This window comes from Lepidochelys kempii, chromosome 26, assembly GCF_965140285.1.
Source record: "Lepidochelys kempii isolate rLepKem1 chromosome 26, rLepKem1.hap1, whole genome shotgun sequence".
Lineage (NCBI taxonomy): Eukaryota > Metazoa > Chordata > Testudines > Cheloniidae > Lepidochelys > Lepidochelys kempii.
In genome coordinates this window covers 1,779,528-1,908,776 of record NC_136405.1, presented here as the reverse complement: position 1 = coordinate 1,908,776, position 129,249 = coordinate 1,779,528, and the positions used below count along the sequence as shown (strand labels likewise).

The following is a 129,249-nucleotide window of genomic DNA, read 5'->3' as shown; positions in this document are numbered from 1 at the left end:
CGTTGCCGTGGAAACTAAAGAAAGAAAGAACATTCCCCTGCTGGGTTTGTCACCCGGCACCCTGGCAACTCCTGTGTGCTCAGAAAGAGAAGCCGGTGTGAGGCTGCAGACAAGCTGTGCCCCCGCCCAGCCTGGCAGGTAGGGGATAAGCCCGGAGTGGGAAGGGTAAAAAGGAAACGCGAGGCTTGAGGCAGCCAGTCAGGGTTAATATTCAGTAACTAGCAACACAGGCAAGGAACCCTGCTTTTAACGGAGTTTTCGTCGGCCAGTGACCCTGGAAGACCCCACCCTATTAAGGAAACACACATAGATTCGGACAAGTTTGTTTGTTAAATAAGAACAACCCTGAGCTCTTACCTAGCGCTTCTCACAGCACTGTTCACAGGAGGCCGCTATCAATACCCCATTTTACAGATGCGCTCAGTTTCCCTGCAATGGGGGCGCTCAGCCTTTGAAGTGTCTCTCATGAAAAGACCACACCAAAAACCTTCAGGTGGGAGAGGGCACTGAGGGCCCAGCGCTTCCCATCATTGCTGGCTTTGAACAAATTTCCTTTCCTTTTGCTGAGTACCATTGGCACGTGGTGCGACACAGCACATCAGTAACCGGGAGTGAGCAGCTCCGCTTCCCTCCCATCGCTGCTAAGGACCGCTTTGATCCTCCCTCTCACTTGGCTACTGCCTGTGCAAAGCCAGGGATTCCTTCACACTGTCTCCCTTCTCCCCAGCCAAAAGAGAAAATCATGGCTCTTCAGTTGTATTCATGCTCCTGCGGAGACAGTTCCAAAATCCCCATTTGTGCTGTCTGGCTCTTCTCTGCTTTCTTGCTGTTTCAGTCCAGCAGAGGCAGCTGTTTCCCCTCCAGCCACTGACCCCTGGCCAGCCCTTTTAGCTCCTAGCCTGCCACATGGGCTCTTCATTCACCCTGCACATGGTTGCTAGATGGTAGGAAAAATAACTCTCAGGTGGTCCTGCTAACGGGCTGGGAGGATGCTTGGCGGGAAGGTCTCATACCTTCCAGCTTGCCCAGGGACGCTGTGGCAGATTCTTGCTTCCACATAACCTGCTCAGCCAGCTAAGAGTCAAAGCACTGTTTCCATTTCTGGGAGGTCCCAGGAATGTATATTGCAAGCCCTGACAGCTTAGCTGACAGGGTGGACAAATGCTAGGATTTCTTTGCTAATGATCCTTCTCCCAAGTGTTCATCAGGCATTGGAGTAAAACACGAGTTAACAAAAACAAAACAGGGTCTTAAATGGTGGAACTGTCTAGGGACTTATACGTTTCCTGCCTGGAAATCCATCCTGTCATAATTGGACTCTTGTGGTGTCATCATCTCACTAGTTCTCTAGGCACCACAGACTTTTCCAGGCTAGACATGACCTAGCTTTCTAGTGCAACAAAACATGCAGCCTTCCTCCTTCAGAGGGGCAAAGCCTTTTCTGGCTTTATTTATGTGTCACAAAGTAGAACACAAGCTGTGGGCCACCCTTGCACTAAGCCCTCAGAGGAGAGGAACTAGGCTGAACAGCCAGGATGAGGTTAGGAATCTGAGGTGCAAGGTATTCAGGCATGTGTGCCATGTGACCATGAGGTTCAGTGCTGGGCCCAGAACCTCCTGGTTCTGCCGGTACTGGCTTCTCCCTCAGCTCATGCCCAAACTGAGTTTATGCAGCCTGATGGGATCCCGTTATTGGACAGACACAAGAAAAAAGAATGTCCGCATTTTGGGTACATGACCCACAAGAGAGAGAAGAAAACTAACTAAATGGAGCCCCATAAATTATAAGATTTCGTTCTGTAGCAATGGCAAATTAAACTGTTCAGAAAGCCAATCCAGTTTGTGCTTTGGCTCCATGATAACTTTTCCAGCGTGTGGACTCTGGTGCCAAACACCTTCTGGCCTGCTCTTATTTCCAGAGATCCTGCTCCTCTCAGGGTTATCCTTCTCTAGGGACATTCCTCATGTTATCAGTTCTTGTTTGGTTCCTCTTTGCGTTTCAGTGCAGGGGGAGGGAAGGGGAGAATAGGAACCAGAATTGGCAGCAAGTGGGGCCCAAGCAAGTGAATCCAAGCTGCAGGCAGGGAAGCCAGGCTGGCTTCTAAAGGAACTCAAACAAATTTACTGACCTCTGCTTTGGAGGGCAGAGGTACCCCATTATAGTCCAATCTCTATTGTTACTCAGCTTTCTGACCCACTTTTCTAAGCTCTTGGTGGGGGTGGGGGGGCATATTATCGTTTTGCACCAATAAATGGAAAGAAAGAATACTGCAGGATCAGGACATGGTAAAATGCCTCTTCTGGATTTCACCCCCAAATCCCAGAGCCAGATTCTGATCTCAGGCTTTGTCTTGGCTAGGAAGTGTGGTCAAGTTCTGCTCCTGCCTAGGCTAGAACATGCCCAGCTGACATCAAGCTTGGGCGTTCTCCTAGAGCTACCCAAGGAAAAGCGTCATGTTTAGTCAGGGCTTAGCTAGCACGGTTAGCTAAGCCTGACCTAGCCGTGACACCTTCGTCCCCGTCACGACAAAGCCTCAGTGTACAGCTGGAGTGACTCTACTGCAGTCAGTACATCAGTGCAACCAAGACCAGAAGCTGGCCCCAGAGTGTTTAAACACGGCCTCATCTCGATGCTGGGCCAGAGACAGGGCGAAGCTGGAATGACAGACGCACGTGCAGAGAGCCCCCTGACGCTCTGGAAAGCGGCCTCTACACACCTTGTCTCTGGTTTCCTAGTTTATACTGCGCACACACAAACACACACACACACACGCGCGCGCACGCGCACACCTTCCGTTTGGCTCTGAAGGCTACGCATGTATTTTGTCAGTCAAACTCTAAGCCAACCCTTCTATATGCTGCTGTTTCTCACCATGAGCCAGTCAGTCCTGGAAGCTGGTTGCAGCAGGAGTGGTTGTCTGGTGATAACAGGCTTGTCTAGGCATGGACTGTGACTTTAAGAAGCCTATTGTGGGTCTTGCATTTGGGTCCAGCCCTCCGAGCCCTTCCCTTGGGAACATGAGATTCCCCATTTCTCTGACACACAAAGGTGCTGAGAAGCTGCCACTGGGCAATAACCTGCTGAGACAGTGATTACCAGAGAATTTTTGCAGCAGCTGTATTAGCCTCCCCTCCGTCCCCCATCTCCTTCCCTCCCGGCTAGCTGGGAGCTGTGTGGGGAAAGCAAAAGCTGTCAGGGAGAAGCTGGGATGGGAGGAGGCAGGAAGAATCTACTCTGGTTTGGTCTGTAAGGAAGGAGATGGTTTGAGCGGGGAGGCAGGGAGTTGGGGGTAATGAAATGCCAGCCCCGGGAGGAGAGGGGTCTCAAACAAGTAGCTGGTCCAGGGAGTTGATAATGGATCTCTCCTTGGCCACGGGTTACAATACAGCCAAGGTCACTGACCAGAAGTAGTTACCGTCCGATGCTGTTCAGCCCCCTTGGCTGAAATGAGCTGGGTGGGTCTCACTCCTGTTCCTTGACATCCCCCTTCACACTTTGCAGCGGCTGGCAGGCTCTGCCGAGGACGCAGCACGGGTCGAGCCATGGAGCCTGAACTCCCCTCTCGCCCCTCGCAGTGGAAGCAGCCACTTGTACCTGTCCCATATCTGTTCTGTCCTCCAGCCAGGCAGCCAATCGGGCCCTTCAGCGTTTCTGAATTCAAATAGCAATGCAAGAAGGTGGGTGGCTCTGTAGGTCCGTGAGCCCTTTGGGGTTAGTTTGCTTGCTGCCATGAGCTACAGAGACACATGCAATTGCCTACCATGCATGGGGGGGCTTCATCTTTCAGGCTAGATGACTCTCCCTCCCGCCATGTGCCACTCCACTACAGCAGCCCTGCTTTTGCTCAGCTGCATCCCCAGCAACAGGGCTACTCCACTACACCACTGGCCATTATTTGCAATTGGTTTGCTGCATGTTTGTTAGCCAGGGAAATTCGCTCTAAATCACGCAGCCCCATCGGTTTGCCTCAAGCCTCCATCCCCCACTGGATGGGCAGTGGGGATATTTATGGCCGGCTGCTCCTTTGCAGTGTGAGCCCTGCTTTGGCAGCTCTATATAAAGCCATGACTTGCCTGTGTTAATGGTCCTACCCCACGTGTTTGGGCTGCTGGGTGGGATAGGGAGGGGATTGATTTTATTGATGTTCTTGCTACAAGGTTGCACATGATTAACTCAGTCTCTTAGCGACTTCATCATCATTCCCAGTGTGTTCATTAGTTATTATTATGTAGATGGCCGTGTCAGAGCAGCTTCTAGCTGGGATCAGCTCATGCAGACTCCTTGGCACTCACCTGAGAGATGCAGCATATGGCCCATGAGGGCCTCAGCTCACATCTGCGCCAGGGGAGCATGCAGGGTGCGTGCAGCATGCATCCGCTTGTGTGGTACCAGGCTGCTAGAGCTGCTTCCGCTCGCCCACGCCCATGAGTGCACTGCTTCTAGCCCTGGAGAACTGGGTTCGTGACACTGTGCTGGCCCTGCCTGCTCACAGCCAGGGAAGCAGCAGGCAGAACAGAGGGAGGGGACAAGGGGCTGGTGTCACCAACGCAAATATCACCATTGTGACTAACAGCCATTGATGGACCTATCCTACAGGAACTTATCTCATTCTTTTTTGATCCCACTTATATGTTTGGCCTTCCCAACATCCCCTGGCAATGAGTTCCACAGGCAGTGCGTTGTGTGAAAAAATACTTCCTTCCATTTGTTTTAAACCTGCTGCCTGCTAATTTCATTGGGTGTCCCCTGGTTCTTGTGTTATGCGAAGAGGTAAATAACACCACCTTACTCCCTTTCTCCACACCATCCATGATTTTATAGACCTCTAACATCTCCCCCCTTAGTCGTCTCTTTTCCAAACTGAACAGTGAAAGTCTTTTTATTCTCTGCATATGGAAGCTGTTCCATAATCCGAATCATTTTTGTCATCCTTCTCTGTACCTTTTCCAATTCTAATACATCTTTGTTGAGATGGGGTGATGAGACCTGCTTGCAGTATTCAAGGGATGGGTGCACCATATATTTATATTGTGGCATTGTGATATTTACTGTCTTATTATCCATCCCTTTCCTAATAGTTCCCCACATTCCGATACCATATTCTGATACCCTTCCTCCGACTGAGTCGTACCACACTCCACAAACTGTTCCAGTTGGGCCACTGGGAATAAGGTGCCGCCCAGCCTGAGCAATGGTAGGGACCGGACTCGGGCCCTTTGCCTGCAGTGCCAGTACTGGGGGATGTTAGAGATCTAGCATGTTTTAAAGGTGGGTGAGGTTTTACATGGGTCACTACAAGCCCTAGGGGGATGGATAAAGACCCTGGCAGATGCGGGGAGTTGCACAGATATCACCTTACCAAGAAGCCCTGCCCATACCGTCCCTCCAGCTGTCCCTTTCTAGCCGTTCACATTTTATATCACGAGTGCCTCGGCACTCGAGCTCCACCCCATGCAAGAGAGATGTCTGTCTCTTCCTATCCATCTTTCCTTGGCACTCTCCATCCTTCCCTCATGGTGGTGCATGGCTGTGTTACAAGGGAGTGATCACCTAGAGTATTACCGCTGCGAGTATCCACCCCAGAGTTTCTGCAGGTTTTTCTAGAGCTTTGGTAATTTAGGAAAATATGTTTCATCCATCACCCATCCTTGTTCCTTGCTCCCCAGGATCAGCATTTTTATAATTGATTAGCATTCTGCCAGAAAGGAATTGATTTAGCGAGGCCCACACAAGGCTGGGATTTATAGCTCTTTGTATTAATAAAGCATTACGTTCCTAGCAGGCTTTTGTTTCTGTTATGAATTCATAATGACATGATGAAAGAGGGACTGGGGCTTACAGCAGCTTAAAATAAACCAGAATGAGGGCTCTGTAGCCAAGAAGTTCTGAGAAAAAGAACTGGGAAAGACATACAGAATGAGGAACAGGGAAAAATACAAGAGAATTTGCTGAGCATTCTACAGCAAACCTATGGAACATTCAGTGGAACAGTCCCTTCCCAGCCAAGGAAAGGAGCAGACAACACTGAATCATAGAATCATAGAATCATAGAATATCAGGGTTGGAAGGGACCCCAGAAGGTCATCTAGTCCAACCCCCTGCTCAAAGCAGGACCAATTCCCAGTTAAATCATCCCAGCCAGGGCTTTGTCAAGCCTGACCTTAAAAACCTCTAAGGAAGGAGATTCTACCACCTCCCTAGGTAACGCATTCCAGTGTTTCACCACCCTCTTAGTGAAAAAGTTTTTCCTAATATCCAATCTAAACCTCCCCCACTGCAACTGAGCCAAATGTAGCCCATGCACCAGCCAAAAGCCGTGTCTACCTTCTGGTAAGTCACTATGCATTGCTCCTCTCTGGGGCCCCGACCCAGCAGAGCACTTACGCACGTGCAGTGGTAGACGCAGTGATTTCAATGGGATTGATTTCAATGGGATTGATTTTCATGTGCTTGAAGTTAAACCCTTGATTCTGTACCTTGCTGGATTGGAGGCAGAGGGATTGTCATCGGGTGGGGCTCAGCCCTGCAGACTGGGTGATCTATGCCAAACAAGTCTTTGTCCTCAAGAGCCTGCCATCTACGGGCAGAAGAGAGCACAATACATTCCTCAGCCAGCAGTTGCAACACCACAAACAGGACCCTGCCCTCAGAGGTGGGTGGGGTGGAGCGGGGAATGGAACTCTTAACCAATCTTGTTTCCAGGCAAATATCCCTAGGAGAGATGGGCCTGACCTGTAACCACCTCTCAAACGCGGGGGAACTCCCCATTGGGATCCCAAAGGCCACCCAATGGGTGGGAGGCTGAATAGCAACAGAAGGGCTTGAAACTAAAGAAAACTTTCCCCAGAGTCTCTCAGGTGGGGTGGGTGGCTCTTCACTCGCCAAGGTTCTGCGCTGTTCGGCCACCATGTCCCAGGCAGCGAGAGGGCTGGTTCTCGTCCCTTAGCATTAAATGAGCTGGGAAAAGGCCAGGGAAGGAGTGTTCTGGGCCATCGGCTCCCCTCGGAGGATGAGCCACAAGCATCATGGGCAGCGGGCATTTGGCTGCCCCCTTGGCTCAGACAGGCTGGAGCATCTTTCAAAATGCCAGAGATGTACGTTCCAAAATGTTCCCCCCCTGCTTGCCGTGGTGTCACGTTCCCTGCTCTGCAGAGTACGTGAATTCCTGACTAACAGGCTCCTTGGCCATGCTCCAGGGCAGCTCCCTGTCACCGCCTGGCATCCAAACCTCCTTGGATTGACAGCCGTGGTCTCTCTCCTCATGCTGAGATGAGCTGTGCCGGATGCGCAGACCCCGTCAGCTGGCAGCACTGCCAAAGAGCATGATCCACGGCCGTGCTGAAATCCCGAGTTCTGGGGAAACTTCCTCTGCATAACAATTTGTTTCTTGAAGTGCTGCTGGCCCCGCTGGGGAGAGTTCTCTCTGCCAGATAGTTCTCCGAAATCTTCATCCTCCCCACTCAACACTGTGTCCTGGGGAGGCTTCCATGGAAACTGGGAGCCTTTGTTACTTATTTCCCCACCTGACTTCACTACCTTCCTCCGAATGACACAGTGAGTAGCCCTGGATACAAATGAAGTCACAGTCTGGCCCCAGGTTAAGCCCATCCCATAGAAAGACTGGGAGCTAGTCTATGCCATTTGGACTAGACTGAAGATTTGGGGGCTTGGGTATGACTTATATATGCCCCTCCAGCTCCCACTTCTGACTCCAAGAACAGCTACAAAGAAAGGAGACCAAAAAACCCAAAGGAATCTAAACCGAGGCAGGAATGACACTTGGAGGAGGAGTCTCTCCACAATGGATTTTCAGTTCTCCCACAACTCATCGGCGGCTCTTTGTGCTTCCACATGGAAGAGAATGCACCCAGATGATGATGCTTATTGCTCCTTCCATCACCTCCCTCCCTTGTCTCTTTCATCTAACTGCTGCATCTCCTCAGAATCCTAGAGTCTGCGCTCTTCACTGCTTGTTTGTACAGCACCCAGCACAATGGGGCACTGACCCCGACTGGGGTCCCTAGGTACAGATACTAGATGATTATAATCAGCTCATTTTTGGCCCACCGATTACAGCCTCTAACAAACAACTACGAAACTTCCCTGCAGATCAGAGTTAACAGCCCACCCCTAGTCAGGCTGGTGATCATTATGATGACAGCACATAACGGGCCTCAACTGAGATTGGGTCCACCTTGTGCTGGGTGCTGCATGGTGGGAGAAGCTCCGTGCCCAAAAGAGGGGAAATGACACCCAGGCCACCCAGCAGCAGTGCTGGGAATAGGATCTAGGTCTCCGGAGGGCCAGTCTTGTGTCCTAGCCACTGGGCCACCCTGCCTCTCTCTCCATCAGCCTATCCTGCTTTGAATTTCCCGGTGGCTGGCAGTTTGCCCTAAGTTTCGTGATCATGTCTCAGCCTGTGAATGGGGCATGTTTGGTCAGCTGTTCGCGCGCCCGGGCTCCAAGTCACAGGCAAGTTACATGCACCGTATTCTGGTTATTTTAGTGGAACAGAAATCCTTCAAACAACGGCACGCGCCCTATGGGTTAGAAAGACGGGATGCTGATATTGTCTTAGCTAAGCTCTTTCTGTTACAAAGTCATAAGGACTGGTCAAGACTAGATTTATCCGTAGTCGAGAAAGCAAAGTTCCTTTGTAAGGACATTGCAAGATAACCAGTTCTTGGATATTCTAGCTCACTGACTAAGCCCTGCTTGGAGAGGGGCCAGAGAAATAGTGCCCAGTGAGTCCAAAGATCACATTAAGGCCTCCTTTCCAGAGAAGCTGAGCAACTGAAGCTCTCCCTGACTTCGCTTGGAGTCATAAGGGCTCAGCAGCTCTGAAAAACAGGCCTTAAAAAGAGCTCAGCCCCTAATCAGGGCCAGATTCACAGGACAGCCCAGCTCATCGGATGCTGAAAATGCAGCTATCAGTGTCACAACGGGAGCTATCAGGTGCTGACGCACACTTGTGAAGACCTGGTGGCCCCAATTCCACACTAATTCTAGCACTAGCTACAGACTAGGGACCGAATGGCTCGGCAGCAGTTCTGCGGAAAAGGACCTAGGGGTGACAGTGGACGAGAAGCTGGATATGAGCCAGCAGTGTGCCCTTGTTGCCAAGAAGGCCAATGGCATTTTGGGATGTATAAGTAGGGGCATAGCGAGCAGATCGAGGGACGTGATCGTTCCCCTCTATTCGACATTGGTGAGGCCTCATCTGGAGTACTGTGTCCAGTTTTGGGCCCCACACTTCAAGAAGGATGTGGATAAATTGGAGAGAGTCCAGCGAAGGGCAACAAAAATGATTAGGGGACTGGAACACATGAGTTATGAGGAGAGGCTGAGGGAGCTGGGATTGTTTAGCCTGCAGAAGAGAAGAATGAGGGGGGATTTGATAGCTGCTTTCAACTACCTGAAAGGGGGTTCCAAAGAGGATGGCTCTAGACTGTTCTCAATGGTAGCAGATGACAGAACGAGGAGTAATGGTCTCAAGTTGCAGTGGGGGAGGTTTAGATTGGATATTAGGAAAAACTTTTTCACTAAGAGGGTGGTGAAACACTGGAATGCGTTACCTAGGGAGGTGGTAGAATCTCCTTCCTTAGAGGTTTTTAAGGTCAGGCTTGACAAAGCCCTGGCTGGGATGATTTAACTGGGAATTGGTCCTGCTTTGAGCAGGGGGTTGGACAAGATGACCTTCTGGGGTCCCTTCCAACCCTGATATTCTATGATTCTATGATTCTATGATAATTCCAAGTGCTGAATTCTGCAGAGACTGACCCCGAGCTCTTTTGGAAACGTGGCTGTAAATGTTTGCTCCTGAGCTTTAGGTCCAGGTGCCCCATCTACCCCCTGAATGAAGGATTCAGGCACTGGGCTGGCTTCTAACAGCAGCCTGGCCCTTCCCAAGAGCTCTGACAGACAGACATTTCTAGCTACAGGCCGGCATAAAGACTAGCCTTAGTTAACTCCTTTTCAATCTTCCCAAGGAGTTTTGATGGCTGCTGCTAGGGGTTCGTAACTGGGACTTACCCAGTCTCAAGCTGGTCGATACCAGCAGCAATCACCTTTGTTACCCACCAGAAAAGGCAACAGAAGCCAAAGGGAAAGGCCTCTGTCCCCCGATCGCCCCATCCGGCACCATGCATGTGTGTTGGCGGTGACAAGGGAGCACGCTGTTTTCTCCAAAGCTGATCTGCGCCTGTCATGGGGACATCGAGAAAGCACTTTATCTACCGCATGCTAGTCTCCCAGCCCTTTGTGCAGGAACACAGCGTAAAGTAGGCCTCAGTTACTAAGGACAAGGGAGAAGATAAGCTGTAAAACTCACTCAAGTGCAGCAGGAGTGACGACAAAAGAACTGGTGAGAGACAACAAGCAGAGAGGGAAGAAAGTAACGATATTTGTTCTACACAAACAGCATGTGAACAAAGTACGATACGTAGAGGGACTGGTTCTGTAAAGAACCTTCCCAATCGCAGAGTGTGTGACACAACAGAATGGAAGACGCAGGCATCAGTATACAGTTCATTATGAATATTAAGTCACAAACATTCATATTCTTTGGATTTGTGGTACAACCCTCTATCTACCCCCTACACTTGAGCCCCATTAACTCACGAGTAGTGTGATTGTTTGCCAATAAAATAAAACCTGGGTGATGAGTCCTGAGTCCTCGGGATCCCTGGAACAAGGCGATTTGTTGTCTCCAGCCTGTCTGAGCCTGAGGAAACTGCAACCAAGAAAAAAAACCACCTAAGTCCTTTTGTGCTACCAGCCCATGGTTTCACAGCAATACTCACCACCCAGCCCAGGGAGTGGTAGCTTGTTGTTCTGCAGGGACAGACCAGAGAGAGGGGACAGAAAAAGAACACTCGAATCATTGAATCATCGAATATCAGGGTTGGAAGAGACCTCAGGAGGTCATCTAGTCCAACCCCCTGCTCAAAGCAGGACCAATCCCCAACTAAATCATCAAAACCATTGTCCCTAGAGCACTGGCCAATGTATTCCCATGAAGGGTTTAGCCACCCCCATGGTGACTCATTTGCCTTACTATAGAGACCCCAGCCAAGACCAGGGCCCATTGCGCTAGCCGCTGTATTCATTCCTTATATCCATACTGAAAATCAAGATCAAGCGAGCTTTTACCCTTCTGCTCCACAGACCACGGGAGGTTTCTGTCCTCCCTGAGCTTGCCTCAGGACACCTGCATTACGGTTTGACAGGTGTACTGCCCTAGTCCAATGCCCACCAGACACTGTCCCCAGAGAAGGTCATGCCCACTTGGAGCCAGAAGCAAGAGCCCCTCGGGGCTCGCCCTCCTGCCTCACCGGGTAAGTGAGAACATACATGGAGAGAACTGCCCTAACCCGAAGAGTCTAAGGAGACCAGGGTGGGAGGGGACCAAGTACTGTGAGGGGAAATGACTTGCCCTAGGTCAGACAGCAGATGAGTGGCAAACTGGGAATCGAATCGTCCCCCAGTTCCAAGGCCAGTGCCCTATGTCCGAGACCATCCTGGGCTCCCCTCCAGTCTGCATTAATAGCACCTGACTAATGGGGGCTCCTTCTTCCTGCCTCTCCATTCATCTGCCCTGGTGCACGAGTTTCCTTGCCACACAGCAGACCGAAAAACCAGAGGCAGCGTTAACACGTGAGGCCAGGAGGGCTGGCAAGTCCAAGTAATGCCCCTCGCAAAGCTGCCAGGCTGGGGGAGAGGCAGCTTTGCCTCTCGCTGCAGGGGGCCGCAGCCCCAGATGATGCAGTCTGCTAGGGTCGCCTACTTCAGTGCAAGCTAGGAGCACATGGCCCACGGTGACTGTCCCCTCCTTGGGTCTTGTCCAGCTCACGCCTCTTTGCACCTGGCCCTTGGACACAGCTGCCATCACTCATGAGCCCGAGCACAGCCTGGGCCTGCCCCCAGCCCCTGCTAACAAACTCCAGTGTTAAGCCACAGGCTCTTCTGCCTCTGCCAGGCAGCGCTTCTGGAGCCTCAAGGCTCTAGGAGCCCCGGTGCTCCCTGTGGCCAGCTGGGGAAATCCTGCCTTGCCAGGAGGATCCCAGGGAGTGGCTGTGAGTTCCTGCAGCACGACCCTCCCTTCCTGCCATAGAGCGAGAGTTGGGAGGCTCTGTGCGTGCGTCTAGGCCCCACTTGGCAGCCGAGACCCACAGCCGGCAGAGTCAAATAGAGCACCCCCCCCCATGCGCCCTCCCCACACAGGCTCTGGCATTATGCTGTTCTTGGGAGCTGGGGAGCAGCTAAACCAGGGGCACAATGGGAGGGGGCACCCCTATGGATTTGCAAGAGATAATGTGGGGGGGGGGAACCTGACAAGAGAGGCAGCGGCAGGTGTGGGAGACAGCCTCACCTAACGGTCAGAGCACAGGCCCGCGAGTCAGGGGCTCAGTCAGCCCCGGACCTTCTGTGTAACCCGGTGGAGTGATGCCTTAGCCTCCATCTGCCCGCGTCCCCCACCTGCGACGTGGGGAAATGACACTGCTGCACGTCTGGAAAGTGCCCCGAGATCCTCTGGTGACAGGGGGCTGGGAAGTGTCAGGAGTACTGCAATTCTCTCCCCAGCTGATGTAAACCAGCGTCTCTCAATTGACTCAGCTGGCACAGGCCACTGTTCAAAGGTACGTGGCACCACCCTAGGCCAGGGCACACGGCATCCACAATCACCCTCATTTATCATGTGACCAGCTAATGACTGGCTAATTAAAATGCTTTAAGAGCACAGCTTTGTGGGAGCAGAGCACCCAGTGGGCATTAGAAACACCAACCCTAATTGGATTGTGATCAGTTATTCAAGTATCTTTAAGACATTGTTAGCGGAGCTCCTGGGGCAGCTTTTGTATCGAGCGCACTGCAGAAGAACCTGGGGTTCCTGGGCGTGGAGCAGCAATTGCACATGGTATGCAGAGTGTCTGCCACTAGTTAGAACTGTGGCCGGAGCTTAAATGCACGCTGGGGCTCCTAAGCGCACCCCTGCCAACCAGCTGCTCCTCAACGCTCTTAGCTTCTGAGGTGGTGCAAAGCATTTCCTAAAGCTTTCAGTCCTTGGCATTTTCTGTTGATTCTCTCCCACGGCAGTGCCAGGAGCCTTGGGCTGTGATTGGTCCACAGCTGCAATTCAGACTGAGGTCCTAAGGCGTGTGGTACAGGGGCACTTCCCCAAGGGGCAGGACGGTTTGTTAAAATAGCATTGCTGAGGACTGGCTAGTGCCAGAGTTTGGGGTCTTGGGCAACATCACACAGGGGCCCCTGCCTGGGACAATAAACTCCACCCGTTGCAAGCTCTGCATCCATTGCAAAGCCTCTGATAACTTGGGGGCTTGAGCAGGAGGCTAGGGCCTGCAGACCAGGCAAGTACCATCCCACCCTGCTTGCTGGCCTGGGTGACGTGCACTGGGTGTCTCACTCCACTTCCTAATGGACGGTCACTTTTGGGACGTGGACTCCCATTGCCAGGTGGTTGGCAGCCTGAGCACAGAGGCTAAGGACTGCATGGACCACGGAGACTGAAGTCCCCTCTCCCATCCCAGAGAGCAAAGTCCGCACTTGGACTCAGACCCCCGTGTGTGCAGCATGGGCCTGCTTGACATCATTTAGTTTTCCAGGGCTCGATTAGCTTTTGTGTGATATGTTCTCACCTGTGCAAGCTTCATGCCAGCGGGTGTGATGGGGCAGCCCAACTGCGGAGTACCCAGGGGAGGGTCAGGCTCCGTTCTGATCTGCGTGGGAAGCAGCTGGGCTTTGGCAGGAGCTGGAATTACCTGCAGCTGTCATGTTTCATAGCTGATGTTTTGTCTGGATGAAATTGAGCTGACAGTTTGCATTTGATGGAGTCCGGCGCTTGAGCTGTCAATCTGAGTGATGTACAGCGGGAGAGCCTGCTGAAGAACACTCAGAGCCCCTGCGCTGCCAAGCTCCTGCTTCAAAAGGGCTTGATTGTTCTTTGCATGTGGTGGAGAATCAGGGAGCCCACAGCCTGGTCCCCCAGGCCAGGGTTCTTGCAGCAGCTGGGCTGGATCCACCGGCACTGCTGTCACATACGCAGCACCACGGCTCCAAAAAGTCACGTTGCCCTTCGCTGTGCACGTGCTGAGACAAAGACCAGCATGCACAGGGACGCGTACATCCAGGGGCACACGTGCATTGCACCCACACACACAGACATTGACACGCTAACGTGCATTGTACACAGACACACCCAGTGCACTCTTTGCCCATGTTATAACCTGTAGCAAAGCCCGTTGCAGAAGGCGAAGTGCACGATGAAGGGGCTTTCACCTCTAAGCAGGAATCTAAGATCTCCCCTTTCATTATGCACCAGCCTGTGGTCAGTTTCACCTTGGAGGCGTGTGGGCCCAGGGCAGGCAGCTCTCAGCTCCTGTGGCTGACTGCCATCCATTAGCACTGGGCTGGAGCCACAGCCTCACTCCTGCCCAGCTTCCTGCATTATCTGTATCAGCAGCCCTCTGGCTCTCCAGTGGCAAAATGATTTCCTCTGAGGAAGTAATTTATGGCTGGAACGCTGCCCTGGCTCAGCCTCTGTGATCCCGCTCCGGACCTGAGTGCAGGGGCCCTGGAGCATTTTCCACGGCGTCACCAGGGCGGCTGCGAGGCAGAGGTGATGACCCAAGGCTGGGGGTTGTCATGGGGGCTCTGCAGGCAGAGGAGAGAGCCTGCAGAGCCTCGCACATGGTTCACTGACTTAGAAAAACACACACACGAGTTGTGGTCACAACTCCCCTGCTGGCCACGCGGCAGCTCATCCCTTAGAACCCCCAGAGAATTCTTAGGCCCTTTAGTGTGGTGCAGCAGATGAGTATCTGCACACATGGGGCATTTACTGACCATTACCACTTAGCACGCAGCAGCGCCCCGATGGGAGAGCTGTCCTGGCCCAAGCTGCGTCTGAGGTGTCCCCTCAGACATGGGATGCGCCTTCCCATCCCACACTTACTGCAATCCCTGGACACTGGAGGCAGATTCTCCTAGTCAAACATGGCTGCCAGTTTACTTGGTTTCACCCCCTTCAGCCTGGTGTGTGGGAAGCAACCCCACACTGACCTTGTATTAACATGCCGGGCCTCTGCAGCATGCAGGAGATTCCCCTGACCTGCAGTTGCTGTGTATGGCTACAGGGATGGGCAGGGGACACAGGGAGGTTGGCACATCCCCTCACAGACTGAGCAAAGTGTTTGGCCATGTAGAAGCAAACACAGGCTGTTTTGAAGGGGTCCTCCATGCTGGAATAAGCCATGGACAAGCGCAGCAGTCTTTGATTGTCAGGCGGTGGCTTGTTTGTAGCCATGCCCGCAGGGCTCAGTCAGCTGGGGAGAAAGGCACATGTGAGCGCAATGTCATTTCCCTCAGGCTGGATCAATGCAGGGTGTCACAAACACCGGCTGGAAGGGGCTGAAAGACACAAAGAACACTCTGTGCCCAGCCCAGCAGGACCAGGCCCATCCCGCACTGCCAGTGGCGGGCGCCTTGGGGGCACATGGAATGCCAGACCCGTGCACTTGTCCCTGTGTGTGCTCGGGTGCGGAGGGACTGGGAGGCTGTGTTTGGTGGCTACCCCTGCCCCTCTCATTAGTACCGGGGCTGTCCCCTCTTGGTTACTAAGCCAAGCAGCAGCTTTTATGAGAACCGCATGCGCAGACCTGGCCTAAATCGGGAGTGCCAGTACAGGGACTTTGGGAGGTTACAATTATCAAACAATTTCTGCTGAATTACATGCTCCCACATCAGCAGGTCATTCCCCCTACCTCCCTGCTCTGCTACTTGAACAGCTGCTAGGAGCAAGCTCTATATTTGTTTGGGTTACTGCAAACCCGAGAGTAAACTAAACAAACTGGACTGCAACGGAGATGGATTGCCTTCTGGGCCCAGCTTTCTCCCTCTGATCTACTTAGGCTGCCCTAGCTCAGATGGCTGGGATGGGAAGCTTAAGTGACTTATCTGGCTTTAACAGCATCACACAATCGGCAGAGCAACAAGACTTCAGCTTTCTAGTGGGCCGAGGGGGCGCACAGGGATGGAAAGGCCCAAGGAATGAATAGCCCGGGCTTTGCTCCTGTCTCGCCAGTTAAATTGTTCTTCTAGAATTAGATTCTGGATCCTGAGTGTCAAGGTAAAATTACAAGCAAAGTTTCCTAACATAATTGGCAGCGAGACAATGTGCAATTCAGAGCTGACTAAACCAGCAAGACCCTGGGCCAGGGCCAAGAGATTGTCTGGGCCCAGTGCGGACAGAGGGCTTTAAAAGGAGAGAGAGAAAATCTGTGAGATTGAAAGAAAGAAACCAGAACGTACAGTCCTGGGCAGAGTAACCCCTCTCCCCCCAGTGAAAAGCACGTCCTGCCATCCGCTCGGATAATCCACCCAGACAGCTACCCCAATTCACTGGGATCTTTTGCTGCAGTCATTTTTCAAGGCAATTACGTATGACCAGTCAGACTCCTAAACTCAATTGCAATGAAAAAGGCAGGTCAGCCACACTGGCTTCCAGTTAACAATGCTGAGGGGAGAGGGATGGGCTGCAGCTACCTCACCTAAAACTCAGGAAGAGGCAGGGGTTAAATATCCCAGTACCAAAGTGAGGGCATTGTCAGCCATGGGGTGGAGACCTGCCACCAGCCCGTCCATGGGCATTCATTGTAAGTTCTCGCCCTGCTAAGAGATGCCGGAGCATGCACCCCAGGCAGCTGGCTCACTGGGGTTCTGCACCCCCGTGCCAGAGACATTTAAAACTAGACAGGACAAAGCCCTGGGGAACAAACTGTAGGGACTGTCCTGGTCTGGGGCCATGGCTTAGCTGGGGCACAATTGGGTCCTTCCAGCTGAGTTCCAGTTACTGCTGACTCCATCCTCTGTCCCAGAGCCCAGCACGTCAGCAGGGAGAGCCCATTGCTCAGAACGGAGGCTGCCACTGAGTGGAAGGGGGCACTGAGGCCTGCCGGGAGGTTTTGGAAGGGCTGTCTGCAGCCATTAAGTGGTGCATTCCTGACCTGTAGCGTCTGAGGCTCTGAACACGGCCGGCGGTGCCAGGGAGATGACTCACTGAGCGTGGCAGGGCTCTGAGCTCTGACCAATGGTCACCTCCAAAGGGCCCCAGGAGGTAAGTCCTGCTGGCAAGAAAGTGTAACACACAAAAGGTTAATTCCACACCTCCCTCCTTGCCCATCGCCTGGCACTGGGAAGGGGATGGTCAAGGGGCTCTCCTAATTCTCTGCTCTTCCAGGCCAATCCAGAGCTAAGTGACCCAGCCAGAGACTGCCTGGGTCCAGTGTGACTGCAATATTTGCCACACACCATCGCAGTGCAGGGCTCATGGCCACTGTGGGCCCAAAGGCAGAGCTGTCACGGAGGGGCTCAGAGGGGCAAGGTGAAGGCCAAGAGAAGCCATCCTGTGGAGAAGGTACTGTGTGTGCTCGAGGATGGTGTCCAGGGTGCCGAGAGCTCCCAGGCCCCGGGCTTGGAGAAAAACAGAGGCCATGGAGGTAAGGTTGCTGCATACAAAACCAGGCTCCATTCCGCACAGCCTGGGCCTACACTGACACACGTTTAAAGTCTGTGTAAACACAAGCGGCGCTGGGACACTGGCTCCCTGAGAAGACTCTGGTCCCACGTTCAACTGCAGGAGGCTCAGTGTTTCCCCTAGGCGAGTTACACCGTTCTCTGGAGCAGGGAGCTGCACTCCTGAGGGGCCTCATCCCCTCACTCCAACAGGGACTCCGTGGTGCTGCCGGAGCTGCTGGGATCTAGAACAGGGACCCTTTGCCACAGAGGGGCAGGATGGCCTGGAGGGTCAGGCCGAGCTGCCCGAGATCTGGGCTCAGCTCTCTGGGTGACCTTGGACAAGTCACCTCGGCCTCAGCTCCCAGGCCCTAGCCCGCCAGGGAAGTAGGCAGGTGGGAGGGCTCAGCTAGGATAAAAGCTTGTCACTGAATAAACCAGCCCAAATGTGGGGCGCAGGGAGGGCTCCTGCTGCTCCCGTCCCCTGGCTCAGGTCGCTGCGGCTCGCTCACGCCTCGTCCCTTCCCCTGCACCATGTCACGAACACCGAGTGCTGAGGCTGCTCTCTCTCAGCGCGGGGGAGCCGCCATGTCCCAGCGTGCTCGGGTCCACGCCAGCAAAGCACAAGGAAATTCGCACGCAGCTCCCCTGCCCGTGTCCAGCCCCGCTGAGCCCAGGGAACCGGCTGTTTGCCGTGAGCTGTGGGCAAAGCAGGCGGGACGCAGGCTGGGCCCAGCTTCCCACTCAGGAAGCGTCTTACCAGTGGCACCCGGAGGCAGGGTCAGGGATGGGGCGACGGGATGTGGAAGTGCTGCCCATTGATCTTCAGTGACTGGCCGATCAGCTGGGGGCAGGGCTGCCTCCCCCTCCTCCACTTTCGGAAGGGAAAATGGAGCTGAAGCCCGGCCGCTGCTGTGCTAGATGAACCGGGGCAGGCAGGCAGCAGCAGAAGCCCTGCAAGCAGGGCGCAGGCAGCAAGGAACCGTGCTGGGAGTGGGCTGCAGCCCTCCCAAGGACGGTGGGCTGGGGGGAAGAGCAGAGAACTGGGACTCAGGGCGCTCATATTCCATGTCCGGCTCTGGCCCCGATTCCACCCCGGCTCTAGGGCCGGTCACTTGAACAGCCTGTGCTTCAGCTTTGCCCTCGCTGCCGTGGCTGGAAGAGTTCGTACACGCCCCGTAGGGGTGTCACCAGGCTGCATGGCCTTAAAGTGAGTGGAAACCCCGGGGTGAAGGGCCCTGCCCAAGGGCAAAGCCTTTCTAATGGAACAGCTCATCGGCCCCTCCGTGATAACAGCAGGGCAGGTAAAAGCGAGCCACAGGTGGGCTCTCCTGCCCCTGGAGAATTATCTGCAGGGGAGACCCCATTTCCACTGTTAGCCTCCGGAGACCTGGGACTTCATGACAACAGGCACAAGGCACCTGAGTTCTGCTTCCTCACACCCCACCTGTGCCGCGGTCTACAAGCAACTAGCCAGCGAGCAATGGGTTGGTCAAGGGGCAGCTAGGGAAAGTGGATATTGCAAACGTAGAACGCATGTAAAAATTGCACTGAGTTGGTTGCATCCATGTCCCCCCACTCTTCACACATCTCTTCTTATTCACAACGCAGCGCGGACAAGGGATTTTTAACAGTGAGGGTAATGAGCCACTGCGACAATCTACCAACAGAGTGCAGTAGATTCTCCATCATTTGTAGTCTTTCAATCGAGAGTGGATGTCTTTCAACAAATCCCTCTCTAGCTCAACCACCATATATGGGCTAGATGCAGAAATCACAGGGTCAAGTTCTCTGGCCTGCGCGCAGAAGGAGGTCATACTAGTTGTCATGTTCTCCCTCTGGCCTTAAAATCTCTATTCTCAGGGTACATTTGCTTTTGGAGCTGGAGGGTGAATTCCAGCTGGAGGAGACATACCTGCACTAGATCTGCCCGAGCAGTTTCCACACTATGCATCCGATGAAGTGAGCTGTAGCTCACGAAAGCTCATGCTCAAATAAATTGGTTAGTCTCTAAGGTGCCACAAGTCCTCCTTTTCTTTTTGCGAATACAGACTAACACGGCTGTTACTCTGAAAGATAGAATGTAGCCATGGCAGCGTGAATAGCCGGAGCGGCGAGCCAGCCAGTATGTGCCAAGCGTCCTGGACGGGATAGTGTCCAGGTGGCTAGCCCAGGTCGCAGAGCTGCAGCACATGCTGCTTTCAGCACACGCTCCGACAAAGCTAGCCTGGGTGTGTCTCCTGCCGCTCCAGCACGGGCTCCAGCTCCAAGTGTAGACGAACCCTGAGAAGCCACAGCCTTAAAAACCAAACCTCAGGTACCAAGGGCCTGCCAGACAAAAGGAGAGATCAGCGCCACTCTCCCTTTCCATGTGTGTTTGTTAAAGCTGAGTTAATAGTGAAAACACTGTTTTCCAGCCTGGAGAAATAGCCAGCCCTCTCAGATTGATGGGGCAGGGATCAAAGAACCTATTCAGTGCCTGCAAATCAGGTGGTTATTCCCCCTGCTGAGCTTTTAGCCTAAGCAAGTGGCACGGCTGAAGTCAGTCCTCTATTAACATATTTAATTGCCCTCTTGGTAACCTCTGATGAATGATCTGGTGATGGTGATAGCAGCAGGTTCTGATGATGTAAACATGACTTACATCTCCAAATCGCCCTGCCAAGCGGCTCCGATGGAGAACAATGATTTATGCACATCCCCGCTCTGCCGTTCCCGTCCCCCTGCAGCTCTAAGAGCTGTACAGTGTAATCTAGCACTGTGAGCCAGATATAAATCACTTGATTAAAAGCTTTAACTAATTTAAGGTGGGCGGGGGAAGGGGGGGATGGAGCTGATCAATTTAATTTACACAAGGAAATAGCAACAAACAGATGCTTTGAAAAGGGCTAGCGAATCACAAAGGAAACAGAACGGGTTGGAAAAGGGGGCAAGAGAGACAGCCTGGAGCCACCGGCAGGCCAGGAAAAGTTCAATGAGAGCTGCTCACGTGCCCATTGGGTCGGGCACCTGATAAAGGGGCTAACACACCTCCTGCACCAGAACTGAAGACCCAAGCTGACAAGCAGAAGATGAAACCCTCCGCACGGAGCAGTACCGGAGTCAGAGCACCAGCAGGATTCCTTTTCAACACACAGGTCCCTAGGTTTGCTTAGCTGGCAGCACACACCTGCACTGCAGGAGCACACTGCCGTTCGATGACGCACAGCCTACCACTCGGGCAGCGTTTCTCAGTCTAGAGCCATGGCTGGACTCCACGTTTGAAGGCAGGCAGCCAACTCAGCCAGTTCAGCCAGTCTCTTCCAGGGGCCTGACATGTGACAGTCTGGCCAACACACCAGGGATTGAACCAGGGCCCTCCAGCACTAAATGCATGAGGTGCTACCACGGGAGCAAAAGAGCCACGTCTCTATAACTGTGTCCTGTAACAAACAACTTCTATGGTCTGTGATCAGCTGGGCCAGAGGGACTGTGACATGCTCACCAGGGGGGAATGAATACAACTGCCAAAACCTCCTTTTGCAGCTCCACACTGGGCATGTGCTGCTGAAGGGACAGGATTAGCCATGAAACGGGCTCTTTTCTCCATCCACAGCAGGATGCCGTGGGTTTGGCTTTCGTGGGTCATTCATTTGAAGGAGAGGGTCTTGAAATCTCCAAGGCAGCCGGTTGGGCCAGGACAGCGGAGCCTCCTTCAGTTCCTATTTGCTGGGGGTTCCTTAGGAATCAGAGCTGAATTCCACAGCCCCGGCCAGCCATTTTAAACATTAAACTGAGTCACATCACAATTTGAGACAAATGTTGCTAAATAAAGACGCTTTGCGCCCTCCTCCATCCCTGTATCCTGCTCGGTGAGATGGAGACACCTTGCTATTTGTACAGCACCAATGGTTTGCTCAGTGATTTATGGACAAGTATCTGAGTGATGGTCACCCTCAAAGGAGCTTATGGTGAAGACCAAGTGGGGAAGCGTAGGGAGCCCAACCTCTGCCGAGCCCAGTTCCAACCACCCAGAACGCCAGGACTGCAGTCTCTGTCAGGCTGACACCTTTCACCAGCTCTCAGCCCATGCCCACACTGGGGACATCAGGGCAGCACAGCAGCACCCCTTGCCCCAAAAAGCATCGCCCTTCTGAGCCAAGCTGTCTTATTCTTTCCATCCACCCCAGCAGCTCCTTGTCCTGGGCTCTGTGTGCAAGCACCTTATCGCATTTCAACCTTTCAAAGCTGAAGCCAGGGGAGGGTGGAGCTCAGCTTTTCAGCTGCAGAAAGCATTCTGAATTTTCCAGCTCAGCAGGATCACCAGCCTGGTCCCAGCTGATGCAGCGAGTGACTCATGACTCAGCAATGCTGCCCTGAACCTGACGACACCAGTTCCATAAGTGGCCAGATGTGAATGGCAGGCACTCAGGCCCTGCAGGGCCCAGTGCTTTGGAAGCCCAGGCCCCATTTTAAGACCATTTTCTAGGTTTTTATCACCTCAAGACTCTCAACAGCTGAAATGCATTTCTCAGGCTTTGAACAATTTCTCAAGGCAGTGGGGTCAACTTTAAATCCAAACAGGCTGTGGTAACGCTGAGCGAATCAGGGCTGGCACCATATTCATCCTTGCAGGAGAAGGCAAAGCAAGAGGCAGGGAAATCTCAAGAATAGAATCGAAGCAGATGGAATTTAAGTGAGCATCACAGGAGAGGTTTGGGCCCCCTCGAGCTGGAATCTAGGCTGGATTTGGGGTGTCTGCCAGCAACTTTGCAGCCTGTGTACAAAAACTAGCCCTAATTCTTCCCTGCAGTCCCAGTGGCTTCAGGAGAGCTGGCTATGAGAGCAGGGTGGCAGGGAGCCCTGAACTCAATCCCCATTCAAATGATAGCCTCAGCATGGAGGAAGGCCATTGCGGATTTCCACAGCTTACCCAGGTACCGCCAAACTTGCAAACGTGCCCTCTGCTCCCGGAGAAGTCAGCAGAGTGACGGTGTCTTTCTATCCCCCAGCCACGGAGGTTGTGTCACACTTACCACAATCTGCAGCCCCAGCAGACAAGCCAGTGAACACACAGCAGCAATGCGGTAACCATTTCCCAGGGCTGACCTAGCCAAACGTTTTTCTAACCAGCTGGGGGAGAAAGAGCTTACCCCTGCCTGGGACAAAATTGCAGAGGGTGAGGACTATCAAGGGGATCCAGGACTGCAGGATTCTCTGGAGTAACTCCACATGCTTACCCTCAAAGGGCAAGTTACTGGGTCCCTCGTTCATCACATGGCGTGTGGTGCCCCGGTAGTGCCAGCCTGGTGCCAGCCTCCATCCTTCCCAGTCTGCCTGGCAAAGCCAGAAAATGCTCCTCTGCTCCTGGCAGAAAACTTGTCTAGAGAGGAATATTCAGGAAAAGTGAGGTTTGTCTCCAGCTGCCAGGACACAGCAGCCTCTCCAAGCAGGATGCCTGGCAGAGGAGAGCTCCCTTTGGGACATGCTACAGATTCATTCAATCAGTCCCTCTCTGTGCTATGCACAGATGACATGGACACTTCCTGGGGAGCTACCAGGGGAACCCAAATATACTAACTGCATTGCCTAGGAGTTAACTCTTCTCTGCTGTCATCCCTTCACTCCAGAATCTCTTTCCCTACCATGCTGCCCTTTCCTTTTTGTCCTCTGGTCACCTTCTCCTATCTTTGCCTCTACCGCTGACCTTCACTTGACTCATTTGGCTTCTCTTCCAACTTGGCGCATCAGCTTCGATGTCAACTCGCTCACAGGGGCAGTCCCACCAGGAGGGAGGTTTGGAGATGGGAGACAATGGGGTCATTGGGGCAGGCGTAAAGGGGAAAGAGCTAGAGGTGGAGAGCAGGTGAGATCCTTCAACCCAGCCAGGATTTACCCAGAACAATACAAAAGACTCATTGCTCCTGAATGTGACTGCCAAGCCATGGTTTACCTTGTGGACCTGAACACTCAGAGCCATTAATGGAGTTTGTCCTCCCAACACGCGACTCCTTATTCCTAGGCGAGGAAGAATGGTCCAGTGGCCAGGCCGATTTCCTGGTCTCGAGGAACCCAGAGCAGGAAGGTCACAGCAGATCACGCATCTTCTCTGTGCAAAAGTCAGGAACGCCTTGAAGAGGAAGGTGGAGATTGGCAAATACATTCCGGCATTCATGCAGCTATGCTTGGGCAGGAACATGACAGAGCAGAGATTGAGGGGGTTTCGTCCAACATCACTGTGTGTTTATTTTCTGTTTCCAATGTTCACACAATACTAAAACCACGCAGGTAGAAGGGAACTGATTTGAGCGACCAGCTAACGCTGCTCGGAGCCCAACCTGTGGCTCAGTCCGGGGAGAGGAGCACAGAGCTCAGTAAGTCAGAGGCTTGTGCCTGAGGTTCCGGCAGGGACGCAGTTAAAATTCCACGCTCAATTGGTCACATTTTAGTATTTAAACTCAAGCCCAGCTGTCCTGAGGATGAAGTTATTTCATAAGAGGAAGGCAGCACACATGGTTGTTGCCAAAACATCTGGTTACAGCCCATAGCTAATTCCTCCATTTGCTGCAGCAAGTCTAGCATCAAACTCTCTGATGGAGGAAAAACAAAAGGAAATAAAATTCATCCTTTGTGCAGAGCTCGAAGGCCCTGGGATGAAAAGCTTGGGAGGAGTGCAAACATGGACAAAGCCTCCCACTGCTCCTGTGGAGAGACACTGTGTTAGCCTTGTTTTACAACGGGTAAACTGAGGCAGAGAGAATAAAGTGTCCTGACAGACCCAGAAATGGAACCCAGGAGTTCTGACCCATGTTCTGTTTGGTGTAAGTTTGTCAATTGACAGAGATTTTGTTTTGCAATGGTGGGGTGGGAGAGGGGCTTTAAAGCTAGAAAATGTGCGTGAACAACGCAGGTCCCCACACGACCTGGTCAGATCTGGTCTCAATGGCAGGGGTGAGGCTCACCAGAACAGCAGGGGGACTCTGCCTCCTTTCTGGTGCACCAGAAGAGCACTGATTTAATCTCCTTGTAAAATGGGGCTATAACCATGTCTCACACTGTGTGAGAGCCCGGGGCAGATGACAGGAGAAGACAGAGCTTTTTTCTGCAGTACCACAGAACTCCAACCCAAGGGGAACTCTCTAGACACAGGTAGGCAATGTTTTTCCATCAAAATATTTTTTGGATTAAATGTGTTTTTCTGACTAAGATAAATAACGGCCACCGTGTTGAGGTTTTCCAATGAATGAAGCAGTGAAAAAAAATTCTGGGGAAATTTTGAAAAACCAATTTTTTAACAAGAAGTTTCCCCACAAAAAAAACCTGGTAATTTTTGACCCCACACTAGAATTTTCCCTCCTAAAACTGGCACATAACATGTAAGTATAAAATCACAAGACTGTTCCCAATGGCCTGGGGAACGATCTAGGGTGAAATCATCCTAAGCCAATGCCTACCAGTCACTTGCACGCAGGCTAGGAGAACCAGGGTCACCTGTCTCTGCCCTGGATTTCTCCAGTTGGTTCAAAGTTAGGTTAACTTTCCACCCTTGCCCCAAGGGAAAATTTCCTTCTGCAGAGTTGGGCAATGATCCCACAGCATAGGCTCAGCCAGTCAGGGACACAGAAAAGAAACCATGCTGAAACTCAAAACACACCACAAAGAGCAAAGCTAGAGGATTCACAATGTTCCAGCAAGGGGAAAAGTTAGCAAGAAGTTTGTGCAGATAGTCCATGAACAAACCAAGACGGGCTTTTGGCACAAGCTTTTGGCACGAGGTCCTAAATTGAACTCAGCCCCAGGCTGGGCTTGAGTATCTTTGTGGCTTACCTCATAGCAGTTCGCACCATGTCTCCTGCTGCCTAGGCGTAACCCAGCTATCTCCTGACAAAGGTTTTCTGTGCAGCACTCAGAGTCACCAGGCAGATGCTGATAGTTCTCAAGCAGCCGCCATCCAGTGCTTTTCAAACTGTAGTCGAGCTGCACTCCAATGGCAGAGCAAGGGGCCACTGCCAAGCCGGCAGCTGCTAGGCCAAGCGGAGCCCTAAGCCGAGCAGAAGTGCTGTAGAAATCCGTTGGTATCTCTTATGCTTCAGTAGTGCCCACAGGCCCAATCAGGCTCATGGCTCTGCTGGGTGCTGTACAGACAGACGAGGATACATTCCTTGCCCCCAATACTAATTTTAACCCGCTTACCACACATTCCTTTAAGACTGAATGCTGTTTTCGGTTGGCTCAGGTCAGAGCTGCCTCCCTGTTGATCCCCAGCCAACTCCAAAGCAGGAGGCGACAGCTACCAAGTCCTTGGCTGAGCTGTTATGACACCCAGCAGGCCAGCAGCAGAACGCAGGTGTCCTGTGGCCTAGCCACAAAACCTTCCCCCAGAGGTCCATTAGGACCTTCCAGAACCCTGAAGTCTTTGCTCCATGCTCTCCTAGCTGTCTGAGAATTAGGAAATGCTGGGAAGGCCCCATATCAGGCTGAAGTGCTCAGAGCAGCCATACAGATTCCCTCCCAATTTACTTTATCCCAAAGCCAGGTAAAGGAGATGGCCGTATATACTCAAGAGTACTTGAAATCCAAAGGAGCAGCCCTTTCACCTTCTGCAACTTGTGCAATGCCAACAGTAGCTGTGCCTGTACCCGTCCCCTCCTCCTGCCCCACCTCCCGGTTCACAAGGAATTAGAGGGTGCACAAGCCTCCCAGAGAGACGCCTCCCACCAGAGTTGGTATAAACTGCAAGGCTGTATCAAAAACTCTTGGTTAAAGTCTTTAATAATTACAAGAATTCCAGATTCATTACAGAAGAGCTTAGAACAATAATATTTCTCCATACAAAGGCAAAATAAACTTTTCAAGTAACAGCATCCTGGCTCTGGAGTTTGAAATGCCTGTGGGTGGAAGGGAAGGGCTCCTGCTCCTGGGCGTCTGCCACAGCACAAAGGCACCTTTCCCCCGGAGGAACTGCTCCAGGGGGCGAGAGGGTGGGGAATCTGGACTCGGCCTTCAATGGCCGCAGCTAAGAGGGAGAGTTTGCTGAACACAGGTAACGTGGAGTTCAGTGAAGTGCAGGTCTAGCACAAGGAAAAGCCAGTTAAGGATGTGGCCTTGTGTAAAAAAAAAAAACCCAACAAAAATGCACTGTTCCCTTCCACAGCCCAAGCTAAGCAGCCCAGGTTTATCTCCATGCTAACCACAGCCGGGGCTTCTAATACAAGGCAGGGTTGAGGTTTCTAAGAACTGAAAGTGTCACTGGAAAAAGAGCATTCAAAGACACACAAAACCACTGGCCAAACAGTCCTTGCTGAGCCACCACAAGGAACTTCCCCTGAAACAAGAACAAGGACACCTCTTATTCCACTTTGGAAGGGAGCTTCCCTTGGCCTTCCACTGGGAAGAAAGAATCTACAGAGCTCCTCCCTGCAGACCTCCTCATCCGCACCGTGCAGATGTACCAGGTGCGTTTAAGGCACTCAAGGAGTTCGTTCGAGGAAGGAGAGCACCTCGCCAGGTGGAGGAGAGACAGGGGCTCACCGGCCCCTGCACTCCACACTCTAGACCAGAGTGCATGGCAGGAGCAATGGGGAGCTGATTCAGAGACAGGGATGGGAAGACTGAAGCAGGCTTGGAGCGCGGCTGGAATGTACATTGCGAAGCAGGATCGGAGGTGGCTAAACACCATGGATGCTGATTCAGTATTCCCTGCTCTCTCCAGATGCCCATGCAAGGCACACAGCAGGGAACCAACTCAGATATGACAAAGGGTTATTCACGCTTCCTACAAACGCCTATGGCTATTGCTGGGAAAGGCGCTTTGCCCCTCCCCACACGGGCAGAGTCCCAGCTCTGTCACTGGCAGTGTCCTAAGCCCTCTGTTTAAAATACAGATCACAGTGGCTCTCCAGCACGTCACTATCACACACTCACACACCAATATGGTGATCCGAGTGCTTCACAAGCTGTGCCCGAGTCCAGAAGGGCCCCTCAGATCCAGAACCCAGCACCAGATGCCAACAGAGGGATTTACATGGGGGTCGAGGTGTGAGAAGGGAGAAAAGGCCATTTATACAATGACAACATATTCCCGAAAGGCAGCAAACATTGTCATTAGTACGGTTTAATACAACCCCATATAAAACTGAAGCAGCAGCGATTTTTATTGAGGGACCTAAACTGAAATAGGATTTAGAACATAATTTAAAAAAATAAAAACAGCAAAAGTAGCAAAATATATGAACTTTTTTTTTTATAGCAACTGATCTCTACCAGCCACTAGTAACTTACTACCAAACTGGTATATCTCTGGTAACAACCCTTTTTAAAAAGACATGTAAATATATATTCATATTTATACATATTTGTAGCTATGTACACAAGATTTCTTTTTGTTTGTTTTTAGCACTGGTATATTTGGCTGCTTCCTCCACTATCAGTGCTGAGCCGGGGTATATGCTGCGTCTGTACCATGTGTTTGGTCAGTAAAGCAAATTAGTATTGGAATTAATAAGCCATTGGCCAGTCTTCAAACCATCTCACATTGCAATAACCATCCAGCTAGGGTTCCCGCACCATCCAAGACGGAGATGCTTCCGACGCATTAAGATTTCCCAGCCTGCACTTCTTCACCGCTGGTGGAGTTGCACTCAGTGCTGGCATTAGCTTATTGAGCTGTCGAAGTTTGGATCGCGTGGGTTTGCAAGTATAAAAGAACACAAGGATAGCCCAGGTTTCCATGTCCTCCTCCTTGGGACTGTCAGTCTGTCAATCCCTTGCAAAGAAAGGAACGCACATTATTGGCTGGTTCCAGGAGAGGGAGCCTGCAGCTGGTTCTCTATCTGGGCACTGGCCAAAGAGTGGGGTTCAGTTTTAGTCCACTGCAACTATTCAAGCACAGGTTTCATGGAAAGGAAATAAAAAACAAACCTTTCAGATGCAGACAGTTCACAGCTAAGGTGGCTGGTGAAGCTGGCATGAGACATCGGTGAATTTGGTTATGGGAGATGTGTCTTTGAAATCCTTTACGCAATAGCTAAAAGTGATGGATAGCTGCACAGACAGCTTCCTGGCAGCAGCCTGGATAGCAGAGACGCATGCAAACACACACGCACACACACAGAGTTGTCAGTCTGTTGCATGGAAGTCCCAGCCTCAGCGTCGTTTAAGTCCACCGTTGGCGTGCTGATGCGGGTACTTGGGAAGACAAGGTTCGTCTGGAAGAGGATCGTGGGAAAAAACTGAGTCCTCCCCCGAGGAACAGGTGGAGCTGCGGGTGTCTGGGAAACTGGGAGAATACTGATCCAGCGGCATGGAAAGATCCAGGTATTCCTGGAGGGGACAAAATCCCAGGGACACAGCTCAGACCGAGAATCCAGAACCCAGGTTAGAAGAGGCCATGCAGTGAGCACACTACACTAAAGAAACAAGCAGAGCCGAGCCAGGAACCTCAGTTTCCCCACATGCGAGGGAACCTTTGCCCTGGTGGGCAGGGGAGGCATGTACATGGAACTCCCAATGATAACCACAGGCACCAGCGACCACACCGCATGGAGCCAACAACTCCAGCTCACTCACTTCTGGACTGAGGATGCCAAGTTGGGGTAAATGATGCAGAGACTCTGAATTTGAAAGTCTCCCCATAAAGAGGTTCTATGGGAGAGTTTGATTCTGGAACAGGCATAGAATCATAGGACTGGAAGGGACCTCGAGAGGTCATCTAGTCCAGTCCCCTGCACTCATGGCAGGACTAAGTATTATCTAGACCATTCCTGACAGGTGTTTGTCCAACCTGCTCTTAAAAATCCCCAATGATGGAGATTCCACAAACTTCCCAGCAATTTATTCCAGTGCTTAACCACCCTGACAGTTAAGAAGTTTTTCCTAATGTCCAACTTAAACCTCCCTTGCTGCAATTTAAGCCCATTGCTTCTTGTCCTATCCTCAGAGGTTAAGAAGAACACTTTTTCTCCCTCCTCCTTGTAAAAACCTTTTATGTACTTGAAAACTGTTATAATGTCTCTCTCAGTCTTCTCTTCTCCAGACTAAACAAACCCAGTTTTTTCAATCTTCCCTCACAGGTCATGTTTTCTAGACTTTAAATCATTTTTGTTGCTCTTCTCTGGACTTTCTCCAATTTGTCCACATCTTTCCTGAAATGTGGCGCCCAAAACTGGACACAATACTCCAGCTGAGGCCTAAGCAGCAGGAAGTAGAGCAGAAAAATTACTTCTCATGTCTTGCTTACAACACTCCTGCTAATATATCCCAGAATGATGGTTGCTTTTTTTGCAACAGTGTTACACTGTTGACGCATATTTAGCTTGTGGTCCATTATGACCCCCAGATCCCTTTCTGCAGTACTCCTTCCTAGGCAGTCATGTCCCATGTGTATGTGTGCAACTGATTGTTCCTGCCTAAGTGGAGTACTTTGCATTTGTCCTTATTGAATTTCATCCTATTTACTTCAGACCATTTCTCCAGTTTGTCCAGATCATTTTGAATTATAATCCTATCCTCCAAAGCACATGTAACCCCTCCCAGCTTGGTATCATCCGCAAACTTTAGAAGTGTACTCTCTATACCATTATCTAAATCATTGATGAAAATATTAAACAGAACCAGACCCAGAATTGATCCGTGCGGGACCCCACTCGATATGCCCATCCAGCATGACTGCGAAACACTGATAACTACTCTCTGGGAACGGTTTTCCAAACAATTTTGCACCCACCTTATAGTAGCTCCATCTAGGTTGCATTTCTCTAGTTTGTTTTTGGGAAGGTCATGCAAGACAGTATCAAAAGCCTTACTAAAGTCAAGATATGCCACATCTACCACTTCCCCGCTATCCACAAGGCTTGTTACCCTGTCAAAGAAAGCTATCAGGTTGGTTTGACACGATTGTTTTTGACAAATCCATGCTGACCGTTACTTACCACCTTATTATCTTCTAGAGGCTTGCAAATTGATTGCTTAATTATTTGCTTCATGTCTTACCTGGTTGGAGGTCATGGCCACAATCCTATCCAAGTCTTCTACCAGCTGCTTAAAGGTGGGTCTCTGGGATGGGACTGCGTGCCAGCAATCTCGCATCATCATGTATCTGGAAACAGAGGAGTAAGAGGAGGCTGAACAAGCCTCCTGGAGACAATTCCGAGCTTGCTAGTCTGTCTGCTAGAGCCCAGGGTACAGCAGCTGGGCCAGCAGCAGCCCCAAACTTGAGTGAAACGGAGCAGGGTGCAACCAGCCCACCACAAAGCTGCAACCCTCAGGGCTTCCGGCTCCTCACACAGATCAAAATGGAGAGCTGCTGTCTCCTCTGTGGGGGTGCGTCAGGGACTCTGTGGGCCACCCAGGCTGCAGTGAGCCAGCGGGCCGCACCTTGGGCCAGGACAGAATCAGAGAAGATGTTATTTCTCAGGATTAGCGTTAATCCTTTTCATTAAAAGAAGATGACACCCCAACCCACCCCAGGCTGGGCACCCTGGGAAGGACGTTATCACTTGTTCTAAGAGGAAGATATAACTAAAGGCTAAGTTAGTCCCTGCTCTGGGGTCAAGCTGGGATTCTCGCTTGCTGAGGAATAACAAAGGAAGATGTTGATTACTGCAAACAGATTCAGCTGAGATTTCTGCAGGGCTGGGAACTGCTGGGAAAATAACCCGGAACATCTGCCATTGCCCAAAACGTGCCCTTGACACTCAGCTCTCGGCGGTGCGGCTTGCACAGCTGAGGAAGCTGACTTTAAATATGGTCTCTGCCAATCTCCGCCATAAAACACTTGGCTGTTTTGCTGAGCTCTGGCTTTGCTGCAGCCCCAGGATCCTTGGGCTGGAGGAAGGGACATAAAACAAATGGGTGGGAGTCCAGCAAGGAGCAGTATAGAAAGGACACAGGTTAGGAAGAGGAGCTGGAACAAGCCAGGCAGGGGCAGGGACGAAGATAGAGCTCTGTCCCCAGATCCGCCAACAAGCATCACACAGAGGATGAAAAGAGCCCAAGTGGCAGCAGGAGAAATGTAGGTTTTACAGGAGGAAGAAAAGCAGTGATCTGTGAACAGGCTAGGAATGGCACAGGCTGCCAGGAGAGGGGAAGGAATGGCCTTCACTGGAGACACTCAAAGTTGAGACGAGGAGTCAGGGAGGGGACTTCCATCATCAGTATGTTCCTGGAGGCTAATCTTCTAACTCTGAGTTCTAGAAAAGATTCCCCTCCTCTCCTCCTTGTTTTCCCAAGGCTGTTTATTTTAAGGACATGTCTAGCTAACGAACCACCAGCTGATGTGACTAGCAATGAGGATGCTGGGCCGAAAGCTGCTTCCACACTGGGGCAGCCAGAGGAACAAAGTTAATCTAAATCAAACGCCTGCAGCAGCCTAGAGCCTCTCCTTCCTCAGAACCACACAGCTCAGAGTTCTGGTGTGAATCAAGAACCCAAGGCTTGCCAGTGGGCTCTAACGGCTTGTCTACACATGGGGAGTTAGTCCTAATTAACTCCGTGTGTAGATGCCCTTATTCCGAATTAGCTTAATCCACTGAGGCACTCTAATTCCTGAATAAGGGTGTCCACACATGGAGTTAATCTGGGAACAGTTAATTTGCTTTAAATTCACACCCTACTTTATTCTGGATTAACTGTCATGTGCTGACAAGCCCAGATCAATTTCCCGTGACACTCATCTGTCAGCGAGGGTTCTGGCACAAAGCTGGGGGAGGAGACAGGTAACATCAGTCAGGACTCTGCACCTCCTTCCCCACCCCGGCTTTGCTCCCTGGCAGAGAGCTGCACTTACAGCTCATTGGTGCAGTTGCTGGGCTTGTCCATTCTGTGGCCTTCTTTCAACAACTTGAAGAGCTCCTCAACGGGCACCCCAGGGTATGGCGAGCCGCCCAGCGTGAAGATCTCCCACAGCAGCACGCCAAAGGACCACCTGCTCCAAACACAAAAACACGGTATCAAACAGGCGCAGCTCCCACCACAGCACTGCCCTGCAACCCATCCCTCTGCCCGACACACAGCTCCTCCGGGCAGCGGCAGACATGGAGAGGGGAGAATGCCCGTGCCACTACTGTGCATCATTAGCTCGCAAGAACACCACCACTGCTACCCACTGAGAACACAACACACGGGGTCCATCCGTCGCAGTGGAAGTAAGTCACAGTCCTAGTGCACTACACCTTGCCCCTTGTTAGGACACCAAGGCCAAGGTTTGCATAAGTGATTAGTGATTTTGGGTGTCCAACTTGACATATCTTAAAAGGGGCCTGCTCTTGAGAAAACGCTGAGCGCCCATGTTGTGAAAATCGGCAAGATGTCTCAGGTCATCCAAAATCACTGGGCACTTGTGAAAAACCTTAGCCCAGCTGCCAAATTCAGCTTCTAGTTCCACTAGTACAAGTGGGCTGGCTTCGATGGCCTCACAGCCGTGCAGCTGAGAACAGAATGTAGCCTCCAAGCATTCATCATCAGAAGGCATCGGACAGGAGAGAGTTTAAAAGCTTCCGATGATTTAAAAGATCTTTGCAGGAAAGTGAAGAGCTCAGATTGGCAGCTCTAATTCAGAGGCATTTGGAAGACAAACAAGCCCTGCTGCCAGATCATTTAGACTCAAAATATTGTGTCTGCTTATGACAATTATTGTTTCATTAGATTAAGATGACTCCCATCTGGTGCTTTTCACCTTTGGGAAAATACCCAACACAAAGGAGGCTTATGGAGAGGCTGCTTGAATGCCACCTGGCAGGCCGATGGCTAAATAGGAAGGGGAGACATGCAAACAGAGTCCCAACACAATGCGATACAGCTGATGGGCTGGGAGAGCAGTGTGGATGGGTCAGCAATATGGAGCTTCATTCAGAGTCCAGCTGCACATCTGTGTTTGCAGTGGAGAACGCTCAGCACGTTGGAGAGAGGCGGGTGTTATCCATGAAAGAGGGGAGAGGAAAAACAGTTCCCCGGAACAGTGATTTTGGGACAGCCCCTCCCAAGACCCAGCTGGCCCTAACCTAGTCTATCCTTTGAATTGTGCCTAGGCATGCATGCTGCAACACAGATATCTCCTCATGGCTGGCAGGAGCGGTGGGGTACTCACACGTCGCTCTGATGGGTGTATATTCGGTCGAACAAGGCCTCCGGTGCCATCCACTTCACTGGTAAGCGACCCTGGAAGGCAGGAAAGCCCCCACACCTGAATTCAGCCTCCAGAGGAGAAGCAGGCTTGATTCTGTACAATATGTTAGCCTCCCCTCTGTAACTGCGACACCCAGCCGCGGTTCACAGCACCCTGGGCACTGCCATCAAGGAAATCATGACACCTACGCTGGGCAATTCTCTTTGGCAAAGAGGGACCTTCGACCTGGGTAAAAAGGACAGAGGATGCCCAGTGCTCCATCCCCGAGGGCTTTATGGACGATCACCCACCAAAATGCAGCCTCCCCTGTGGGGGGGAAACGGTAGCTGTCTAAGCCCTTTCTCCTAACTAGTTAGTGCCGCCACTCTTGTGCGAAAGGCCAGGGAGCGTTCCATGATCACCCGTGTTCGGGACCTTGGCACCAGGAGGAGAAACTCGGGCCCTGCTCTCTCCCAGCCCCGAGACTTCATCCGCCTTAGGAACATGGCCTTCTTGTTGCCATGGCAACTGAGCGGGGTGGGCGGCCGAGGGCGAGGGCAGGCCGTGGGGAGAACAAAGGGAGCAGAGGGCATGCTGCCCACTGGGCAGACATCATTCTGCTGTTACAGGACCGAGGAGAATCTCTCTCTCTGCATACGGCAGCCCGTGCTCACAGGGCTCGGGACTTCAGTACAGACACCGCCCTAGAAAGTCTCCAGCCAAGCTGTAAATATTGGCAGAGGCCTCAGGAAAAACCTGCTAGCTCTAAAGCGGCGCTTCAGCTCGTTCCCCTTCCCCCACTGCACCACTCACATTCGTCGTCTTCTTGTAGTAATCGATGTGGTGGATGTCCCGGGCCAGGCCGAAGTCTGCGATCTTCATCACGTTGTCTTCCGTCACCAGGACGTTCCTGGCAGCCAGGTCTCTGTGGATGCACTGAAGAGAATGGAGACCCCGTTAGGCCGGGGGTTTTCGCTGCTGCATTGGCTGGCGTGTTAGCAAAGACCTTGCCTTGCACTGAACTACCCGCCAGCCTTCAAAGGGCCACAGCCACGATCCCAGAGCACGAAACACGGCCAGCACCGGGGGAACCAGGTGCCAAGCCCTAATCCCTTCCTGGCCAAGGCGAGCTGGGAATCTCTAGAGACTCTTTCGCTTACTGCTGATGTACGTGCAGTTGGCCGCGGCTGCTCCAACATTATCAACATGTTCTGATTCCAGACAGAAGGCGGGTAACGGGGGTTTCAGTTCAGTAATTACCTCCTTCGCTCCAGCCAGGGGTGTGCGGAGATGGACTCGGTGCCATTGTATTGCTCGTATTTTAATTTTCAATATGTTGGGGAAAGAGGCCAGATCCGCAGCCCTGAACAGCTAAGATTGCTGCTTGTCCACAGAGCCCAGACAGACAGTACGGCGGCATTGACGGGCCCCAGGCAAAGTCCTCAGCTCTGTTCAGGAACAGGCCTCTGAGGGGAGAAGGGAGTTCGGTCTTCAAGGCTCCCTCGGCCTTTCAGCAGCAAAGGGTCCAGTTAGCGACAGCTGCAGGGGTGGGTTTGGGGATCCTTGGACCGAGAGCCCCAAACTCATTTGACTCAAGACTAGCCAAGCACCACCTGAATTTTCAGTCACAGGGGCTGTTTTCATGACTTGGGGAGGATTCAGACTGGGAACCCGGCCTCCATTGACTGGGTCAGGCCCTAGAGGTGCCCAATCATCACTTCTCTGTGTTCCCCAGCCTGGAGAGGGACGGGGGTTCTGCAAGTGCTCCCCCAGGTACGGAGCTCGCGACCACTACTCACCTTTTTGGATGCCAGGTATTCCATCCCCCTGGCCACTTGGTACGCACAGGACACCAGGTCCTTAAAGGAGAGCTGCTCCTCGGGGAGATGGGTCGGGTTGTAGCAGTACTCCATGCCGGGGGGCCGCCGGGCCTGCAGGTACTCCCGCAGGTTGCCTTTGGACGCATACTCCACAATCACGTAGAGTGGACCTAAGGCAAACGGGAGGGGACAAAGCTGAGCATCTCAGGCTCCGGGCTTGGATGCACAGGACACGTGGCTGCATGGGCATTTAAGCTGTGTATTGTGCACAAGTCCTTCAGAGCCTCCGGGGCACAGAGCCCCGTGACTGCCAAGTGTCTGTCTGAGGGGCTCCTGTGGGCGGGGGTTTCATACAGGGGAGCTGCAGGAGCTGACCCACAGCAAGGAATCAAGGTCTCTGCTCAGAACAGAGCTCCGGCATCTTGCGTGTGTACGTACACGCCCCCCCGCACACTCTCACACATACCACTTCTTTGGCAAGTCAGAAGCTGCTCCTCTGACGTGTGAGGGGAAGAACTGGCCCTGCTCCTGCTCTGTGTTGAGTCAGCCGCACTCCAAGCCAGAAAATCACACAACAAAAACAAACCCAGGCCCACATGCAGGCTGGGTGTGATTGACTCATCCAACCCCAGGGCTCTGTGACCAGCTCCGGCCATGTGAAAACAAACCGCCCTGTTCCACTCCTCCCCACAGCCAATATAAAGTGAGCTCTGTGTGTGCGCATCCATACACCCACGCCTGCACATATACCTCACAGAGGCTTTCTGGCCCGGCATCCCTTCCGTTCCTTCAGGCCCAAACACAGAGAGACTCTAGAAATGGCCAGACAACTCTGACCCTGCTAGCGTTTGCCAGGAGAGATGCCTCCCTGTCAGCCACACACTCCCTCTGGTCTTCATAAGAACGGCCATACTGGGTCAGACGAAAGGTCCATCTAGCCCAATGTCCTGTCTTCCGACAGTGGCAAGGGCCAGGTGCCCCAGAGGGAAGGAACAGAACAGGGAATCATCAAGTGATCCATCCCCTGTCGTACATTCCCAGCTTCTGGCAAACAGGCTAGGGACACCATCCCTGCCATTCACTGGGCACTGGCCCTTTCAGACAGCTCTGGGATGGCCAACCATTTTCAAAACTCATCTGGATTAAAGTCCCTGTATCTTTCCACCTCTAGAACCTCACCCTGGTGCCCCAGGCTACCCCCAGCATTCTTGCTGTCCTAGCAGAGAAGCAGTTTGTTGGAGTCTCAGCCATGCACAGAGAACTTACCATCCTGAGTGCAGGCTCCCAGGAGGTTGATGATGTTCTTGTGCTTGCCAATCATTTTCATCATCTCCATCTCAGATATCAGGTCAGATAAGTCCTTTTCCGTAGCATCAGCTTAAAACACAAAGAAAGGCACAGGTCATATTTGATCAGGCTAGGTTAAGCTAAAGTGAGGCCTAGAACTAGGTCTGCAGCAGCATCCATTAGGCAGCTTTAGATTTACAGACTTGGTTTTCTTTGTCCTCCTCCTTCACAGAGATGCAGAGCACTCGCACTGTGTATGTACAGGCATATCTCGCGGTAGCCCCATCGGAATGATTTCGCCCCAGGAAGTGCTGCAGTATTCACAGCTAAACCAGCATTCTCAGGTTCATCTCCCTTTCCAGGACGGGGCTGGTTTGGGGAGTTGGGTATTTCTCCCCAGCTGCCTTCCAGGTGGAGTGGCAGAGACCGAGCTCAAGCGAGAAAGGCGGTCAGATAGCAGTGACAAGCATGGCATAAATTAACGAGCTAAATCAGATAGAGTGAAATCTGTACAAGAGACTTTCCGAACAGGCATTCTCCGGCCTTAAGGGACCACCCACAACATCCCCGTAAACAGAGTATAATTCTTCTCTGCCTTTATTTGCGGGTCCCTTCCACAACCAGTTTTTATTGCCCCTTTTGTCACTCAAAACAGAGATTGTTGGAAAAGCTATTAGATTGTGCAGGGTGATTCCATCAGAGCAGCTGCTGGGGAGAGCCCCGCTCTCCCTGGGCAGCACGTACCACTGCAGGGCTGAACTGCAGAGGCTCTGGATAAGTGAATGCTGGCTCGAGGGGAGTGCAAACTGGGCGTGAAAGGCTATTCCTTGGCTGTGCAGCCCTTGGCCATGGCTATGCTCCAGGCCTCAAGCTATCTGCTGTGGGATTCCAGCAGCTATAGGCCTATGACAGCCGCTGGGCGCGCAGAGTTAGAAGCTCTTCTTGAAAAAAGCCCAACCGATGCTGTTAACGACAAACTTGCTCAGTTGGGGCCCAATCCAACAACTTCCATTGGTTTCAGTGGGAGAAAGACGAGGCCCTTCTGGAACACAGGGCTGGCCAGGCCAGGCCTCCAGCAAACATGCACACTCCCCCTGCCTCTCCTCCCCAAGGTACATTTCCCAAAGTCAGCAGGATTGATGCTAGCCTGAGCGGAGACCGACTCAGAAAGGCAGCTGCAAAGCTGGGGAAAACCCTGCAGTGCCTATGGCCCCTACTTACACTTCAGCATCTTGACTGCCACTTTAGTCACGCGGTTTGGCTTGTCCTTGTCCAGGCCAATGGCTTCAGCGAGAACCACCTGCCCAAAGCAGCCTTCACCCAGAGGCTTACCCAGGATGAGCCTAGATGAGAGGAGAGAAGAAAGTAAACCAGAGGAGGAAGGATGCAGCTCATGTCTGCAGAGACAGATACACTCACACAGAACAGGACACAAGAGGTAACTCTGCAGAAAGGAGGCAAGTTCCTGATGGGAATTCATGCTCCCCTGGGAAAGGCAGGGCCAACGTCATGGGCGTGCATGAGAATGGGAGAGGACACTGCCCCAGTGACTTTAGCACAGACTCCAGCAAGGCCGTAAGCAGGAACACATGTAATGCCCTTTGCAAGCTGAAGGAGTCTATCTATGGGCTAAGAAGCCGAGCACAGCTCAGGGCACATGGATTTTTTTGCATATCAGGATGTATTCTAATGGAAAGTTATACAATTAGAAAACAGCAACTTCAGAAGCTTGTAATCAATGCAGTGCAGCCACAGCTGGTCATTCATTACACAGCTGAGGCTGCTGGAGAGAGATCGATTCATGTTCCAGGAAGGCCTCACCATCCGTAGATTTGAGTGTGAGGTTGATCTCTCTGCAGGGATGGAAATATTCTGAGCACCTTCAGTGGCTGGGGGAGCAAGAGGGGCAGAGGTTTCATGGAGGGGGTTATCACACAGGAAGGCACAAACCCAGCAGTCATTTCTCTTGGCTATTTGAAATCCATTTCAGACGTGACACAGCAGAACAGGCACATGGAGATGTGCAATGCTCCCTGCTGCTGGTCTGGAAGCAGCAAGGGTAGGAGGGAGACGCACATCGGCCCCTGGGAGCACATGCTCACCCTGAGGGCAAAGCTCCAGAATGGCTGTTTCGGGGAGGAACGCACCAGCCATGAGTCCTCCTCTCCATTAGCATAATTATGGGACTTGATCTGCTAAGGGCCTGATCCAGCTCCTGCTGACCCCAGCAGGAGCCTTTCCTTTGACTTCAGTAGCATTTGGATCAGGCTGTGGAGGAATTGCGATCAGATGCAGGAGCCAGCTAGCTACGGAAAGGCCGGGGTTGCCCCTCTGTGGAGCCCGGCACAAGAGAGTGCATCACCTGTCCCGGGGGAGCTCCCACCGAGGGTCTTCAGGAAGCTCGTATTCCGAGACACCTGCCAGCATGGGGGTGCCACTAGAGGAGAGCCGCGAGGGCCTGACAAGCATCACCCCTGAATTCATGGAGGAGCTGGAGTCTGCTGACACCTGCAATGGGAGAGCCAAGGGACAGTGGGTTACCTTCAGGAAGCACCTGGGGCAGGGACATGCTTGGTTCCGATAAGGAGAGGAGCTGCTGACCAAAGTGCTTTAGTTACCTGCTGGACGCGGAGGGAGCCCTGTCTCCCGGGTACTGAATCTGCTGCAGCATGCAGTGGCCTGGCCCTTCTCTAGGCCCCTCAAAGGGCTTTACAAACACCAGTTATGCCTCACAATCCCCCTGGGAGGAGGCTGGAATCGTTATCCCCAGGTTACAGATGCTGTGACTTGCCTCAGGTGGCAGAGCCAGGGACAGAAGACAGGAGTCCTGGCTCCCACTTCCCTACTTTACCCAACTACTCCTTTTGCCGTAGACTGGACATGGACACAGACCTGGGCCCCTTTTCCCTCTTCCCCAGGTGCACCAGATGGGACAAGAACATCGGCTCTCAGACCGACTGAGTCACACCTCATCTTGTGCCCTGTACTGCACCATCCGAACTGGTCTGATTCCTAGGCTTGGTCGCTCATTCCCTAGTGCTGGAGGAGCAGCACGCTCGGCCCCTGGAGGCAACAGCTCTCCCTGCTCCGCAGCAACCCTTTCAGCTGATCTGGGAGTGGCATCAGTGAGGGTTTAGCAGGGAGTTTCAGACTCGATTACAAGCCATTTGCTTGTGACATGAAACTGAGGAAAAGACCAAGGACACCCTCCAAAAAGATAACCCAGTGTAGAACCCCCACAGTTTGCATGCAAGAAGAACACGGCGTTCTGTATGGATCCAGCTGCTACCATGGCCCCATTGGCATTACTCCAACATGGAGCGGGACTAAATTATTTCTAATTAACTTCCTCTATGCTGTGCTGGTATCGTAAAATCTACGGCCCATGGAGCCCTTCCAGCCACTCAGTGTGTAGGCCACACTCCCCTGTCAAATATTAAATTGCCATGACTTCCAGATCCCCCCATGACCCTTACCGACCTGTCGTAAACGCCAAGAGACATGGGGAAGGTTCACAGAGGGACCTGCTCAGCGATGCAGAGAACAGATATTTTTGGGCTGGGGGAATTTTTTTTTAAAACTATCATTACAGTCTGCCCACTTACCCCTACGCCTGTGCCCAACTCATGTCGCTGCCCTCCCCTCCCCCCGTCCCCCCGTCCCTCCCCCCAGCTTTTCTGGCTTATTCTTCTTCCCCCTCTGGCCCAAGCTAAGAAATTCCACACTGCTGCATCGACACACTTTCCCCATGGACCATAATCAACCAGATCCCGGAGATCCTGGCCAGGTGCGGCACTGGGAACTGCAGATCTCTGGATCGCAGCAGTCTAGCTGGACCAGGAGAAGATCTGTCATCACACCAACCAGGCTTACCCCTGGGGAAGACAGAACTGGGCCCAACCAGAGGCATGGCTGGGAGTTTCGGACTTGGGTCAAGTGAAGACGTTAAGCGGACATCTGATGGAGAGCTATGGGATATGAAAGCGTGTCTCTCACCCACAGAAGCAGGGCCAATAAAAGACATTACCCACCTGCCCTGTCTGTCTAGCGAGCGCCCAGAGGCATGCATGTGAGTGTATAGGAGGGGTTGTTGTCTGTTGATTTAGACAACTGGGGGTTTTAAAGAGGTTTTGTACAGCACTGGACAGGCACTTTATAAATAGCATAGAAACATGGCAAGAGATCAGCTTGGCGTTTAACCCAATCCACCTGCAACCATCTTAACAAGCCCACCCACACCCCCTACACTGAGGCTCTGCTTTGCAATCAATCCAGATTGCACTTCAGCCCCCGCTGCTCAAATAACATGTTCCCCTCCCTCTGTTCCTCCTCCTGACCCTCAGAAAGACATGAACCTTCCCTGGCTGTTTGTGCCAGTGGCCTGGGCTAGCTCAGACAGGATGGGCTGTCAGGGCAGCAATGCTGGGCAGGCAGCAGGGTCTCTGAGGAGAGGCAGTACATGCAGACAAACCCCCTATCTACTTTCTGTTACCTGTCTGCGCAGTGGGATGCTCTTGGCCAGCTTGTGCACGGCCAGCTGGCTGTTGAAGTCCGTCTTCTTGGTGGTGCTCTTCATCTTGTAGATGATGACAGTCACGACCATGCAGGAGATGAGAAAGGCCCCCGTGCAGTAAATAATGATCTCCAGGTACAGCGGCGAGGTCATCATGGCCGGCCTGTCTTCAATAGCTGGGTCAGTGTGAACAAGGCATTAGTACTGCAAATCCTTTGCGGGGTGTGTTAGAATGGGGGGAGCGACACCTGCCCACAAAGACTGGGATGAGACATGCCTCCCCTCCTGGCCCGAGAGGCTTTAAGCACAGCTGAGTCCAAGCCAGGCAAACCTCCTGGCTCCAGCTGTCTCGGGGTCTGAGCCCTGTCTAAACAAAACAGAACACACAACCCAACATACAGCAGGGACCAGCCGAGGCCAGACACCTCCTCGGTGCCCCAGCATCCCTGTGCATACAAGTGACCGTGTGGTGTTATCAAGTGGCCTCGCCACGCAGGTCCTCAGCCAACCAAAGCTTGGAGAGACACGAAGAACAAGCACAAACCTTTATGTAATAGGTCACGTATCCCCCCCAGTCCCACCACGCCATAAGCAGATGTTGGCTGGTGGGAAACCTCAGCTGAGGGAACCTGAGACCAAATGGCCAGGCACTGCAGCCCCTCCACCCAGAAAGGTCACAAATGGAAGTGTCTGGGAGTGGAGTAGCAAGAGGAGGCAGGGCTGTAACCTCCTCCAAGGAGCCGGGGTTAAATGAGAAGTAAAACATACATACAAGTGGGTAGATATATTGGGCTGAGAACTTCTGGGACTTCCCATGGCTCCCTGGCTAGTGTCAGGAGACTGGGTCAGGGGCAGTCAGGACAGGAGTCAGACTCAGAGTCTGAATGCCAGAGCCACGGCTCAAGGCAGGCCAGGAATCGGAGCCAAGGCTCAGAACCAGATGATCTGGAATCAGGCCCAGCTGTGCTCGTTAGGCCATCACAAGACTGAGCAGGCGCAGCTGCAGAGCCTTCCACAGATAGCTGGGAGAGCAAAAGAGGCTGGGTGCCCTTGGGACCTTCTGGGATGGTATCAACATCATTTTAACCCGTGCAGCTGTTGCAAAGCAGCATGGACAGAGGGGCACAGCACCTCATCTCTGCATGGCCCAGGCCTGGCTTGGGGATGCCCCCTTTCTGTTCATGGTGGGTAAGAGCGGGAGGGGATTCAGAGACATGCACCTTTGAGGATTTTCCTACCCACTCTGAACTGGGACTGTAGATTTCTAGGGGGGAATTATCAGGAACAACGTGGGGACAAAGGGGACAGGCCAAAATAAAACGCTGTCCTTGTGAGACTGCAAATAGTTTGAACAGGAGTCACAGGCATTAAAAAAAAGTTACCACAGGGACTTGGGGTGTTTTTTTTTCAAATGGTCACTAGCAGCCCCTTAAAGAGAGTTTCTTTTCATCAGGAGACAAAACCTGTCCCCTCCCCTGGGGGTTTGCCTCCCTTCTGAACTGCAGCAGGACCCCTCTTTACTAGCAAACCCCCAGCTGAGTCACAGCGAGAGCGGTGGAAGTTCAGGAACAGTTTCAGCGCAGTTGCAGCCAGCTGCCGCGGTGTATTATGCACAGCACCACAGACGGGTCGGTGAGGACACTGGAGTTGCAGTTCATTAAGACACAAGTTCCCCCAGCCCAGCCCCCCCCCCCCCCCAAAAGAGCAGAGAGCCTCAGAGAAGGCATTAGAGGGAGTCCAAGCCTTTCATGCTATACCCCACTGGAGAGAAGCAGCCACCATCTCTTGTTCAGATCCCAGAGCTCTGAACGGGGCAGGTCTGACAAGGGAGAAGTGGCTGATAACGGAGAAAGTTTTTGTATGAAAAGCACCACCAGGCGCACCCCAAAAACTTCCTGCAGCTGCCAGTTATCAGGCCTTGTCAGGGAAAGGGACAGGGCATGGGTGAGCCAGACCCATGCCAAGGCAGCAGCACAAGCTGCCCGTAGAGGGCTCATGCAGAGGAAATAGCACGGCACCCGTCACTGCAACCCCAGCACCCAGGGACCAGGTTCCTCCTCAGGGCAAGGCCAGGGCTACTGATGCGCAAACAGCCCCAGGGAGGGGGAGACAGCAGCATGAGGCATGGGGTTGTAGCTGACCCACCACTTTCCCCAATTTATTCTTTTTTGACTTAGTTCTATTTGTGAGGGCTCGGGGGACAAAGGGGACCAGGAACCTCCTCCATGGTCCTCTTCTTTAACCTCCCTATCAAAGGCCCAGCGTCAGACTGAGCAGCACTTCCATTCATGATGGCTTCAGAACCAGCCCCCGGGCTGACAAGAGGGGCCAGAGAGCTCCTCTGCCTCCAGAGGCTGCAATCCCCACCCCCAAACCCCCTCCACGTGCTGCCATGGGGCATTGTGACACCACCATCTCTTCTATTGAAACCGAGGGGCAGCCGCTTGCACTGAGACTTCCAGGGCAGCCAGAGGCCTGGGTGGTTCCTAGAAACACTGCCATCACCCTGGGCTAATGCATCGGCGCTTTGGTCAGCCGGCGTGGGGGCCCAGGGAACGGGAAACACTGGCATTGCCTGAGAGGACGGAACCAGCCTGTTCTAGCTGGACTGACCCACCGGTTACACGTAAATCAGAGATATGCATTGCCTCGTCCAGGGAGAGAGCGGGTGGGCATGGCCACCAATTCTGAACCGTCCCCAAGGTGGGGAGAGGCAGGGCCCTGGCACCAAGTGGAGAGGGCACACGCTCCTGCCAGCTCCAGCATGGGAGACAGACCCAAGTGCAGCATAAATTATCCCCTTGATTTGGATTCTGACCAGCAAGAGCCGCACAGGGAGGTGCGGCATGAGTCACCCTGGGGATGGGTTGAGTCCTAACTTGTCACCAGGTCAGAGTGGCTGAGAGCACTGCCCTTGCCGGGGAAGCCAAGTGTCTAGGTGTGGAAGAATTGACTGGCAAGCTCTGTGCTTTCCCCAGGGCAGGGAGGAAAGGGAAAGCCCAAGCTCTCTCCCAGGCTGCAATGCATAGTTCATCGGACACAGAAATGAGGTGGGAAAGACAGCAGAAGGAGGAGTATGTACCTTCGAGAACTGTCAACCATGCAGAGTGATGGGAGATCCCAATAGAATTACCCGCCAAACATGTATACTCCCCAGCATCCTCAAATGAGACATTCCTTAAGTGAAGGACTTCCATTTCTTTGTCTGTTGTGTTAACTCCAGCCGTCTAGAAGAAAACAAATGGAAGCAAAAAACGGACAAGCAAACGACATGAGATCTTCTAGGAACCAAGGTGGAGGATGGGGGAGGAACGTGCCCTGGTGTCTCATTTGCCAGACCCCCGGGTAGCAGAGAGAGACCACTGTAGACCTGTTAAAGAGACCCTTAGGACGACCTTTGATCCAGGCTGGCCTAAGGAGATGTTTGTTAAAACCCTTCACCAAACTGAATTTCCGGCCCATCTGAACATGCTGGTGATGGGCTGCATGGAAAAATGGACCTCAGGAAGAAGGGGCCCGCTTAGTTTCATGCAACACAACTGCACAAGGGGAGGCGATGGGATTGCGGAGAAACATGATGGAAGACAACATAGCTGAAGGAGTGGGGTTTGGGTAGGGAGATGACAGACTGTGAGATGGAGGGGAGAACACAACACTGTATTGTCACAGTCAGATCTGGTGCATAGATCGAGGTTTGAAAGCGAGGAGCCATGAGCAAAATAGGGCTGAATCACTTCTTTATTTTGGAGGGGATCTAACTTAGCGAAGACCCCAAGCCCAGATGCGCTGGAAAAGACACAGCTGCAGCGAGAAGTGACAGCTTGTGTTTCACAGGGAAGATGCTGGGGTGGTTTAGATGCACCTATCCAATGTGTTTTGCTAATACAGTGAGAGCGCGCAGGGGAGAAACATCCAGGAGGGGAGGGCGGGCAAGCGACACAGAGCACAAAACTAAACTGGCCACTGCGAGTATTTTTCCATGGCTTGTGGCACCAGAAATATAGCAGAAACAAGAGAGCCCAGAGTTTTGTTTTCCACCGCTAGGGACTGACTGTCCAAGTAAGATCCCAGTTGGTGTTCTTCAGTTTACCTTTTGCCATGGGTCTGGTGACAGTGAGCCACGCAGACTGGTTAGCCTCGCCAATATAATTGGAAACCTTACAAATATACTCCCCGCTCTCGGCCTCTGTCACATTATACAGGGTCAGCACCTCCGCATCAGAGCTATTAACTCCTGAGTGCTAGAACAAACCAACAACACAGGAGTCACATTGACACAGTTGGACATCGCAGCCCTGAGATCAACATCAATCACATCATCAGTGACTTGCCCAAACACTGAATCAAGGGGCGACCAGCTCAAGTCCTCTGCGCCCCATCCCCCATATCAAGCACTGGTGGTGTCTGTCTGCAGAAGTGCAAAGGGTCTGACAACAAGCCAGACACACACAGCCCGGAGGTGCCTGTAGGTTTAACGAAGAAGGGCTTGTGCATTGAAACAGCTGATCAATGCACTGGCTTATGGCAAACCTGAAGTCATGACAATTTGGTGACCAGTGCAGAAAGTCAGCAACAGCACAACCTTTGAATTAACACATGGGCACCCCCAGAGCTCCCAGATGAATGAACATGCCCCGTTTGACAAGGAACAGATTCAGGGTGGGGCACTAGGGTGGCCATGAAACCACTGGATAAAGGGCACAATGGGTTGCTGTAAGTGGCACTGACAGGTATTAGGTACAACACAGTAGAGAGGCATGTGCAAGCATGTGCTTCTGCTCTCTGCTGTGCAGCAACTTGGCTCCCTTGAAGTGGGGTTCCAGGCCTGTGGTGGAGGCTAAGGGAGCAGGGCTCACCTGAGCTACTATCTCGCTTTCTACATTGGCGATTTTAAAAATAACAATGCACGGAATAGGAGTGATCCTCCCCCAGCCCACTGCATCTCTGAGCATGCAGATCCCAGGGCCATTGAATGCTTCACTGCCAGCCTGTTCCTGGGCCAGTTAAGACAACCCCACTCTCTGCTCCCCAGGTCACTCTACACCAGTGTATTTAGTCCAACTTGGTGCTTCGGGGAGGGCATGTCATATCAACATTCTGCTGAAAAGACCAGCACCTTCCTGTCCTAACCACCCACTATCCTCTGCTTCAGGCTTTGCAGGGAGGAGAGAACAGGAGAAGGCTCTGCATGTCCCACTGTCTTGGCTCAGCTGGTCAGGAGACTGATACCTAACCAGTCTGAATGGTAGCAAACATCATTGCCCTGCCCATTCCTGATATGCCAGTTTCATCCCAAATGGCTTCCTCCCACAAGTCACTTCCACCTCACCAGCTCCATTCCCAGCTCGTCCTGCAAAGGAAACCCAACAGGCCCACCCAGAATGGGACGTTACCTTCAGGATCTGCACGTAGGGTAAGTTATCGGGTCCGATTTTGCTGCCATTGACCTCAATGTGCTTCAGCCACTGGATGTGGGGCTGTGGGTCGCTGTAAACTTTGCAGACAAACTCCACATTGCTGCCCAGGGCCACGGTCTTGTTAGCAGGCAGCCCAGCTTGGAGGATGGGCCTGTGAGGTGATCTCTCTGCAAGACATGGCAAGAGAGGGGATGGTCTCACAAAACCAGGGCGCCACATCCAGCGGGCCACTAAAGAGCAGCTCTGGGTGACCCAGATGTCGCTCTCAACCTCACACACATACACTTTGCTCGAGAAATTATCTTTTCTTGCCTACATTTTTTCAGTGCTGCTTGTAGCCCTGTAGACTCCATTACTTGATGAGGACTTGTGGCTGAGATTCTACATAAAAAGACTAGTCTTAGCACATCATTGGTAGGTCTCTGTCCACCCCCTGTCCCAAACGTGTATCCTGCCCCCATCCCCATGCAACGCACTCCACCCAGAGCCTGCTCGAGAGCTCAGAGAGGGGAGGGCTCCTGTGTGACAGCACAGCAGTGGGGGCGTAGAGTATTTAGCATCATTCCTTCTTTCGCTTCCTCTCCCGCCGTCTTGGAATAGCTTGCTGCCCACTGGACTGAGCCCATAGGGATCTGGTTAATTATCAGGCAGGTTCGTCCTGGTGTCTGGCTACTGGTGGAAGCAGGGCATTTAAATCTACCTAGGAAGCTACTTCTTAACACCTCTTCTGTGTGTGCAAAGTGAGAGAAGGCAGAATCAGAAGTACCAGACACCCCTGATGCCCACTCGACTTTGCTATTGATTTTACATGGAAGGTGGTCAGATGCCCAGGTGATGTATAAAACCGTAAGACAGACAGACAGAACACGGTAACAGGACAAGAGGCCAGCCCAGAGCCCTGGGAGCAGCATGACCCATGACCTCACTCTATGGGCCAACAATCCAAGTGGAGCAACATGGAGCTACTGAAAACACAGGCCTGTCCCCAGCCTCAAGAACAAAACTGCTACGCTCGGCCAGAGCACGAAGTAGGCCCTAATCCAAGCCTGTATGTGGGCAGGGATGCAGTCCCAGCCCCTCGTTCTCTCGTGCTGCTCAGGGTCGGAAAGCAAGCAAGCATGAACAAGACAAATGTGGATTTGAAGCGAATGCAGCTTCCCAGAAACAAAGAGTTAGGCACATGGCAGGGGCAGGGAAAGGCCCTGCCACCAGCCACTGCCTTCGCATCTTCACTTGAGAGGTGACAACGCAGGGATTAGGGGGTTATTTTTTCATGGCAAGAGACCGGATCTTTTTCATCCCAGCCAGTCACTTGTTAAAAATACGAAGGGAAAGCTTCACCGGCTGTCTTCCCCTCTAATTCCTCTCACTAAGGAACCTTGACAAGCGGCCCGCTGTAGCCTAAATTCATACTCCAGTTCCCGAAGTAAGTATCACAGGACTGGCGCAGCCCCTGTCAAGAGCTCCCCTCTGCTCGCACTCACATCCACCTTGAATTACGCAGCATACTTTCTGCAGTGCCTCACCATGCCCCCTCTCTGACGATGCAAGCAGGCCTCAGCCTGCTTCCTGTCCCGAGAGCTGCTTGAGGCCGAACTAGAGGGTTACAGCCAGGGCTGATCACTGAGGAGGGAGTTAGGAAGAGGCCAGACGACAGCTGGTTTCTCTGACAAGGGGGGAAAGAAAGGACAAAGCTGATGATTGAGAGCCCCAGCTCTAGGGGGAGCTGTCAAGGACAGGCCTGTGCCCCTAACCAATGCAGCAGCCACCCTAGCAGGTGCCTTGAGATGCTGCAGGTAGCATCAGGAAGAGAGCCTGGCTCACTGTGGCTCCCTCCACAGTTGAATTTCCACCTGAGGAAGGGTGAAAAGGGAAGAGTGGTTTTTAATTCATAGTGAACTCTCATGCTGCTCTCTGATCTCTAGCAATTGCCACTTTGCCTGGTGCCAGAGAGGAGGGGGAGGCGGTCATGGCTTCCCAAGGGCAGGAGAACGAGGCTGGCAGGGAATACAGGTGTATCTCGGAAGGAGATACATACCACGTATGGATACTGTGCAGAGGAAATGGTTGCCTCTGTGCAGTGAAGCTTCTTGGAGGAAAGGGGATGGATGAGACTATGGGCCTGATTTTAATGGGATACAAGGTAAATGCTGGTAAACCAGTTCAACAAGTGGGAGTGCGGACACTGGAAATATTCAGGGCCTGCTCTCCTCTGCATACTCTGCTTTCACCACCCATCCTCTAGTGTGCAAACCACGCTCACTGACATGCAGCTACTACCACTGCAGATGTTCCCTCTGACTCTGGCCCTTTGCCTGCAGCCCAAGTCAGAGCCCAGGCTTTGCCTCTCCTCCAGCAAGGGAACAGCAGGACAGCGGAGGTGAAACCCATCAAGCACTAGCAGTTCTGAGCAGCAAGAGCGGTGGTGGCTGACTTCAGTACTCCGTGTCTGCTCATTGCCTTGACAGCCAGGCCTGCAAGGAACAGTCCCTCCAATGGAGCAGGACGAGCAGTGCCAGCAGATGTGTCCCCTTGAAAGTCGAAGGTGGGCAAAGGATCTCTAGCTTTGGACCAGACGGGAGTCAGAAGATGACAGAATCTGCCTGGGGTCTGGCTGGCGATATTCCAGCTGAGATCTCACTGCACTCAGCGCTGGGCGTCTGGGATTTCCTGCCACTTGCCATCGCTGAATCAACCTGGCTGGAATCGGGTCCCTTTTCCCATCGGTAGCCAGGATGAAATGGAAGAGCCACCATGCTGCATTGTAGGTGTCAGTGCACGAGGCCGGGTCTGGATACTTGGTGACCAAGCCTTCCTGAGCTTGGGCATTGCATGGAAGGATTCACATGGGGCTCCTAGGGGCAGGGCTAGCCACTAACCTCCAAAGGGATTTCCAACAACAGGTGCCCCAAAAGCCCCTAATGAAACTGAAATAAAAAAGCCACCCAACCAGTTCTGATTAGTGACTTTAGCCGCAGAGGGCAGTTCCATTCCATTAGTCTTACAACAAAAGGGCGAAGGGAAATGGGGCCATGCAATCAAGCAGGGAGGAGACTTTCCTTCCCAAGGATGGACAAGAGGGCATTGCAGCCCCACACAGATGACTCTCCCTGCAACGCCCTCCTGGGCCTGAAGCCAAGCAAAGGACTGAGAGAACCCCTGGTTTGCTCCTGGGCCCAGCAGAAGCTGGAGGATGCTGCTTCTCCAGAGAAGGGGGAGGTTTCGGGTTGGAACAGCCACTGGTGCACTGTGTGGTGAATGGGGCGGATCACCCTCCCCAGCACAACCAGAAATTGAGTGTTTGCAAAGCGGGGAGGGGGCACAGACAGGTGAAATTCTTGTCAGGAAACGTGGGGGAGGGGGATAAACATGGCTACCTATTCATCCGAGGTCAAAGGTCAAACAAACCCAATGAGGACCTAGCCGATTAACAAAGAGCCTGCCACTGTGGTGAGTGAGCATTAAGAAACCCCTTTGTTCCCACTGCTGACTATTCCCTTCAGTTTGCTCAGTGTAATCAAATTAAATCACATTTTTAATGGTTCATTTACTGGCATTTAGAGCAGCTCCACATGTGCAACTGCACAGACCAGCCTTCCCAGCTGGGAATTAAGGCTAATAAGGTGATTTAAAAAAAAAAAAAAAGGGTTCCATCTGGACGACAAAATTATTTTAACTAAAATTTAAAAATCAAAAATCAAAAACCAAGCCACCAGCTCTGAGGCCAGGCCCACCCTTCCCATCCCCCGGGGGGACAAGCTGAGCTCTCGGGAGACAAAAGAGATGAGTCTGATTATCGCTGGGGCAAGTGACAATTAAAGGGGCGAAGCAGAGTCCATCCAGCTGTCGTGGTGCTTATGCAGCTCCTGGCAGTGCAGTATCCGAGTGCCACCCAAGTAACAAGTCCACAAACAATCTCTCTTGCCCACCTGCAGGCATAAACACTGGGGGAGGTCACTGACTGAACTGCAATGTGAGGGAACAGACACATGCAGGCAAGGGGCTTGTGGAGGGGAAGCTGAGCTGACGAAAAGGGCTTTGCATTTGGCTCAGAGCACTGTGAGGCCCGCAGGTTCCTCTTCACCCTGATGGGAGCCCCCACGGGAGGCGTCTGCGTGCCTTCCTGGATGAGCCAGAGTGGGGTTTGTGTTCCCCTTCCAGAGGTGAGCCAGCCACTGGGAGCTCACCGACTGTGACGCTGTGCGTGGGTATAACTCACAGCCAGGCTGGAACACCGCTGCCTGCTTTGGGGAAGTGCCACAACACCCAACCTCTTCTTGGCCTGCAGCCGGCCAGAAGGGACTGCCTCAGGCAAAGCAGCGGTGCAGAACTCCACCCCACCCCAGGACTGCCCTCCAGTGTCTGTTTGGGGTATCAGCTCAAGGCCTAACGTGGGAGCTCTTCCCACGACCTTTGGGCCCAAAGAAGAGACAGCAACCAGCTGACACCTCACCTGAGAGGTGGGCTGAAATTAGACAACGGTCACCGATTCCAAACGCCACATAGAGCGAGGTGCCTAGAGCTAATTATGGAGTTTTGAGCAATTCCTTTTCACAGGGATGCGCTACGGTTTCTGTGGTCCTGGACCCAGAACACCTTTCTCCCAACTGGGGCCTCAGTCCCAGAGCTCAGGTTCCCAGCATCGCCACTGCTTCCCCAGGCTTCGAGTCAGCCTCCGCAATCCCCACCCAGAGCACAACGAGAGCATCCCCGGGCTGCGGAGCGGGGTGCGCACGGCGACAGCAGAAATGGAGCAGAATCGTTCCAGTGGCCAACAAGCTGTTGAAAATGCAGGCAGTCTGCTTGCCAGAGAGGCTCTGCTGAACATAACAGGACCTCAGGGGAGCCCCCTCCTCTGCACAACCATGGCCCCTTGTGCAACCTTTATGGTTTGCTTCACTGGTTTCCCAGGGACATACGTTTCCAATTTCCCTTCTTAACCCTCTGCCCAGCTCAGCCTTCCTCACCCACTACGTCGAGCTGGTAGGTGTGGTTGATGCTCCCATATTTGTTCTCCACGATGCAGGTGTAGTTGCCTTTATCGGACGGCACCACCGAGTCCATAATGATGCTCCAGGTTGCGTAGCGGACCTAAGGAGGCAGGAGAGATGACAAAGCCAGTTCAGTGTGGTTATCGGCACACAGCTTTATCATCTGCGTTTTCCAAACGGTATGGTGAGGAATTAGCGGCCCCAGACCATGCCAGGGCTGCGTTTGATAGAACACATTCCCTCTAATTCCAGAGCACGTCAAAGCCATCTCTGACCCCTGGGACTCGTGTTCTAGGCAGGCCATAAATCTTGGTTCAAGGTCATCTTTACCCGTTGCTACAGGGGGACGGTAATCACTCCCAGCCGTCCCAGGACAGACTCAACACAGAGCCATCTGCATCTGGAAACATGATGTCAATGGAGTTTGATGGGCTGGCACTGACTGCAGGAAACTCCTCTCCGGGCAGCCCCAGCCTGCCCTCCCGCCCGCAGCCTCACGGGAGCAGAATCTCACCGGTCCAAACGGTCACGTGTCTCTCAGAAAAGGCTGCCCCTGCCTGTGCTACAGCCAGGTAACTCGGATAAGCGCTCCTCCCTAGCCAATCCCCACTCCCACGCAGGATACAATGCCCAGTTCAGCAGACAGGACAGAGCGGGACCATTTTATATACACAAGCCTGGATCTCGGGGCACATCCCTGAGTCACCCCACCAAATCCCCTGACTTTATCCCCCTTTGTGGGCAGTCCTCTTCCCATCCTCGCCCCCAGGGCCAGCACCTCCACACCTGACTGCAGGGGGCTCTCTGTCACATGAGCCCTTGAGTGGAAACAGGGATTAAAAAGCATGCAGGTGAGCAAGGGTCCTCCAGCTGATGTTCCCTGGGGGCTTCATAGGACGGTAGGCCAGACTCTACCCCATGCAATTCACAACACTGCAGCAAGCTCCAAACAGCTCAGCATCTTGGAGCCCCAAAACTGTTTCCTGCCCTCCCTGCCCCAAAGCATCCCAGATCTCGGCTGTTTGGCTTGGAGAGGGTGGGGGGTGACAGGAAGGGGTTTTAGTGTGGATGACCCATGCTGGACTAGCATCTCCACTACTGTTTCCTGGGCCCTGGAAGCTGAGCTCCCCCTACTCAACATGGCCATGTTCACTCCTGAATAAAACCACCCTTTGTCAACACTGGATGAAAGCAGGATCCCAAGAAGCAGCTTCTTCTTTCGAGAACGTCTTTGATACCAGCTTCATGCAGGTGCTGCTGCATTCCTGGCTCCCAGCTGGATTCCAGCCCCATTATCCCACCTCCCCATCTGGGCACTGCATTGTGTGCCCAGGCCTACACCTTCCAATTACAGCCACTGTCAGAGTCAGCTCACAGCAACAGGCCGGGGAGCTTCCCACAGCACAAGGACACAATGCAGAGCATTTGGGTGTCAATGCACTGAGCCTTACGTGCCTATGTAGCCTCTCCGGGCACTGTCACTGCAGAAATGCCATATGGTAGCAGAGTGATTTAGGGTGGCATTCGGGGAATGGAGAAGCATTTTCTGCCTTTGCTTATTGAGAAACTGGTTTGCCCTGGGAGAAGGTGCTGGCTGGCTTTGGTTCTGTCCTGAAGCCTTTCTGCTCACAACTGTTGTGAGTCACAATTTATACAGCTGTGTCTTTTGCCCCCAGGTACGTCACAGACTTTATGTGAACAGCACCACTGAAAGGCAGCCAGCACTGGCCTAGGAGGGCAGGGTCCAGGGAGACCAGCCAGGAGATGAAGCACCACCCCATTGCTATGTAAAGTGCTCAGGCATCTAGCATTCAAATCATTTACAAGAGACACTCCCCTCCCCTGCACCATGAACTGCCCAGGGATCTAAACCTCCTGGCACGATGGGGTTCTATCCAAATGGTGCAAGGCTGAGTCAGCCCTGCTGGGATTTGAACATGGGGGGGCCAGTGGCTTTAAAAGTGATGCTTGAGAGGAAGACTGCCCTTGGGTTAAGGACACCGGGGGGAGCTCAGAAAGCCGGGGTTCTTATTCCTGGCTCTGGGTGATCCTGAGCTACCCTATGCCTCAGTTTTCCATCTGTAAAAAGGGCTACTAGTACTTTCGTTCTCCCACCCTGTGTCTCGTCTATGTAAATGGTCAGGAAGGGCAGGAGCACTCTCTTATTATGTGCTGCACCTGGCACAATGGGGCCTGATCTCAGAAACAGTAATAATGACAAACCTAATACTGGAGGAGCGGGGAGGGCAAGGTGGGGTCGTTGGCGAAGTGGTTTTCTTCCGAGCTCCATGAGCACCAGGAGGGTCGAACTGAAAGCGTGTAATTCCAGGATGTTACAGGGATGAAATAGTACTAACAAATGCCAAGGAGACTCTCCTGGTGTTCATGCCATGCCCATTCTCTGCCTGAAAGGCCAGTCTCCCTCTCACCTTTGATTCCTTAGGACCTGCCAGGGGACTCTTTGAGCGGATAGCTCCACCCCAGCATGTAATAAAGTGAGTCATGATGTGGCTGATTTCCTGGTGTTTATGTCAGCGCCTTGCTGGACCCTAATGGGACATGGGCCAATAGCTGGATTTCATTTGCACAATAAAGTGCATGAGTCAGTGGCCAGTGAATAATGAAACTGCTAGTTGGAGGGGAGCAGAGAGCAGAGGGCTGACTCAGAGAGTCTCTCTCACAGGAGAGGGCAAGGTCTCCTGGGAGACCTGAGGCTCCTATCCCCAAGCACAGGGAAACACACTACTCAAGGTAGCAGCCGCTGCCGCCAGGTTATCATATTGGCCATACAACGTTCCTTGCTTGTGTCTCTGCAGCTGATGCCAGGTGCTAGTCAGCACAGAGAAACCACCTCCCACAACAGATTTATGGCTTATCTGTTTCCTTCCCTGGAGCCCCAAACGGGGAGCTCCACTGTGCTCTGGAGGAGCTGACACAGGTGGGAATCTTTGTCTCTTGGATACATGGTCAAAACCAGCTATTGCTCAAAACTCGTCTTCCCCGGTGCAGTCTGCAGCAACCTCTGCAATGCTAGTCCTGGTCCCCCTCCCCAGCTCTCCCGAAGCCCCTCCTCACCTCCTGATGTTGAAGTCTGATACACAGCTCTGTGGAGCCTCCTAAACCCTGACCCACAGCCCCCCGTTGCTGTTCCAATCCTGACCGCCGCATTGCTCTCCTGATGGCCCTCAATCCTGCAGGCACTCAGGGCCAGTCCCTGATCCTGTCTCTACCAGAGGCAGAGCTGTTTGCCAAACTGCCTTATGATTTTATAGGAATGACTTGGATGAGACCCACCAAACTTGCCTTCTTAGGAGAGCTCAGGTCTCCAGCAGTGAAAGACTCATTCAATAGCACACAAAACCACCCAGCTGCTCTAGAAGCTTTTCAAGGCCCAATACACGGGCCAACTCAGCCAGGCAAAGCCAAAACGCAGTTGCTACAAATGACCAAGAAAAACAAGAGTGTATCAATGGAGCTCGATTTCACTTTGACAGAAAAAAGTAATTATCATCTGAAAATGGCATAGAACCTTCTTCAGACTGGTTTGATTCAGGAGAAATGAGGGTAATTATTTGATGCATGAATCATGGATTGTGTCTCATTAAAGCCACTATTGATTCCTCCTGAGAGGCCTTGACCAACACTTCAGTTTTAAAAAGAGAAGGAAAAAAGGACAGTTCTTCCCTCTGGCTACTTCAGGAGGAGTTTTATTGATGCAGGAGTCTATGCAATGGAGCTGTGGGGCAGCACCGCACTCCTGAATCATTCAACACTGAAACACGTTGTTCTCTGGGCAACCAAAGAGGGGTGTCAACACCAGACAGCAGAACGCCCGCACCAGCTGCCAGAATGCCTTTCGCTTCGCCAGAGGTGCAACCACGCCACGCACAGTAGCTTTAAAGACAACATGGAAATGCTCCCCTAGCAATCAGAGGGTAAACTGTGCCCTCCAATATTGTACAATAGCGACTGCTAGAAAGAAATCGGAGCAGCAAGTGCTCTTTCTCTTTTGGCTATCAGACTCCAGCGCTGACCATCCAGGGAGGCTGCATAATGCTCCCAGGTCCTCTCCTGCTTTGGTTTGAACTCAGAGCCTTGAACAACAGCTTTGTTACAAGGGAAAGGAAACAGGGAGGTATCAGCCCCACACTCCTTGGAGAGCTCCAGAGTCTAAGGCTCCATTCACCTGCTTCAGTTCACTCCCAGGACAGGACATCCCTGGCAAACAACAGACCCTTGTCGGAGCAAAGTGGCCTGTCCTGCTCTTCCTAAGGGAGCCAAGTATCAGGGAGTGAATTATGGCCCTAGAGCTGGCCCCAAGAAACCTGTCAGCCTGGGGCCCCTACTGCTTCTGCTGGCCATATTGTTGCCCAGTAATAAAGTCATCCCCCCCTCCTCTGCAGCAACTGGGCTTGTCCTGTAACAGCCCAGCCGTGGGAAGGGCCCAGAGAGTTCCCCGGAGTGTCAAAAATGAGCGGGGGGAATCTGAGGCAGTTTGTGTGCAGATCAGTACAGCAGGGGAGCAAAAAACCCCGATGTCAAAGCTGGGCAAGAGAGACTCATTTCGGCCTTTCTTCCATCCCCTCCCTGATAACGCATACTAGCGCAAGTTTGACCCATCAGCAGGCCACCCTCGCCGGTCTATTTTGTAACCTGAATGTTACAGGGGCTCATCTGTCCCTGCTGGGAGACTGCAGCCCAAATGAGCAGCCTTCCCAGTGCACGCTAATCTGCAACACCCATTCACTTTTCCCCCCAAAGCAATGGTTTCAGACTAGGTTCTTATCTGGCTCCCCTTCCTGTAGCTTGGGAGATGCGGCCCCACCATACCCCTGGGAGATGGAGAAGGCTTGTTATCCCCATTTCAGAGGTGGAGAACTGAGAAACAAAGAGAGGTTAAGTGACTTGCCCAAGGTCATACAGGGAGCCTGTTGCAGAGACAGGGAGTTGAACCCAAAGCTCCAGAGGCCCAGTGCCTCCACCACATGTCCATCCTTCCTCCACCTCAACACACTTTTCAATAAGAATTATTTGAACCAGAAGCCCAGCGCTCACAACCCAACCAGCCCACCCCAGCACCACTCCCACAATACTCCACCCTGCAGTGACAGCCTAGCACACACACTCCCCGCTGCAGTGATAGCCCACTGCACAAGCAGCCCCGTGCTCACAAGGTATTCCACATCACCACCACCCTGCGCAAAGCTTATTCACAAGGAACCCTACAATAACAAACCTATGCACACGTATCCAGTGGGAATAGAATCCAATACATTTTCAAGAAGGAGGCATTTTGTATTCAGGTTCCCAAGGGATTATTATAAACAGCAAAGGGGAGACAAATCATTTTAAAAAGTTAGAGAAATGCCTGCCTAGGACATCGTCCCACACACACATACACTTTATAATCCTGCAGGCTGTTGGGCGACCGACATTGAGAGAACCTCCCCTCCCAGTCTACTTGGACATACAAGAGAAATGCTGCTGCTTTATCCAGAACAGGATACTTGGGCCCAATCCTCAGCGAGTGTAGGCTGGCCGAGCTCCATTGCAGGGAATGGAGCTGTGCTGCAGGCAGTGAAATGAGGCCAGTTTACCCCAGCTGAGAGCCTGGCCCTAAAGAGAAAGGCTGGCTCGAGAAGAACAAGAGCCCCCAGGGGGCATTCAGCACTGCCCACTCTGTGCACCTCCTTGCACCATGATACTAGAAGCCTGGGGCTGGAACTTGGTGCTCCTTGGGTCTTGGGCGTTCTCTGTGCACCCAGCATGGCAGTGAATAGGCCCAAAGCCCATTAGCTTCAGACAGAGAAAACCCCACTGCCCCCATGCTCCAGACCAATCCATACCCCTATCTGCAAAGCACCCCCATCCCTGCTCACCTTGTATCCACCGATGCGGTGGTCAGGCTTGAACTCCTTGCCGTTCTTCAGCCAGCGCAGCGTGGGGCTGGGCGTCCCGCTCGACGGGCATTTGAACTTCACCGTTTTGGCAGCTGGGACAGCATGGAGCTTCTTCTCCATCTTCTCGGGGTATGTCCAGTAGGGAGCCACAGCCACTGAGCAGAGAGACGCGAGTCAGCATGGGGGAGGACGCCGACAGGAGGGACCTGGGGCTCAGCCGCTGGCACTGGGACCTCACAACGGGCTATGTGGGTTTCGAACTCCCCCTGCAGGCTGCACAGCACCCCCAGTGCAATCGGGGCACACTGAGAAAGAGGACATCCCTCTGCCCCAGCCCCCGCTCCTGGCTTAGCGGAAGAACAGCGTCTGGTGGCTGCAAAGGGGTTTGTTGCAAAAATGCCTGTCAAGGAGCGGAGGGGCCAACACAGCCAAAGGGAGAGCTCAAGACAAACCCAGGGAGGTTCAAGAGCTGCCACCTGCCCTAGTATCCGTTCTTTCTAGAACCCCTCTCAGCTGGATCAGCACCCAGGCCCCGTTAACAGGTCATCGGCTGTCTGCAGTGCAACCCCGGCCCCAGCCAGCAGCCTGTCACAGAGCGAGATCATGGCTCCAGTAGCCTACAAAATCTTTGATCACTTGTGTCACACCGTCACCAGAGATGCCTGTCCTGCACCCGGGGATATGCTCCTTTCCAGCCCCAATTCTGCTATTCAGATGGGACCAGGACTCTTCCCTGGCTGGATTTGCCTTGCGAGCTTGGAGGCAGAATCTGCATCTGCTAATCTGAGTGTGATTGCAGTAGGAGGGTTTGGGGGACAGGGAAGGGGCAGGACTTTTAAAAATACTGAGGAGTATCCTCACTGGTTTAACCCTGCGGTCAGGTGGGCCGGGAACCCGGAGCTACGCTTGATTGTAGACAAGATATCCTACCCCAACCAGATAGATCATGAACACGTTTCAGGCCAGGGAAGGAGACACACAGTATTTTAGCAGCACCCTCATCAAGACTAAGGGCTTGTCTACCTGGAGAAATTTACTGGGATAATTAGACCACTATAGTTAGGGAACTATCACTCCCCAGGTGGACACTCATTCTGGAAAATTATACCAGTGAGTTATACCAGAATAACTCCAGCAGAATCCTTCTCCCAGTATAATTATGCCAGTAAATTTCTCTAGCTAGACACGCCCCTAACAGGGATATTGGCAACACCAGGAAGCTAGAGGTTTACCTGGCTCTGCCCTCCCCCAGCCCTTGCGTTCTCCAGGTGGGACTGGCTGGAGCAGGAGTCACTTCCCAGAGCAAGCTGCTGGCCTTTTGTCAGGCTCTGAGTGTTATTTAGATGTATGCGCATGGCTCCAAGCCCAGCCGCTCATGTGCACAAGGCCAGCTCCTTCAGAGGCATTCACACGCTGACACTCCTTTTGTCTCATGCAGCTCCTGCAGCCCAGGTGACCTTGACATTTCCAAAGCGGATAATGGTCTGGGTGAATGAATGACAAGCTGAAGCCTGGAGGCAGGAGCGTTTCCACCTGCAGGCGGGGGCAGTGAGGGCACTTTGGGGAATTTGCAGGGAGAGCAGAAGATAATAGCATGCAGCTCACAGCTGTTCGCTATGGCTGCTGGCAGCCTGGGCCATCACCTGCTAGGCCCTGGCAGTGCTGGGTGAGGCCCCGCAACGGGCTAGGCCCCTCATAAAAACTCTAAGTTGCTTTAGTGAATGACACAAAATAAAAAGGAGACACCACTCCATGGGATGCAGCACCCGAGTTTTAGGGGCCAAGCCCCTCGGCCCTCCCCCGCCAGAGAGGCAGCAGCCAGGGGAGGGCAGTGTCAGCGTGAGGCTGCGTTAGGTATAAAATCGTGTCTCATACGTACGGTTCGGTTTGGTGTTATCTGCCTCCTTCTCCTCCGAGGAGGAGTCGTCGTCGTCGTCGTCATCCTCAGCGGATGGAAGAGCGTCTGCAAGAGAAGAGAAGAGATGGCCGGGTTTCAGTTTTGCTTCCAGCTGCCTCACTTACCATCCTGCAGGAAGAAGAACCAAGCAGAGCTGCACAGGGCCACATCCCTTCCCGTGTGTGGCTTTTACCCTTCCTCCCACACGTGCCAGCTCAGCTGCAAGAGAACAGCCCCTCACATAGGAGGCCAGCTAACCCACTGGCCCTACTCACCCAGTGTCATCTACGGGTTTAATCAGCTGATGGGTCCTGTGGAGTTACAATACTGTGTGGGGATAACTGAACTCATCAGACTCTGTGCAAAGACACAGCTCCAAACCGCTACGCCCCTGAGTCTATACCGCCAGTGAAACTCCCCATGGAGTGGCTGGGCTAGCGTCCTGCACAAGGGGAACTAGTCACTGGGCTGCCTAGGAGCCATTCAACCCCCTCATCTAAGCAGCAAAGGGGGTTCCCACTAATACAAACAGCCCCAGAGCAACTTGCAGAATAGCTCCGATGGGCAGAATTAAAAGGCAGGGTTTAGGAACTGTACGTAACAGCTCCCCGTTCCCCCCGCCCAGGGGACAATGGGAAGGGAGGGCTTCCCAGCATGCCCCTCCCAGACAGATGCTCACTGGTACATTCCACACGCTGGGGACCAGCAAGTCATGGCAACGTGATTTGCTGCCTGCACCCTCATCCACGCTGTGTCGTCACATGAAGGGGGCAGACAGCGCAGGAACCAGAGCTCAGGCAAGGAGAGCTCTCCAATCACCGATGGGGTTCAGACTTGCCAGGTGGATAATGAGCAGCACAGAAGAAGCCACCTTGGCTTCTCGCTGGCCCACCCCCTTTTGCAGGCTTTCATGTAGCAGAGTGAGACTCCAACACCAGGCACGGAGGAGTGTGGAGTGGGACGCTCATGTGGACAGTGGAAACCAGGAGGGTCAAAACAAGCCATCCCTTCGGCCCTGGGAGGGACTTGAGTACAGGGGTTCTGGGGCCAGGGGAGAGGAAGCGGAGCACTCTGGGCAGTCGTCTACTCGGAAGGAATCTGCCCCCTCGCTCAGACCTGTGCTTCTTTGGCACTCAGGGAGAAATGGAGGAAGTCTGGCCCCTGCCTGGCCCCTCCCTCTCTCTCTTTGGCCTTGCAACCACATCCCAGAACAGCCCTAACTGAGACAGGACCAGGGGCTGAGAGTTCCCACCTGCCCACACACAACCAACGGCCCCCAGGACTCGGCAGAAAACCTGGCCTAACTCCGTGGGGCAGGCCCTAGACACCGCGGTGCACGCCACTGTGCAGGAGGCCCGGTGCTCCACAGCAGCTGCATTTCAGTTCGAACACAGGGATTTTAAATCAACTAAGGAGTTCAGTGAATGGCGCAATCAGTGCCAGGAGCCTGGCCTTGCCGATTTTTATACTCAGTTCAATGTAATGTCCAACTTCTGCTTTCAGTGTACCAGGCACTGTGGCATTGGAACACAGCACTACATCATCAGAAGGGAGCTGGGGGGACGAAACAGAAGAGTGGGGATTAGCTGAGGGTTTCAGCCCCAGGGAGGGGAGTTGAGGTTGTGGCATAAGCACTAGCTGGATGTGTCTGCTACAACGATCAGCAAGGAAATGGTTAATAGCATTGACATTTAAATTGACAGTGAGATGCACTGCAGCTCACCCCCCTGGGTGCGATCAGGTCAGTCTGTCTGCAGGCTCAGGCAGACAATGCTCTAGCAGTTACGGTCAGGTCACATTTCTAAGCATTTCTCTTGACACAACGGCTAGAGACACGACGCACCTTCGCGTGAGAGCTGAGGTTCTGCAGGCGCGTAGGTACAGACTGCATGAGCCCCTCCCTATGCAGCAGCTCAGCTTCCTAACCACCATCAGGCGCTAGTTCTAGCCACTCTGCCACCAGTTCCCACCCAGTTCCTCTTCACCGGCGATCGGATTTATCTGGCACCATGGGACCTCGACATTGCCCAGCCCGCCTCGTAATGAATCTAGATCCGAGCCTGGCTAATGCTTGTAAGCATGTCTGAAACTGTTTTCCAAACAGGGTGATGGGCAGGCATGGCTGTGACACTGCATCCACACCCAAGGTGGGGACAGGCTAAGAAAGCCCAATCCAGACTCTCTAATGGGGATAAATCTATGGGAAGTTTTTAGTTAGTGAGGTTGTTAGAAAACCATCTGCCTCCCTCACCAGTCACTGAAATCAGCCTGAAGATGGGCTAGCTACCCCCCTAGCCCCCCGGGCCGGAAAATGCTGTGCCGGACCATGGCTAGTGCTAGCATGGGTGCGTGCCCAGGATGGACGGGGCCAAAACAGCTCAGAGAGCTGTAACGACAGGGTCTGCAGGGCCGGGCTGCCCGCGCCCAGTCCTCTGGATGGTGAAAGGGCCGTGACCTAGTCACCGATCCGACGGCTAAATAAACAGTTCTGCCCCCATTTGTATGGGATACACCTGCCAGCAGGGAGCAGCCAACTGGGCCAGGCTGGAACTCTCAGGGAGTCAAAGGCTGGGCCCCTGGGTCACTCGGTAGGCAGCTCCCAGCATTGCTGAGACGTTCTCATTTGATTCCTAAATGCCCAGTTACCCACCTCCTCCCTTCTCTCTTGCACCTTCCCTGCTCTGCTGGCTGACTGCTTGGGAACAGCTGCTAATGCTCCCAGCCTTCCTCTTCAGAACACGGCCCGATTGTTCCAGGGTCGGCAGTAAAACCCAGCGCCTGTTGTTCTTCTGGAGGATGGACTCCCATTTGCCTCCCTGGTGTTCCCCTCCGCAAGTGGCGTCCTGATGAACCCTGTGCACCAGACCCCATGGTGACCCCGCGCTCAGAGCAGCCAGCAAAATGTGCAGCTGGCAGTCAAACCTAGCTGGCTTTTTCTGCCCCTGACCTGAGACAACCCGGTGGCAGTTTTCTCCCACACCTTCCAGGGCTCAAAACAGCTACGTGACATGGCTACAGCAGGCCGAGGTCATGAGACAGATGCACAGGTGCACGCCGCCCTCTCGGCCTGCAAGACGGGGTTTGCAAACCCACTCACAACTCCCCAGACATTTCTTAGCAGCGAACCTGTCCCTAGGGCCTCGCCTCCCATGTCCAGCCAGCCAGCCCAGCAACTGCTCTGAATCCCCCCATATACACCCTGCTGTGCAACACCTTTGCTCCAAACCATTCCAGGGAGCCTCCTGCAGCCAGCACTGGAAAGAGTCCTTGGGTGGGTGTTACACATTTCTGTTACCCTAGTGCTCGTATCCCCAGTCATACCACTCCAGGATCAGTCCCAGGGGAACAGCTGCTGCAGCATGAGCAGAAGAAGCTGGCCACATCGGCCCACCTCTGCTGCGGCAGGCAGCACAACCAGTGAAAGGAGGGGAGTGAGAAGTCCAACATGCTACAAATGTGCATCCCGGACGGATGGATGTGCAGCGCTGCGGCACAGCGAATGCATCAGCTGATTCCTAGAACTGCTCCAGGACACATGGCAGGGAGGGCGCATGAGGGTGCTCTGGTGCTGGCTGCACATCAAGCCTTTGTAAAGCTTCAGGGTTCCCTGACCAGTACCCCACAGACCAAAACAGCCCACCAGCTACCAGAAGAAAGATAAGACAATCTGCAGGTGTGTGCACGCAAGATTTACATCTGGTTCCCACACAGGTAATCTGCTTCCTGCCCTGCAGTCAGGCAACTGGGCCCCCCTTCCCTTTGTGCCCAGTCCCAGGGCTGCTACGAACCTGAGACATTAACGGAGAAGTAGGTGGTCTCGCTCCCTGAGGGGCTGTTGGTCATGCAGGCATAGAGCCCTGAGTCCTCAGGCACAGCGTCCCTGACCTCTACCTCCTCCCCAGTGATGCGCGTCCGGTTGTTCTCTGCCAGCTGGACCCCATCTCGCACCCAGTTGATGCTCTGGACATCGTCCCGTAGCCGGCAGCGCAATAGGAGGAGGTCGCCAGGGTGAGCCGAATGCGACTCCACTTCAATTTTCGCTTTGGGCAGAACTGGAAGAGTTAGGAGAGAGAGAAAGAAAATAGAGACAAAAGGAAACCACGCTGTGAACGGATGTTTATTGGGGTTTGCGCGTCCCACGGGGAGTCTCCTGCACCACCCTCCTGCAGCGACTCTGCAGGCCAAGCCCTGCTCGGGCACGCAGGTCTCCGCTTTCCACATGTGGCTCTCTGGAGAAGCAGTGTTGGGGCACAGTGTGACGGGCCGTTGCCTTTTAATTCAGCTGCGACGATGGGCGCGGGAAGCAGCTAACAACAGCTGCAACGGGGCGCCATGCTTGCCAGGCAGGTGGCGGCATCCTGACTTGAAGACGGCACGGTGCGAAGGGCAATTCAGCTCACCTACCTGTTAGCCTGAAAAGCACAGCAGCTAGCAGGCCTGCCACGCAGCCCAGAGAGCAGGGCGGAGAGGGGAAGAAGAGGCAGAGGTTAAAAGCAACTGCAGCAGGATTAAGCATTTCACCTTCATTTTATAACCCAGACATTAGCAAGGAAGTTGAGGCTGTTCATGCGCCCTTTGACCTTTTACCAAGCATCATTCAGCCCAGCCCCTGAGGGTCAGAAAATACTTTGGCCAAGGTTTTCAGAAGTGAATTTGGGGGCTCAACTTGAGAAGTCTCAAAGAGGCCTGGTTTTCAGAGGGTGGGTGCTAGGCTCTTTCTGAAAATCAGGCCCCTTTAAGGGGGTCTTCAGTTGGACACCCAAAATTGCCACTCACATCTGAAAATCTTGGCTTGTGCATGACTCTCCCCCCACCCCCCTAAGAGCACATGCAGAGGCTGCCCTTGGGAACACCATGCTCTGCCCAATTTCTTGCTTCCTGCAAAGCTCAGAGAAGGCAACCAGCAAAGCAGGCCAGGTTTCATGCTGCCTGATTACCACTTTGCTTAAAGCATTTTAAGGAAGGGGGAGGAGGAGGAGGAGGATCAATTAAGGGAACTGCATTAAGGCAGAGGCTAAAGTGATAATTGCCTTTGTAACAGCATCCTGGCTGGGCCGGGTCAGCTCAGGTGAGCCTCCAGTTGAACAGATGCTGGCTGGAGTATTCCAAGTTTCCAACTCTATTACGATGGGAGAATTGCAGCTGCCATCAAATGCAACATTTGGTTTAGCAACACAAAGATCCTTTCTCTTCACTCCAAGACTCTCCAACTCTACTTGATCTGTTGTCTCCCAACTACAGTAGAGCCTGTCTGAGCAGGTGTGGGCTGGGGGGCTGGGCCCCGGGCACTGCCTTTTAAACCGCTCGGTCTTGCAGGATCACTGTTCCAGGATTCCTCTCCGGTTCCTGCTTTAGAGAACACCTGATACAACGGTGTAGCTGAGGAGCAAGGCTGCAACCTCCGAGTGTATGAGAACAGACAGAGCCCTCCAGAGGTTTCACGTTCAAACCACCTACTCTGCACCCCCTGGCTCCAAGCAGGGATTTAAATGTCTCGCAGCCCTGCTGGCTTCAAAGCCACTTGAGATGAGTCCAGTCTGGAAGCAGCTCATTCTACCTACCTATCATTTTAAAGCAGTGTCAGCTGAAATACACAGAGACCGACTCGTGCACTCTCCCAGACCCCGAGCTCGGGGAGCAGAGTCTCAATGGGAGACATAGCTTCTAAAGCTATGACATAGCTCAATGGGAGACATAGCTTCTAAAGACACTAGTTGCCTACAAGGTGAACTGTCACGATGGCCTCCAGCAGAGAAGTCTTTACCCCTGCAGAGGTTCAATCCCTCTCCCTACAGCTGCTCAAGGCATCATGGCTGGAAGTACTTGGGAGTTGCAGGGCCAGGAACAAGGGGGGGGGGGGATGTCAAAGGAGATACCCACCCTCCGATGCCAAACAAATCACTGCTTTAGCTTGGTGCAATACCTGGCAGTGCCAGGGAGAGCAGGACACTTTGTGAAAGCCAGGGTGTCTCTCTGGGGCATGGCATAGGTGTCCACGGCTCCACAGGCTTGGTTCAGCTCACATCCTGTGTTGGAAAGGATGAGAGCACGCCCCTCTCGCCTGCTCCCATTCCCATCAGCCCTGTTCAGGTTCCAATTCAATTTGGAGGCTTTTTCCACCAGCGTGATATTGAATCCAAGAGCAAAACGTCAACTGGATTTCCTCCATGTATCAGACTTCCCACAGCCTCCCCAATGCCTGAGTGGCATTACATACTCCCAGCCCCAGCGCTAGGCTAATTTATCAGTGCACTCATCCATCAAATAGGCAAGAGCTTTCTGGTAGATACTGCTAGAAACACACAGCAGTGCCCCTTCCCCTCCCCCAGAGAGGAACTCATAAAGAGACACCAGTGGGCGCACTCTGAGCATTGGCATTATCCCAGCATCATGCTCAGAAAACCACTTGTTCCCAGAGCTGGAGACTCGGGCTACAGCGTCTGACCCCTACAAGCATGGCTCCGTCTGCTCCATAGGTATAGGTAAGTCATTTACAAGAGATGACTTACCTGCCCAGAACCCCTGGGGCTGGGCACTTCATACCCTGCAGCCATCAAACACACACAAAAACCTGGGCAAACAATTACAGCAATGTAAGCACAAAACAACACTGAAAAAAGCTTGCCGAGATATTGATTGCTAAGTGCAGTTTTCTTCCCATGCTACTCTGGGGTGTTATCCTGCATTGCAACATGGTTTTGCCCCATCCACAAAGTTACACCAGTTTAACTTAAATAAGTTTTTAAACTACCACGCTGGTGGCACTCTGTGTGTGGACACTTATTTCAGTTTAGCGGAAATGAATTTCTAATTACTTTAGCTAACACCCCCCGCCCCCTAAAGAGGCTTGCATTGGTTTAAAAATCACACCTTTAAACAGTGCAACTTCAGGGCATGGACTGCCACTATATTTATGTACAGCACCTTGGACAACAAGGACCTAGTCTCTGAAGGGCAACTGTAATACAAATAATATTTTAGTATTTAAAAATGAAAGATCCATTTAGAGGAACTTCACTTTTCTCTGCTATAGAACCTGTCTGTCTTATTTTTTGTTGTTGTTGTTGTTTTTTAGGCATTTCTTTATTTCTTACACATATGAGATGCTTTGGGGGAAAATGTTTAAGAAAAAACAGCCAAAATGTTTTCGTGATTTTAAAGAAAAACTTGAATGAACTGTTAGGAGGAAAATTCACCGTCCCCCCAGCAGTGCTGTCAACCCAAACCACCAAGGGCAGGGTGCCAATTGCCTCAGAAGTTTATCAATAACACAAATAAAATGTTTTTTAATATGGGAGTTTTAGACTGACAACAACCCTTTGAGGAATCAGAGAAAGCCATCTTGCTTTCCTTGATCTTGTACAACCTCATGAAATGTTCATTTCTAGTAGCTCTGGCATTTTGTGTTTCAAATTATTAGTCGCAGGCACCTTACAAAGCAGATTTCCAACCCAGCTGTGTGCTCAGATACAAAGGGCTCTGCAGTATAATGTTGTGCTTTTCCCTCCTTTCCAATAACAAACAATAGACCAACAACAAAAGAAATCACTCCAGAAAATGATCCCATCTCACGAAAACGCCTCACTCCATCGCATCAGACATAAGCTGCTTTGCCCTCACTTTCAAGGGCATGTACAGTTATCCCCCACACTTGTCCTCTCTCACTCTCTACTGAGATGTCTACTCTCCTGCCTCTGATCAGCCCATGATTCCGTCCTCCATCACCCACTTGCTAAACTTTCAAACAAGCAGCCTTGTGCTTTCTTTCACTCTGCCTCGGATGCTTATAAATTGCTCCCTAAAGCTATCTCACGATCCACCTTCAAAAGCCTCCTTAAAACCTCCTTTCCCACAATGTCTATAAAAAAACCTGACAAGCCAAGGCTGTTGGTGAGCTGAGACCACAGTCCATCACGTTAACCAACACTGTCTCATTGTTTCCTGTACTCCCCTGTTGGTCCGTGTGATTGCTCATCTCTTGTCTTAGATTGTAAGCTCTTTGGGGAAGGGACTGTCCTTTTGTTCTGTGTTTGTACAGCGCCCAGCACAATGGGTCCACGGCCAGGACTCCTACGTGCGATAGTAACACTAATAAGAAGACACTTTCCCCTGTTATCTTTTTCGCCCTGAAACTGTGTTAGCATCTGTTCTCCAAGCGGGGTAAGCAGGGTACAGTTTAAATCATATCCATCTCATGCAGTTATTTCTTTTAGGAAAGGATCACTTGGTGAAGGCTTGTGGCCTGGTTTTTTATGTCTCTCACTGAAGCCACAGAGGAGCTGTGAGCACTCATCCCCTCTGCAAGCCAGGCCACCTTGCTTTGCTTTTGTGCCTTGCTTATTGCTGATGTTACTCAGCCTGTGAGGTTTTTCTTTGTCTGTGAAAGTCCTGCTAGCATTTCAGTCTAAGCCCAGCCAGTGCTCTGTGCATCCAGGGATGTGAGGAAGTCAAAAGCTTTGATATAAATCAGCCTTTGAAGTTTGGAGTCACACCCAGAAGTGCCATGGACTGCTCCAATATTGCCAACCACAGTTATTGGGCAATTATCTGGTCGCTGCACTGCTGGCAGATTTAGAACAGGGATTATTAGACCCTTCAGATTCCCAGTTCATGTTGGAGGTGTCCTCTTCCATTAAACAAACTCTGGGACCGTAAAAAGCAACTCTAGCCAGGAAGAAAACATTCCTGTTCAACAGGCCAGAGCTAGTACAAATCCTCTGCACTGTGTTTGTGCTGGGGACCAGGGCAAGGCATTGCCTATAAAACTGGCCTGGAAAGAATTTCAAGAAAGCTTGCTAGCAATTCTATGATAGTATACGATAGTCTGCAAATCCTTACACATGTCTCAGCTGGACCTATAGAACTGGTGAGAAGATTGCTCGGGGTGTGGGGGGAGGAATCTGGGGGAGAACAAAACTTCAGGACAATTTACAATCAATCTGCTTTATCTAGTATCCTGGGTCAATTGCATGCAGAACCCCAGGGATGCTATTTTTCACAGGGGTGTTTGATGCATGAACATGGGCACAGGGCTGATGAGGACCCATTGCTCTCCAGGCAGGGATCCCAATGGCGGGTTCGAAGCTTCACATTCTAACGGGGCCGAGGCTGCTTTTTTAATTTCAGGCTCTTGTTTTTCTTTCTCTCTGGGAGGGGCTAGAACTGGGAGGAGGTTAGCCATTAGCATGGGAGTGGGGGCTAGATCTCGTTTCTAAGACAACAAAGCCCCTCCCCCCATCTCCTTAAAGTCAAAGGCTGTTTTACATTAACTGTATGACCACGCGGGCTCAAAGTGCAGAGGTGCTGGAGGGGATGGGCAGGGGTTCTCTCTGAGTTGGAGTCGATGAGCAAGGGGAGTCAGGAGGCAAGGCAGGCTGCTGGTAACCCAGAGCACATCTCTGCACTTAGGAGCAGAGCTGAAAACAAGGCCTGGTGGGAACGCTTGGAAAATGAATTCACAGGCTAATGAGCATGTCCAGGGTAGCTAACCCCTATGGAAGGAGAGGGGATGGGTTAGAGACCCAGCATCCAGATAATCCAGCAAGGTCATGCGCTTCCATTGGAGGCACAAGGAGGGGTGGGGGGAGGAGAGTTCTGGCATCAGGTTAGCTTAATTCTGATGGCAGCTTATTCACTCATGTCCCCTTCACGGTTCTGGAAGCGCAGTCTGGGTGCAGCAGCTAATCCGAGAGGTGGATGCAACTGCTTTGGACAAGCCGGTGGCATCCCAGCAGAACGCCTGCCATGCTGAAAACAACCGCAGCTTGGCCCTTCCGGGGCAGACGGATGGAGTACCTTTAAAAGGAGTAAAGGCGGGCTCAGGTGTCTTAGGAACTGCTGGCCTGCATTTTGTGTGTGTACTCTACAGCGTCCGGGCCGGGGTAGAGGAGCGGTCAGGGTACGGGAGGGACAGTTGTTCATACTGGGAATCGCTGGAGTATGTCACACGGGGATGTCTGGCTGCCTGGCACTCAGAACCTTTGGGCGACTCTGCAGCCCCTTGAAGGGGGCATGGAGCAGAGGCAGACCAGGGTCCAACTCAGGGGACAGACAGATGCTTTTGGCATTGGTGACAAAAGTTGGAAACACATTTGACTGGGTTTCTGCTCTGTCCCCTGCAGTCCCATCCCTGCTGTAGGTTGGGCAAAAAACCAACTCCTGAAAGCTTTCCCTGACTAGTAAATATTCCTGAAAGAGGCTGGCCATCGGGCCCTAGGCAGCAAACTATCAGCGGGAGCTGAATTACAGGAGCAGACAGCCCATGAGAACATTTGGCTCGCAATTCCCACAGAAGTCTCTGAGCCCACAGCTCCCCACCCCTCCTCTTGGGAGAGGCCTGCCTGCTATGTGAGCGGGGATGCTGGTTTGTCCTTGGTGCATGTTAATTAAACTGAGCCTGTTTGATCACTGGGCTCTGTCGGGCTGAAACGTCTCTTTCATACACACTACTACTTTGTAACTTAAAACAAGCCAACAGGTGCAGCTCCTCCAGAGGGGGACAAAGCCACCGGCTGCTAGATTGCACTGGGCGCTGTTCAGCTTCTCCTCCGGCACCAGATCAATCCCAGAACAAGCTGCCCACTCTAGCAAGGGCTTAATAAGCCAGATAAACTCCCCGCTATTCTTCCCAGACCTTTGTCTTTCTCCCTTTGTGCAGGGAGGCACTGAACAGGCAACCTGGGCAGCTCCCGGCAGCAGAGAAGGAGTCCCCCCATAATGGACCCAACGGTACCATAACTCCTGCACCATAACTCGGGGCAAGAGGCAGGGCTTCTCAGCACCAGACATTCGGGAAGAGCTGGGCGGAACAGAAGGAATATCAGAGTTAAAAAACATTTTAAGCGACATAAGGCTGCAGTGTGGCATTCCTCTCCCTTTGCATAGGTGGGGGCAGAAAAGATGGGGAGTCACTGCCCTCAGGAGAGTGGGGAGACCTGGAGGTCCTATTGTGCAACACCAGTCAGAGAAAAGCTACCCACCCCACATTCATCAGGTCTCTCTTCACTGGGGCAGTGCTACGCATGGACTCAGGGGCTCCACATGGGCCTCAGCTCTCAAGCACCAGCTGTTTGCCACAGCAACTCCACTTAGAGCCGACACTCCCTAATCTGAGGTCTGGGAGTCCAGGGATTTGTCAAGACACTTCCTGAATATCAGTGCCCCTTCGGGAAAGAAACGCTTCACGCAGGAGACCCGCAGCCTGCAACCCCCACACCGTGACTGCATGGTTAACGCACAGCCAGTCATGTCCCTTTTAGCTCTCCCACAAGCTAAGCAAGGACTGGGCTGGTCACAGACCTTGGGTGGGAGATGGCCTAGGAGCTGCAGGAAGTGGTGCTGGCTTATGGCGCTTTCTGTCAGCGTGGGCATTACCCGCTATCCTAACCAAACTCCGTGATTGGCAAATAAATTCTGCCTCCTTAATTGCCCTGTAGTTTCAGTCAGTGTGCTTTGCACTTCCTGTCCTACAATCCCTGCGCAGGGTTAATGTGCACTGGTAGGCTGCTGATGCCTTATGCCCCAGAGGGGAATCAACCAGGCCCTTCCCTGTCTCATAGGCTCAGTTAACTCCTTTAGAAGTGCTTGGAGACCCTTGGCTGAAAAGGCACGAACTGTAAGAGTCCAAATGTATTGTCACACAAACTGCTATCTGAAGTACCCAGCCTTGAGCTGCATTTCCTAGATTCCAAAGCCAGAGGGGATTGTTGTGATCACCTAGTCTGGCCTCCTGCATAACACAGGTCATAGAACTTCCCTGAAATAATTCCTAGGACAGAGCTTTTAGAAAAAACATCCAACTAGTTTTAACAATCGCCAGGGATGGAGAATCTGCCACTGCCCTTGGTAAATTGTTCCACAGGTTCATTACTCTCACCATTAAAAATGTGCACTTTATTTCAGTCTAAATTTGTCTAGCTTCGGCTTCTAGCTATTGGCTCATGTTCTATGTTTCTAGATTGAAGAGCCCTTTATTAAATGTTTGTTACCCAAGTAGCTACCCTCAGGCTATGATCAACTCGCCCCGTAACCTTCTCTTTGTTAAGCTAAATAGATGGAGCTCCATGAGACTATCGCTATAAGGCATGTTTTTCAATCCTTTAATCATTCTCGTGGCTCTTCTCTGCCCCCTCTCCAATTTATCAACATCCTCCTCGAATTGTGGGCACCAGAACTGAACACAGGATTCCAGCAGTGGTCACACCAGGGCTAAATATAGAGTTAACACTTAAAATAAGTTTTTTCATGAAAAAGCTGCAAGCTGTGAGATTATGGACGGTAACTGTACAAACCCAACTGCAGAGCAGCCCTTCAGTGGGCTAGACCAAGAGAGAGAAAGAAGAACGCCAGATCCTTCACGTTAAACTTTTCCTTTTTTGAATTCCAGTCTGAGGATGTAACTTGAGCTTCTGGAGGGAGGGTGCATCATTCCTGGGCTAGTGGCTGCTAGTGAGGGACTGACAGCCTGTGGGGAAACCTGACATCTCTGGCTAGAGGAGGGGCAATTCTGGCCCAGGTGGAATGTGTAATTGCTTTGAAACCAGTCTGAAAAGTATACGCATGATGTAACGTCCCCAGCTCTCCGCAGCTTTTATTACTCTGAAAGGGAACTAAGAACGGAGTTTAGTCTGGCAAGTTCAAGCCAGATGGTAAATGTCACTAAGTTCATATAGCTGTCGTTAGCTTTCCGAAGAGTTGGCCTCCTTCGGGGGGAGGGTGAAGGGGAGGAGAGAGAAACAATTTCCTAGCAAGTAAAATGTTCATTGCCCCCAGTCTTAAAAAGAGCAAGGGGAGAAAACTCTTCTCAGGGTTAAAGAGGACAGAGCCGCGGGAGAGGCACAGGGTAGGAGAGCTGAGGGAAGGGAGTAGCGTAGATTAACCTTTAGCCCTTCAGTATTCAGCCAGACTCTTAATCCAGCTCTTTTTTTTTTTAATTTTGTTTTAATTGTTTTTAAGGATTTTGCATGCAAATGGCCCTGGGCCAGACTAGGCCATCGGAATGGAGAAATTCTGCATTCAGCCCTCACAAAACCAGTGCAAACTGCTGTGTTTGCCAGAGTGATTGCAATAAAGCAGCCAACAAAGAGATGCAGGGAACAATAAAGAACTGAATGGCTTAGATCAGCAGGTCCTCTCGCCGGTTGCCATGGAGACCCCCACCAGGGCTTACTAAAGGTATTTCCTGAAGAAAGAGTGCACACATGCCCACCAGCTCTGCTAATCCCAACAGGAAGTGCTTACCAGGGGAGGTGGGGATTGGCTTCTTTCTGATTTCAAAAGTTTCTCTCTATTTTTTTTTGGCCAACCTCCCCCCGGCACGTTTCTGCTGTTATGATTGCCAGTAGATCCCTGGCTGCAATACTGCAGCGGGTGGAGGGCGGCTCCATGCACAGACATCTTTCAACTCCAACTCTCCAGCCATCACCTAGGCCCCGGCCCCTGCCAAACTGTGATGAGGAGAAACAGCTTCCCTTGCGCAGAGCACAACCACAGGAGCTATTGTCGCTCACAAGAGGAGAAGCCTCGAAAGTGGAGGCCCGTTCTCGTAGGGGTGGGGGAGGGAAATACACAGGCCCCACGGGCAGCAGCCCTCCTCTGTGCACAGCAATGGCTCAGTGTGGAGTGCACACATGGCTCAGTATAGGAGTCACTGCTCCGTGGCGCTGCACCCTGCTCTGAACTAGCCTCCCTTGACTCTGGTGCTGTCGGAGCGGCGGAGGGGAAAGCTGTGAGGAGCCAGCGGAGGGAAGCTTGTCCCTTGTGGCCGTGGGCAGGGGGAGTTACACCTTTAGAGTTAGCTACGCTGACCCCCCTCCCCTCCCCGGCAAACGCACTGGCGAGAGGCCTGCCTCTTGGGCTCAGCTGGCCTGGCAAAGGCAGAGTCAGGCTGGAGCCCAGAGGCCTGGTGAGACTCCACTGACTGCCCCAGTGCAGGGGCTGGCCCTGGGATCCCGCTGCAGTGCCAGGTGCGAGGGGGGTTGGAGTCTGTGTGAACCCAGGCAGGCTGAGGGCTCTGGCCCCAAACCCCTTTCCAGTGGGGACTCTGGTCCGCAGAGACTGGTCAGTCTGAACAGCCTCCCTACGTCCTGGCGACACGGCAAGGGGCTGTGCAGCTTCAGCTGGTATTCAGCGCCCCTCCGAGCTCTCCTGATGCCTTGGATGGGAGCCACCCCTCCGCTCCTTCTCACCCCCTCTCCAGAGACTATCCCTCTGCTGAGACTCTCCAGCCCCTCTCAACCCGCCACCAGCACAGCCGTAGCTCCTCTCTGAATTCCCAAATCTCCACCAGCGTTGGGGGTGGAGGAGGGAAACGTGTCAGTCTCCTGCGCCCCCAAAATCACAGGGCAAATCCAGTGCCTCCTGTAACTGGCCGGGTCATGCACGGAACTAGCAGAGGGTGGAATAGCTGAGATTCCTCCTGATGCCTTTCTGCAGCCCCAGCCTTGCCATGTGCCTTGTCCGCATTCACCTGGCCTCCCTGTTCCCATACTGCAGTGTGAACCCAAACTGCTGCCTGGCCAGGTTGGAAGGAAGGAATGCAGCCTCTCCCCCATCAGTCTCCACCTCCCTTGGACAACACCACTGGGGAGAGGCGCATCGCCCGCCTGAGAGCCTTTGGTTTACTGAGCTGGACTGGGATACTTCAGCAGTCACTCTTCCTGATGCGAGGGCTCCATTCACCACCTGGAGCTTCTGTCTCCTGGGGATCACGAGCCCCTGGGTCCCAGGGACGCAGTCTCAGGAGGAACCAAAACCTAAGTGGCTCCCTCTTGAGAGGAGGAGACACGCATGCCCAATGTCGAGAGGGTGATTGCTAACCAGGGCGGGGGGATATTGGACCCCGAGCACATTTAACTTTGGCGCCATGGCAGCTCTTTCCTCTCCATAGCAGTGGAAAGCCCTCTGGGATGTATCCATTATCTCTGGAAACCACTTGAAGTAAGAAAAGACCCTATCTGTGCAGCCCCCAACAGCAGAAATAACTCCCCACCCTTTCCTGTTGCAACAGCTTCCCCACCCATGGCCTCACAGCAATTCATGGATGTTCATTCGCTCCACTTGGTGATGTCCCAGGCGGGGATTGGTCTCACCCACCACTGAAATGCTGCCACCTCTGGGGAAGAATGTGGCACCTGTTGGCACATTAGGCCCAGAAGAAGAGAGTTTGATGGAAGTTTATAAACATTCATAAAATCAACGTGCCTCATAACAGTGGTGACTCCACAATCCCTGGGGGAAGGAAGTTAATACACTTGTCCTCCTGGGATTCCTACATTTTGTATGAGACAAAGCAGCATTTAATTAATGGGCATCACAGTGTCTTTGCAAAGCCAGCCAGAATAAACCTGTGCTATTCCCCTGGGATGTGAGCATCCTCCTCGAGATCCCTCCATCCACTGGGACCCTTTGGAGAAGGAAGGCTACTCAAAATAAAAGCTTGCACTGAGCTCTCAGATGGACACAGCAACCCCTGGCTGAGCGGCTTTCACTCCTCTTCCCTTTGTGCACTTGCTATGGTCCTGGCAAGCAGGAGCAGCATTAAAGAGCCCTGAGATGGATCCTTTTAGGGCAATCATTCCTGGCTTTTCTGTGAAACATTAACTCCGGGCCTAGCGCTTTACCTGGCGGGAACTGGAAATGTGCAGCCTTGGAGGGGGTATCCCAGTGAGCCTTTGTTCTCCTGATGTTTATATTGGGCGAAGGGCTGCAGCAACCTGTCCCACCTGCAGTGCACAGACAGGTGGGGATCCGGTGTCAGGAATGTTGCTGAAGGAGAGATGCCAGCCCTCCTGAGACACTGCAGAGACCTTGAAGACCTGCCTGTTCCCAACAACACAGTGTCTGTGAAACACTTAGCTCCAGAAGGGCCCCAGCTCTCCCCTCCTCAATAGGGTGAGGATGCAAAAGTCACTGGGCCTGCTGACACCTGAGGGACATTCAGAAGGGAAGGAACCATGCAACTGACACTTGCAAATGGTGGAACTTTACATAACAAACAGATCGGAGCAGTTTCCCAGTGCATCTGGACAGGCTTAAAAAGGGAGTAATTCAAGGCTGATCATTAAGCCAAGAGGCCTGTGGAAGGGAGATGGGGCAGGGGGGAAATTTCCCCATGTGGAGGCCACGCAACCAAGGCAGGTTTCATCCAGGCTTCAGAATCTAGCAAACCCACCCCAAATCCCTGGTTCCCATCGCCAGCTGAACAATGGAATTAGCCCAAAGGAACAGGCCAAGCCGTAACAAGGAAGGAGGCGGAGGTGGAAATCAGTGATTTAAAACCCTTGAGGCAATTCCAATCCACTTCCAAACGCAGGGCATCCGCTCCACTTACAGCTCTGTCCCTGGGCTTTGCTCAGATGCAGCCCCATAGAAAGCAGGGAACTGTGACTTCTTTCCGGGCTCTTCTGGGAGCCGGGAGGATGCTCTGCTACTTGCTGTTACAATTTATAATGGTTGAAAATTAATTGCTCATAGCAGGTGCCTTTTGGTCCATGACACACACCATGAATCTCCTCCCTTGCATCTCTGACTCACTGCCCCTTGTGGGCAGAGAGGAGCCGGGGCACTGACTCACAGCCACAGCCACCGGGTGGCAAAGCACCAGGAGTCTGGGAGGAGGAGATGAGTGAACTCCCTGGAAACCCTCCAGCCCAAGACAGCTTATGTTTTATATTCTCAGTCCCTTGGGAGCACAAGAGAAGCCACTTGCACTAAGTCCATTAACAAGCTTGCCCAGACTTCCCCTCTCACCAGCTCTGGCCAGGCCAGGCTGCTTTGGGACAGGGGCACCGAAAGGCGGTGTCTTCAGCAGCACCGCTCTGCCATCCAGGATGGGTTTCCTAAGAGAGCAGGACCCTTCATCTTTTATCAGGACTTTCCATTCCTTCTTTCTCAGTGAAGTGTTGGATTGGCAGCCTGGAGAAGAGAGCGTGGGGTCCGGGCTGCAGGCAGGGAGGGGAGAGTCCAGGACAGGAGCTGGGGAAGAGGAACTCTGCTCACTGCAAACATTTGGAGGAAGGGAAGCAGGTGAAAGCTGTTTCCCAGGGTCTGTCTCCTGGGTGCTCATTTTCCTGTTATTTCTCTACCTGTTTCAACGTGGTGAGCAGAGGGGTGAGACACAGCCCAGCTACTAACTGGATTTCACTGCATCTTAAATGCTTTGATTTCAGGCAAATCCCATAAGATGCCAGCTGTCCTCACCATTAAAATTGGAGAGGGGGGCACAGTTCGACCCCAGAGCGACGAACATGGTGAGCTGTGTGCCTTGGAGGGAGCAGGCTTTCTCTGGAAGGATGGTAGCTGCTGAGATAGCTGGGGGTGTCCCTTCCCAATAAATCCTCTCCTGTTCATTTCCAGTGCTCTGAAGTGCTTCCCCTGACCCTGCGCAGCCTACGGAGCGGGTAGCTGCGGTACCCCAGCCCCTCCGAGGGGTCCACTGCCATCAGTCCAAGAGCAGGAGACTTTGCCACAGGGCAGAGGAACTTTTTCTGTTGTTTGTAAGACTCCAGTGAGGAGCTGCTGGGATAAATCTGATCCCTCTGCCTCCCTCGGGGGAACTGTGTGTTGTAAAAACAGTGCCCCAGCTGCTAAATATGATCTCTGACCTCTAGCCGTGCACTGCGCGATAATAGCTCCCCCCACTCATCTTCTTCCCCCGGAGCTCAGCAATTAATCACAGCACCAGACACAAACCATCACTCGCTACATCCTGCTTCGACTGGCCTCCTGCAACTGCTGGCTGAGCTCTGCTGGGCTCAGAGACACCTCCCCGGCCAGACCTTGGGGCTAAGGGGAACCCATCTAGCTACCACAGTCAGAAGGAGCGGCAGGAGAGCTAGACTGGGAGTCACTTTTCTATGACCCAGGCCATATCTAGGGCAACTCCGAAAAGTCCCTGGTGTCCCCTGCGATTTACACCAGTATGGAGAGGAGAGAGTGGCCCAGCGAAGAGCAGCTCCTGCCAGGTTCTAGGGCAATTCCGCAGCAACAGAAACATCCCCAACTGCTCTGGAGCAACTCGCCAGCCCCTGAAGGGCGCCAGCCCTGGCCAGGCCCATAAGCTACCCTGCAGGAGTCTCACTTGACTCCAGCTGGTCAGCGAACATCCACTGCTCTGCGAGAGTCCTTCCAGCTCGTTGACTTTGGGGCTCTGGCTGGCAGGGTGGGAGTGGAACTAGTGGGAAAGAAATGTGGAGGGAGAACAACACCCAGAAAGCACTGCCGGCAGAGGGGGCGGACGAACTCCAGAGGCGCCATCCCAGAACATGCAATGCCACAGCCCCTGCGGGGAGGGGGCTTGCGGGTCCTGGTTCCAGTTCCCATTGCACGCGCTGTGGAGCTGACCCATCACGCTGCAGACAGCCCAGCGACTCAGGCTCCCACTGGTGTTGGCTTGCCCCAGAGCTGTCCCTCACCTAAGCCCCAGTACACCTGCCATCCTGCCGCTCCGGTCACTCATCGACGGAGCTGGAACTGCAGAGTTAAGGAACAAGGATTACAGGAAATGTATCTGTGGAGGCTCCACCACCCACAGCAAGGGCTTCATCTGCCTGACTGCCTGGAGATGATCCATGGCCTCTGGGCTGTGGGTTCGAGGATGATCTTGCCCCCTGCCAAAAACACCCCCTAGCAGGGGGTGGGGAAGAGCGAAGGAGCCTTAACTTTCCAGGAAAGAGCCAGACAAGAGGCTGGAAGATTGGCTTCCTCTCCCACTGCCCACTGGCAGACACCCACAAGATCATGCTCCCTGCCCCCCTTTGAGAGACCCCTTGCAGATGGAGCGGGGGGAGCTTAGCCTTTTAGCCAGCTGGGCTAGTGTCTGCAGTAGAAAATGGACACGCCTTCCCTCCTTGCTACCAAGGGGAGAGGGGATACAATGGAAGTGCAGGCCACAGGGCACTCGTGCTGCCCCAGTTCTAGTGGCGGCCACAATGCCCTGCAAAGCCCACAGCACTGGTCCAGCTGGATTTAAAGTGACTGGCCAACCGGACCCTGAGAGGCAACACGGCAGCGAGCCAGCAGCACCCAGCACTTTGCATAGTCAGCTCTCTCAGCAGCAGGTGGCCCAGGTATCTAGCAGTTCTGGGGGAGCTGAGGCCCATCGCTCAACTCATCTCCATGGACCGGCATGTGGGGCAATGCACAGGGCCTCAGGGGAGTGAGGGGAAAGGGCAGCGTGATTCCTTGCAAAGCTCAACTCACATGCTACTAGCAGAATCTCTGCCCTAAGGAAAGCACAAACCCCGAGAGGGAGGGAGGGAGGAGTCGGAGAGGGAAAGAGGATTAAAATACTAAGGGAAAAAACACCCCAAAATATCCCTGGGGAAAGGCAAAACAATGGACCTCTAGCCCCCTGTGGGCATGCTCAAGAGAGGATGGATGGGCAGGAGGATCAGGCACTGGACTGGGACTCCAGAGATCTGGATCCTGTTCCTGGGTCTGTGCTTCTGAATTGGACAGTGCTTGATACCACAGTGCCAGGCACAGTACAAAACCCCAGAGAGTGAGGATGGAGCTTTAGGCATACGCTGGACACACGGATTAGACAGACCTCAGACCAGGAGCGTAAATGGTGGATGAGGACACGAGCATGTTGGGGAAAATAAACCTCTGTGAGTTTCTGCAGGTTTTCATTTAACCTGAAGACAAAGACTGGCTTTGTGAGGGAGACCGAGTCTGCTCATGGAAATACCTGGACTTTCCCGTTTAACTAGATGTTTTACCACCTCCAAATTTAGGGAACTATAAAAGGCAGTAAGTGCCCATTAAGATTTTATTTGCTGCAGATTTTTCAACAACTGGTGGGAGCCCTGACATGGGCAGAATTTCACCAGACTCAACGAGGAGGAGGGTTGGAGACTTAAAAACCTTCCTCTCCTGCTAAAGCAGAAGCTGCTCTCCCAGCGCGAGCCCTGGGGATTATTACATCTCTGAGAAGGGAGTGTCAATGCCTCTAAAACAGATGTGAACCGAAACCCTATAAACATAAAAACCGGAGTCCAGAAAAGCTGCTGCCTTTGCAATGAATGGGACCCAAGTGCAGTCACTCGCTATTCCCCAGGTGACGCCTACCAGGCCCCGCAAACCACTGCACTCGTTAAAAGAGAAACAATTCAGTTGCCTCCCTGTCGCCCATTCGCTTGCCATTAACACTCAGGTGGGCCTGGCACACCCTGACCTGCCCAGCTGCTTCCCGCAGGGCGAGAGGTCATTGGCTGTGGGGCTGGCAACCCAGCACCTGGCCTGTGGGCACAGGAAGGAAACGAGAGTGAAAGAGTCTCCTCCCGCAGCAGGCCCAGCCAGCTCCACCCACCAGTGCCCACAGCCTGGGCAGCTGCTTCAAAAACCCAAACTAAAAAGGGAGGAAATGATCGGGACCCGTTCTCCTTCCTGGCCTGTTAACTGAGAACCGGGTAGCTGCCGCCACGGCCTTGCACGGGACAGCGGCAGTGAGTCCCCACCGGCTCCAAAGCGTTCCACAGATGTACTGAGCTCAGTCTCAGCTCCACTGGGCGCTAGGCAGGGATCCTTGTGCCCAACTTCCAGACACACAGGCGGGAGGGGACCTGCCCAGCACGAAGCACTGACCCAGCATAGAACCCAAGGACCTGCTGGTGTTGTTCAAATGGGTGCCTAAAGTTAGGTTCCCAAGTCCTCCTTTGGCACCTAAATAAGCAGCCTGGTTATCCACAACACTGAGCACTCAGCAGCTCCCGCTGCAGCCACGATTTGCCTACTTGTGCCCTTAGCACAGGGCCCTCCCTCTGCCCGAGAGCTATCCTACAGTGCCTGAACACACCTCTCCGGTTAGACAGCAGCGAAGGACACAGAGACCCTGGATGTGACGCCAGCCTGGGGGAGAGCGGGCTTCCAAACAATCCTGTTCAGGCTGTACAAACCCCCTCCTGGCAGAGAGCAGTGCAAAAGGCAGGTAAAATGTGTGTACATGCGGATCTTATTGACCCTCTCCTACTGGATATTTGAGGGTCCATCCACACTGGGAGCAGGACCAGGCTAGGTACAACCACTTCCCAGCGTGGAGTCCACATGGACAGAGAATGGTTTTCTCTGTGAACAGCCTCCTAGTGGGTGCCAAACGACAGACTCTGCCCCCAGCAGGGTTCCTCACCATGGCTGTGTCAATGTAGCAGTGCAGGGGGTGCTGGGAAATGCTAAAGCTCAGTGCTCATTTTCTAGCTGCTTGCTCTGACTGAACTGCAGCTCAAGAACATCTGAAGACAACGGAGCAGACTGGGGCAGGGAAAGGGGAAGGGGAGTCTTCCCTGGAATCCTCACTAAGCTCTCAGAAGCTCAACACAGCCCCATCACTCCAAACCCGGCAAGCTACATCCCATGTACCGTCACGGTCTCCACGCCCCATGGAGTCACTCTCTGGGACTAAGGAGAGCCAGTCCTGCACCACCCTTCACACACCTGGGGGAGTTTCAATCATATTCCAAAGCTCTCTAGGAAACATCTCCAGGGATGGGTGGCTTTCTAAGCAGAACCCTGTTTATTCAAGACAACTGCATATTGGAGAGGGAAAAAAAGAAGCAAAGGAAGTTAAAATGCCAAGAGGAGAGCTCAAAGTTTGCCATGTTTTGTGGCACCTCTGGGCTCTGTGCTGAGCAGCAATGGTGGCCTCTGGCTCCAGAGCCAGTTACTACTGTCTGGAAGGCAGTACGGGGACGGGAGTGCCAGGATGCCGGCTCCTGGGCTTGCATCACCCTGTAGGGAAAGGTGAGGCCATTACCATGCACGACAGTTGTATCTCTCTGTAGCGTTCTAGAGCTCCCATCACTGGGACACATTGGTGCCAAAATCGGTACGCTAGCCAGTACACCACGGCTGTTCATGCTTTAGGCTTGGATTTGCAAAGCAGCCAAAGGGGGTTAGGCACCCAAATCCCATTGAAATTCAGTGAGAAAATCCCAGCCTTATTCACCAACACGGCTCACTTGTGGTACCATACACTTCATGTCGTCCTGACCATTCCAGCATTGCTGTGTTCCCCTAGGGAGTGGGAGTGCTGGATACTCTCCCGCAAACAGCAGCCACCATCTGGTTACAGCCCTGTTCCTCCCCTCCAAGCCATCAGCTGCAGACAGACAAACCCACCAATCACTGCAGAGAGACATCAGCACTGGGACTTCTGCTCTTTATCCCGGGGCATGTGTGGAACAATTAGCCCCCATGGTAGGCACATAAAATGGATGCCAAGCACACAATACCTTGGGGTTTGGGAGGGAGGAAGAGGACGGGTGGAGAGGGGGAACAATGAGTCCTAAAGACAGAAATGCCCCACAGAACATTCTTGTGTAGTTCATGCCAAGCTGCAGTAAGTCAGAACGCCTGCGCATTGGTGACTGATCTGTTTATTCTCTGCCTCGCCGTGGGGAAAACCCAGGCTTTGAAATGCCCTAGCGTTACTCGATTTTGGGGGGCTGCCTGCAGCGCCCAGGCTGGCATTGGTCCAGGCCCATTAAATACGTGGCCATTACACCTCAACATGCCACCGGCTTACAGAAAATTACAGGGGGAGAAGGGAAACACAAGCCTCCCAGCCTAGCCGGGGAGAGGCAGGTTCCCTTGGGTCTTGTTCATAGCTACTGGCAAAGAGCAGGGGAGGGGCTGTGACTGGTAATAGCAGAGTTGCCTGGGAGCCAAACCCATCTGAAACCCTTTAGTAACAAATGGTGACTAGAGACAAGTGGGAAGCTTGAGTTTGGGGGACCTGGTCTAGCCCCAGGAAAAAGCCACTTCAGCTGTGGGAAGCCCGTGCTGCAGAAACGGGCCGAGTTAGCACTCGCTCTGCTACCACCCAGTGAGTGTGTGGGCAAAGCTTGGGAGACCTGAACACCATCAGAACTCGGGCCCGAGGCAGCACCAGGAGCACCAGAGGCTTCTGCCAAAGCCAGGAACTCAGCCAACCCGCGGACATATGACAGACAAACAAGCGACGGGCAACGTTCCCCAGTTCCCCAACATCTCCACAGTCCGCTCCTTTTCGGAACGGTGCTTTCATCACGCACACTCATGGCCAGTTGAGACCAGACCGATCACCCACCATTCATGTCACTCAGGACCCAGACCAGAGCTCTAACGCAGTTCTCAGGTGAGGGCAGGCTAGTGCATTCCCCTGCTGAACCCCTCCATCCCCAGCGGTGCCATGACCACAAGTCAGTGAGCCGTTTACCATGAGTTATTCCAACGCCACAACCAGACTCCCCGACATTCAACGCAGACTACCCAGCATCCTTCAAAACAACTAGCCAAGGCAAGGCCGGTACCTGTCTTGTTATATAATGGGGGAAGTCACCACACTGATCTCCAGCTACAGCTCATCAGAATGAGGGAAATGATTGCCATGAAACAGAATCAGCTCTCCCGCAGACAAGGGGGAACCCCTATCAGCTTTGAAACAACCTGGTCAACATTTTTCATTGCACACGTTTTTTTTTCCAGATGAAAAATGGCCTTTTTTTTTTCAAAAGGTTTCTTTTGATTTTTTCCCCTTTTTAAGAAACATTCCCTTATGTTGTTTGCTTCAAATGGCAGTGTTCCTTTGGCAATACTTCCCGTTTCCCACCCAGCGGCAGCTGACGGCTGCTGAGACGCTTTTGCAGCTTCTCGGCTCAGGTAAGCCTGTCTTCCCCTAGCACAAGCACAAACCGTTCACTGCAACAGCCAACATACTCGCGGAGAGCGTTCCTGCTGCAGGACTTCAAAACAGGCTGTGCTTGTTTCATAAGAAAGTCAGAGACACCCAACATCTTATAACAATTCAGGAGCAGCAACTCAAAGAAAAGGGGCTGAGAACAGACGTGCCTCTTATCCCCACGACCTGCCCTTAAAAGGGCTCTTTCTGTCACATTTCTATTCACTAGCAGCAGGAGCTCTTGACTCCGGCCAGAGAGACTCGAGACATGAGAGGAGCAGAAGGGTGTGGTTCCTCTTACCTTGGTCTGGCAGGGTTGGTGCTGGCCTTGCACTGCACAGCGTGGCTGTGACCAGCACAGCCCAAAAGAGGAGGCACCTCCAGGTAAACATCCCAGTTCTACTGCTACTGGTTGGCAACCGGGCTCCAGAACTCCATGGGGACTCCAGTCTAGACTGCCTGCTTGCTAGCTGGGGCTCGCTTAATCTTCTCTTTCAAACTTCCAGTGCCTTCCAACTGCCAACCAGGAAACAAGAAGAGTTAGATCAGGAGTAACGCAGGTCCATGCGCAGCAACAAGCCGAGAACATGGGAAATCCTCTCTCAGATTAAACAGCACCCAACGTGGATTTTTTTTTAAAAAACTGTTTGTGTTTAAATCTATGGGGACAAGTCGCTGCTATTTCTAGCCCTCTCTTTGATTTAAAATACAAGTGTTTGCAGCTCTTTTTGTCAGTGGGTGACATATGCCACAAAAGAGAACAGCTCCACAGCGCACTAATAAAGTCACTCTGTGTGTGTGACCTTCACAGCTAATCTATAAACAGTGACGTTTCAGTCTGGACTCCACTGGGAACCTAGGGTCTGGCTGCACTTCCAAATTTGGGTGCCTAAAGTGAAGCACCCAAAGCCACATTTCAGCACCTCAATGCAGTCACCCAGTTCTCAGAAGTGCATTTCCCCTGGGCTGCAATAAAGCTGCTGAGGCTCAGCACCAGAGCTGCTCGGGAATTTTTCAAAGAAAAATGCCAGTTCGCCAAAACCGAAACTGTTTGCAGAAAGGGAGGGTCTGGACAAACCTCCCGACTCAAACAAACCTTGGCAAAAGGTCCGAAAAACCTGTCCAAATGTCCAGTTTCGGCATTTGCTAACTGAAAAGTTTTGGCTTTTCATTTTTCATTGCTTATTTTGAAGCACACAAGTTTTAAAAGGCCTGGCCTATGTCACAGTCTCACAAGATCTTTTGCTTCTATAGCATCTCTCATCTCAAAGCGATTCAGGAGCTTCAGAAACTGACCCAGATATATCTGCACCCACCACTGGGGTGCAACACAAGTGACCCCACCAGCACCACCCAACAGTAACGCAATGAAAGCAGATATTCCCATGCAATTCCATGTGTGCTGCAGCAGGGCTTGAAAAAAACAGAACAGTAACTGTCCTTCAATAGTCTCCAGCTCTAATCAGGAACATAAGGGGGAGGGGGGAGGAGAGGGATGTGTGCACGAGCGCTCAAACACATGTAACACAACAGAACCAAATTTATCTGAACTCCTCTTATCCAAAGCTTCCCATTAACCAAAACCAAACAAACTTTACATCCCTGCTTCTGTTTAGACGGAAGAGATTCTGCTGCGTTGAGCTCTGTGAACACAGGTTTTGCAGTATGACCCAGCTGCCCTTCCAATTCACCCCCGATCGATGTGCACTCTTCCAATAAATGGCATTTGATCTCCACTGAGTGACATGCCTAGCTTGTTGTGAAGAAGCAGAGAGCTTCAGGATCTGACTTCCATGGTTTAGTCTCCAGATCACTGGAATTGGAAAACCCAGACTTCTGGAACCAGAGGGTTAATTTGCATCCATTAGCTTTTTGCTCCTAACTTAAGGATACCATGTGCAGAAGATCTCTCGATCTCCCACCCTGCAGCACAGAGATGGGCAGGACAGTCTGGACTGATAAGGGCTAAAAAACACGTTTTGATTCTAAAAGTGAAACACACACATAAACCCACCAAACTGAAACCAGCAGTTGGGGCCAAGACTGAAGACACCAGGGGAAGTGGAAATTTGCCTGGATAAAGCTGAGCACAGTCCTGCTGCATCTGGGCAGCTGTGAAGCTGTGCGGCTCAACACAGGTTCAGTCACTGTGTTCCAACGAGACCCAGTTCAGCCCTCCGGTGAACGAGAGCAGCTCCCAGTGAGGTCAGGAAGGGCTGGGCCAAGGGCTGCGTTTGGCCAAAGATTGTATCCTCTGTGACTGAGAGTGAATTGGGAGCATTCAATGGCTGAGTCCATCACCACCCCCGCTTAAGAGAGTGGATGGCTGAGTCCACCCTCACCTCCCCTTAGGGGAGTGGATGCCAAGCGCCCCACAGTTAAGAATTAGCCTGTAGCTGGCGGTGTCAATAGCTTTCAGAGGGGTGGCTCACTAAGGGGGAATAGCCAAAGGCAGCCCAAGGAAGTTCCTCAACAGCCCTCAGCCTTAATGCTTGGAGGCTGATCATTCCCAGCTTGCAGTGTCCCACCCTGAGATGAGCAGCCTGGCTGCAGTGTGTTCTGGGACCTGTAGTCTCCATGGGCTGCACCACCCCAGTTTAAGTGTGTGGGGTGTCAGCACTCAGGTTCCTGGCCCATTGCCATGCCCTCTATTTAGCCCTGCCTTCAGTGCCAAGTCTTCCTGCAGGCAGCTCAGAGACCCATGACTGGGCCCCATCCTAGACTCCAAAGCACAGACCCACTCAGCCGTCCCTGGCCAACACCCTCCACAACGGGGTTAAAACAGAGGGCTAAGCCCTGCCTTCTAAGCACTACCCTTGACTTTGCAATGGCATAAAAGACACGGTCCCCTCACCGCTCAGTCATTAATGGTCCCAGGGGCACTGTGACAGACCCAGCATGTTAGAGACCTACCCAGCTAATTACATTCTGCCTTCAGAACCACCCCCCTGCCTTTTAGTTGGCCATAAGATTCTTCACTTCCTGTCCTAAAACATCAGGTCATTCTACTGTGCTTGGTTAAACAGCGGCTATGTTTGGCCCCAGATGTGGCTGCCATTCCGTAGTGGGTCAAGTCGCCTCTCTATATCTTACCTACCAGTATGGTGGATGGGAATGTGAGACTTCGTTAATGATTGCAAAGTGACTTGAAATCTGGGGCTGGGATGTGCTGTCCGTGTAGAACTGTGTGTTATTATCCGGATGATGATATCGATGCTCTTCTGAAGAGCCACAAGGCAGTGGAAAATAACCTGAATGGAAGCTGTAGTTTTCCTAGTTGAACTTTAAAAAGATTCTTCAGCTCGGGGCTCTCTGCTTTTGTGCCACCAAAACCCTGAAAACGGCTCTCAAAGGCAGTCCTGCTTTGCAAAGTGGCTCGGGTTTAGGGGCAGTGTGTTGATACTGGCAAACACCGGCACCCGACAGACAAACACCGGCTTTATCTCCACGCACCGGCATGCTCAGGCGCCAGGCAGCGAGTCTGAAAATAGTTTATTGAATGTTAACAATTTACCCGGGGTTAGGAGAGGGAGGGAATTCTTTGTGGAAAAAGAAGTCTTTGGTATTTCTGGAAATTATTTTCCGTCTCCAAGTGGTTTTGTTTATCAAGCGCACACGCTGCCCGGAACATGTCCTAATGTGGACTGTCCTCGCGAAGGCCTCTCCTGAGTGCCGCGCTTTGCCAGGGCCCGCGCAGGGAGAAGGCAGCACAGCTTGAAGCAGCAGCTCACGCAAAGTGAGTCAGTGCTGGCACAAAGCCCCACAAAATTCTTCCCCTAATGCACCTCTGAGACGGCTCATTCCAGCTGAGTCAAGGGGAGCTGCTTCCTCAGCTAACCAGGACCGAATACTTCCATGGAGAATCACCAGAATCAGTCATCAGCAGTGATCTGTCCCCTGGCTGATGCTGGAAAAAGTGACAGAGAAACAGTGACAACGCAGATCAGAGAATGGGAAAGGAAGTGACCCACTGATGCGCCGTTAAGTGTTGGAAAGAAGCAGCCCGTCAGCAGAGCAGAAACAGGCAAACAGGGAGAATGAAGGACAGGAACCTCTTCCACTGGCGCCTAACCAAACAGCCCATCCAGTGCAACCAAAATCAGCACTGAAAAGCAATTAGGCAGCCAGAGCCAAGGAGTTTACAGGGAGGAGCAAGACTGGGACTTACCGGCCTGGCACGTTCCTTTTTAAAGCTAAAACTCCCCCTATTGGAAGGGCTTGTCCTGAGTTGCAGGCCCATCACTGGCAGGAACAGAGCTTTGCTACAGAAGCGCCTATATTCTATTGACACATCCCTCCATGTCTGGGCGGCTCTTCTGCCTTGCCCCACCCCTCACGCGCCCCAGGTCTGTTCCATGCCGAGGCCCTGGGCACATGAGGTGAGGAAGCCGGGAGAGCATTTGTACCTATACAAACAAAGATGTGACTCTTCTCGGTGTTTGCACAGCTTTTCTATAAATCTGAACCGAAAATGGTTCATTCCCAAGGGCCGGAACATGAACAGGGCTGCCCGTCAGCTCCTTCCAGTGTGTGGAACCTAGTGCTACCCACAGTTCTATGCCCCTATCCTTCCCGGGGCACTCTGCAGAGTTTTTATTTTTCAGGGGAAGATTTCAACAACTAAAAATGGAAATGCTAAGAGAGAAACCATACCTAAGTGCCCCTTAGAGACCTGGCTGCAGAGGCTACAATTATGACCAGGCCCAATTACACCCACACTTCTATTTAAAACAGCGGACAGATCGCGTGTGCAACCATGTGCCCTCCCACACCAGGATGCCCTCACTCAAGCAGAATCAGACACTGAGCATGCACACACAGTTTACCTGTGCACACCCTCCCCGGCAGAATCACGCACACCGCACATTCACACACACACACCTCCACTCAGGGTCACACGCTGGTAACGCGGCTCACACATCCTCTCATTGCTTGGAGGCCCCACAAAGGCATGATCTACTCCTACACCCTTTGCTCACATATACACAACAGATGGGCAAACTTCAAAAGGTTCCCAGCTTAGACCTAGCTGTCAAGTTTTCTACAATGCTCTTCCTCACGACGGTATCTGAGAAAGCATCCAAGCACCTAGAGTTTTATCTAACCTCCTCGAAATCTCAAGAGAGCGGGCTCAGCACACAAAGGGCATGTCAATTCTTGGCTGCAAACCCAGAGCGAACGTGCATTTTTTCTGGACATTTCAGGGCTATGGAGGATTCTGACTTTACCCATTCCTGTTTGCTCACCCTTAGGGCATGTGCCCCTGGTTCCAAAGGAAAGAGTCAGAGGGTATCCAATCAAGGCCCACACTCTGCTCACAGCCCCTCTAGCTGTGTACTATTTCTCGTAAGGAATCAAGCAGTATTTTACCCTTGCATATGCTAACGGTCACCGTGTCCCACTGTCCCCCAAAGACACGCTGGTTTCCAGGCCTTTTCAGTCAGGGAATCTAGTGATCACAATTCAATGTTGCAGATAAAACCTAAGGCTGCTTCGGGACTCGACAGGGACTCGACAACTCCTAGGTCAGTGTGTCCTCAAACTCCTGTGGGCTGGGCTCAACCCAGCCACTACGGTAGGGTTGCGTTTGGTCTAACCAAACCTGGAACTTGCCCATGGGAGGCCTAAAAAGGACAATCGAATTGTCACTAGAAGAAGCAAGTCCAAGAACACATGTGCTGGGACCAGGGTGATCTAGAAAGGCCACCAAGCACCAGAGAGCGGCCTCAGCCTGTGCCTGCTACAGATCAGCACAAGGGTGGCGTGGGGGGATCCTCTCCAAAGGGCTGTGGCCAGATCCCTTCTCTGCTCGCTGTGGTTTTCCAGTCACTGTTCCTACCAGTGGCTTTAGAGCCACATGCCCTTTGTAAAGCAGCATGGAGGGGTTGTGGTGGGAGCAACTTTGGGTTGCCAACCTTCTAATCGCAGAAAACCGAACACCCTTGCCCCGCCCCCTGCCCCATCTTCAAGGCCCCGCCCCTCCAATGCTCGCTATCCCCCACCCTCACTCGCTCATTTTCACTGGGCTGGGGAAGGGGGTTGGGGTGCAGGAGGGGGTGAGGGCTCCAGCTGGGGGTGCAGACTCTGGGGTGAGGCCAGAAATGAGAAGTTTGGGGTGCAGGAGGGAGCTCTGGACTGGGGCAGGGGGTTCGGGCACAGGAGAGCATGCGGGGTGAAGGGTTCAGGAGAGTTTGGGTGCAGGAGGGGGCTCAGGACTGGGGGTTGAGGTGCAGGCAGCAGCACCTGGAGCCCCCATGGCCACCCCTATGCCTATAAGCCGGAGGGACATACTGGCCACATCCCCAGCCGGGTAGGGAGTCTGCCAGCCCCCTCAACCAGACTTCTAACAGCCTGGTCAGCAGTGCTGACCAGAGCCACCAGGGTCCCTTTCGACTGGGTGTTCTGATCGAAAACCGGACGCTTGGCAACCCTAGGGAACATGGGGGTAACAACGGGTTGCTGGAGATTTCAATATCTGACATGTGGGATTCTCTATTGTGTCAGTACCTGAAACCAAGCCAGCCCGGAGGGGCGAGTGTGCTGGGGAAGGAAACGCTCAGCAGTAGAAAGGGAAGGCTGGTGGGATGGTGGGCAGATTCTGCTCTCACTGCGGCTTTAAAGGAGTCCATCCACAGTTCAGGTCACAGCACACCACTGGTCATAAGGGAAAGCCACAGGGCGAGATGTTTTACACCCAGCCGCCTCCTTTGAAAGCAATGGGGACTCCTCCTTCCCCAGCAAGAACCATAGGAGCTGCTGGGTGCTGAGCCATATTGAAAACCGGCCCGTAATATGGGCATGAATCAAAACTGGAAGCTTCACTCAAAGACTAGGACTGGCCAGCAGCTCAGCACTGAGCACTACCATGGCAGCTACCTTTGGTCAGAGTCCTGGCTCCAGAACCGCCCTCCACAGGCCAGCAAGAACTGGCAGTGGTGTAAAGGGCTCTGGGCAATAACTTAATTCACCCAACGGTGACCCCTACACCCAGCTGAGGATCAGGGACCAGTGCCTCCGAAGTGAATCCCTTCCCATCTCCACCTGGAAGGCTGACAGCTGCAAAGGGCAGACCTCGCAACAGGCGATGGAAAGCATGGACCAAAGGGCTGTGATGGGAGACAGGGTCTCCCATCCCCAAGAGAACAGTGTGGCAGGGACATAGTTGAGGTATCGGGTGCAAAGTCCACCCCCCAAAGGCAAGCAGGTGACTGGATAACCACTTACCAAACACTGGAAGGAAGCACTACCCAGCTTGAAAATATGCATGGCCTTAGGGTAAGCTGCATGTTTTTCACTTGAGTCTCAAGATAAATAAAGGTTTCAGAGGAACAGCCGTGTTAGTCTGTATTCGCAAAAAGAAAAGGAGTACTTGTGGCACCTTAGAGACTAACCAATTTATTTGAGCATGAGCTTTCGTGAGCTACAGAGCTGTAGCTCACGAAAGCTCATGCTCAAATAAATTGGTTAGTCTCTAAGGTGCCACAAGTACTCCTTTTCTTTTTAAGATAAATAAAGCGTCAACCTCACTGCAAACTAAGGAAGTGCCACAAAGTGCCGGGACAGAATTAACCCCTCCCCCCGCCCGCATCCCTCCGCGCGCCGGACTGCACACAGGCCAGGAACTGAGTATTTGCTGAAATCAAGAGAAAACAATTCTAATAGCGTCTAGGGGAGAAAACAGTAATGTTTAAAGCAGACACAGACTTGGAAAAATACATGCCCGAGTGTGCAGCATACAGCATTTAATCCTTCCACGCAGTAAACGTCTCCGTAAGTCACGTGTACGTTTCCAGGAGCACATTGCAAGGGCTCACAGCTTAGGGGCTTCAGCAATATGGAGGGGATTATAAAAAGCGTATTCCTAATGAGTAAACTAAGATCTCAGTCAGTAGCCTCTTTAAGACTTTCCTAAATTTGCTCCAGGCACTAAGTCTGATGCAGCCATCTAGCAAAAATCTAACTGATTGCCTTTCATCACCTCAGTGGAAATATGGGATCAGGACGGAGAAGGGAGGGAACAGTTTCACAACATTGGGATACTTTTAACATTTCAGAAGTTACCCCGAACAGGGCGTGCTGTCTAATGGAAAGGACAGAGGACTCAGAGTCAGAGTGCATGCCCAGCTGGCCCCCGGCGTCTGTTCCCAGCTCTGCTACCAACTTGCCCACAGCAAAATCTGAAGCCAACATTTTCAGATGTAGCCTCAGTTTTGGGAGCTCAGTGAAAGATGCCTGGGGCCTGGTTTCCATAGTCTTCCATTGCTAGAGAAGGGGAAAAGATGAACTCACTCAATTCCAGCAAATATTTTCCTACTAGAGATAAAGACAAACACCCACAAAAGAGAAGGAAGAAGACCACCAAGTCCTGGAAAACAGAGGAGGAAGTTGAATTACCAAGGACTAGAGCCTCTGTGAGCTGGTCAAAACCCAACTGTCCTTTTCAGCAGGCTGGAAGCTACAATGCTGTGAGAACATGCATCATGGACGCAGCAGGCTGGGACTGCAAGCAAAACGGGTTCTACTTCAGGGCAAATTTTTAAACAGCTAAATACGCAAGGTTCTGAAGGGAACAATAAAGCCACCAGCTCTCCTGAAAGCATGAAGGGCTCCCTTCCCAGCTTGGTGAGAGCAGCGTGGTTCCTTATTTTAAAGCGGAATCGGAGTCGTGAATGCGGTGGAGTCAGACGCTGACAGATTTGTAGTTCCTGTGGACAAGAGTTGGTGGTGCAGAGCATGGGAATAACCTCGCTCTGTCCTTTACCATTCCAGGGCAGAGACTATCTTGATTTATTTTAATCCTCTCCAAGCAAGACAATGGGAAGGCACCAGTGCATGCCAGCCACCCCTGAGATTAAGGGAGGAAGTGCTCATGTGTGGGGAAAATGGCCACTAGCCAAAGAAATATGTGAGGACCTGTTCTCCTGATCCCCCACCAAAGCCAAGACTTGGCAGGATACCGTCTCCCTCTTCTCCCCCAGCCCCACCTCCCCCACACTGTGATTTGCATAGAGAACTTGTTAGAGATGCAAGAATAGTGAGGGAGAAAGTAACTCTGCATCTGCCTGACTAGGAAAGCAAATTTTGACTGTCCTATGTATTCAGGACTCTAAAAAACAAACCCTTTCCACGCACACACATCTTAGTAGTGCAAACAGTCCAATCGAGTACATCTTAAGGTTCAAATCACCAAAAGGAAACCGCATATTCAACTGTAACAACTGCAGCTTTCCAGTACCAATTTGTGGCAAGCTAGTTACCTAACTCATCCAATCAGAGAACAGGAACACCGTTATGTGATTTCAGTACCTAACACAGTACAAATTGCACCCACCACAATTGAATATAAAATTCAGATTTTGAGCTGCGTTGGTTAGATACATAAGTCAAATGGTTTTGTTTGCATTCCTTGATTGGATGATTTATACCACGAACCGACACAGCATAAATTGCAAGCATCACAATTGACTATAACATTCAAATTTTGCACGGTGTTGGTTAATTATATACGTCGTCCAATCAGAGAACACAAACAATATCACAGAAGCAAACCAGGCACACAACGCAAATAAGGAGCATTTACAACCTGATTATTTTCTGAAGAAATTTGTGAATAACTTGGAGTAAAGAATAATTATAGAATCTCATCATCCACTCATGATGAATTTGTGAATAAAACATCAAAATTTGTTGACTATATTATCTGCAGTATTCCCAACTCAAGCATTCAAAAATTATGAGTCAAAATCATGAGATTAAAAAAAAACAAAAAAACCCAAACCCTTGGGTTCTTCTGAATTTCCTTGGTTTTGGAGCCTTTAGGGCTTGTGTTTATAAAATATTCTAGGTAACCAGTGAGGCTAGTAACTTACCTTAAAAACCCCCAAAACAAATATTCCCATGCAATTGCATGTGTGCTGGAGCAGGGCTTGAAGAAAAGCACCAAATATCATGAACTGTGCTGAAATGGTGAGAGTTGGCAGCATTGTTTTAACTTGTTAAGAGTTATTCACTCAACTCCAGAAATGTCCAAACATCTTAAAAGGTGCATTTCAAAAATGCCAAACCGTTCGTTCGTTCTTGCTCTCACAGCAAAGGCAAGTGCAAAGCTTTCCCATGGGGCGAGTTCTCTGTATGAAGGGCCTGTCTACATCAGGGGTTTTTACATCAACGTAGCTACTCTGGTGTGGCACATCTCCCTGCGGGGCTCAAACCTCACTTTACACCGGCACCTCATCACTGGAGGTCTGCACCAGCACAACCATTCTTTCTACAGACATACAGACAAACCCCTTGTCGGAAGCTAAGGGAAAGGCCCCTATCATTCAGGGGTGCTGGAATAATTTGTACAGTGGGGGTGCTGAGAGCCACTGAACCAAACTGTGAACCCTGTGTATAATGGAAACCATTTCAAGCCAGGGGTGCAACAGCACCCCCCGCACCCCTAGTTCCAGCAGCTATCATTTTATACATTTTTAGCAGTGCATTTTAAAATGAAATGTCGTCCATTTGGAGCAGACAGAGAAGCCGCAGCACTATCAAGGGAACATCCAGGAATTTCTTGTAGCTTTGTTTCTGAAAGAGAGACGGACTGTGTTGGCAGTTGAGGGATGGAAACTGCAGATTCAGTGTCCCAACCTGGGGCACACAGGATCCATTAAGTAAGGCCAGGCCTCAAGAAAACAAGTTCACTTAAGATCAGCCGCGAGATACAGCTGCATGCAGAGCTTGGAGAGTCTCAATGAAGAGTTTACTTCTGGCCATTTCTCATTCGTGACCAAGGACAAACAGGGACCTCATTTGCTTTGTGCAGCTTAGTGTGTTTGTTATAGGAGGGAGGACAGAGCACAGCCAAAAATTTTTTAGACTCGCTAACAAACCGTCTAACATAAGGGGCGAGATCTGCAGCAGGACCACCTTAATGAGATACTCCAGCCAGTGCCTCCCCAGAGGGCCAATACAGGCTCCAACAAACTTCCGTTTTAGCAAGGAGAACTGTGTAAATAAGACATTAGTAGGCATGAGAAGCCCAGGCGGGCATCTGCATTACAGGGCATTAGCACACTGCATGCCTGCAAAAATTATTCAGATAGGAGGGATATCGCTGGGGTGCCACTGATTAGCAGGACTACTGGAAAACTACACAGCAGTGTTTTATGGGGATGCTTTATATCAGCCCTAAATATAGAATAGTAAAGCAAGGCTGGAGAAACTTTTGGCTAAATTGTCTAGGTGTGCCAGGTATTAAAAACTTTCCTCAGACATTCAACTATGCAGAGTACATCTGCTAAGGAAGAGTAAGGAAACATTTAGCTTAATGACCATATCTAGAGAAAGTGCTATTCCATTACAGAGACAAAATCAACAGGCTTGAAACCAGAGGGAATATTTTCAGTGCAGAAGAGATTTTCCTCCCGCACTAAACTTTGTACCTTAAGAAGCCTTTTTGGCTCAGAAAACCCTCCTCTTTTAAAAGGCAGGCCTTATTTTATGTGTTAAGGCAACGCTCTTAAGGTCCCAGGGAGAAAACAGTTCCATAAATCCCAAGAATCTCGCATCAAGCCGAACCCCTAAAACTGGCCTCACTCGCTCGGTTATAATGGGAGAATGGAAAAAAGCAAAGCAGGACTGCAGGGCAGTGACACAATGCACGCTCCTTCGGGGAGCATGTGGGGAGCAGCAGCCCATCCAGTGAAGGTCTAGGAGAACGCCGGGTTCAATGCTCTGAATCTGCCCACACCATCTCAGGAGGCTGCTGCTGGGTTTTGTTCAATTCAGACAGGAATTCCTTAGCCGCTTGCCTGGGATCGCTGAACTAGCCCGGCAGCGGCATGCCTGCCATTAAGCTCGCAATAATCAATATGAGAAACATTTACCAGGTGCCAACTATCCAGAGAGTTTACACAAGGTCAAGAAACAACTTCCCCCTCTTCATTTCCAGTCACAGGCTCTCCAGGGCTCCTCGAAAACCAGGCAGTGGCCTGACCCCGGTGGCGCCTGCCCTACAAGAACTCTGAAGCCACCTTTCCCCGTGGCCTAGAGAGAAATAAATCCCTCCCTGCAAACTCCAGCACAGGGCTGCCTCTAAAGCCCTGCTGCAGAAATGGAGAATTCAGCCCCCTGCTCAAGGTGTCCTTCACCTCTGACTGCCAGAAGCTGGGACTGGATGGCAGGGGGCGGATCAGGCGATAAATCGCCCTGTTCTGTTCATCCCCTCTGAAGCGCCTGCCCCCAGCCACTGCTGGCAGACAGGATCCCGAGCTAGATGGACCCTTGGCCTGCCCTAGTATGGCCGCTCTTATGTTCCCCCAGCACAGGGGCTCTCCTGTTCTATAAAGGAGCGCGGGTCCCCCGGGTTCGCTCTGCCCATGGGACTAAGCAGTTTGCCCTCCTTTGGGGAGGTCTGGTTGCCAGGCTGGGCCAGGCACAGCACCAAGAAGTGCCCCCAACTCCCCCCGGTGGATGCTACCCGGACACATCCACGTCGGGGCTCCCTGCGGCCGGGGCACCGCTGGGGGAGAAGCAGTCGCAGGCCCCGATCCTGCAGGCGCCCGCGCGCACCGGTAAGTTTGCTCGGGGCTGGGCTGCCCCCAGGATCGGGCCCGTGCCAGGGGCGCTGCGAACTCTGCCGAGCACAGAGCCGGAGGCTGCTGCGGGCTCCCAGCGCCCTGCTCCCCGGGCACCTGGCACCGCAGGCCGGGACGGGGCCGGAACCAGCCCCCGCGGCTTTGCCCCAGCCACGGCTGAGCAAGGTCTGGCGGCTCCTTCCCGGGGCCCCATGCCCCAGGCTGGCGCGGGGACTGGAAGCAGTGGGTGCATCCAGGCTCCATCACCGCCCCACGGCGGACACTGACCCTCCCGCGGGGAGCAGGGCGGGCCGGGGTAGAGCCCTGGGCGCTCTCCGCAGCGTTTCACGGCCAGGCCCCCAGCCCTGAGCGGGGCGCCCCCTCCGACCCACTCCGGTCTCGCTCAGCAGCCCCGCCCCCACGGGGCTAGACCCCAGAGGCGCCCGCCCCCCGTCCGCCCACGCCCCCTCCCCCCAGGAGCGAGTCCCAAAGTTTGGGGAAAGTTTGCCCGCAGCTGCGATGGCGCCTCCCGGGCATGGGGGGCGGGTGGGAAGCCGCGTGGGACGCCCCCTCCAGCAGCTACTCACCGGTCCGGCTGGGCACAGTCCGCGGGGTCCAGTGGGGGGTTGCGGCCGCTCCAGGCGGGGCCGGTCCCGCTCGGTGCCCCCGGAGCTGCCGCGGGGACACAATCCCCCAGCGGCGCCGGCTGCTGGGAACAATAGGCGCAGAGCCCTGGCCGGGGCTGGAGGCGCGCAGACCTCCCGAGCCGCCCCAGCTCACAGCCCCGGCTCCATCTCACCAAGGGGGCCCCCGTGCGCTGTAGATCCGGGAAGGGGCTCGGCCCCCGGGGAAGACACAAGTGGCCGCGACGCCCCTAGACTCCGCCGATCCCGGGGGCTGGAAGCCCAGGTGCCCGGACGAGCTGCGGTGGATGCGCTGCGCTGCGCTCCCCGGGTTCCCTCCGTGCGCTCCGGAGCGACGCGCCTCCCTCCTCCGGCTGCTGCCCGGTGCCCAGTCCCCCACTGCGCGCTGCAGAGCAGGGCTGAGTCCCTCCCTCTCCGCCAGCCCCTCCTCCGTCCTCCACACCCCCCTGCTTCCCAGCTCCTCCTCCTCGCTTCGCTCAGGCCCTCCCGCCCCGGCCCTTCTCCGTGTTCCCACGCCGCCCTCCTCTCCGCCGCCAGCAGCCTGCTGGGCTGACTGCCCCGGGCTAGCCTGTCCTGGGTCGGGAAGCGTCCCTGCCTCCGGCGGGAGAAGGAATCTCAGGCTCCGGCTTCTCGGGATAGACAGGAGCGGCAAGGGCTCGGGACTTTGCCCGGGAGGCTCTTCCAAGTGCGTGCGGGGCCGCTGGATGGGCGAACAAACCCCTCGGTATTTGGATCTGAGCTCCGAGCCCCCGAAATGCGGCTCCTCCTTCCGCACGGAGCTCATGGCAAAATCTTGGCTGTGGGGCGCAGGCGGCTGGGGAACGTCCCTCCTCCCCCAGCAGAGCTGGGCCTTTGGCCACCTCTCGGGTTTACATTTTATTTGCGTGTTCCCTTCCAAATAAACCTGCGTGGTTTGTATCGGCTGATTCCAAACAGTGCAGTTTATTGTGGGGGGGGGGGGTGTTTCATAGCCCGATTATTTATGTGTGTTATGGTAGCGCTCAGAGTCCCCGAGATCAGGATCCGGGACCCCATTGTGATAGATATGTAGTAACAGGAGCCGGTTTTTGCCCTGAAGCGCTTACAATCTAAGGCCCCGATCCTGCAATGAGCTTTATGGACGAGCCAAGGCTCAGCCAATGTGCGCTGACAGGCACAGGGCTGCCGGACATACAACAAATAAAATAACCAAGCAACAGACATGCAACATGTCAGAAGAGCAGAACTCGTCAGAAATCAGTGTTGCCAACTCTTGCCGCATGATAATCTCCTTATATTTGGTGTGATTCTTAAAGCCCCAGCTGCCAAGATCAAGTGAGAATCTCAGATTGATTGACTTATTTCTCTTTTAGGTAAATTTCTAGCCCTGGCGGTTGCAGAGCAAACCTGAACTGAGTGTGAGATAAAGGCTCAGGGAAACCAGCTGGCAAAACCACAGAACCCAGCATTGCTGATTTTACTTTTGAAATCTCAGGATTTTAAAGACAATGTATGATTATTTAGGGCTTGACTCACGATTTTTGAACAGTCAGGGTTGGTGATATTGTCTTCCCCCTCCAACACACACGCTCGCTTCCCCACTATTTGTTAATTCATGCAAACTGCCTAAAGATTTCTGGAGTTAAGTAACAAACAATAACAAAAAGAGAGAGAATTCAGAGGCAAAGGTGAGGGGAAAATCTGATTTTATTGTGACTAGTTTGTTTTCCAGTAGAAAGACCCTCTGAATTAAAATCACGCCCCTCTGTCTTTTCTGGGAGAAATGGGCTAGCAGCATTCCTCTTTCCTATGTTTGATACTTCCAGCTCACAAACATCTTAGTATGGTTTTATGATGTACCACCTAAAACCAGGATCCTGTCATTATGTTTGTGTGGTCAGACCCTTATGACCTGAGTGTTCTACATGGATCTGACCACAAGATCAAGACCTAAATCCTCAAGTTTCAGAATTTGCTTTGATTTGCAAGAGTTGCCTCATGCCATCTATTCAGATTTTTCTGCCTTTTGCTCCTGATAGACAAAAATATACCAAACTGCTATTATCTGGGGGTTCTGGTGATTTGAACAAACTATCTGAGGTTTGCTCTCTTGGCATCTTTGTTTCCATCAAAAGCTATAGGCAAATGTCTTTCTTCGTTATTGCACAGATAGGTAACATTTATTCCCCTTATGCATATGTGGCTTGTGGAAGTGATGAGCACCCATGGCTCTTTCTGAAAATCAAGCCTGTATCTTCCACTCTGATGGGCTTGGAAAGGATTGTCAGCCCCAAATAATCTGTGCCACAAACCACTGAACAGTCCAAAAAACAACTGACAGCTGAAACCATTCACCCCATCTGTCTCATGTCAACACTTCGGTGAGGTCTAGAGGAGAAACATGGTGAAAGTTCTAAGCTGTAAAGCACTTGGGAAAATGTCTGCAGGCTCAGGCAACAGTCCAGCCTTTGGCTTTTCCGGAGGCCTCAGACACCAGCTCTGCTAAGAGGTAGCTGTAGCTGGAGTAGCATGCGGGGTCTATTGTCATGCAAATTAATCTGCCGAAAACCCTACTTGGCTTCAGAATTCTTAGGCCCAGTAATCCCCCACTAAGCAGCTTCTAAAGAGAGAGAGAGCTGTCCCCAGGCAAGGTTCACCTAGGATAATGTAGACTGCGCAAGGAGGTTTGATTTAGATTCACGGAGCCTAAACAGTGAGGTAGTCCTGGACGAGACTCCAGTGCAGTATAGGCCAGAATGAAGACATCTCCTGGCTCACTGTGGAAGAGCTGGAAGAGACAATGTGCAAATGATTAAGTTATGAAGTGGAACAAGACAGGCTGAATTAGAGGCATCAATCACCACAACTATATCTGAACCAAATGCTAGGTGTCCATCTTTGGAACGAGAGCAGCCCATTGCCAGCTCCGGCAACTGCTTACTTTTGATGCCAATCGCTATTTAATAGGTTTTTCCAGGGGTGATCAATAAATATTGGTTGATGCCTGGAGTGGAGAGAAGGTAACAGTCCTCCCAAGACTCTCCTATCCATGTGGAGTGTTGCAGCTGATCGCATCAATTAGGGAATTGTGCAGGGAATAGTTTATGAAAAATATGCCCTAGCTTAGTCACAAGATAGGGGCTGGACACAGGGATCACTGGGCGAGGTTCTCTGCCCAGTGTTCTGCAGGAGGTCAGATTAGATGATCACAATGGTCCCTTTTGGCTTTAAATTCGGTGACTGCATGAACGAGTTATGGTGAGGGAGCTCTGACTCAGGTCCCCCTCCTGATCCCAGTGTAGTTGTGATTCGGTCTCTCCAGCTTGCTGCCTTTCGGAGAGCTCCATGCTGCATCTCAGCTCACGGTTCCTCTCTGATCTCAGTGAAATACGCACCCAGGCAGTGAGCCTGGTTATAAACAGGCTGGTGAGCAGGAGGGATTTGTTTTTTGTTTTGGTTTCCAAGCTGCATTTTGTTATCCTCATTTTGTCTATTTCTATTTGGCTCCCGATGAATTCTTTTAAGGCAGATAATTGTGAAGAATGCAGCCCAGGTTAGCCGCCAAAGCAGCAGCACTGAAGGAAGAAAATATATTAGAGCAGGGAGACGGCTAGCCAAGCAGGGAAAACGAGAGCTCTTTGCAACAGGAAGGGAGGAGAGTGAAGGCCCAGGGGCCTCCTGCAGTTTGGTTCTGCAGCATAGGACTGCCAGACCCTAACGGATGGAAGAGTTTGGGTAAGTTAGGGTAAGTCCACTCTGCAATAAAAACCCCGTGGCATGGAGTCTCAGAGCCTGGGTCAGTTGACTGGGGCTGCGGGGCTAAGAACAGCAGTGTAGACATTTGGGCTTGGGCTGGAGCCCGGGGTTCTGAGACCCTCCCTCTCCCAGGGTTTCAGAACAGCTAGGCTGCAATTTGAGCCCCACAGCGTCAGCTGACACAGGCCAGCCAGGGTGTTTTCTTGCAGTGTAGACGTACTCTTACAGCCAACATCCTTCCTCCCCCAGCCTCTGCCCCCCAGATCCCTAGGAATTAAATACCTCATCGGTTCTGGCATGGCAGCTGTGTTCAAATGCCCTCCTCGCTAGACTGGTGACTAGGGCCATAAGCTCAGTGCAAGTAGTCAAAGAGCTCAGCACGCCGGAGCTGGAGTGCAGGGTGTAGACCAGTGGGCCAGCTTACCTGTGTTATAGTCATTGCTTTCCATTCTATCCTGCTTTACTGTATTCAGCAGTAATGCAAGGAACCTACAGGCCTGTGTCCTGTAAAACATTGGCTTCAGCAGTTAGCATGAGGCTTGAGGTCTATGAACTTGGCATAGATAACTTAGGAGAAGTCAAGTGTAGGGTGGAATTTTGTCCATAAGGACATCAGCCAAGCACAGAACATGAACTAACACCAGCTTCTGGAAGGTTTGGGACGCATTATCCGACTGCAAGAGCGCCATGGCAATGAATTAGCGTATATGATCATGAGTTAAAATCATAAAGACACTAACCTATAGAAGGACACCTTAACATTGGTAAGGGGAGGAAATACAAATAAGGAAGAGGGGAGAAACTCCTATTAAATATGCATTAGACATGGTAACATCAGCATAACATATTATAAAAGTGGCATCCCAACCCGGGGCAGTTGGAGAGAGATGTAGCCCTTGGGAGGGGCCAGAATGATGGCCACTGGTGAAGATGAGGAGGGTGATGGTGATTAGGAAGATGATGGCTAACATTTCAGGTTGTTCTGTAAGGGATGGTGTGCGTGTGGATGTTCAGATGTACGTTCGGTATTATCTCTATCCACCTTACTGAGTGAGAGTGTGCATGACTTTGCTAAATGCGTTAATAAATGATTTATTTGTCAATATAAAAGAATTCCTATAGGGTGAGTGTTGCACCTGTGCACATCGGGGTTCCCAACTCGAGAATAATTTTATCAATACTGGGCCTGATCTTGGGAGAAGAACCTGTCAACCCTCAAAGTGATAACTGGGGATTTTTATTCATAATCTATAGACCAGGCTACCGGGGAGCGCTCCTCCAGGTCCCCAAGACTCAGCCACCTCAGCAGGGAGGCCTGCTCTGGAGAGTGGGTGGGCAGGACCCCAGTCGTGGGGGTGCCAAGGACGCCCATTGTCCCAGGCAGGGGGTTCTTGTATTTTACTGTTGTCTTTTTGCAGCAGCAGCCCCAGTGGCCTGCCAAGTCAATGGTCCTGCTGAGCTTTTGTCCTGTCCCTAATAATGTCAGCCCTGGCATGGCTCTGCCTGCATTTCAGCCTTAACAGCTCCCTGTGACGGGGAGAGAGTAGAGCAGGGCAGGTATTGGTTCATATTCTCTGTGTATATATAAAGTCTGCTGCAGTTTCCACGATATGCATCTGATGAAGTGAGCTGTAGCTCACGAAAGCTTATGCTCTAATAAATTGGTTAGTCTCTAAGGTGCCACAAGTACTCCTTTTCTTTCTGTTGCTATTGTTTCCCTGGAAGGAGACGGTTTTCTGCCTGGCTGGATTAACGAGGCAGCAGCCTGGGGGGGGGATGACAAGGAAATTTGGGGGGTTCAGTTAAAGACTTTTGGAACCTGCTGACAATGGGAACAAGAATCCGCCCCTCCTGGGCAGCTCCAGGCCAGGGGTTTGCCCCCAGTGCTGGCACCAGGCAGGATGGAGTCCCTCACCCAGCATCCCAGGCTCAAAAGCAGGAGATAGATAGAGCTGTTACCATCTGCTGGCCTGGGGGTGAAGTGAGCTGGCCTCCCCAGGGACAGGGGAACAGATGTCCCGATTTTATAGGGACAGCCCTGATATTCGGGGCTTTGTCTTATATAGGTGTCCATCACCCCCACCTGTCCTGCTTTTCACACTGGCTGTCTGGTCACCCTACCCGGGGAACACGTGGACGTCACTCAGTCCTGGCCCTTGTTGGCAGCCTCTGCTGGGAGTGAGCAGGCTTGGAGTCTAAGCTCCCCTCTGGCCCCAGGGCTAGGTTGAGTTGTGTTGGTGGAGGCTGCTGCCCATGCCTGTCCTGCTGTGGGCAGGAGACGCTGGGCTGGGCCCAGCCCCAGAGCACCCATGGAGTTGGCGCCTATGCCCGCAGCCTCTGACATGGCAGAGATTTGGGGGGTTGATACAGATCTTCACAGACCCTCTGCCAATAAAATAAAATAAAACTAAAATTCCTCATGTTTGCACTGGTGCTTCCCATTGAAATCAGTGTGAGTTGGGCACCTGGGTGTTTTTGAAAATCCCACTTGGCGCCTCTCTGCATCCTTAAGTGCCTTTGAAAATGTGTCCCTAGGTGTCTAAGTCAGTTTTGAAAATGGGACTTAGGCTCCCAAATCATGTGGGTGCTTTGGGAAATGGAAGCCTTTGGGCCTGATTCAAAGTCAGATGGGGTCTGCTGGAATCTTTCCATTGGGTCCACTGGGCTTTGGGTGAAGTAATTGTCAGGGTTTGATGCAGGATCGGCTCAGGTGCAGAAGGTTAGATGAGATGGGAAGGTGGTTTGCTTTGGTAGCTACTACACCAAAGATGGATCATGGCTCTGATCCAGGATAGCCCTTCCTGTGCCCCATACTCACTCCTCGATGCGAGAAGGGAAATTAACTGCCTAGCTGCACAGACCTCAAGAGACATGATGAAACTGCTGAAGTCAGGGCCTTGTTTCCATTTGGGAGGCTAAAGATCAACCAATTCCAGTGTGTCAGGCCCCCTAGAGAAGCCTGTTCGATTGTCCAGGAGCCGTTTGCCTCGGCAGAGAGGGAAGAGGTGCTACCTGTCATATCACAATATCACATATCACAAATCACATACAGTGAGGAAGGAGGCCTTGTAGGGGGGAGCCCAGGTCGAAGGGGTCCTGACGAATAATGCAGAGCATATGCCCATGAGGCACTGTGAATCCCCTTGCCCAAGGTAACTAGCGCCTTCAACGCAGTGCAATGTTAGTGCACTCAGGGTGACTTCAGAGAAACCCTTGTCAGCTTCCCTACTCTTCGCACATAGGGGGGAGGAAGAGCTGCTTTCAGAGCTGCTTTCATCCCAGTTGAAGTCTCCAGAATGCTGAATCTGCTTATGATGAATCCCTTGGCTCCCTTCTCTGGGGCTGCCCTGAAAGTGTCCTCTCCATCCTGGCTGTGTGGGGCTGCGGCAGGCAGGAACTGCTGTGCTGGGTTATCAGGAACTTGCTGGCTAATAGGGCTGCTTAGGAAAGTGGCAGGGAGGTGCCTGAAGAGACATTCCTTTGGCCTGTCAGGAGGAGGGAGGGACACTATGGAGCTGCCTTGAAAGGAGAAAAGAGGCAGAGAAAGAGAGAGGCTGGCACTTTGCAGGGTTTTGTTTTGCTGGCAGAAGGAACAATGGAGTTTTGGAGCCCATCTGGGAATGGGCTTTACAGACAAAGGCCTGCCCCTCTTCCCCACTCCTGGGTGGCTGCCTGTCTGCAATCATTTTTCCATTATACAGTGTGAAAGATTCTGAAGATCAGGGCTGAAATGATGCTAAACCTCACCCAGTATGCATGGGCAAACACACTCATACACACAAGTACAAACATGCACACTCACACAGACACACACAGCTAGTATATTTTGTCCTTTGTTTTGCAGAGTAAAATGGGCTCTAGGAAAAGTTATTCTTTGTATTTCAAAATTAGTGTCTCCCTCCCTTGAAATTGTTCCCTGGGGATCTTGGAAATGAACGCCTTAGTGGACTACTCTGCCACTCCCCCACTCCTGCCTCTGTCCTCCATTGCACATGGGCACACTGGTTTGTTATTGTAGGGTTGCTTGTGAGCACAATGAATAAGTCGTAAGGAAGGAGGGGACTGACAGGGTGGGGGCAGATGATCTGTATGTTTGCTAGGTTTCAGAGTAGCAGCCGTATTAGTCTGTATTTGCAAAAAGAAAAGGAGGACTTGTGCTCCTGAGAGACTAACAAATTTATTTTAGCCAGTGTAGAGATTACAGCAAGGAAATCCTGAGAGGGGTTCAGCCTCTACCTGTGAACTTGAAGGGGTTTGTCTTCCCATAACTACACGGGGGTCAGAACCCCCATAAGCAGAACTCTCCACCCGTACATCAGAGCACAAAGGATTTTGTTAAAGCACTGGCTTCTGGAATAGGTGGTTCCATGAGAATCACAGCTTTCTTCTCTTTTTCAGAGTAACTTTTGAACCCTCCTGATTGCAGAGAAAAGCCTGAAAATGTGAAGTCGAGAGGTAAATAAAAATAATGTAACATATTATTTTGTAAAATTCTCGTAATTTCAATCTCATGATCATTGGCACCTGACTCGTTAGTTTAGAATGCTCAGGGTTGGCAACACTGACGTCGAGGCATCTTGCAGGGTTCTCTGCAGGTGGAGGATGCTGACTGGTATATTTTGAGCTAGGTCCTTGTCTTACTCTATCTTCTGTAAAGCATCCAGCACATTTTGGAGCACTCACTAAATAATAACAGTAACTAACAATAATGTAGGTCTGGATCCATGCCAGATTTAACTGTGTGCACTGTGATTACTCTGTCAATGGCTATGGGGCGACGCACAGCGGGTGAAGTTTCAGCAAGTGGGTAAATCTTTGCAGGATTGAGGCCTCTGATTGCATACTCCTCAGGGCAGGGACCATATTTATATTGTGTGGGTGCATACAGCACCTAGCAATAATTATTAAATTAATTAACTGCCTACTCATTATTAATCATGTCATTTATTAAATTAATCAGACTAATTGATTATTATTACCTCACCAACGTACTCAGTGCTATGTGAGACACAGAGTGAGATAGCCCCGGGCTGGAAGATTTCCTACCCTAAGCCTGCACTAGCCAGCCCAGTACAGCTCCTCCTTGTTCCCAGCTTCCTTATATTAGGAACCCACAGCTCTGGAAGTGGAGAACCATAAAAGATTCAGTCTGTAGCTGGGTGAGGATGAGAATTGCAGGACAATAGAGCAGTTTTTTCCTGATCTTAAGTTGCCTAGTTAAAGATCTGCAGCCCCCTCAAAGAGGCTCTCTTCAGTCCCTAATTCAGAATTTAAAAAACAAAAGCCAGTGACTCTCGTTTAGGTTTGGAGTGGGGGTGTCAGGGAATAAAAGCTGAAGGACAAAGAGCTGCCCCTGAAAGCTCTGACTGACAAAGACGTTGTCAGCTTCTGCCCTCCCTGAAAAGGCCAGAGCACATCAGGGTGTGGAGCTGTCCAGAGACATCTGGCCAGCTTGGGGAATTGCAAGCTCCTGGCAGCCAGGGAAAGAAAGGCAAGGACGCTCTGCAGCCCTCCAGTGTGAGTGTGTGAGAAAGTCCATGTGCAAGTGTTTGTGTGCATATTTGTCCCTGTGTGTGTGCATATGTGTGGCGGCGTGTGCACTGTCTGGCATAGTACAAAAGTATCTGTATCTGAATACACACGTGACTCTCTCTGTGTGCACATAAAACTAATAAACAAAAGTAGGGAACGGGAGACAATAACTACTGGACATCTCAGCAGTGTGGGGCAGAATCTGGTTTCATATTGAGAGCAGGAGGCTGGCCATCAGGATTCCTGTTTCAGTCCTGATTCCTCATTGACTCACTGTGTGACTATGACCAAGTCAGATAACCTCTCTGTGCCTCAGTTTCTCCATCTGTAAAATGGGGCTCGTACGTCTCTCCATCACCAGCTTTGCTGATGGACATTTGTAAAGTGCTCAGAGATCGCCCCCCCTCCCCCCAGGTGCCCTGTATCATTATAACTTGGTGATTTACCGTGTCTCCTTGAGCTGGAACCCCTGAGTAACTAGCATGTGACTGAGTGAAGCTATTCCAAGGTTAACGGATTTCAGAACCAAGTTCCCTGGCAGAGCTGGGAGTTTAGAACAAGGCAGGATTTTGTATAAACCAACAGCAAGTCAAACACATTTTAAAAGAAGAATGCTGGGTCCCTAAGCTAGCAATGAATGAGAGCAGAGCCCTAACCCCTCCTCCCCAAGGGGAACAGAGACTGGCAAGGAGACGCACAAGCCACTGGCTTCCCTCGGGAGACGTGACATTTGATAGTCAGCAACACCAAGAATAAAACATTAGCTGCCGGGCATGATTTAGAAACGAATGGCAGCGGTTTCCAGAAAGAGCCCTCTGCTGCCTCTCTGCTCTAACTCAATAGAGCAATCGGAGGGGTCTGGGTAGCCGAGCTCCAGGCACTCCTGCACTCATCTTCACTTTGGGTGCTACTGGGAGCCCACTGGCTACGTGGCCCCTTCTGGGATCTCCAGGACCCAAAGCCACGTGCTGAACAGGAGGCTGCAGTACTCTGCAGCTGTGATCCCTGACACAGCCACTTGCCTGGGTGTTCGAGTGCAGGGGCCATGACAGAGTTACGTAAAGCCTTTGAAAGAAAAGCAGCTCTCTCCAGACAAGTCACCTCCAAGCAGCACTGACCCCTACCTCACAGGGCTCCTGGGCAGGCCTGCTGCAGGAGGGGGTACTCCCAGCTTGCAGCTGCCTCTTGGAATTGGTGCTGGCACTTTGCCTGTTTTGGGGCATCATGGCCCTGGGCAGGTACCTGGAGCACTGGGTGTGGCTGCATTTGAAAGCATGCTCTACTCTTCTGGAGCGGGGCGTTTCCTTCTCACTCTGCCAAGCTTCCAGGGGAACCCAGCAGGTGTCTGAGGCAGCAGCATGTCTGCGTTTTACATCATGTCGCTGCGTTTTACATCATGTCGCTGCGTTTTACATCATGTCACTGGTACATTTTTAAACATCACTTGACGTTTTTTTAAGGTCAGGCTTGACAAAGCTGGCTGGGATGATTTAGTTGGGGATTGGTCCTGCTTTGAGCAGGGGGTTCAACTAGATGACCTCCTGAGGTCCCTTCCAACCCTGATCTTCTAGGATTCGATGATTCTACATTACGCAGCAGGAGGGAGTGGCAGCCTGGCACATGGTGTAGCTGTGCCAGGGCAAACCCTTTGTATTGGCAAGACCTAGGCTCTGGATTCCTGATTTATGCTGCTGGTGTGTTGCTTCCAAAGCTACAACCTCACACCGACATTTGCTCTGTATTGAGCATCGACCAAAACCCATTTTTTCCCCCTTGGCTGCATCTCAAAAGCATAACAACATCCCCCAGCTGCAGCCACTTAGCTGTTTATCTGCTGATAATTAAGGGAAACCGATCCATCAGATGCCATCTCCACTGAGCAGCGAGGGCATCATTTTGGCTGCCCATGGAAGAAGAGATGGAGAAGCCCAACCAGGGTACCCACATGATTCATTGTGGGTTAACCCACAGACCCAGCATTGAGAGGATTGGCCATTTTGGCAGCTGGGAGACTAGGAAACAGATTTAATGGGCCCTGTCAATGATACCAAACCCTGGAAGCCAAACCGGAGGGGACAGGAGAAAAAACCACTGAAGGAACAGAACATACACTGAGATCCAAGGCTTGTGACTAGGCAATAACAATATCTGAGGGTTGAGCAATGAACCAAATCTCTTTGCTACCACAGTGAGCAGCCCAGAGCCAGCTAAAGGCAGTGCATGTATCAGCAACAGCTGTGGATTTGAATTCAATACCCAGTTAGCATGGGGGCCTTTGCAAGGATCCCTGGCCCTGAGTCTGTTCTCAGTCACACTGCTGTGAGTGTGGCATGACAGCACTGACTTTGAAGCGCCCCAGAGTGTAACCCAGAGCAGGGTGTGGTCCCTGTCTCTAAGCTGGGGTGAATCCGCCTCTCTGCAGAGTGAGTACTTGTCTGGGCTGATCTACAAGCGATCAGGGGCTCAAACACTTTCTGATTCATCCCGAGACACATCTGGCTCACACACGGCCCAGAGAAGCCACAGAAGTGAGGAGACATTGCCTTCCAGGATGTGGATGTAGGGCAGGAGTCTGGCTGGCTCAGGACCCTGAGTCGCCCGATCACTGAGTGGAAACAGGAAACAGCAGCTTGGGCATGACTCCAGCCAGAGGGGACCAATCTCCCTCGCCACCACCTCTGGCGAGGAAAACCTCCTCTCATCCCCATGCAAAATCCCACAGGCTTGGCCTTCACCCTCAGAACCAGGGCCCCCCGCGCTGTGCTGATGTAGCAGCAATGATCTTTCCTTACTGGGCTCTGATGGACACTGGGGGTAGGGATGGGTCAGGTGTCTCTGGAAAACTTAGACATCCCCTCCCCTTGGCTACCTGCACCAGCACATGTATTCAATAAGCCCCTATCAATCCCGGAGGCTTTGCTTGGCGCTCCCTCTGCCTAGCAATGGAGAGCTGGTTGGAATTTTTCTTCTCCAGTGGAGCAGGTTTCCATCGGAAAATGCTGTGTCAAGGGAACTGAAGCGTTTTGCAGGCATGTAGCAATTTCATTGACATTTTCATGGGAAATTATCAAAATGCTTCATTTCATTTTGATAATATAATATAATATAACAATATAAATGTCAAAATGATCAAGTCCAACAAAGTGTTCCGCCCTTATCCTTTTGGTAAGGTTGAAATGAAATACTTTGGAATATTTTGTTTCCTGAAAAATTCCAAGATAGCAACTTTTCATCCCAGCTTGGGATGAGCCTGAATTTTGAAATCTCAGACTGTGCTCCACGAAGGAAATCTCTCTCCCTCCCCCCACCTTCATAGCTTCTCTGTCCCTCTGCTGCTGTTATTTCAGGGTGCACCATCGGCCAGATCAAGCTGGATGAGGCTGTTCAAGGCGGTGGGGAGCTGGGCTGAGGCAGGAAGGGGACGTGGCCAGAGAGGTGTGGGCAGCTCATTGTGTATTCCAGATCCTGAGCAATGGACCTCTTCAAAGCGCTTAGTTAAGGAGACGTGGAAGGAAGTGCAGGGAGCCGAGGTGCAAATGCCCCCACCACAGGAGAGAGGCCAGCTACCCTGCAATTGTCAAATACCAAGGAGCTCATTAAGACATCACGTGGTATTTTATTGTCTGCAGAGAACAATTGGGCCAGACAGTTACACTGTGGTGTTTGCAGCCAGACCAACAGTTAATGTACTCTGAGGGACCTAGAGGGGAGCCACGCGTTACCCTGCTGTTTTCTCCTCCTGAGCAGTGCTTGGTGTGCATGATCCATAAAGGCAGTGACTAGGTGTGAAGGGACTCATCTGGGCAGGCAGGGCGGGTAAGAGGAGCTGCTTTGGTGACCCCTGCGATCCACGCTCTCCAGAGGCCATTGCGCAAGGCAGACCCGCAGCCCACTTTGTTTATTCCGTGGAAGTCTCTGCACCTCGGATCAAGCACGTGCATAATGTGTTGTGACAAGGTGACACCAAGCTCTGATCTGAATGGCAGATCCTGCGAGGGAAGGATGGGGATGAGACCTGCCTGCTCTGGTGAGTTGTAGACATGGATCAGTCCCAGTGAGACTCTACATTGATTTCACAAAGAGAACGGTACTCCTCTGAGCAGAGGTGACAGCCACTGGCAGGAGGCCGCTGTGGTTCAGGGTGTTCCTCTGAACAATTCCAGCATCTCAAGACTGTGGAGCCATTTGGAAATCTCATGCAAACTGGCTTTCCGGTGAGCTCCCTGGGACCACCACTTTCGCTCCTATCCAGATCTGCCTTTCTCATTGCATTTGAGTCTGTCCAGCACCTGCCCCAGGCAGAAACCAGGAGAAACAAGCATTCCCCTGAATGTTTCACAGCTGCACAGCAGCTCCAAGGGACAGTTAGGTTTCATTACCCTGTGCTTGCAACTAGAAATCTACCCCAGGCCTACATAGTTATCCACAGCCTCTGGTGCTGCCTTTAGAGTGCACCAGCAAGAAAGATCCAGGTTGCAGCACTAGCCGCGCCCCTTGTGGCGGTGAGTGAATTCAGGTACAAGCCATCAGGCCTGCTGCTAAATTGGCCTCCCAAGTTTTCAGCTGAAATCTCCACTGCACCGTGTTACCTGAGTGATGGCTCAGGGGCTTCGGTGACTTCGGAAGGTGGTGGAGGCCCATGCTGGAGGCAGATGGAAATGGCTGCCTGTTGAAGCCATCACATAAAAACAGGGACTGCTTGGGAATAACCTTCACTGGGAGCTTCCCCCGAATATACAGCGCCTCTGAGTGGGGCTCCAGCACCTGGGGAATGGCCGGGCTCCTCCTTCGGCTTCTTTAGTGACTGTCATGCCAGTGAAAAGCACTGGGTTGGCAGCCTTGCGTGGTGGTCCCAGAGTCCTCCTGAGACCCCAGAGCATGTGCGGGCAACGGCAGGGTAAGCGCCCTCCACCCGCCTACACATGCGTCCCTGCTACCACGGGGCCTCAGCGTGTCATGGAGGGTTGTTGGCAGAGACGTCGGAGGAGGCTGTGCCAGTGTCCTACTCAGGTAACAGACTGAGGAGCTGGCAGTCAGGGAGGGAGATAGACAAAGAGAGGCCGTGCCCAGAAGAGACACATTAGCCTTACACAAGCGACCTGCTGCTGCTCCCTGTGGCTGGCAGCTGGCACCTGGGGCAGACTTTCAAAGGAGCTTGGCTCCCATTTCGGCATGAAGTAAGGGCCAGTTTTCCAGCAGCGCCCAGCACCCGCCATTCACCCATCACATGGAGCGCTATCAAAAATCTGGTTATTAAAGGTGGTGCCTAAATGGGCACCAGTCTCTTCTGCAAACCAGCCCCGTGGGGTCTCCCGGGTGAGAGGCACACACCTGGTGCCTTTGCAGAACAGTCGGACGTGGGATTGCTGGTCACTCCCTGATTGCTCTGCCTCCAGATTATTCTCCCAGAATTCTAACGTAAAGTATCTCAAACCTTACAGTGAGATTGCACGAGGACTGAGGTGTGTGGCATCCAGGACCTGCTGGGATCCATGCAACCTGCGTGAACATCTCAGCAACTTCCAGCCCTCGGAACGAGAGCCAGCACCAGGAGCCGGGCAGCTCTCCCATGAACCTGACTGTAATTTACTGTAACAGATAATCAGCTCTGAGGGGCCTGAACACTTGTCTCAGCTCCCCAGCCCTCAGGCCACAAAGAGTCTCTTTAATTTGCTCCGAGGTTAACAGTGCACCCTTAGAAATGCGCTCTGCGGAACGCCTCCTTGGGGACAATCATTCACTGCAGTGTATTTTCAGCATGAGGCACATTTGACTTCTGGCCTCTGATTGATTTGCAGAAGAGAATCAATTCTGTTTGCTTGACATCCCCTTCTCTCTCTCATCTGGAAGCCGAGCCTGATGCCTGAGTGTCATGCCGTTCCAGTTGCTCTTGGCGGGGCTGTAATGTTCCATACGTACTCAGCAGAGACACCCAGCACTTTTCATTAGCTGCACTCACGCTCCACTCAGCCGGACACTGGAAGCACCTCGCGGACACTGGGCATGCACAGAGGCTTAGCATGAGGGCAGATTCGAGGCCCTTGTTTGAATGCAGGGAACCGTGCTCTGCGCAGAGTCCCACCGAATTTAGAGCGGAGTAAGGCACTACACCAGAGGAGTCCGCGTAGCGGAATCTGGACAGGTGCCGCTCTCCAGCTGTCTCTGATCAATCCACTGTCGGGGGCTGCTAAATCAACCCCCCCGCAGGACACGGCACATTCCAACCCAACTAACAGCTCTGTCTGTTGTCCAAGTCTTGGGGCGGTGAGTGCCACACGAATGGAGACTGTCACCTGTCACTGCTAGTGAGGGAAAAGCAGGTGGCTCCTTCACCAAAGAGCCTGTCTGCCCTCCCGCCGAGCACTGTGAATGTGCAGGAGTCTGCCCCCATTCAGAAGGACCCAAAGGATCTTCGGCATTCACGCTGGTCCGACGGGCTTCCGGGAAGTGGGCAGGCACAAGCTGAAGGACCCTCCCCCAGCCTTATGGGAGGATCCACAAAGTCCCGGAACTCAAATAATTACGGGGGACAACCAAAAATGTAACAGGGCAGGTGTGAAGGTCACAAGGTCAAGCAAAGGGAACCTGATGGGGACACTGAGCAGAGAACCCCGGACAGCACCCACTGCCCCTCGAAGGTGTCAAGGGAGCCAGCGGACACCTCCCAGAGGAACTCTGCCCAGATACGTGAGCGAAGGTAGGATCGGAAATAGCTATGGAGCAAGTTCTGCACTGACTCTGAAGTGAAGTCCGTGGAGTTGGAGGGACGTAGCTCAGCACAGAATTCACCTCTCTCTCCGCAGGGATCCCTTTACTCACCACTAAACCACAGCCAGCTTTGGGGTTGAACACAACTGTGCATTAGGACAGGAAATGAAGAATATGAGTGGTGGAACTCAAGGAAGCAGAACGTAGGTACCTGGACTGGATTTTGTCCAGTGCCAGCAAAATGGTCTTTTGCTGCAAGGGCTGTGCCAGGCCCGCTCAGCACCTGCTGTCTGCTGACCTTGGGGAAACTGCAGGCCCGCTGGGGGAAACGCAGGCCTCCCAGAGCCACACTGCAGGCTGAAGAAATGTTTGGGATATCTTCGGAAACAAACTTCACTTTCTTGCGGGGGAGCTGATTATCCCACATCTGCCTGGTTCTCACACCTTCCTCTGAGGTGCCTGGTTCTGGCCACTGTCACAGTCCAGATACAGGGCTAGAGGGACCTCGGCTCTGATCCAGGCTGGCGATTCCTCTGCTTTGTAAAGAAGAGCAGAGAAGGCTAGCCAGACTTGCTCCCTCCTACTGCCACACCCTGCACTTTCATGTCCAGATCCTCCCCCTGCTCCTCTCTTTATACCCCGAGTTTTCCTGTCCACCATGCCATTCCCATGAAGGCCTGGTCTACACCTAAAGCGTAGGTTGCCCTAGCTATGTCTCCCCACCGAGAGATGAAGTTAAGCCTTGGTATAGGGTATAAGTTGACAGAAGAATTCCTCCATCAATCTAGCTCTCACCACTCGAGGGGGTGGAATAATCCCAGAAACAGAACCCCATGTGTCACTGTGCTACGTGGTGGCTGTCGCGTCTGTCCTGTAGACAGATCCTTGCTCTGTACCTCACCTCACAGTTCAGGCTCTGCAGTGATGCTGCCCTGACTGTCTCCTTTGAGGCATCTGCTCTGCGGCTGAGTTGCTCTGAAAGCCACCGAGCTGCCTCCTGCTGACTGTACTTTGCTATGCATGAGGGAGAGAGAGACCTGCCCTGGCTGGGGGAGAACTACTGAGATTGAAATGGAAAGAGCCGTTCACCTGGGGAGGATGTTTGCTGTGTGGGAGGGGCTGCATTGGAAGAAGAGCTGTACACTAGGCTCTAAGGGGCAGTCCGGCACCAGCCCCTCAATGGAGCACACAGCTGATCCTGTGACTCCTCCCCAGGAGAAGCCAGTCTAGCTGCAGGAGAATTAACTGGCTTCTACCCTGCCTTGCTCATGATCAGACTCCCCAGCTAAGTTCAGGCTCCAGGATCTTTTCTTGCATTATGTGATGGTATAAGGAGCAAAAAAAACCTGGATGTTTCCCTGGTCTCAGATGCAATCCTCCCCCTGCACAAGTAGGAAAAGGCTCCATGCGTTGGATTATAAATAGATTGCATTTGCTCTGGAAATGAGCAGCGCGTAAACACAGGCTCCCACTTTGATTAACTCGGAAGCTTTTATGCAAAGCCGCCTTCTCCTGTATCCCGCGACACCGTGACTTGCTCATACAGAACAGGCATTAATAAAAGTGGAGATGGAAAGGAACTTGCCACACTGCTCCTGGGGAGCCAGGTGAATAAGCTGATGAAGCTGACCAAAGTCGTTTACACTAAACACCCTCTGAATTTTCGAGGTTGGATAGACTGGCCCGTGGATCTGAACTCCCATTGCTTTTCCAGTCCTGGGACGTTTCTCTCATCTTATATTAATAAATGACCCTTGGGGGGACACAGGTAGAGGGGGGCTTTGCATAAGAGCTTTTCAGTGGTTGGCTGGGGGGCACAGGGAACAAAGTTCATGCACAGCAGCTCCAGGGCTCTCAGGCTACTTGAGGGGTGGTTCAAACTCTGCTGACTGGGACTTGAGATGTTGCTAAGAGCTCTCACTGAGAGCCGGGTAATTTAGCAAACTGCTGTCAGGTGCGTCTTGGGACACTACCAGGAGCCATGGGATTCCCATGGGTTCAAAGTGGGAATCAGAAGAGCTAATGCTGGCTTTGCCACCTACTCGCTGTGTGACCTTGGGCACATACTTTCCCCTCTTTGTGCTTCGGTGTCACCAGTTGCTGGGGGGATAGAGCTTGGCCAGGCTGGTGAGATGCATGTAGCAAGCACTGCAGAAGCACACAGCGCTGTTTCAGGCCTGCTTCCAGTTCTCAGGCGATGAAGCATAGCCAGGGGGAGTCTTTCCATTGACTTCCATGGGCTGTGGAACAGACCCGAACGCTTATCCCAGAGCTGTCAAGGAAAGCAGGGCCCAGGAGGGTGGGACCAGATCCCAGTTCCCTAACAGCTATTGATGCAGTGATCAAGTGTGGCCGCCAGGCCAAGCCCAGCCCATTAGGCCTGCAGCTGCCCTCCTCTCTAGTGCAGAGCTGAGCTGTGCAGAGAGTCCCTGCAGGTCCCAGCCTCCCTGGGCACACCCGGAAGGTGCAGGTCAGCTGCCATCACATGCAGCTCTGACCCGGGCTTGTTGGCTGCGCTCGGTTTGCTCGGGGACTCTCCACTGGGAAAGGCAGCACAAAGCGTGTTCCAGGCTGGCAGCAGGCTGGGATGGCAGGGTCGTTGGTCCGACCGAACATCTGTTTCTCCTTGTGATATTAGGCTGCTCTTATCTGCCGTTTGCTCAGCTCAGCCAGTTTGGGGAAGCTTCTTCCCATATCGTTAAGAACCGAGTCCCTCTTGGCCTTGTCTTTAAAGAGCAGCAGGTTTGCAGCTCACTTCATCGGATGCATCCACTGAATGAAGTGAGCAGTAGCTCACGAAAGCTTATGCTCAAATAAATTGGTTCCTCTCTAAGGTGCCACAAGTACTCCTTTTCTTTTTGTGGATACAGGCTAACATGGCTGCTACTCTGAAACCTGTCAGATTCTTTTAGGACTGTGCAACTTGCCAAGAGAAAAAAAAAACCCGGGCTGCTCAGAGCAATCCCTTCCACTCGAGGAAGCCAAGGGACACCTAACACTCCAAGAATCCTGCCCACTCCTGCAGCCACGCTCCCTTTGGCTCCACATTCCCAGAGGCTTGGCATTAGCAGGGCTGGCTGCCGTTCCACTCAGGAGGGGCCCTGGACCTGGTGTTTATCTCTGGAATCCAGAGGATCTCAACTTTCTGCTTTCTTGTCGTTGCAGAGATTCCACCACGCAGATAATCTGATAACAGCATTTTCTGCACACTGTCACTGAGGAGTTCCACGGCAGCTTCTTTCATCAGGAGAAAGACTATAATTATGTGTCATTACCCATGGGCTATGGTTTCTCTCCCACTACCTAGAGCTGGCTTTCTTTCTTCTATCAAGCAACCCTCTGATATTCACGGTGAAAAGCCACAACCAAGCAAAAACACCAGGAAGGAGGTCATTCTCCTTTAAGGGCCTAAAATGAAAGCAACACAAAGCAAACAGAGAACAGCTCTGAAGTCTGACAAGGAGGGAAGGTGACCCTTTGTGCCTAGGAATTGGTTTCAATATTACTGGGCCTTTGGGATGCTTTCCGGGCTCCAAGTTAGACAGGAACCTAGTGGATCACGTCCCTGGGTCTACTGCCATACGGGAGGGACTGCGCTGTGCAGTGTGTTTTGTATGCAGAACAGCCTGCCAGCAGGGGCAGCCCCAGGCCGTTGGAGAGAGAGGCTGGGAGCGGGACTGATGGAACTACTCAGGGATGCAGATTCTTCATGGGGTAGCCACGTTACATTCACCTTCTTGCCTCAGATTCAAGATCCTAGTCCTGGTCTGTAAATCTTGCCCCTGCCTGACACTCACTCCCCATTTCCACGATCCTGCCTCCGAGGCTTTTAAAGTTACTGATGTGGAGGGGAGTCCCCTGGACAACATCCTCCCACCAGCTGGCAGAGCGTCCAGACAAGCCTTACAGCAAGGGGTAAGGGCCTGATCCAAAACCCACAGCGGCTTCAGTGGGCTCTAGATCAGGCCCGAGGAGCAGAAAAGTTCTGGAGCCCTTTGGGCCACTTGCTGCTAGGCTCCCACGGTTTGGAAAGCGGATGCGTGAGACTCAGAAGCCTGATGGGCCCCTGGCAGTGCCCGCCTGTCTGCTCTGCTGCTGGTGCTGCCGGTATTCGGGGGAGGTCGCGGGTTTTCCCGAGGCCAGGGCTGCACAATGGAGCGTAATGTGCTGGCAAGAAGCTGCGGACGCTTGTCTCTGCCAGGAAGCTACTGGAGAGCCTGGCCAGAGCAGAAGCAAAGTTCGCTGCGGAGAGCAGAGACCTGCCGGTCCCACAGGAGGGGGCTGGGGTCGCTGGGCCAAGCTGATGGCAGGTAAACGTAAAGTAGCTCAGGGAGATGACGGGAGCCCCAGGAAGACAGAGAGTCCAGTGCCTGGAGTCTAAAAGGGGCTGGATGATAGGAGGTTTATGGTGCATTAGCTAAGAGCAATCGAACCTCGTGCTCCAGGGTTCAGGACTGGCCCAGGGCTCAGAAAGGACGTTTCTCCGCGACCCGTCTGGTGCATTGTGTAACAGCACCTTAGCTGTCACCTGTGCGACGGAGCTGGCGAGCGGGAAGCACTGGAGAAGGACGGATAGAGGGAGGGTGCATGTCGGGGGGGACGGGGACGACGAGTGGAGCCATAGCATCCCCATAATGTGAGTCTCCTGCTGTGGCTGGAAAACAGTCACAGCTCCCTGGTACCGCACGGATGGGAACTCAGGTGGGGCATGCCGGGCTTGGATGAGCCATTCTCCCCTGCTGCGCCCTCTCTCCTGGCTCAGCTGCACCCCTGCAGCGTTACAGGAGCCGCCAGGTGAGCTGGGGAACCTTGCACTGCAGAAGGAGGCAGCTGACAAGGGGGAGAAGGAAGCTGCATGGACCCCTCCTCCCAATGGCTTTCACCACCTGGCAGGGATGGAGGAGTCTGGGCAGGTCTCATGTACCATCCATCCTCGTTGCCCAGTGGGCAGTACAGCACACAGGGTCATAGAGTCATAGTCATAGATATCAAGGTCAGAAGGGACCATTATGATCATCTAGTCTGACCTCCTGCACAACGCAGGCCACAGAATCTCACCCACCCACTCCTGCGATAATCCTCTCACCTATGTCTGAGCTATTGAAGTCCTCAAATCATGGTTTTAAGACTTCAAGGTGCAGAGAATCCTCCAGCAAGTGACCCGTGCCCCATGCTACAGAGGAAGGCGAAAAACCCCCAGGGCCTCTTCCAATCTGCCCTGGAGGAAAATTCCTTCCCGACCCCAAATATGGTGATCAGGTGAACCCTGAGCATGTGGGCAAGATTCACCAGCCAGATACCCAGGAAAGAATTCTCTGTAGTAACTCAGATCCCACCCCATCTAACATCCCATCACAGGCTATTGGGCCTATTTACCATGAATATTTAAAGATCAATTAATTGCCAAAATCATGTTATCCCATCATACCATCTCCTCCATAAACTTATCGAGCTTAATCTTGAAGCCAGATAGGTCTTTTGCCCCCACTGCTTCCCTTGGAAGGCTATTCCAGAACTTCACTCCTCTGATGGTTAGAAACCTTTGTCTAAACTTCCCGATGGCCAGTTTATATCCTCTCAGATGCTGGGAAACCTGTGAAAAATCATTATTCTCCGGCCCCAGAGTGATGAGGCTGTATTCAAGCCTCGAGAACAACGCAGTCTGTTCGAGCATTTGACCCAAACCAATCTGGAGGACCAGAGCCTATGCAGTGACCTAATCGGAAAGGCATCCTGTTCCCACACCTAACTGCTGAGAACGCTGCCCAGAAATACTCTGGCCAGTGGCTGCATGCACAGTACACTCAACCATTCCGAAAACATGAGAGATGGGGCTTTGCTCTCCGCAGGGAGCGAGGTACAGGGCCTGGGCGAGGTTACAGATTAGAAGATTGACCTGGCTGCACACCTGGACAGCCCAGATGGCAGGAGGGCAGCAGGTAATGCTAGCTCCTATTGACCAGGAAGCTGGCAGCAATGGGCTTTGCCTGTTCTCAGGTCTTGAACTGAAAGCGTCCCACTGGGGATGAAACGGGAAGTGACCCCGCTGTCAGCAGCCTGGCTCCCAGGGCGGGATACACAGGAGCAGTGAAGGCCGGGCATCACCCCAGGGACGTGCCCCGTGTCCATGGCTCCCTGTAGCATGTCTCAAACCTGGCAGCGTGCTGCGGAGAGCCAGGCCAGTGCTCCTGGCCATGCTGTGGCTATACAGGAGAGCTGATCCTAGGGCAGCAGAGCTCAGGCAGGGGAGTGGGGAACACGGTCCTGTCTCAGATCAGGAAGGGTCACCAGATGCATTCTGCTGCAAAGAGGATCAGAAATGAAAATGACTGCAGTGAAAAGAGCTGACTCAGGCGGGGCAGCAGCAGCCGGGGGACCTGCCGCTCGCTGGCACCTTCTGGTTTTCCTTCTGCTGCTTCGTTACTGAGCCACTTGTGTTTGCTACAAAGGCTCCTGGCCCGCTGGGGATTCAACAGGCCCCTGATGTTCTCAAGCAGAGGCCAATCGACCTGACCTCTCCCCCACGGCAAATGTAGATTTCAATGCACATTAGCAACTGGCAAAAGAGGAGCTGATCCCAAGGGCATGGAGGTCACCGGGTGGCTCCGGCTTTGAGCCTCCTCTCCATTGATTGTAGAGCCCTGCTGGTAACTAATAAGTAAGGGGACATTTGGGTTTGGAAGCCAGGAGCTTAATGCTGGACTCTTCGGCAGTTCTCAAATGAAGTTAAAGGGAAAGTGTGGGGGTGTGACCAGGAGCCCCAGAGCCCTCGTGTGTCCCTGGTGGACAAGGCCATGGTATGAGACCAACTGCCCAGCCCCCAGTGTCAGAATTCAGAGCCGGCCTCCAGTCACAGACAAGTCCTGAAAACCGAGGCACAGGAGGGAAGATGGAATTGAAAGACAGAGGGGAAAGTGGGAGAGAGAGAGAGAAAACAATGGAAGCAGCCAGGGCTTAATTTGTGCCAGGGCTTGCCAGGGCTGAGCCCCTGACCTCTGAGCCCGGCAGTTCAGAGCCCCAGCACCTCTGGGCCTGGCAGTTCAGAGCCCCGCACCTCTGGGCTTGCCACATCAGTTGTGAAAGTAAAAAAAATTGCTTTAGCCCTGGCCCCTCTTTCATGAAAAATTAAGACCAGGAGCAGGGCACTTAAGGGAAGGGGGGGCAGGACCTACTGCTGCACTGTGACGTCCCCAGTGCTCACACTCACGCTGAAGCTCTGGCTCAGCCCTGTCCCGCATTACAGGAGCTCCCCTGCTCCCCCCTCAGCCCTGCCTTGTCCCCGGGGGCCCAGCCCTGCCTTGTCCCTCACTGCTTTCCGTCCTCACAGGCTGAGCTCTGTTCCATTCCACTTCCCCAAGGTTCGCCGGCTCTCCCTGCCCCATGCTCTGCTGCACCCGGCCGTGTGGCACTCTGATCAGCCTCTCTCGCTGTCTATGTCCCCTTTAAAAGGGAACTTATCAGGCACATCTGTAAATATTTTGGTAGCTGATTTTCTCTGGGTTCCCAGCACTGGCTGCCTGGCCCATTTGACAATGAGAGTTTTCTCCCGGTCACAGCCTCCCTTCCTGTCTAGACAGCACCAAAGAGCCCGCTGTATTTAGAGAGGAGAGCAGAGAGTTTGCCCGTTTGTTTTGCCAAACCCACATGACCCTGGTGAGGCCGGAACGAAGATGCCTCCCACATGCTGGAAATGGGAGGAGGAGGAATGTGAAGCAAACTGCAGCTGATGACTAAACCTGCCACCTCCCGACTGGAATCTGCTTTGATATGTCAACTGCGCCTGCTGCCCCCCTCAGCCTCCTGTGTCCCCCACCCAGCCCCTGCCCCATTCTTGTCACTTAGGGGCCAGATCTTGGCCAGTGCTGTGCTGAGCCCTCTCCGAATGCATGCTCCTGCCAGCACAGTGGGTGATGGGAAGGCAGGGGATCATCGCTAATGCTGCAGATCAGCTCCCAAATCTCAGAACTCTGGGTGCTCAGCACCACCCTGGACTGGGCCTGGGAATTAGCTGCCCTCTTTTTTTCCAAGTATGGCATGGCCATTTGCCTCCTCTACTGCTGAATGCCAGGCCAGTCGCCCCACTCCGCAGGATCCCCGACAGCTGCTGCTGCATAAAGCCTTTCCTACAATGTGCTTTACAGAGTCTGAGGTTTGCAGCCTCTGTCCTGCACCCTGGGAGTCAATGGGAGCTTTGCCACCGGTTTCAATGGAAGCGGGATTGAGCCCTAGACGAGTGCACAGTTAATATGGGTCTGAACTAAATCCGCTGGCTCTGGGCAACCCATGCAGCCCATTCTGGTTCTGGATTTTATGGCTTGATCTGAGGGACAGAGAAATGCAGAGACCAAGGGAAGCAAGTCGGGTTTCCAGGAGGCATTTGGACCACAATGGCGAATCGATGAGGTGGAGCCAGAGCTGGAAAAGGAGCCAGGCCAGGGTGCATGAAGATGGGGTTTTGCAAATTGATCTCACTAGTTTGGGGGTTTGCAAAACAAGGGTGAGTGAAATTTTAGCTGATTTTTCTCCCGAAGGAGAATGCCAGGGAAACGAACACTCCACCAGCTCTGGGGGCAGCCTGCCCTGCATGTGGGGATGAACGGGTCTAGGGCTGCGCGGGGGGATAGGAAGGTCCCTGTTACAGGGTGGCTGACCCATTTAAATGAAGCAGGTCCGGCTTCCCCATGCCAGAACAGGTGCTGCCAGTTTGGCCAGTTAAGAGGATGGGCAGCACCTGTAGCTATAAAGGATCAGGACGAGTCAGAGAGGAGGAGGTGAGGTCTGGGAAGAAAGCGGAAGGAGGTATGTGGTGCAAGTCTGAGAGCAGTACAGGGTTTTGCTAGTTGACCTCCCCGGGACAGGGCTGAAGGCAGGCGAGCAGCAGAGAGGCTTATCCGCTGATGTCTCTGAGCTGGAGCCAGAGGCCCAGAGAGGGCTGAAAGCCAGGGGAACAGTGGCAGGGCCCACCTGGGGTCCCGTCTGAGATGGAACAGGGGGCATGAGGGATGCTCCCCTGGGGAGGATGAACTGCCAGAGGTGAGGCTGGTGCTGTTCCTGTTGGGATGGGCTGGGTTGGCTGCTCTCTGACTGAAGCTGAGCCTGGGGGAGAGCTGCTGGAGTGTGGTCCGTGCTATGCCATGGACCAGATGCCGTGCGACGTTAAGGACTAGGTGCAGAGGGTGAGAAATGGACAATGCCTGGGAATTTCCTTATGGAATCTTGGCACTAGTTTTTGTTTTGTTTTGTAATAAACCAGCCCCAAGGAGGGTTGTGTCTGAGGCCAGAGAGCCCATTGTGGAGTCCTCAGGGGCCAAGAGGGGCAGTGGCAACACTGGCATTAGGGTGCCCAGCTGCAAAGGGGGGGCTCAGGGCCGGGGGGGTCGTTCAGCCTGTCATCCTGAAAGCCAGGCTGGCAGAGTGTGCCCAGGTTATAGCTGTGGAGGAGCTGTTGATTTTGCTATTAGTGTGTTTCTTTCTCTCTTCCTCCGCCCTCTTGGCAAGTCTCTCTTTGCTTTTCTTCTTTTCCCTCCCCTTGCTTCGCAGTTTAGCCTGCCCCTTACACCAGCTGAGCCCCTGGAGGTCTGCCCATCACTGGGGATGGCCCCTCCTTCCCAGCCGCTCTAGAGACAAGGGGTCCCTATCAGACCAGATGGCAGACACTGCTGTGATACGTGGCATCTCACAGCCAACAGCTGAGGGGCTCAGCCATGGCAGATGCTGCCAGGGAGCTCGGTGATTTATTTCCAACACGCTGGGGAAGAATGTCTCCCTCACAGGCTCCCACGCCCCTCCACCAGCCACGCACATGAGTCTGCATCCTGGGCCCATTGCTGGGGAGACTCTCCCGGCCATGCCTGGACTCCGGAGCTGCCTTCCCCAGAGCGGGACCCACTGTGCTACTGGATGCTCTCTTTCCTGGCTCGCAGCCTGCCGCTGGGTGCCCTGCTGCCACCTGGCTTCCTTCCATCGGCTGGAGTCAGAGCATTTCAGGTGCCATGCTCCAGGGACCGTGCGTTCCCTTGTCCAACGTAACCCAAGCTGCAGCCCAGGAACAGGCCCTGCAGCAAGTGCCCAGGACCGGCTGCACCTGGGAATGACAGACGAGCTGCTGTCTGTCACTCGATAGCCAGGCCAGCCAGCCCAGGAATGCTGAACGTTTCTTTTGGTGACCGTAGCCTCGACTTGTCATCGGGGCTGCCTTTCCTGAGAGGCTGGCAGGCCCAGCGAAATGAGGCCAGTGTTCCAGGGATCACATTTCCCATTGACACAGGAATGTAAACTCAGGGGAGCAGACATAACCCGCCCGTGGTGATGGTAACGCAGGGAGCAGAGCTGGCTGCTCTGGAAACGTTCCGCATCCTGAAAGGTGGTGGAGTCTGTTCGGACTTGCTCTGAGAGGGGCAAGGGATAGTTCCTGCTGCCTCTGGCCTTCAGAGCACCCCGAGGAATCGCCGTCTGAGGAGGGAATGGAATCCGAGCCAAGAGAGTCGCCTGCCTGACCCTGCATTGTGAGCTCTCTGGGGCAGAGACTGTTTCGATAGTGCCCCACACAATGGGGCCCTGATCTTGCCTGGGCCCTGGGCGCTCCCATAATGTCACTGGAGATAGGGTGGAGTGCCCCATCCCCTCAGTCCAGGGGCCTCCACTTTCCAAGCCCCAGCTTCCCTTTTAGCCCAATTGCTCCTGCAGAGCAGGTTCAGCCAGAGCTCATGGATGTGTTGGGCAGGATTCATCCCTGCCCTGCTCCGCAGCTCAGCTGGCCTGGCTCTCAGCACTAACAGACAGGTTCTCCCTGGTCCCACACCAGGACACGGAGCCAGGCTGGGGGATGGGGATGAGGCCTTACAGGAGCTCTCTCTTGCTCTCTGTGGAAAGCAGCTCAGTGGGAGGCTGCTGCATCTGTCTGCCAGCCCAGTCTTGCACTGGAGACAGCGCTTACCACAGGCTTCAGAAGCCCAAGTTCTCATCTGTGAATTATTTACTGCTAATTTCTTTTTATTTGCGAGGGAGCATGTACCAGGGACACTGCCCTGTTCAGCCTCTTTGATCAGAGGGAGACAGCAAGGCCAGATACACTGCACTAGGCATTGGGTTTCACAACCTGTGCATCTTAACCGTCACCATGCAGAGAAGTTTGGGAGACCGAGACTGGCTGTGTCCTACTCTGGCCGGGGCCCCTTTCCAGTGCTCTGGTTCCCCTGTCTCCTGCCCAACACGCGCTCATCTCCCATGGTGGAAAGTAGCTAGTTATCCACACAGGGAAATTAGAATCAGGCATGTCAAGGCGGCTGCATGAGGCTGGAACCAGAGTCATTGTCCTCCCCATCAATAGCAAGCAGCTGCATCCCTCTGGGAGGGAGCAGAGTGGGCACGGCTTGGAGAGAGAATGTCCGTAATGAAAGCAAGAGAAAGGTGTGTGAAGAAGACAGGGAGCTGGATGTGCAGGGGAGCCCTGGGAGAGCCGCTGAAGTTGTGTCTATGCTTTGAGCTGAGCTGAGACATACTGACGCTAGCTTTCTACAAACCATGTCGCTGCGGCAGTGCGAGTGGCAGCAGGGGGTAGCCATCCCAAGCACCTACCCTTGCGAGATGCTAGGCACGTTATCGGGGTGGCTAGCCACCCCTGCCAGCCCAGCTCCACTCTCAGAGCTAGCACTGGTATATCTCCTTGTCTGGCAATCACCCTGCCAGCTCCCAGTGTCGATGTACCCTGCAATGCAGCCAGCAGCTGCCCTCATTTGTGACATGGAGGCATTGCAGATCCCAGCATGCAAGCTGCTCATTCTGTTCAGCTCTAGGAGGAGGATTCCCATCAACTGCTTCAGGATGCCTGTGATCTGCTGCCCTGTACGCAAACCAGGTGTGATGTTCCGGCTGCTTGCCAAGCTACCCATGCAGTCCCCGGATCTCCAAGTCAGGGAACTGGAGTGAGGCAGCTGGGGATTTGCAGGAAGCTCAGTCCATCAGTGAGCCCCTTCTGCTGAGAGGAGGCCACGTCTCAAAGCTGTGTGACACTGAGTGCCAAGGGATACCTGGAAGGTCAACAAAGGGGACGGGATTGAAGAAACTAACCCAGGAGATGGTGTCTGTGTTCTGCAACATCGACAACTGGACTAGAGTGTCACCCAGACTGTATCTAGGGGCCCAGAGATGTTACAGTGACTAGTGCTCTGGGTTTATGATCTAAATTAATAGGTTTTTTTACAGTAGCACCCATAACGAGCTTGGCACTGTAGGAACATCAAGGCAGATAGATTAGTGCTACTTGCATTGACTCCTGTTGATTAAAGCCAGGAGATACTAGTGCTGGACTCCCTCTTCAATATCTGTCTTTCGAATATTTCGAAATTCCATTTGCTGCTGGTATATGGTTTCCAAGAGTCTTTGTAAAGCTGATTTTAACTATTTGGTGCAGACAGACAGAGCAGCTTGGTCCAGCGGGTGAAATGCAATATACACTCAACTGCACTTGTCCACTTCCTCCCAGCAAAGGTTTAGAAAATGGGCCCCACAGAAGGTTTCCTGTTTCCTCCGTTCAAGATCCCAAATGCAGAGATGTTTGCTAGAAGGAGCTGGAGCACTGCTGATAGCAGTGAAATGTCACTTGAGGCTGCACAAAAGGCACCTGCGGTCTGTGGACCAGGAGGGACACCTCTCAGGAGCAGCAGGAGGCAGGCCAGCTGCCCCCGCTTCATACAGAATTCCCGGGGAACGACAGCCTATGTGGCGAACGGTGACAGGGTTTTTCAATACGGGCCTGGGTGGAGCATATGGGAAAGAGATAATGAGAAGGCAGTCAGTGCTGACTGAGATCTTTACGGTTCACTAATCTCATGGGGACTTAGGGAGCTAATAGAATGATCTTACTGTAATGGATCCTCTTGTCCTCAGCAAAAAGTGGCATCTGCCCAGCCCAGCAGCACAGCCCTCTCCTGTGGCATCCAGCCTGGTGCCAGCTCCTTGGCATGCCACACACCCATCTCCTCCACCTTCCCAGCAGTGGCTAGTCAGAGAGGCACCTAGGCTGCCACACCGTTCTCACTCCAGCTGCTTTTCCAGGCCTCCAGTTTGCGAGAAGGAGCAATGGGAGCCAAACGGTAGAACCGGTCCACTGTGACCTGCCAGCTCCCTGCAGATCAGCAGTTTGGGAATCATGGGACAAAAGCTACTGCCCATGCTGATGAACTGAGCAAGGGAGTCTGATCTGAATCATTGGCTGGGGGGAATCTTTTGGCTGATTGAGGTCAGAGAGGGGAGCTTCAGAGACTGAGAACGAGGGAGCCGTTGGCTTCTGCAGTGGCAGGGGCTCTGTGCAAGAGAAGTTAGAGGAGCAGAAGCCAAACTGGGCTTCCAGGAAGTTCCCCCGACAGATTTATAGGAATGATGGCCTTTTCACAGGAGTTCACGCTGAAAACGATCCGCAGATGCTCTTCTCAGGGTCTCCTGCAATGAGCCCAGATTTACTGCCGCTGTCTAGTGCAGGAATAATGAACCCCGTACGGCAGCTGCACTCGCAGGGCAGGAGGTGGACAGCTCGGGGCACATTTTCCCATTACTCTGGAGCTACGTAACTGGAAACAAGTTCCTGGGCCAACCCCCCAGCCGCACACATGTTGCAACCCCACTGAACTCTAGCAGAATGGACCTGCGGGGCTGACTCCCAGGTAAGTGAGGGGGGAATCCGCCCACCCTGCTTATTAGCAGTGCAAGAAGGTGTTGGATAGTTACAGTGAACTGATGGGGCTGAAATGTTATCGTCTCCAAACGCCCCCTTCTTCCTGTCCCTGGCAGGCAGCATAATATGGTCTTTGTGCAAAGCACGGCCCTGTTCCCACGTCCCAGGGCAGAGAACTTTCCTGTCACCCCCAAGGGTGGGTGGCTGGAGAAAAACTGGCTCGAGATCTCGGCTGGCAGGTGTGTTGATGCTGAGGGCCGATCCCAGCTTAGAGAAGTTTTTTCTGCCCTTTAGAAACCTGGGGTGGTGCCACTGAGCAGATCTCAGGCACAGCAGTGATGCCCCTTCATTCCCTATGTTCGTGGCAAGGGAGTGGGATTGCCCGTTACTCACTGGCACAGGGCATAGCCAGCCTCTGCTCCTAGAGCACCTGCAATAAACCAACCCCCGTCCTTTGGAAAGCCAGCTCTGCGGGAAACCAGCGTGAGGCTGACAGCTCCCGAGCGCTCCCGTCAGCCGCTCCGGCCTCCAGGGGGCTGCTGGATGCGGAGCTCTCTGGAAAATCGGGCCCACCCGTAACAGAGCTCCCCTTTCTAGTTCTGCTCGCTGTGCTCAGGCACCGTGCAGGGGGTGGGCGTGATGACCTCTGGAGGTCCCTTCCAGCCATACATTTCCGGGGTTCTGTGTGACACAGGGCTGCCCCGCTGCTCGCACTGAAACCCTGTTTGTGGGGTGAGGAGCTGCTCGCTGGACAGGCTACAGAACTGAGCCCCCGAGGAGCAGAACTGTCAGCATTTTAGGACAGGGCAATTGTGCGGCCAGTCTCTCCAAGGGGGTTTCTCTAACGACCTGCGATGTAGATGCAGTCAACTTCAGACTATGTCGCCTCTCCGGGGCGCATGCCCGCTGCCTGACTTCGACAGCAGGCTACCGGCTCTTCACCGGGCTGGTGACAACGCTGTCAGATGGCTGGGCACACTGCACATAAGACAGGGGTCGGCCTTTCAGAAGCGGTGGGCCGAGTCTTCATTTATTCACTCTAATTTAAGGTTTCACGACTTTCGCGTGTCAGTAATACATTTTAACGTTTTTAGAAGGTCTTTTCCTGTAAGTCCATAATGTAGAACTAAACTATTGTTGTGTGTAAAGTAAATAAGGTTTTAAAAATGTTTAAGAAGCTTCATTTAAAATTAAATTAAAATGCAGAGCCCCCCGGAGCGGTGGCCAGGACCTGGGCAGTGTGAGTGCCTCTGAAAATCAGCTCGCATGCTGCCTTTGGCTCGTGTGCCATAGGTTGCCTACTCCTGCATTAAGATATGAATTGCCATAATAGACCTGAGAGCTAAGTTAGTTTTATTTCCCCATGGCAGGTGGGGAAACTGAGGCACAGACTGATGACATGACCTGCCCAAGGACATTCAAGGAGACAATAACAGAGTGGGGATGGGAAACCAGGAGTTCTTGTTGCCTAGTCCAGTGCTCAGTCCACTATACTATGAATAAACAACATTGGGGGTGAAAAGTTTGGTCCAGTGACTAGGGTGCTCATCTGGGACTTGGGAGACCCAGGTTTAATTAACTGCTCTGCAACAGACTTCCTAATGGCCTTGGGCAAGTCACTTAGCCTCTCTGTGCCTTTGCTCCCATCTGTGCAACAGTGATACACCATTGCCCTGCCACACAGGGCTGCGTGAGCATAAATACATGAACGACTCTGAGGTGCTCTGATCCTGCTGGACTACTACAACAGAGAAATTGCCTGCCCAGTCGTAAAGTAGGGTGGCCTGGGACCTGTTGTGTTTCCCTGAACTCAGCTTCCTTCAGGCCCCTGGGCGGTGCAGGGCTGGAGGGCTCATCTCCACTGCTCCCAGGAAAGCCCATTTGTCCACTCAGTGTCAGGAGAAGACAATTGTCACTTATTCAGCCAGCCCCAGCTTTCAGGAAATGAGCTGGAGTGATTGTAAAAACCTGTCATTTAGCAGCGTTAATTACATGGCCTGGTGTGATGAGGCAAGTGGCCCTTCATGTAAACACCTGCCTGAATTCTCAGGGGGTTGGGGAACGTGTTTCTGAGGGCACTCGTGTGCAGTGCAGGCCTGGGGAGATGGCATTGTGAAGACAAGTCAGTATCCTGGCTGACCCAGCTGTGAAACACTTTGTCCGCCCTCCAGCTGAAACCAGAGACACAGATGACCTGCAGCACTTCAACAGCAGCCAGAGAGCTCCATGCAGCCAGAGGAGGGACAGTCGTGCTCCTGATCCGTAGCTAGCGCTCTTGGCTACCGTGGGTTGGCTGACGCATTGCTGGTGGAGGCCTCTTTCTTTGCAGTCTGGGGATATGCTGGGGGAAATAATTAGATGTGATTTCTATACCGGGCTTGCAAGAAAGAGAAAGTCCTGCTGAGCTGCTCACTTGCTTTCTAAACTTTATGAGGTTGCCGGGGGTGCAAAGTTGTGACATTGCAGTTTGCCACCCAACGTGGTGCTGATTGAACTAAGGGGGATTTATTTTTCTTTTCACTGAATTCCAGTGGGAGCAGAGCACTGCACTTTCTCAAGGCTGTGTCTCCACTGGGAAACTGACTGGCATAGCTACTGCAAACTAAGCTAGTCCACAGTAGCTGTTCCGTAACAGCTCCCCACAGGGATGCTCGAGTCCAGAATAAAAGTGACTTTATTCCAGAATGGTTGTTCCACTCACAACGCCCAGTAATTAGGCTGGAATTCAATCCCATTTATTCCAGAACAGAGTATCCACCCAGGGGAGTTATTCCAGAAGAGCTAAATTATACCAGAATCATTCTTTCTGAGGAGCGGTGCCACTCAATTCCCCGGGTATAAACAAGGTGTTCGGCTCCTTTGAAATTCCCAGCCTAAGAATGTTATCTGTACCTACAAGATAATAACCTACCAACTGCTGAGGGGGATAGACAAGCCCCCCTTGTTAGCTAGCCCTCCTGAGACAAAGAGCAGTTGGTCTACAGGGCACACATTGATCTAAAGGTGAAGGGCATACAAGGACAACAGCTGCAGAAGCTCCTAGTCCAACCCTCCAGTTGCTCCTTGCCCCCTCTGCAGTTATTTGCAGGGAGCTCCGCTTCCCTACGTTTATCTATTTTATTCCTAACTTCTCCCCTCCACCCAGCAGGCTTAACTTCCACTGCGGAGTCGCGTGGCTTCCACAGCTGTTGATGCACCAAGTCCTCCTGGCAGGGCTTCAAAGGAACCGAAACGTGGAACAGATGCTCAGAGCAGCAGCAGCAGAATCCCCATCCCTGAGCCTCTGTGGTCACATGGCAATTT

At 52.6% G+C, this 129,249-nt stretch overlaps 1 protein-coding gene and 1 long non-coding RNA gene across 9 annotated transcripts; one reads left to right on the top strand and one right to left on the bottom strand.

Moving 5' to 3' along the window:
• Positions 1 to 10,516: 10,516 nt before the first annotated feature.
• On the bottom strand, positions 10,517 to 96,689 carry FGFR1 (fibroblast growth factor receptor 1). Of its 8 annotated transcripts, none has more exons than XM_073325275.2 (19): positions 96,243 to 96,689; positions 83,394 to 83,608; positions 63,225 to 63,488; positions 59,419 to 59,502; positions 57,519 to 57,694; positions 51,616 to 51,739; positions 46,625 to 46,815; positions 44,314 to 44,458; positions 41,205 to 41,407; positions 39,081 to 39,226; positions 37,940 to 38,061; positions 36,698 to 36,808; positions 35,411 to 35,601; positions 34,425 to 34,547; positions 33,594 to 33,664; positions 32,295 to 32,432; positions 30,500 to 30,605; positions 23,463 to 23,639; positions 10,517 to 10,733 (listed from the first exon to the last, which is right to left on the bottom strand). In XM_073325275.2, the coding sequence occupies exons 2-19, from the start codon at positions 83,482 to 83,484 to the stop codon at positions 10,590 to 10,592; spliced, it is 2,607 nt and encodes an 868-aa protein (XP_073181376.1). In that variant the 5' UTR covers positions 83,485 to 83,608; positions 96,243 to 96,689; the 3' UTR covers positions 10,517 to 10,589. The 8 variants fall into 8 exon arrangements, 7 of the variants coding, with proteins under 7 accessions (XP_073181376.1, XP_073181378.1, XP_073181384.1 ...); XM_073325277.2 differs by having other exon boundaries at positions 41,211 to 41,407; XR_012156318.2 differs by lacking the exons at positions 10,517 to 10,733; positions 23,463 to 23,639 and adding exons at positions 26,264 to 28,274; positions 28,430 to 28,831 and having other exon boundaries at positions 96,243 to 96,687.
• Positions 95,223 to 116,234, top strand: LOC140903657 (uncharacterized). The gene is made up of 3 exons (XR_012156321.2): positions 95,223 to 95,652; positions 104,433 to 104,489; positions 115,440 to 116,234. It is a non-coding gene; the product is annotated as an uncharacterized LOC140903657 (long non-coding RNA).
• The last annotated feature ends 13,015 nt before the right edge of the window (positions 116,235 to 129,249 follow it).

Bases quoted from the DNA above. Each gene is read 5' to 3' on its own strand.
- FGFR1 (XM_073325275.2), bottom strand. From the start codon at position 83,484: ATGTTTACCTGGAGGTGCCTCCTCTTTTGGGCTGTGCTGGTCACAGCC. The intron at 46,816-51,615 runs GTGAGGAAGGCT...CATGTCTTGCAG, and splicing joins CTACCAGCTCGACGTAGTGG to AGAGATCACCTCACAGGCCC. The intron at 38,062-39,080 runs GTGATGCACTCT...CCTCTCATCTAG, and splicing joins TGGGAGCTCCCCCGGGACAG to GCTCATCCTGGGTAAGCCTC.